The sequence below is a fragment of the Schistocerca piceifrons genome, chromosome 2, assembly GCF_021461385.2.
Source record: "Schistocerca piceifrons isolate TAMUIC-IGC-003096 chromosome 2, iqSchPice1.1, whole genome shotgun sequence".
Taxonomy (NCBI): domain Eukaryota; kingdom Metazoa; phylum Arthropoda; class Insecta; order Orthoptera; family Acrididae; genus Schistocerca; species Schistocerca piceifrons.
Genome location: NC_060139.1, coordinates 766061982 through 766206160, shown reverse-complemented (window position 1 = coordinate 766206160; position 144179 = coordinate 766061982).

Genomic DNA, 144179 nt, shown 5'->3' with positions numbered 1-144179 from the left:
TCGGGCATGGATGTGTGTGATGTCCTTAGGTTAGTTAGGTTTAAGTAGTTCTAAGTTCTAGGGGACTGATTACCTCAGATCCCATAGTGCTCAGAGCCATTTTTCTTCTTACAGGATTCCTGATATTCACGATACACTCGGAAATGGTGGTACGGGAAAATTCCCACTTTAATATTACCTCAGAGATGCTGTGTCCCATTGCTCGTCCGCCGACTATAACACCACGTTCAAACTCACTTGCAACTGTAGCAGTAGTAACTGATCTAATAGCTTCGTCTTCAACGTGATGTTAAACCCTAATCTCTCCTTTTCCTTGTCGAACTGAGCTGTCATCGACGTGTGACGAAGACGTTGTCTATGAACAATACGCCCTACGCCACCACCCTTCTAAGTACAGATTACGTACAGAAGCAGCGAATATGCCGCTCTGCGAGTGAAAGGAGCAGATACCGTATTTAGCCGTTCTGCCGAGAGCGGCCTCGCCCGGCTCTGTACCCTCGAGGAGACGGCAGAGGGCGCCGTGGCGGTGGCGGCCGGCGACCAGTGGGCAGAGGGTGGCCGCAGGCAGCCGGCGCGGCCCATGCAAATTGCCCGCAATAGGGCGCGCCCCGGCACCGATGAATAATGCACGCCGCCGCTGCAGCGCCCCCGCCGCTCTGCTTAATTTGCAATGTTCGGCGACGGCCGATGCCGCCGGCCGGCCGGGCCCCCCTTTGTGTAAACACCTATACGTGACTTAGCCTCACCTGCGAAATGATGACTATGAATACTAAGCAGGCTGCGCCGGCGAATAGCCGATGACGTGTGGTGTGGCGTGGCGTGGCGTGGCGCCTCTGTCGGCCGCTCTTGCAGGAAGAGGCCCCCCCCCCCCCCCCCCCCCCCCGTGACACAACGCGGCCTCACCGGCCCTGCACAACACTGGGTGGGTGCGTCGGAGGACGTAGTGGGTGTGCCGCTGAAACCTATTTAGAAATGACCCGCAGGAAGCGGCTACATTCGTGCAAGCGCTGCTCGGCATGCATTACCCGGCAAAGCAAACAACCTTGAAGCAGCTGCAGCGGCTGCAGAGTTGGCTACATGACTGTTGCAATGCAATCAAGCCAATGGTGCAATAAGAATCGTATGATACCAGAGGGCATCGTTATCTTCCATTATACAAAAATGATTTCGTATAAATGCTAGGGATGGAATGGGAAGTTTTGGGGAAGGAGACCAGACAGCGAGGTCATCGGTCTCATCGGGTTAGGGAAGGAAGTCGGCCGTGCCCTTCGAGAGGAACCATCTCGGCATTTGCCTGGAGCGATTTAGGGAAATCACGGAAAACCTAAATCAGGATCGCCGGACGCGGGATAGAACCGTCGTCCTCCCGAATGCGAGTCCAGTGTGCTAACCACTGCGCCACCTCGCTCGGTAGGCTAGGGACGGGAAAAACCGACCGGTTTAAACCGATGCAGGTATTTTAGTGCTCAAGAACCGGTATTTTTAGGTATTTGTTTGGCTTCGGCTATAACAGGTATTGTAATAGAAAAGAAATATCAATTAGCCATAGCAGCAGTGCTGAAACTTTTGATTTTTAAATAATCCTATATTGAAAAAAAACGAGTAATATTTCTTCGTAAAATTTCCATTGCTTTATAATAGAAAAAGGGAAAAGCGATGAGTGCTATTTTAATAATAATGCCGACTGGAACGAACGACAAACTCGCGGCATTAAAATATCTGCCACCATTTGGCGTCGCTTATTAGATGGTACGCATGTAGATGCAGTGTGCGAGACTTACCCCATCTGGTCTACATGCTAGTTTCTCGCTGTGGTCGTAGAAGGTCAGTTGTATCACAGAATGCCACCATCCTTGGTTTGTAAGTATTTTACACAGTGCGGCATCAATGAGGTACAATGCTCCATTTGATTTAAGATATTAAAAATGCAAAGAGCCACAACAACCTTGCGGCTTCATACGAGGAGAAAACGTAACAACCATTCATAGTTTAAGATGAAAACAGAAAGTAACTCATCTACTGCCTGTGTCTAAATAATATGCCTTTATCTGCTCGTTGCTCTTGAAAACTAATAAATTACCTCGAAACTAGTTCCTCAACCGCACTTTTCACTCTTTAGCATTGACTATTTGTAATTCCCAAACAATTATATGTTCCTCGATTAAAACATGATTTTTGAGCCAAGCTTGAAAAAATTAGAATCAGTATGAGAATACTGGCGATTTTTTGTGTTACTCAACTATTTATCACTTTTCGAGAAAAGCAGCAAACGGTGGACACTAAGGTTTTTTTAATTTCCATATTTCACTTAATACTTCGACTGCATGTGTCTTGAAACTGAGGGACACAAAATTTTTCAATCTTTGTTCGATTTCTCCATTTATTACAAAAAATAATAGGAATAAGAAACAGAAAATCTGTCATTTCAGAAAGCGATTATTTTGTGCGGGTTTAGCAGTCAGATTAAACTGGCGTTGAAGAAAACTGATATAACACAAAACCGATTGTTTCAGCGGTAACTACCATTCCTAATAAATACATGTTTATAAAAATTAGTTATTTCATACTTAAATATTCAATTCTACCTATCTAAATTAATGTTGAAGCATTTTACCTAAAATTCTATAAATTTATTTTATTAATTATTTTAAAAGACGTTTCAGCGACTGTTCTCTCAAGGATGTAAACTCTTTGGTTTATGTGCGTTATCTCTGTTTTCCTCGCTCTTGGCGGGAGCGTAGTTGTAAATGGACAATCTAGGGGAAATAGCCATTGTAAATGGGGGATTTTGTAGACCTGCTGAAGATAGATGTACTTTTTGTTGCTAGTTCAGAGAGTGAAATATTGTTGAACAAATTTATTTCGAGCTTCAGGAACTTTATTTCATTCAGTAGCCTTTGGTGGCCACCACAATATCACAATCTTTCAGCAGTTAATGTTCCCACAACCAGCATCTTGTCCTACAGAGAACAACGAGACCACCAACGAGATAATCAGCTAAGTAATAACTTAGAATTTAAGATATGGAGACGCTATTCGATGCAACTTAACTTCAAAGAAATGATCAACGTCTGGTTTGAAGACTTGAATATTAAGCACTGAACAGGCACATTACACTGTGTACTGCCAAGTTACACTTCGAATTTCAGTGACTTTTGAGACTGTCAAATTTGATCACGCATTATCTGTTCTGAAAAATACTTGTTACATTGTCACAATCGCTCTTAACGTAGCAGAAACATGTCGAAAAGTCACCAAACGTACAACATGGGCTTTCATGGCCGTTGTTTACTTCAGTTAACAGTTCCGAACTGAGAGACCATGATCAATATGTAAAACTGTCTTGACGTTTGTTCTCGAACTGTCGTCGCTATGATTTATACCTCCATCAGGTGATTTCGGAAGTTTATCATTTTTAAGTGCATACTTCTATACGCGTAAATTTACTTTGTCACCCTTTGTTTCGTATACAAATGCATATCTCTTATTTTAATACGTACACAATGACGTATTAAACACGAGGGAGAACAACGTCCCTTATTAGTCAAGACTGTAAAATAACATCCCTTCTCAATAACAGATCCCATTTCTGTTCTTCGGCGCTTGCAACAGAATTCTGGTTTCTGTACTTGCTGTAGATAACTTTTCACTCCATGTATTTTACCCCTGATACCTTCAGAATTTCGAAGAGTGTTTTCCAGTGAAGATTATCAAAAGCTCTCTCAAAATCTACAATTAACATAAATGTAGGTGTGCCTTTTTCCAGCTCATCTAAGTCGTAGGGTCATTACGGCATCGAGTCTAAACTGATCTTTCCCAAGGCCACCTTCTACGAGTTTTTCCAGTCTTACGTAAATAATAAGTGTCATTTTGCAACAATGGCTTGTTAAACTGAGTGTTCATTAATATTCACACCTGTCAGAAACTTTTTCTCTTTAGGATAGGCTTATTACATTTTGCTTGAAGATTGAAGGTATTTCGCCTGTCTCATAAAGCCTGCGTACAAGGTTCATAGTTCTGTCATGGTTGGCTCTCCCAACGAGTTTAATGGTTTTGACGGAATGTAGCCTACTTTAGGGCTTTGTTTCGACTTATGTCTTTCAGTGCTCTGTCAAATTCTTATTGCAGTATCATACCTCCCACATCATCCTTTAGTCCCTCTTCTCTTTCTACAACATTGGATTCAAGTTCATTGCCCTTGTATAGACCTTCTCTATATTTCATCTTCCAATTGTCCCTTCCTTGCTTAATTCTGGTTTGGCATAATAACTTTTAATATTCGTACAACTAATAAATTTGAATTAAAACAATTATTTGTGTCAGTCATTCCTTTTATTTCATACAAATACGGGTTTCGAGAGCTTAGACTGTCATCTTCAGATGGAAAAATGATATTGTGCCACATTTTTGCTAGCTGGAGTCAACCAATTATTTGTTGTGGTTTCATTTTGCTACAAAAACTTATAACCGGCCCTTTTTAGCGTAATATGGCACTAAGGTTATAAATTTTAAACGATCATAGAGTTAGTTATAATCTGCTCCAGAGCACAGCACGGTGTGGTTCGTCATAAATATGAACTTTTAACTTAATTTGTCTCACAGAACACGAACCAATAACATAAACAAATCAAAGACTGTAACAATGTAAGGGTACATTTCCTTGCCTCAGAGATCATTCATTAGTAACTTACATTGTGGACCACAATATATATAACAGTTATAAAATTATTTCATTCTTCGTAGTTTGTTAAAAGTATTACTATTGCAGTTACAGGACAGTAAAGACAAATAAAACTAAAATAGAGTAAAAAACTGAGATAGTATTTGATGAAAAGTATTAAGTTTACTGCATAAAGGCTTGAAATACATCTCAGAAGAGCCACTTAGCAACACAGACAGCAAGGATGTAATATTATCCATTGCAATAGCGCACAGGGTAAATGGTTTATTAGAAAGAGAACTCAGTGGCACAAAATACAGTACTTTTAAATGTAACAGTGATAGGAAAACACTCAAAACCATAAACAGCAAACTAACAGAACATAAGGCAATAGCAACAAAAGCAGACATACATGAATAAACCTATATTGAGAAACTATTATAATTCTTTAACAGAAACAATATTGAACAGATAAAGAAAGACCCAACAGACAAATATGAAGCCATGCTCAAGGCTCTCTTAAAGTAAACTGTCTTCTAAATATAAGGAGAAATATAGATGCATACACATGAAACCAATAGCACCAAAACTGAGGTCGCAGTAAAAGATTCACAAGGAAGACTGTCCTGTGAGACCCATTTTTAACTCTAGAAACAGTTCAGGCTATAAGCTGACACACAAACTAAATGAGATTCTGATGAACAATTGTACGTTTGAAAGAAACCATTCTGTTGTAAACAGTTATAGTTTAGCACATGAGTCCTGTTCCTAACAAGTGCCAAATGTTATTACTAGATGTCCCAAGTCTGTATACAAACATAACCATAGATAAAGCAGTGGAGGTTATTAAACATAATTTCATAAAACACAAAAAAAGTATCAGTAGCCGAAATAGCATAATTCATTAATTTTCTTGAACTGCCACTTAATTACGACTATTTCGCTTTTAATAATAAAGAATGGTCTAGCAATGGGCTCCAGCATTTCGGGGAGCATAGCTAACTCATTCACTAACCACCTTGAGCAAAAATTATTCAATAGCAACAGGCTATGTAAGCAAGACAAAAGATATGTGAATGGACCATCACTAATAAAAGGGGGAAACAAAGTCTCGAGGCAACAATTCAAGCATTCAACAGTATGTACAAGAACATTCAATTTACTTGTGAATGTGGAAGTCAGAACTCAATAAATTTTTTGGAGCTCAACATTTCCAGAAAAAGCAGTGAACATTTGCTCAGCATTTACAGGAAACCGACAACTATAGACGTAAACATCCATGCTTCTTCATGCCACTTGCACATAGATAAATTAGAAGCTTATAGGTCCATGTTGAACAGAGCACACAAAATTCCATTAAGTAATGAAATGCTCCAAAATGAAATTGAAGTCTCAAACAGATACCAGCTGCAAATGGTTTTCAACTTAAACTCATAGAAAAAAAATCTAAGAAAGTTAGGAAGGAACAGATAGACACATAAATAAGAAATAGGCACAGACAGACACCAGGGCGGTATGTTTTCCCTACTTTGCTACCATTTTAGAAAAAAAATTGCTGATGTACTAAGATCATACAATATAAGAGTTGCTTTCTCCACCAACAATAAATTAGGTAATAGACTGCCACACAATACAAAAACCACTAAAATAAATTCTCCTGCTCAGATTACACAATATAAAATGCAACCAATGCCCTGTACAACATGTTGATCACACTGGATGGAGCTTGCGAACTAGGTTTAACGAACACATTAATGCATTTAGGTACAATGCAACCAATAAATCTGCTATAGCTGCACTCATTCAGGACACAAGACATTTCTCAAATAACATAGATGAGAATCTAATAATACTTCACAAAATAAACAAAGGGCACAAACTTAATCTTTATGAAGAACTGGAAATTTTCGTTTACAATAGAAAACATGGTCAGGAAACACTAAATGAAAAAGTTGAGACAGCTGCAATGAGCTTACTTAAGAGCTTCGTACGTAGACTAGATGATGCACTAATACTCGTCCACTCCCTGGGTGAGCTTAATAAAAGATAATTTCCAAAGAATAGAATGCAAGTTTTTTATATTTTTGCGTTTTTAATTTATTTTCATTTGTGTCTTTACTACTATGTAACTGCAATAGTAATACTTTTAACAAGTTGTTGTACAGAATAAAACAATTTTGTAACTGTTATATGCATCTATTGTCTACAGTACAAATTAGTAATGAACGATCTCTGAAGCATGGCGCTATATCTTTACATAGTTATAATCTTTGGTTTTTATGTTATTGGCTCGTGTTCTGTGAGACAAATTAAGTTAAAAAATATATATTTATGACGAATCACAGGGTTCTGTGCACTGGAACAGGTTATAAGTAACTTTATCTTCGTTTAAAATTTATAATCTTAGTGCCATATTACGCTAACAAGTGCCTGTTACAAGTTTTTGTAGCAAAATGAAACCACAACAATCAATTGGCTGCATTCGGCTAGCAAAAATGTAGCATAATATAATTGTTCAACCTGAAGATGAGTGTTAACTCTCTAAACGCGTCGTTAGAGGAAATAAAAAGAGTGACTGACGTAGATAATTGTTTTATTTGAACTTTTATTGTCGTAAACAGTCGCAGTTCCTTACATAAGGTTATCCGTAGACCAGCTTCTCTTTTCTTATAACCTGCGTCTGTTTTTCCCGTAGTCGCATATGCTTCTGCAGCATTTCTCGTCGAGCCATTCCTGTTTTGTCAATTCACACTTCCTCTCAATCTCGTTTTCGGACTTCTGAGTTCCTTTTGCTACTACATCTGCTACTTTTTTTGAGTAATGTACGTTCACTAACGCTACGGAAGTTAAACTTGCAGGTGCTTCAGAATTTATTTCACGGGCACCACCTCGACGGAAGTAGTGAATGAACATGAGTTGGGACTGTCTGATACAATTCATTTGTACTGTAGTCACTGTTTGGTTACTTGTTTTTTTTTGTTTTTTCAGTGAATACACCATTCGTCTTTGTTTCACGCTATTCCATTATTAACAAAAAAAATTGCTTTGACTAAATGTCTGCATGGATTCCAGTATCACTTTCAAAACTAAAGTAGAAATCACGCTCTATGTAGCCGAAAAAACGCACAAATGAATACAGTACCAGTAAACTATAAACTCTTGGTGGAAAGCGAAAATGGCCGAGCGGTTCTAGGCGCTACAGTCTGGAACCGAGCGACCGCTACGGTCGCAGGTTCGAATCCTGCCTCGGGCATGGATGTGTGTTATGTCCTTAGGTTAGTTAGGTTTAAGTAGGTCTAAGTTCTAGGGGACTGATAACCTCAGAAGTTAAGTCCCATAGTGCTCAGAGCCATTTGAACCATTTGGAAAGCGAAAGGAGTCATTTTAGGCCTATTTTATGTTATAAAAGTCATGGTGACAAAAGTCAAGCGGTACCTCTTAATATCGTGTCGGACCTCCTTTTGCTAGGCACAGTGCAGCATCTCGACGTGGCATGGACCCAAAAAGTCGTCCCCAGCAGAAATATTGAGTCATGTTGCTTCTGTAGGCACTCATAACTGCGAAAGTGTTGCACGAAGTGACCTCCCGATTACGTCCCATTAATGTTCGATGGGATTCATGTCGGGTGATCCGGGTGACCAAATCATTGGGTCTTGTTGCGTAGAATGTTCTTCAAACCCGGTGATATGGTGCATTATCATTCATAAAAATCCCGTCGATGTTTGGGAACATGAAGTCCACGAATGGCTGCAAATGGTCTCGAAGTAGCAGAATATAATCATTTCCAGTCAATGACATATTCAGTTGGACCAGAGGGCCTAGGCGATTCCATGTAAACACAGGCCACACAATTATGGAGCCACTACCAGCTTGCACAGTGTCTTGTTCACAACCAGGGCCCATGGCTTCGTGAGGTGCGCCACACTCCACCTCTATCGTCAGCTCTTACCAACTGAAATCGGACTCATCTGATCAGACCACGGTTTTCTAGTCGCCTAGCGTCCAATCGATATTGTCACGAGCCAAAGAAATGCGCTGCAGGCGAAGTCGTGCTGCTAGACCGAGCGAGGCGACGCAGTGGTCAGCACACTGGACTCGCACTCGGGACGACGACGATTCAAACTCGCGTCCGCCCATCCTGTTTTAGGTTTTCCGTGATTCCCTAAATCACTTCAGGTCAATGCCAGGATGGTTCCTTTGAAAGGGGACGGCCGATTTCCTTCCCCGTCCTTCCCTAATGCGAGCTTGTCCTCTTTCTCTAATGATCTAGTTGTCGGTATGACGTTACACAGTAACCTCCCCCTCCTCCTCCTCTTCGTGCCGTTATCAAAGGAAGTGACATCGGTCGTCTGCTGCCATAGCCCATTTACGAAAAATTTCGCCTCTCTGTGTTAAAGGATACTCTCGTCGTACATCCTACATGGGGTTATGTTACACAGCGTTGCTTGTCTCTCAGATCTGACAGTTGTACACGAATGCTTTTACTATTGGTCGTTAAGTGAACTCCGTCGACCACTGTGTTGTCCGTGGTGAGAGGTAATGCCTGAAATTTGGTATTCTCGGCACATTCTTGAGATTGTGAATCGCAGAGTATTGAATTCCTTAACGATTTGCGAAATGAAATGCGTTCAGAGTCTGTTAATTCCCGTCTTGCGGCCATAATCATATCGGAAACCTTTTCAGATGAATCACCTGAGTAAAAATGGCAGCGCCGCCACTGGACTGCCTTTTTACACATTGTGTGCGTGATACTGCCGCCATCTCTATTTGTGCATATTTTTCTCATGACTTGCCGCATCAGTATATTCTGCCTGTTGGATTTGTCATAGCAGCCTATAAACATCTTAAAATCAGCGAGACTAACATGTTTTTTACTGTCGACACACAAAGTTTGTTAATCACGTTTAGAGATTTCATGACGTTTACATATTTATGTGTACCAGTGAAATGTCAGATATCAGAAGGAATTACATATTTGGACAAAGAAGAGAACAAATTTTGACTCACGAAATACGGCTATAAAATAGAATGTATTCGCCCATAGGATATAAAAGTATAGGTAGGACAACAGAGAGAACGCTTCTTAAGTTAACTCAAAATGTGAAAAGGGGATTTCCCCATGTTTCGAGGCGGAGCAAAGATCCATCGTAAAGACAAACGTCGGAACCGCCGTACTGTGGAGAAGATAGTCCAAGCCTGAGAAGGGGTTATCAAAACTTGTGAGAGAAACGCCGGAAGCGACACAGAGCCGTCGACGGATACCGACGCTGTCGTTAAAGAAACGCGCTGCCGCTCGGCGTTAGTCGAGACACGCTTCCCTTTTATATAGCAGGGACGGCTCCGCTGCGAGCTATCGACACGCCTTCGAGAGCCGTCCCCGCGCCCATCCCGGCTGCAGCGGCAGTGGTTGCAGGGGGGATGAGCGTCAAAACTTATCTCGGCGAATCACATCCCGGCGAGATGACAGGGCGGCGCGAGGCCTGGCGCGTGTTATGAGAGACTGTTGCGGTGTTTGTCCGCGCTGCATAAACTGGATCAGAGATAAGCCCGCGCCGCCCCGCGCAGCTTACTGGATGGAAGCCGCTTGTTCCGCAATCTACTTATTTCATGGAAATTCCCGGAGGAAGGCGGAGGAGGAGTGGCAGCCAGCTAGAGCTCCCTGCTCTCTGCCGCCTGCCGCAGGCGCTGCTAACGAGTCGGCTGCCGTCTCCGCGCCGGCGCCGAAACGCAAGACTCGAAACACGTCGCCCGCCACCTCGGGTTTCCGGTCGATCGAGAATCACATCCGGAAGGAGAGCAGCGTTACTAGTCACTAACAAAGAAATGCGAGCGTGACCTTCAGTAGTCTAACTTTGTGGGAAATAAAATACTGCCGCCTTTTCATTACCTGCGATCGATTCCAAACAGAATTAATAACGTTAGTTGATGTGGTCATTTACTGCAGAAATCTATATAAATAAAAATGTAAAAGTTCAATGTCCGAAAGCTTTGAAATTCTGACGCAGCACTGCATTCGAATACGCACGTGTTCTATATGCCTGATTTTTAATATATACAATACATTAAAATATTTAATATAAACTGAAGAGTCACAGAAACTGGTACACCTGCCTAATATCGTGTAGGACCCCAGCGAGCAAGTAGAAGTGCCGCAACACGACGTGGCATGGACCCAACTAATGTCTGAAGTAGTACTGGAGGGAAATGACACCTTCAATCCTGCAGGACTGTTCATAAATCCGTTAAGAGTACGAGGAAGTAGAAATCTCTTTTGAAAAGCACGTTGCAAGGCATCTCGGATATGCTCAACAGTGTTCATGTCAGGGGAGTTTGCTGGCCAGTGGACGTGTTTAAACTCAGAAGAGTGTTCCTGGAGTCACTCTGCAGCAATTCTGGACGTGTGGGGTATCACATTGTCTTGCTGGAATTGCCCAAGTCCCTCGGAATGCACAATGGACAGAATGGATGCAGGTGATCAGACAGGAGGCTTACGTACGAGTCACCCGTCAAAGTCGTATCTAGACTTATCAGGGCTCTCATACTACTACTACTGCACATGCTCCACACCATTGCAGCGCCTCCACCAGCTTAAATTACGTAAATAAGTTTGTGTTTGAATAAACTAAACGCCTTTTATTCATCGTTCCGTTTAGAAGTTCCAATAGCGACCGTCTTTGTAGATAAATTATGCCAATGTTTTTCCGCTGATTAGGCAGACAACTACAGAAATATTCATAAGTAGCTCCAGGCTTTCAGAAGACGTATGCACGAAAACTACCTTTCTAGGCAGCATCAGCAGCAGCGACTTCAATGCTGCACGCACGTATTGACGTTAGCTGCGCCAAAAGGTGGTCACCTGTAACGTGAGTTAAGAACTTGGAGCCGTCCGGAGTGGCCGTGCGGTTCTAGGCGCTACAGTCTGGAACCGAGCGACCGCTACGGTCGCAGGTTTGAATCCTGCCTCGGGCATGGATGTGTGTGATGTCCTTGGGTTAGTTAGGTTTAATTAGTTCTAAGTTCTAGACGACTGATGACCTCAGATGTTAAGTCGCATAGTGCTCAGAGCCATTTGAAACATTTAAGAACTTGGAGTGATGTTCTGTACACTGACGTGTGTCTGTTCCCTGTGCGTCTTTTAATTTCTGATTTCTGTGCAGTCCCCTTTTGAAACCCCGGAGGTATTTACGAATAAACCTGCATTCTTTTTACTGCCCAAGCATGTTTCAGTACATCTGTAGCGTTAATAATGGATAATTTTATGCAGGGTGTAAATATAATCAAGCTGTAAGTAACAGTTATTGAAACGAAAGTTTAACCTAAAATTTTAAGTTTGAATAAAAGTAGCCACCAATTTCCATAATAGGTGTCCCACAATTTCCATTAATTTAATTACCTTATTCTTGCAGCAACGTTGGAATTTAAATTCCTAGATGTGTTTTTCCTTTTATACGAGAAATCTTCGGTGGAATTTTCGCTATTTATTGCTGGTCTTGAGAATATCTGTATTTTATCTCAAGTAGTTGCAAGTTGAAAGATGTAATTACACCTCACCTACTAAAATTTGAAACATATTTATGTCAAAATGTCCGGCTTTCGTGCTTTTTCGCATTTCATGATGTAAAACATTGTACTGGCGATCTGGCAATCACCTAAAATGTATAACACGAGAACTGTGACGATAGTTGTTGAAAAAAGTTGTTTGTCTACATGACACCTGTGACCACATGAGAAGAAAAACAGCCGCGCGGGATTAGCCGAGCGGTCTCAGGCGCTGCAGTCATGGACTGTGCGGCTGGTTCCGGCTGAGGCTCGAGTCCTCCCTCGAGCATGGGTGTGTGTGTTTGTCCTTACGATAATTTAGGTTAAGTAGAGTGTAAGCTTAGGGACTCATGACCTTAGCAGTTAAGTCCCATAAGATTTCACACACATTTGAACATTTTTGAGAAGAAAAACAGATACCGTCTGAATGGCCAAAGCAAAAACTAAAATTTCTCTAAAGTCTTTCTTATAAAAAGTGAAACACGTCTGTGAAATTAACTACTAATTTAACAGTAAGAACAAGGCATTTATGTCATGAACTAATAGAAACAGAGACGTTTTTGTCGATGTTCTTCGTTTGTAGGCTGGCCTGATTCGTTAAGGCGGATCGTTGCGATTGGAAGGAAAACCGGTTTACAGCCTTGGTCTTGTACAAATTTTCGATTGTCACGACAGATGGCAGATGAGCCATATCATTTCAGATATTAAAGAAAATGCAGTCAGATATCTGTGCTAGCTGTATGATAATTTCGTATGATGAAGTTAGTTCCATCAATGCGTATCAGACACATGCTTAACGGTTCGTCTCACTTTCGTCAGAGTACAAAATAAAATCTCCACATTTCTATCTCAGACAAGGTCCTAATAACATTTTTCTCTCTCTCTCTCTCTGTTTTGTGAAGTGCGTATGTATTTCTTGTGGATTGTAATAAATGCTTGTGCTGCACGTAATTGTGTTCCTGTTGCTGTGGATGCATAGTGAAGTGAGAGGGTGACTCATGGAGCCAGCTCCTTTTTTAACACCTTTTCATGCCCATCCGACGGTGGATCGTGATCAACAGTGGTGCATGAGTTACTAAGGGGCGTTAATGATTCTGAACCGGAATATTAGCCTGTTGTCATATCTCAGTCTCTTGCTGGACCAAAGAATAATACTTCCAGTGCAGCATACGTATATTCTTCGAATCGTGCACCACTGCACTTCGTTAAGTTAGCTTCTACGGCAGCAGACAAGATTCGCAGAACATATCGATACTGTCAGTTATCATCACATCTTTGAGGTACACTTATCGCATTTTTTTTGTTCCACAATCTTCTACAGAATATTCGACTCCTAGACTAAAAGCTGCTTCTTCGGACTTGGTTTGGACTGTGCATAAACAGAGACTGTCGTTTACTAGTGCAATGGTCCATTAGTTTGTAAAGAATGGTCTTTTTTCACACTACCATCCTCACTTCACAATCAACCTAATTTTTTTAAACTTGACACAAAAAGCATTATTGTAGGGGCTCTGTCAAATTTTACATCTGTGGCCAGTAAATCAATACAAATTCAACGGCAAAATAAGAATCGCGCGTGCGCGCGCTCAGACCATCCCCTTACACATTATGCAAGCCGATGTTACAAGTCCGGCAACCCGCCTTACCGATCGCTTTCGCACACAGCCTATTGAGCAGGCGTTCGCTTCTGCTGGACGGCCGTTCATTCATCACCTGTTAAAAATTTTTACTTCCTACCAAATGCAACTTCGGAACTGCTCTCCGGGATATGATAAGCCGTATAGTTTCAATCAAAGCACAGTTTGAAAACCTGCAGATGGGAAAAAATTGTGATGTTCATTTCTAACAGGTATGTTATATCTTCGTGTAAATAGAATAGAAATAAAACTACAATGAAGCGATATTGGTTGCCAGCTAACGACTGCCGTCAAAATATGAATGATGTAACGGCCAACCCAACGAAGATGCCTCGTCCAGCAGTGCAAACTGATGGTAATCTTTTGTTTATGACACTTGGTGCATTATAAAAATTGTTTGTTAGGTATTCGATAGAGTGGTCAGCGCGTTCCAGCGAAAGCAAGCGATTTTGCGACTATATGGCTTATAAAATTTATATACAGTCTTTCACGTCACCATTAAACTCTTTTACCTGTAGCAAACGACCGGCATATTGCAGCTAAATTTGACTTTTTTATTGCCCGACGAGTTTAGCGTTACGCTTTAAGCCAAAGCTATAGCCTTGGAAACATGCCTGATGTTTAATAAATCCCGCACAGTAAAGGCACGAGCGGTCTTTCTAAAACGAGTGGCTGCCCGGAGCACAGCGACGCGTCGGATATAAATCCAGTAGACCGTCCATTTCCTCTGCCAGTGAGATCTGCAGCCCGCTTCTCTAAAGAAGTTTTTCGCTTGTAGATGTTCTGAAACACGGCGCTGCTGAATATCGATACCATCCATTGTCTATATAGTACTCAGGCGTAAATATATACTTTCATACTTCATTGTAGAATAAAAACAAAACGTGTATGAATTATGGGGGCAAGGGGGAGGGCAGAAATTGAGCTCCCCTGTTGGCATTCCACTTCCATTTCTCCAAACAAGAATCACCTAGATCCTCATTCAAACTGGTGTTTGTATGCTGTTTCTACCAGAATGTCAGTAATTGCTGATATATTTCTTACCGCTTATTCAGCTGACCAGATTATCTCGATAAGTCAATGTAAACAAGATTAATCAAATAATGATAATACTTTGAAGCTCTTTGGGTATGGATATCTTACGTCAACTTTTTTATACAAAAATGTATCCGAAAACACCGCGTAAAAACTAAAAACGGACGTATGTTAGTAAGAATTTTTTTTCTACTTTGCTGGAGAAACTGTCCTCTTAGTTCGTCCAATTACATTTAACTAACCCTAAATGCACAGGTGAAACGAAAACATGCAGAGTCACTTATTATCTTTTTCGAAATAATAACGAATGACGGAATGTAGACACAGGCTAGGAGATTCCATATGACAACCTCTTTTCAGCAGCTCGTTAGGGATTTGTCACATCTATAAATTTGAAGAATTTGTTTCAACGGAGCATACTTTTCCCACTTTCGTTCGCTGGTGATATTGTATTGTTTGCCTCTAGTGCATTCAGTGTTCAGCAAGTAATGGAGGAACTTAAAGGAGCTGATTTGAAAGTTGGTCTAAAGATCATTTACGTGAAGAATAAAATAATGCACGATTATATTAATAAACAGCAAGGTCATAGAGCAAGTTAATGGGTTTCTGTATTTATGGCATGGAATACACGGACTGGAATAAAAAAAAACCACGAAGAATGGAAGGGGGAATTTAGTTGTGACTAAAAAGAAAATATGCTAGCCACCTTTCAATGGAAAAAAAAACAGTCAAAAACTGAGGACGCTAGAATCATACAACAGACTATGCTGAAAACGTCAGTGAGAATATTTAGAAGATAGTAGGTGCGATGCTCCAGATCCGTTCTCAGTTCCCGGACAACAGATCGGCGAGATTTCTGTATATAAGGCAGAATATGAGTTGAAAGTTGTCTACACGTATGCAACAACCCCAGAGAAGCCGACTCGCAGAACTATCTGTAGATTTGGAAGAACGTCGCAGTCCGTCCTTACGTCGCACGAACCACGACCTGCCTGACGCCAACTGGGGGTCGTTTATGAGAGGCACAGCTGTGAGAATGGCCGCAATACCTAGATTGGGTCAGGCTTCCTAGAGACACCGTCTGAAGTGGCATATTATCCAGCAGCTTCACAAGTACTGATTTCGCTGACCACGTGGTTAGCTGAGTGATCTGCCTGAAGGCACTATTGTCCGAGGATTGTGAAGTGAAAGGCTGGACGGGGCCATTTTCTTCTGTGATAGTTTTACGGACGTTTATTGTTCGCTGTATAAAGCACAAGAATCGTGAATTGCCGAGGGATTGGATTGAAAGCCGTCAAAGCAATGTATAGTCGGCGACCCAACTGCGTCACGTGAGTTTAATAGTACGCAGTATGATAGGACATCTTATTACCTGGAATTTAATCACATAAAAGGGCAAGATACCGATCACTTCAAGCAGAAACTTTTCTTAAGTCGTACAGAAAATGTCTCCATGGTTTGTCATGAACATAATAATATTACACAATGAATGTCTCACTGTGCAACTGTGTACGCCCTGATTTGATACTTCCCAACAGATTAAAACTGTGCCGGACCGAGGTTGGGATGAGGTACTGGCTGTGAGGGGAGCTCATGAGCCGGGCATGAGTGACTCAGTCGGTAAGAGCACTGCCCTCGAAAGGCAGGTTCCGGTTTCTAAGTGGCAAATAGTTCTAATCTGTCAGGAAGTTTCACAGTCGTAGTGTCAGCAGACAATCTGAAAAGTAGGAGAGCAGTTGGAATTCTCCGCCAGATCGTTTCTGTATGAACTGAAAATGCGAGCGATTCTACGACGTAATTTGAGCTCACTTTAATTTTCACGCTGTTTTTACTCGATTATTTCATTGTTTGTCAAATAATCGGCAAAATATTCTACAGCATGTATCATTGCAACCAGTTATAAGTGTGCTGCGATCTGAATGCTTCTCGGAAAGTTAAGCAAGCACAACGTCTATACCCGTCAGAGACCGCGAATTATTGAATACTGGCACAGATGCACTGTTACACTTTTTTCAAAATGAGACATACGGTATACTGCACAGCATCGACTATTAAAAAAAATGGTTCAAATGGCTCTGAGCACAATGGGACTCAACTGCTGAGGTAATTAGTCCCCTAGAACTTAGAACTAGTTAAACCTAACTAACCTAAGGACATCACAAACATCCATGCCCGAGGCAGGATTCGAACCTGCGGCCGTAGCGGTCTGGCGGTTCCAGACTGCAGCGCGCATCGACTATTACCAATATGCAGTTTTATCAAAAAAGTTTCTTTCTAGAATGAATTTTCACTCTGCAGCGGAGTGTGCGCTGATATGAAACATCCTGGCAGATTAATGCTTTGTGACTGACTAGGACTCGAACCCGGGAGTTTTGCCTTTCACGGGCAAGTGCTCTACCAACTGAGCTACGCAGGCATGACTGACGAACTGTCCTCACAGCTTTAATTGTACCAGTATCTCATCACTTACATCCTAGACTTCGCAGAAGTTCTCCTATGAAACTTGCTGAACTAGTCCTTCTGGAAGGAGGGATAATGCGGGGGTAGGAGATGAGGTACTGGCAGAATTTAAGCTCTGATGACGGGTCTTGATTGGTGCTCAGGTCGCCCTGTTGCGAGAGCACTGGCCTGACAGGCAAAGGTCCCGGACTCGAATACCAGTACGGCACGCAGTTTTAATATTCCACGAAGTTTCACGTACTTTGTTGTTACGTTGCGAACCACAAACAATAGTTTTGATAAAGTACAAGCGTGTAACTCTACGTTCGTGAGTTTAGCATCAAAGGTCTCATTGACCAACAATTTTCTGATCTGTGGTCTGATAAACACAACTTCTATCAGCTATTGACGACATAATCGTAGCGAGAGATTACACAACTTATCGTTTATCTTGCCTTCTGATTGGCACATTTATGATATTACTAGTTTCAATCACATATTCTTCAGATCTCTCTAGGTTCAACCCGTCGTACCCATCTAAAACTACATCAGAATCCTAATATTACGATGGTTGGGACTTTAATAGTGGTAGCTATTTATTTACAACTCGTACAAAATAGATACGTGTTTCAAAGTTTTACTGATCTTCAAAGTAGTCACCAGCATTGTGTATAACCCGTTGCCAGCCATGATGAGGTCGTAGCAGTGCCAGTTGTGTTGACAGTTCGAGCGGCGCGGTCTACTGCCCGACGAATTTGTAGCAGTTCTGAAGCGAAGGCCGTGAAGTGTTCTTTCAGTCCAGAAATCGAGTTGAACTTACGAGGCCTTAAGCGCATTAGGTTCAAAATGGCTCTGAGCACTGTGGGACTTAACATCTATGGTCATCAGTCCCCTAGAACTTAGAACTACTTAAACTTAGCTAACCTAAGAACATCACACACATCCATGGCCGAGGCAGGATTCGAACCTGCGACCGTAGCAGTCGCGCGGCTCCGGACTGAGCGCCTAGAACCGCTAGACCACCGCGGCCGGCGCGCATTAGGTGATATAGCACTTAGCAGCCCAGAAAAAAAAGTGGTTCAAATGGCTCTGCGCACTGTGAGACATAATTTCTGAGGTCATCAGTCCCCTAGAACTTAGAACTACTTAAACCTAACTGACCTAAGGACATCACAGACATCCATGCCCGAGGCAGGATTCGAACCTGCGACCGTAGCGGTCGCGCGGTTCCAGACTGTAGCACCTAGAACCGCTCGGCCAACCTGGCCGGCAAATCTGCCGCATCAGACATGACATTTTAATTTATTACTTTTTTAGCACTAACTCTAGTCGCAACAAATTTTGGAGACAGTATTCACATATACCACTGAATTTACCGCAAAAACATACGGCACATAGTTCAGGAAATATAAAATAATTAACAGTGAGCTGCGTGAAAACGAAACCGCTGAGATGTAGGTGAAATGTGTGCACAGATATGAATGAAATATGTTAAGTATGTGTGAAAAATACGTGACAAGTGCTTAGGCGGGCAAAACCCCAAATTTGGTATACATTTTATTTACTGTCCGGAAACGCATACTTGGAGGTAAGAACCAGCAACCTCCTATTGGGGTGGGGTGATGATGTGGAGAGAGAAGGCGAAGGAGGTGATGGACGGAGAGGAGGAAGAGGTGATGGACAGAAAAAGGGGAGGAGGAGATGGACAAAGGGGGGAGGGGGAGGCTGAAATGGACCGAGGGGGAGGAGCAGATGGAATGTGTGAGGAGAAAGGAACAAGTGGGCAGAGAGAGGGGCTTGGAGGAAGTGGACAAAGAAATGGGGTGGGAGGTGGAGGTGGATATGGGCGAGCAAACTAGAAAGAGGAGATGGACAAGGAGAGGAGATGAACAGAGAGTGTGCATTTGATGAGGCGGACAAAGAGAGGGGAGAGGTAATGGGGGGAGGAGGTAATGGATAGGGAGAGCGTTGATTAGGAGATGGACTAAATAGAAGATTGGAATAAATACGTAACCGGACAATGCTGGGTAGGCAGCTAGCACAGAAATAAAGTAACAGAATTGACTCGAACTGAAAAAGGTACGTAATTTTACACATGTCGTAAACCTTATGTTGTAACACATTTCTAACGGACGTAAGTGTTGCTATTCTCACTCCAAATGGACAATGGTCGCTCACCACTGTAATTAGTAATCATTAATATATTCGTAATGCTTCGACGGCTGGTTCATTTCCTGGAAGAGAACATCCACCAGAGAATGTGACCTGAGATGAGCGTTTCCAGCGACACCTTTCCAGGGACGTAATGAAAGGTATAATAATCCCCGTAGTGCTTCCGCGGAAGACGGCGCATCCTTGGACCGGTGTTGCGGAGATGCTCGGCGGTTACTGCTGGCGCCGCAGTTAACGGCCCACAAATGTAGCGGAAGCGATGCGACACGAAGCGCCGTGCCGCGGCGGGCGCACATTTCTCGCGCCGTAATAAACGCTCCCGGGTCGGGCTCCCAGATTACAACGCTAATAATTCAGCGCGCCACCGCCGCAGCCGGAGCCGGAGAAAGCGACCGCGCGCCACCGCTCAACTTTGAGGCGACAAAGTTTGTTGTATCTACACAATATTTATCCAGCGCCAGCAAGTGACGCGGGCCGAGTCCGCCGAGGGAACAAGTTTGTCTCCGCGCGCTGCCGAGGACAGGAGAGGCCAGATAGCTGGAATTCCGCGGCTCTTCATAAGGCGGTAATGCCGCGTCCATTGACAAGTTTAATTAACCGGCGACCCCGCTTCCTGGAATACCGCTGAAATCCCTCGTGCGCTCGCCGCGAAACTCGACTACCGGCACAGTTCTGGAAAATCGTAAGTTTCCTCATATACGGACGGCCAGTCAATTTGCATACAAATCTTCTGGATTAACCTTGCGATTGAAATGAAAAAAAGGGAAAAAATAATTCCACAAGCATTACTAATATCTCGACGCAGATTTTCGTATGAACATAAGAAAGATAAAAAAATTCTTTTGCTGTGGAGAACAAAGGCTAATCTCTACTCTTCTTCTTTCACTCATCTGTTTAGGGTTTTCATTTAGCTGAAATCGATTTAGAAGCACGGCTATACCGGCAGGCACTTTACCACTGTCAACAATGCTATACAGGGTGGTCGCAAACAATTTCAAATTCACGCCTCCAATATCTGAAAATACACGCACACAACTTTCTCGTGAGGGAAATCACTAACTAGAAACACATACATACATATATACACAAATAGCTGTCTGGAGAGAGCAAAAACAGCTCAGAGAAATTCTGAATAACAATAACACTCAGCACTCAAATGGCTCTCAGCACTATGGGACTCAACATCTTAGGTCATAAGTCCCCTAGACCTTAGAACTACTTAAACCTAACTAACCTAAGGACATCACACACACCCATGCCCGAGGCAGGATTTGAACCTGCGACCGTAGCAGTCCCGCGCTTCCGGACTGCAGCGCCAGAACCGCTAGACCACCGCGGCCGGCCTCAGCACTCAATAACCATTCAAATTATCATAAAAACTATAACAATTAAAGGGTCAAGAATGATGAGGTGTTTCCAAAACCTTCATGCAGCTATGCCTTTGAAACACCTCATCATTCCTGATTTTTTAAATGTTATAATTTTTATCATAATTTCAATTGTTTTGAGTATTGACTTTTTACACACTTTACATTTACACACTTTACACACAACTTTTAGTTCTAATCCCCCGGTTAATATGGTTCCAGTCCCCCGGTTCCGATCAAAGTTTTCGGCAGGTTTCCCTTGGTTGGAAGGCGTATGCCAGAACTGGTAAGCTCCTGTTTATTTCCAATTGGAACCCCCTCATTCGCCCCACTATCAACTTGTATGATAATTGACTGAATAGAACAGCGACACATCAGTGGGTTGCATCACATGCTGCTCTATTCGTACGAGTGAGGAACCAAATGAGTAATTAAAAACAAGACCAGCCTGAAAAGCTTGTAAGGGTATTGCAGGGTAGATTGAGCTGAGAAAAAACAGTTCACAGAACATTCGAAATGTTGCGCCGTTTCCGAGTTAATTAACACTGAAGTTACGCAATCAGACCGTCGCGCGCGTAAATTCGAACGTCCCGCCAGAGACGGTATCGCCAAACGTGTTCTTCATTTGGTTTCCTAAAGCCGAACAAGGAGGCGACACAAAAATTGGACTTGGGGCGGTAGTAAGGACTGAACCCGAGACAAAAGCTGAGCAGTCTCGTGCGCTGTCATCTACGATATGAGAAGAAATGGCAATAATTTTATCTGGCTAGCCGCTTGAATTTGCGCGCGCAACGGCCTGATTGGCTAACTCAATACTAATTAACTCGGGAACGGTGCAACATATCGGATTTTTTCCTGTCAATTATTTCTCCGCACAACCTATGCTATTACACCCTGACGAGCTTTTCAGACTGTTTCTGACCAACCTGTATATCGCCACAACTACATCATGTCAATGTTCACCTGCGTCCTGTAGTGTGGTAACAACATTAATATTACAGTGCTACACTCTCTCAGGTCTCCTCGGCGTGAATGATTAATGATGTGCTTTTAGGTGTTATTGTTTCTAGTTGATTCCGTCAACGCCGGCCGCGGTGGTCTAGCGGTTCTAGGCGCGCAGTCCGGAACCGCGCGACTGCTACGGTCGCAGGTTCGAATCCTGCCTCGGGCATGGATGTGTGTGATGTCCTTAGGTTAGTTAGGTTTAAGTAGTTCTAAGTTCTAGGGGACTGATGACCACAGTAGTTAAGTCCCATAATGCTCAGAGCCATTTGAACCATTTTTTTGATTCCGTCAACAACTGGGCTGAACACCTGGAAATACCCCATTAGTCAGTCAAGCAAAGAAATACCGAGAGATTGTAACTCTGTAAGACTAGCCTTATAGTTAACCCATTAGAAGTTGCTGGTTGACATAAGCAAGATGTACTAGTGGTGATATATCAGGAAGGTAATAGTACTACGGTAGTACATGTAACGGTAGTTGGTTCGAAATTAGTTACAAATAAATTAATACAATTAATGCACCTGAGTGGAAGAGAGTTGATGAGGGAAGAGCCTTTGTACTCCGTGAAACGTTTTTCGCAGCTGACGGCCCCGGTTTCAAGCTCTATGGAACAAAAAATAAATAACTCTTGTTTCACAATGAAAATAAGTTAGCAGTTTGTGTAATGTCGCAGAAAAGTACACTGTCAGGTGTATTTGCATAATCATTGAGAACTGTGGCTCTTCTATCCACGTTATTTTCTGTTTCTGCTTATTAGAAAATCAGCTTCCGGCGCAAGCTGTCAGTGAATAAAATTAAACTGACAAAAATTGTATTTTCACATTGTATTGTCTTTAATTTCACTAGCCACGATTGCAAATTAGACATCACAGTGTATGATTTAGTATCTACACATGTCAAAGAATTTTTAAAAAGTTACTACACATAAAAATTTTACGCTGTGTTCACACACAATTCAAGCGGTGGAATCCAAGAATACTTCCGCACCATTTTGAAAAATAATCGCAAAACAGCGTACTGATGTTTACGTATTTATGTTCTGACAACAACATTTTTTGAAATATCTGAAGATCGCATACGAAGGGTGAGGAGTGAACCGGAAAACACTTCTTCCCGACATTGTGATATTGTCCTTCTGAAAAGTATTGCGTTATTTGTAGAATCTAACATTTTTGGCAGGCAACTTCCAACAGCGGTAATGCATTTTTTTGACATGCATGCATGCATGTATGTATGTATGTATTGAACTGGGGAACTAGAAACGATGGAGTGGCGTCGTCCCCGCCGTAGCTCTCGCTGGTTCACAACCTTACAAAAGGCTACAGCAGTCCACTCGCCCCACCGCTGCCCCACACCGAGCCCAGGGTAATTGTGCGGTTCGCCCCCCAGTGGAAGTTTCTACACTTGGCATTCAATTTTCTAGTGTCCTCAGCTCCACTCACTACATCCTAATGACAAAATAACAATATGTAAACTCAAATAGCAACAGTGAACTACAAATAAAAATGATAACGGAAAAATAAACACATAGCAAGCGGAATACTAACATGTAAAACAAATACGCTACGAAATTAAGCACCAATTTAATATTAAGCATTATTAAAAATATTTTGTTGTTAAGGATGTACAAAAATATGTGTCATAAAAACAGGATGGACATCAAAAACCAGTTACTGTTTAGATTATTAATATTGCATGGTGCGAATCGATGTTTAGTAACCATCTTCAGATACATGTAGTCTACAGTAACTCCCTTTTAGATACATCATAATACACGTGCTTGTATCCGTCTGGTGACAGATATTTTGAAATGAAATTACGAAATATAAGTGAATAATTTAGTGTGTGGTATACACACTGTTTAAAGTAAATCAGAACATATATTTATAGTAAATTTTGCCTCAGGAAGCTTTCACTTATTAGTAATTTTAATGCATTCCGTCGAACTACATAGCAACACTGCTCGGACTGACACAAACTACTGTGTTGTATACACGAACTTAAAGATGAAGTATCAATGCTCGAAATGTCATTTACAACATTAAGAAACTAAATTACGACTTTATGTTTATCATCATGTTTCAACACTGTCGGTGCACGATTGTCTTTCCGCTTGTTAAACAGTAATTGAATTTGTCTCTATAAAGCATGTTTTGTGCATGGAGTAGGTACAGCAAATTGCGCTTCAAATTAATACTCAGTCTATCTGGATGATAGTTAAATTTATATATTTAATTTCGTCGTTATTGTGGTGTTTCCTTTTGAAACCACTGCGTCTCTAATGGCAACTAGAGTAGCTGTGAAAGGTTGTTGTGTTTCCAGTTTCACACGATGTCCTCTCGCAGAATAAAGGAAAAGGAAATTCTGGCGTTCTATTTTGGAAGGAATTTCTTCTGATACCGATTCAGCGATTGACAATAGTAGTGAAAGTGGGGATGATGTTTTAGATGAAGACAATGATCTCGATTTTCGAACGAAAAAATCGGTGTTGACTTGTATTACTTGAGAGAGTGAGAGCGAAGATGATTTTGAAAATGATAGGGATGACAGTTTCAGCGCTAATGACAACATGCCGCTACCCTTTATGGACACAGGATGAAAGTGAAATCAACTTTGTCGATATCTCATAGGAACTTGGTGTGAAAGAAAAATTGAAAATTGACAGTGAAAGTATGCAACCAGCAGATTTCTCTTAGTATCAGCTTGTGGTTAGAATGCAAGAACAAATAGCTCTGCAGACTTATCAGAATGTTCTGGACGTCCAACAACATAATCGGAACCAAAAGTGTTGTTCCAGTTGGGAAACATACAACAGAAGCAAAGCGTCTATCAATACATGTCACCTCAATGCCCAGTGTACACTGTAGCACAAAGAAGGAAACTCACAGACAGCCGGACGTTGTGGCCGACCGGTTCTAGGCGCTTCAGTCCGGAACCGCGTTGCTGCTGCGGTCGCAGGTTCGAATCATGCCTCGGGCATGAATGTGTGTGATGTCCTTAGGTTAGTTAAGGGTAAGTAGTTCTAAGTCTAGGGGACTGATGACCTCAAATGGTTCAAATGGCTCTGAGCACTATGGGACTTAACATCTGAGGTCATCAGTCCCCTAGAACTTAGAACTACTTAAACCTAACTATCCTAAGGACATCACACACATCCATGCCCGAGGCAGGATTCGAACCTGCGACCGTAGCAGTCGCGCGGTTCCGGACTGAGCGCCTAGAACCGCTCGGCCACCGCAGCCGGCACTGATGTCCTCAGATGTTAAGTCCCATAGCGCTTAGAGCCATTTGAACCATTTTTTTTGAACCTCACAGACGCCGATGGAAGTGTACTGTCTGTCAAATAGCCCTATGCCTATATGCAGAAAGTAACTGCATTTTACCTTACCACCAAAAGTAACGACATATCATTCAGAGTGGCTCCATTTGAAACCACCCCGTATGTGTTCAGTTAATGTGTGAAACACTTCTTTTTCAGACCCTTCTCTCTCTGAATGTATGGGTAATCGTCTAATAAAATAATTTAGTTTTATTAAAATAAGGGGTTGAAAGATTTGATCAGAGATACTGAAGTCGATCGTACCGTCCCCACTTGTGGATGTTTTTACGAACGAATAAACTGCCTGGCAATACGAGTTGATCGGCGTTGACCACGTATTGCGAAGGGATGAGGCGGTACAAGTTTACGGTGGCCGCCTCTGCCGCGCGCTACGTCTGCTGCGGAACTGACGTTGGCCCGGACCGGCGATGCACCGCCACTGGCGGTAACGACCGCCGGCCTTTATTGCCGCTGTGTTCCAGCACTTGCCGGTCTACACGTCGCTCGAAATTAACTTCTCGCCAGGAGCGCCGCGGTCCGCTTCCTCCCAGGGGCCACCGGCAGCGCCCTCTGCGAGCGCTAAGTGGGCTACTGAGGCGCCACACTAACTCATCGGCGACAATCAGACAGCGTTCACTCAGGGTCTGACGTCAAAGACGTTGGTGCCTAGGGCAGCTGTGTGCCCTACACTTGCGTCAGAAGGACGCTCACTTTTTGTTTTTATCCGTAACGACACTGAACCGTGTTTTACAAGTTCTATGTTTTGATATGATGGCGGCAGTAATCCAAACTACTTAATAGAAAGGATAGGTACACTGATGTCCAAAACTTAGGGACGAAAGCAACTTTCGCGTGATGTGTCACTGCCAAGTAACATAGCTCGATGAAACTTGGACCATACATTAAAAGAACTTCTAAAATACAGTTCACAAGGTAACAGCAGGAAATACGCAACCAGATAACACAGATGACAAATTTGGAATGTAGGAGACGAGGTACTGGCGGAAGTAAAATTGTGAGGACGGGGCGTGAGTCGTGCTTGGGTAGCTCAGTTGGTAGAGCACTTACCCGCGAAAGGCAAAGGTCCCGAGTTCGAGTCTCGGTCCGGCACACAGTTTTAATCTGCCAGGAACTTTCACAAATGACAATAATTACAAAGAAATGGACGTGATTTATGATGCCCCCAGGACATTACAAAAGCCAGGAAACCGTTCTTAGTACGGTGTTGAATCACCTCGGATGGCAGTGCATATTCTGCAACGTCCTTCCATGCTGGTCACAAGGTTCCATTCCCCGCCAGCGCGGTTGACAACTAGTGGATGGTCGATGGTACATGTCAATGCGCTGCAACATGTCTGCCCATCCTACACATGTTTGACGGTATTTATGTCGTGTGAACGGGCAGGCCAGTCCTTTTCCAGGATGTCCCTCGTTCCAACAGTTCCTCAACCTGCGAGGTTACACGCGATCCCACATTGGCAACTGTAAAAATGAAGTCAATACTGAATTCAGCCCTGAATCGACGCAAATGGGGAAGTAGTACAGTGTCACAATAACGTTGACAGGTGAGCGTGCCGTGTCCAAATACTTGGAAATCAATTGGCCCATGCAACGTATGTCTCCCCATATCATACAATCTTGACCACCAAAACTATCGTGATCGGCGATTCTGGATATTCCCTGATATAGTGACATGTGGGAACACGTAATGAGTCCAGGAACATGATCGTTTTGGTGGTCCAGGTGTAACGGTGTGAGGAGGCATAATGTTGTATGAGTGTACTGACCTCCAAATCTTTGAACACGGTACACTAACAGGTCAACATTATACTGCTCCTCCCCTTTGTGCGTCTTTTCAGTGATGCATTCGGCCCTGACTTCATTTTTATGGCTAACGATGCGCGACCGCACCGAACTGCGCAGGGTGTGAAGTTCTTGGAACGAGAGGATATTCGGCAAATGAACTGGCCTGCCCGTTCCCCCGACATAAATCCCATAAAGCACGTGTGAGACGCATTGGGCAGACGTATTGCAGCACTCCACATGCTTTAATGGCCATCCAGCACGTTTCAACCGCACTGGTGGAGGAATGGAACGCCATAACGCACGAATTCCCTACCATCGCTGAGGCTAGCCTGGGAGCAAGTTCGTGGTGATCTCAGATCCTATTGAAAACAATCTCCCGCCTTTTGTAATGTCCAAGGGTCTATCACAATCGCAGTGACTTCAGTATAATTATTGTCTTTGCATATAAAACGCAATTTCTGTTCGTCTCATTGCGTATTTCTTTCACTTACCGTCTGTACTACAATGTAGCAGTTCTTTCTGTGTATAGGTGAAGTTTCATTGAACTTTGTTACTTGCCAGTGACATGTCACACGAAAGCTACTTTCATCCTTAGGTTTTGACTATCAGTACAAAAAGCGATTGAGGCGCCTTTATTCACAAAACACACTCAACTGGCAGTGAGTACAATTTTAATTCAGATTGTCCTCTATTGCTTTCTAATATTTTAGACGCTTTAACTACATTCTCTTTTCTACTTATTTTAGAAGGTTCAAAATGTCTCTGAGCACTATGGGACTTAAATTCTGAGGCCATCAGTCCCCTAGAACTTAGAACTACTTAAACCTAACTAACCCATGCCCGAGGCAGGATTCGAACCTGCGACCGTAGCGGTCGCGCGGTTCCAGACTGTAGCGCCTAGAACCGCTCGGCCACCCAGGCCGGGCTTATTTTAGAAGGATGCCGATATCTTAATTGAGCCCCAATAAACCACACACACATACGCAGACGCACACGCACACAACCACTACGCTCAATACCTCTACCCGTACCGACACTTGCAGACATACTAAATGGTCTCGTCTTGGAGTACCGTGTATGCCTCGGCACAGTCTTGTTCGCACATTGTCACCATTACGAACGCTTTTCGTGAATCTTCATGGTCCCTCGAATTAGGAACCTGAGATTTTTTCGTTGTTTTATAAAAACCTACATAGATGAAGACAAGCAACATTTCGGTCTGGTGCGGAATGAAATGATTTCTCTTCGCGAGCGTGTTGCTTAGGAATCAACACTTGTTGACCATTCTTTTATCCCAGTATTACTTCATGCACGACGAGTGAGTGTCTTTCAGTTGCTACGTCCATGTCTGTTGTCTGGTTCTTTTCCTACCGAGCGAAGTGGCTAAGCGGTTGGCACACTGGACTCGTGTTCGGGAGGGTGGTGGTTCAAGTTCGCGTCCGGTCACCCAGATTTAGGGTTTCAGTGGTTTCTCCACGTCGCTCCGGGCAGATACCGGGATAGTCACTTTAACAGGGAGCATTTGACTTCCTTATCCATCCTTGAAACAGTCTGAGCTTGTGTTCCATCTGTAATGACCTCGACGTCGATGGGACGTTGAACCTTAATCTTCCTTCCTTTCTTTTCTCTCTTCCTCCTCCTCGAAACCCCGCGTTTGTGTGGCTTTCCTAATTCCATGTCGGTCCCGTTAATTTGGTGATCCCAGTTCTTTAAGTGCGTTTTTTGTTTGTTTTTATTAGCTAGCTCTAGTAATGTATCTTATCTTTCACGGATATGTGAATCTGAGGTTACCAGTTATTTGCTGCTTTCGTATAGATCTACAATGATGTGAGTCCACAGCAAAGAAACATTACTACCTATTGTTGTGGTTCAAAATGGCTCTGAGCACTTTGGGACTTACCTGCTGTGGTCATCAGCCCCCTAGAACTTAGAACTACTTAAACCTAACTAACCTAAGGACATCACACACATCCATGCCCGAGGAGGATTCGAACTGCCAGACTGTAGCGCCTAGAACCGTTTGGCCACTCCGGCCGGCCATATTGTTGTGGCCATGGCAATAATTTCATCCCTATTATCTATTGATAAGGGTTTAAAGAAGGAACTTATTTTTGGTTGCTACTGTTTTGCTTTCGCATTTCCTTTGTACGATGTAATACTTTTAGCAATTCGAATTAATGTCGGTAAAGTTGATAAGTTTGTCCAAATTTTCCCTTACGTTTGACAGATTAAACATTCGTCTATTGTCTGTACGTTCTTATTAGCTGGAAACTCTTTGTGCCTCTTCCATTTTTCGTTCTCAATCAGCAAGCGTTGTCTTTGTTACGCGTTTGTGACGAATAATCATACGTACGTTTCTCGTTATCCGCCACGAGGGATGCGAACAGGAAGGGTGGAGATGCGTTCACCGTTTTACAGTAAATGAGGTTTGCACGAATTATGCGCGGCAGAGTAAGGCAGCATTTCGCTTTGCGATAAAAAAATAATGAATAAAAAATAAGCGAATTGTCGCGTATTTCGAATTAGTGAAGTCGAAATTAGTGAGGGCCCCCTTTAACTGAATGAAATATAATAAAGAAGATTAAATTTTTCGCAGGAAACGTTCCAAACCACAGAAAAAGGACGACAAGGTGAGGGAGATCTCGCAGCGGCGTCTAGTGAAGCCAGCCAGCCGCAGCAGCAGCAGCAGCGGCGGAGGCAGCAAGTGCAGCGCGTGACGTCACGGCAGGGCGTCCGCCACTCGGCATGGAAATAGCGGCTGTTTTATTCCGGCGCGCGGCCAGCCGCAGCCGTCGTATTCATCACGTTTATCTGGGGCCGGCGGGCACGTTCCCACGCGGCCGCGGGCACGAGCTCTGTCTGCTTGGCGGCGCGCACTCCAAGCCAGCCTCCTCCAGTAACCTACCCGGCTGCTGCTCCTTTGTTCTGAGCCGTTTAGACTCTCCGCGGAGATGCTATCCGATGCAGGAACTGCCACGCACTTCCACTGGTTGCAGTATGGAATCTACCGCATCACTCGCTTAGAAACGCCACCGATCAAAATGAGCGGTGGAAACAACTTGTTAATCAGTCAGAACCTACACGAGTTATTAAGTCTAAAGTATTCTCTTAATTGCGAACACTAGAAGCACGCAGACGTCTCTGATGCTCAGACGGGATTTCTTTTGAGCGGAGAACACCTGTATGAATTGCGGGAATATTTGGTAGAGGTATTCCTTTACAGCAATGGTCATGAAACTGCGGGCCGCACGCAGCCAGAAACAAGTATGGTGTGGCCTACGGATCTCTGCAACATTTCTTAATAGTATGCATCTGACAACTAACAGCCGAATCATAAAATGTCAACTTACGTTAAGAGCTTCTCAAGAGTGTTGTTCTTCTGCTCCGCAACGAACGAAAATATCTACAGAGACATTAATATTTTAAGATGTGCTTAATTTTAACCTCTGTCGGTGCATTCGGCCATGAGCCGCTGACCTCAAGGGCAGAGGGGTAATCAGCGCGACGACTGTGGGCTTAGAGAATGTGCAAGGGGTAATTATTTATTGTTTGTCCTCCAGTAGACCCTACTTGATAACAAACGGGTGTGCGCTACTCGTAAATGTTGACACAAAAGTAAAAGGGATTTCTGAATGTGCATTACACAGATTGTCATCTTCGGATCCGTTATTTATTTGTAGCAGGCAACAATAAATTATTTAGTGAGTGGAAACTGACAATTCAATTATTTATCAAACTTTTATGATGCTGTCTCTCATTCAGTAGTGCATTTAAATACAAATACTATTATTAACCACAGCCATTCGCATGCAAACTAAAACCGACAACACTTCATCACGCGGCTATAGCGTCACAACTGTTGGATCGCCGACTTTGACAGCTATCTGAAACAAACCGTATTCAACACGGAGTGTTCCAATTGGTGCAGGCTTTTAACGATCAGTACTTGGGTGCCGGCGGCCAACCTATTGCGCCCTTAGTGTAGCTGGTGTGTTGGCGTCTCATAACGTTCTAGGGGTATAATATACAACATATGCAAGATCCAAGAGGTAATAATACGAATGGAAGACGAAGGATGAAGCGCTCGTAACAAAAAAGGTGTAAGAGAGGGATGTAGTGTTTTGCCCCTACTGTTCAGACTATACACTGAACAAACAATGATGGAAATAAAAGAAAGTTTCAAGAGTGGAATTAAAATTCTAGGTGAAAGGATATCAATGATAAGATTCATTGATGACACTGCTATCCTGAGTGAAAGTGACGAAGAATTACAGGATCTGCTGAATGGAATTAATCGTCTAATGAGTACAGAATATCGACTGAGACGAAATCGGAAAAAGACGAAAGTAATGAGAAGTAGCAGAAGAAATGAGAGCAGCGAGAAACTTAACACCAGGATTGATGGTCAAAAATCGCCAATGAGCAAGGAGGACATCAAAAGCAGACTGGCTATGACAAAAAGGCATTCCTGGCCCAGAAAAGTCTACAAGTGACAAATGTCAACCTAAATTTGAGGAAGAAATTTCTACGAATGTACGTTTGGAGCGCAACATTGTATGGTAGTGAAACATGCACTGTGGAAAAACCGGAAAAGAAGAGAATCGAGGCATTTAAGATATGGTGCTACAGAAGAATGTTGAAAAGTAGGTGGGCTGATAAGGTAGGAATCATGAGGTTCTGCGCTGAATCGTAGAGGAAGGAGGATATGGGAAACACTGACAAGAAGAAGGGACCCTGACAGGACATCTGTTAAGAGAGTTACTCCATGGAATATCAAGGAATGTGCGTACGGAGCGATTTCAAGTGGAACGACCATATAGAATTAATCGCGAGTAAGGCGGATGCCAGACAGAAATTCATTGAAAGAATTCTCAGGAAATGTAGTCTTTCATCAAAGGAGGGTAGCTCACAAAACATTCATTCGACCATTACTTGAGTATTGTTTGTCATTATGCGATCCGTACCAATAGGATTGATAGAGAAAACAGAGAAGACCCAAAGAAGAGCAGTGCGTTTCGTTACAGGTACATATAGTAAGCGTTACCTGCAATGGGCTGGCCGCGGTGGTCTCGCGGTTAAGGCGCTCAGTCCGGAACCGCGCGACTGCTACGGTCGCAGGTTCGAATCCTGCCTCGGGCATGGATGTGTGTGATGTCCTTAGGTTAGTTAGGTTTAAGTAGTTCTAAGTTCTAGGGGACTGATGACCACAGATGTTAAGTCCCATAGTGCTCAGAGCCATTTGAACCTGCAATGGCAGATGGTGCAAGAGAGGTGTTCTGCATTACGGTGCGGTTTACCGTTGCAATTACGAGACCGTACGAGCCAAGAAGAGTCAACCAAAATACTGCTTCCTCTTAGGTATATCTCGCGAAGATACATTGAAGGTAAAATTAGGTTCGAGTTCACACAGAGGCTTACTGCGAGCCATTCGCGACTGGCTGGAACAGGGGCAGGGGAAAGTAACTTTAATACACAAAATACCTTCGAACACATACCGAAAGGTGGCCAGCGGAGACATAGATGTGAACTGAAGCTTGTCCGTAAGAATATTGCCATAGAGCCATAGAGCTCGAGACATAAATACTTCTAATCTCTTCGAAATTTTCAACCTTGTACGATGTCATTGCCTAGCATGGTCTATAAGCCTGTCCTGTAGCTGTAGTATAGCCCTGAGCCCATTTCCTGTACCTGGGAGAAAGGTAGCTTTCTCCAGCCTGGAGACGATGAATCGATCTTTCCCTAAATATCCTGAATATATTGTGGTGGAGCCTAGAAGGAAGGCTCGAGGGCAAGTGGCTAGGCTATTTAACTCCCCCACACCTTTTCCTATTCCAGTCGTGGAAGATACACGGGAAGAATGATTATTGGTAAGCCCCTGTACGAGGTCGATTATAAATTCTGCCGTGACGATGTTATCACGAAATGTACGTAGGAGGAAGCGCTACGTTGGCTGACTCTAGAAACGTATGCTGTCGTAATTTTAACAATAAACCACATCGTGATGCACAACGCCTCTCTTGTAGCGTATGCGACTGGACTTGCGAATCTACGACGAAACCCACTGCTCTTCTTTGGATCTTCTCCACTTCATCTGTCAACCCTATCTGGCGAGGGTCGCAGAATGACAAGCAATATTCAAGTAACGAGCGTACGATGATTCTGTAAGCTACCTCTGTCGTGGATGTACTAAAATTCCTTCTAATGAATCTCGCAATAAATCGCAATCTGGCGTCTTTCTCTCCTGCGATTAGTTTCATGAAGCCGCTCAGTACGCGTACTCTCAGATATTTAATGGATGTCACTGCTTCCACAGATCGATCGACAGTTGTGTAATCATACCTTAAATGAGATTTCAGCCTATTTATGCTTGAAACGTTACGTTTAGAGAATGAATTTTCTGTCTTCAGCGGATTGTCCACAGGGCGAAACTTCCCGGCAAATTAAAACTGTGTATCGGACCGGGACTCGAACCTGCGACCTTTTCCTTTCGCGGGTTAGTGCTTTTACCGACTGAGCTATCCCAACATGACTCACGATTCTACCTCAAACATCTATGTTTCCACCATTACTTCTTTTCCTACCTTCCAAATTTCACAGTTCTCCTGCATATCTTGTGGAGTTTACATTTTTTAAACGTGCTTCGATTGCCACAGCTTGCACAAAGCAACGATCCTATGCTTGTCTTCGTGCATTTCGATAGAATTCTCTAGCGGTATGAGTTACCTATACACATTAATGTTACCTGCGGACTGTCTCGTAGAGCTTCCGACTTTTTGTGCTAGGTGAACAGTAATTTTCCTACAGTACTTTCTTGGGGTACGCTCTTACTTACTTTTACGTCTGAAGATTTTTCTCCATTAAACACGAGACATGCTGTGTTCTGCTTGGAAGAAACTCGTCAGTCCGATCACAGAGTTTGATATTCTCTTCATAACGCTACAGTGTGGAGTTACAACGAATGCCTTCCCGCAGAGGGATGCCAGATTTTTCACGGCACCTGTTGGAAATAAACTTTCGAAAAGGCCTGGCAAGAATTTGCATTTTGCTGTGGAGTGTTATTAGCGCGCTCGGCAAATGGCTAATGAAATTGTCTCCGTGAGACTACTCAGCGCGACTGGCTGCAAGGCACGGATATTGACAAAATTGCATAGACCGGGTTTGGAACTCCCGAGAACGAGAGCATAGGAAGCAAGTATTGTGCACTCTGGAACGAAGGTCGTATTTCAGATTATATTCCTCAGGTCGGAAGTCAATGATCCTTGGTGATCGACGAAGAGCTCGAAAGTGCATTCCTGTGCACCTGGGTAAAATTCTAATTGAACTTCCCGATCATCTAGGCAAGCACTGCGGTCGTGCGCGTGTGCTTGTGATCGGTAGGCAGATTGTGAATACAGAAGCTAGCTGAAGTGATGTTCAGTGACAGAAGCGGGGCTTGGTGAGGTTTAACTGAAGCCAATAAATTCCATTCGTTTCCATGATATTTGATAGTAGTGTTTTTGTGACTTCTTCCTTATTAACTCCGGGCTGTATCCCTGTTTTATTGTTGTGAAGCTTATTGGCGAGATTTACTACGAGCCAGCGGGAAGCAGTCGTCAGTTCTCGGAATCTTTCTGAAATAAGGCAGCTACAAGATTTTAATTATTGGCTTTGGGACGAGGTGAAGTTTAAACCTGTCTCGCGGGTAAAAGCGAGACTGACAATCCTTAGACTGATTTGATGAATATAACGGTAGAAATAATTAATCAGAATCCACCAACAAACGTTTCCAAGTAAATCTGCGGAGCAACAAGTCGTTTGTGCACGTCGCTAAGACTGTATGGCTCGTGGCCGCTACAGGGAGGTGTAATTCGGGCAACACCACAGAAGCTGTGTGGACGGACGAAAGGATCGTTTCAACCTCACGCAAGAGTCTTCGGTGCACAGTTTGTAGAAACGCCCCAGGAAAACTGCAGAATACTAATAAAAGTTCACGGTCTGTCCAAAATTAGAGCCACATGACCTTCTCATTGCGTAGAAATGCAGTAGCTATGGACTAAGTGCAAGGAGATCGAAACATTAAGAGTTTAACAAACCATCGAAAACATAGATTGTAGTGATACAACTCTAGCTCAGGTCTCTACCTCAGGTGGACAACTGAGAATACATTTAATGCATTTCCAAGAATCATTTGAAAACTTGTATGAACCACGGAAAACTGCGCCTGGATTCGAATAGTGGAAGAGTTGTACTTTGGAGCAATTTTCAGATTTTCGCCTCTAGCCAGCACCGTAATAGAAATTTAATATATTTTCTTATTCAGTTTAGAAATGAAAACATTCCCTTTATGTGTGCTGCAGTCTTTTTCTGAAATTACAAAAATTACTCCGAAAAAGTAAGATTTTCCAAATGTGAAAAATTGCTCCAAGGTAATAGGAATAAATATTGCTTGGAAATTTAAAAGTGTTCAGTCGAAAAAATCTTGTCAGTACTGTATTTAATAACCTATCTGTTACATTATTACCGTATTATTCACCAATGACAATAAAGTGAAATCATATTAAGTTGGAGTATTACCAAGAACCAGGTACATGTTAAATACCTTTTGAAATAGAAGCTATTGGAAATAAACACAAATTACCATTGTCAAGGCAGGTATCATTGTTAAGACATTAAATGAACTCTGTTATTTTGCAAATATCACGTGTTCCGTGATAGAAGATTTTCTTCCGTTTCAAGGTGCAAGGTGGTGCACGACCGAAGAAGTATTGCCTTAGCGATCCACATTTTATACAACTAGTTTTAAAAATATGTAGAATTTTACTCAGCATAAAATGTTGTAACTAAATAATAACACTCAAAAGACAATATAGCACTTAAATGCGTAGTACGTAACCAAAAACACAAACTCTTGTCTGTCTCACAACAACAAAAGCACTAAAAAGTGCTGGAAGCTGCTTTGGCGGTCTCTACTGTGCATATTTTCACGTGATTCTAAAATCGGGTACTACAATGAAGTTAGGAACCTATATCATGCAGTTGGTTTACATTCATTGGCACGAAACGGATAGTGTGCTGTTTAGCTACGAATGAGGTTGCTTATTAAAAACATATTTTGCAATCTGTACCCTGCTACTGTCTGAAAGTGGTGGACAAACAGGGAACAAGAAGCATGTGCAAAAAACTGAAGCGCGAATTGGGCCTGTTTAGCTCGCGGGAGACAGCCGACGAAAGTGGTGCAAAATCTCCACTGTTATCCATTTGAACAAGAGCCTATTATTTCAGAGAGAACCTACAAAGAAAATGGCAGTATCAGTTTTCGCGGCGGACCTTTGGTATCCCATCCGCAGAGGTAAACAAAACTTACAATGCATCTTTCCATGCTTCTCCCTGAGTGCAATAGGAGAAAATCTTAGTATGAACTCCCTCTTACAGTTTATTATGATTTTAAGAGATTTGATGAAGTAAAAAAAAAGAGAACTGTGAGACTGAACTGTATTAACTAGATTCTATTAGTACTACCGGTGTCGGCGTAAGCCTTCATCTGGTAGTACTAATAAAATCCAGTTAATGCAGTTCAGTGTCATGACTTTTTGAGACACGTATCGACTGCTGGAAATTGAGAACTGCGAAAGTGTTTTGGCCTAATCAGAACGAGCGTCAAGAAAAGATGCTGGCCACTATACAATTTAGTATGACTTTCAGAGAACGGATGACGTAAACAAAGAAGACTAGGACAGTCTCTTGGCCGAATAAGAACAAGCGTTACACGTATTAAGGTGTACGTACAACAAGCGAAGGTATGAAACTTCCTGGCAGTTTGTAACTATGTGCCAGACCGGGACTCGAAGCTGAAATCTTGCTTTTTGCGAGCAATTCTCGCACCTACTGAGTTATCCAGACACGACTGACGATCCGTCATCACAGCTTTACTTTCACCAGTACTCTTCTCGTCCTTTCCAAGGGTCACAGAAGTTCTCCTGCATAGGATGCGGGTCTAGAGCTTGTGGAAGGAAAAATACTGCGCCGAAATTGTTTAGCTAGGGGATTGTTTTCAGAATGCGTCTTTGATTCTGCAGTGGAACGTGCGACGTCACGGAACTTCGAGGCATAGTGAAACCGTGTGCCGGACAGGGAAAGTTCTAGCGCGACTTACGGTTTGCCCTCACAGCTGCCTATCTCTCCTGATTTCCAAACGTTCAGAGTACTGCAGCAAGCTTCGTGGAACTAGCGCTCCTTAACAAGGGATATTGAAGAGAAAGGTATTGTTCGTATTCTAGAGGATATATAGAATGTGCCCTGAAGTTTGATAACAGCGCACACTCTGCTGGAGAGTGAAAGAATCCTTCAAGAAAAGAAAATCGCGTTGTACAATTTTTATTTCCATTTTTTTAACGAAGAGGAAGCAAGACGTGGATCAGAACACACAAACTTACCAGCGATTAACAAAGTGATACGTATTTCGGAGTAAAGTGAGTTAGTAAATGGTTTAGGTTTTTCTTGTTCCTGTAAAATCACTCACTGTGAATTCTCGGATGGGTTACTATAGAGGACGTAGATATCCACTCTATGAAGATATGTTAGCCAAACAAGTTTCGTTGCTGCACAGTTTGAGCAAACGTCCTTATTGTGCGGTGTCCCAGTGTGGAGCCACCCAAGGCAATTAGAGAGTATCTCCAGCACGTGATACGAAAATCGAAGCCCTAACGAGCACGATGATAGATGGCGAAAGCCAGTGTCCCTTCAACTCGGCTACGAGGCAGAATAGAAGCGCAGAGTGGCACGCAGTCTCTTGAATGACGGTGAGTAGGTTTGCACAAATTGCTTTTCGGGAATGCCGGCCATCAATCTTGTTGTGTGTAGGGCTTTTTTCAGCACCATCAGCGAGGCGCCCGTTGTAAATGATGGCCGAGGAGAGACGGCTCGGTGCCCTTTGTTGTCTCGGCGATAGAGAACGGCCAGGGCCGCTACCTCGGCGCGAACCCCTCCCTAGAGCCAGCTACACACTGCCGCAGGCGCATAACTGCGGCCTCAGAGCTGTTGCGTGGGGAAGAACACACCACTGTGTCCGAAGGAGGGCGGTCAGCAGGGAATGGGGGCCAAATCCCAGTCGAGCCACACAGATTAACGTTTTCTGTGGTTTCCATAAAATCAGAAGGATACGGTGTTGGTTTCTCAACAAGGCTAAGGTGAATTTACTTCTTTCTACATTCATGTCCAACTGAGAATGAACTCACGTGCGGTATGGAGATGAAGGATGTACTCGATGGATCTACGCTGTTGAGCCAAAACTTTAGGTCCACTGCACACCACAAAGTTGAAAACAGTGGTTCCATTGCCAGCAAGTAAAGCGGCAACGGAAGTGTATGGCCAGAGTAGAAACGAATGGGTAATCACTCTGGCGAAGATACAGGCCGGAAATGGGGAAATCAAGTAACTTAAGGGACTTGGATCGGGGCCTAGCAACCGACACCTCGGAAATAGTGAAGCCGGTCGCGTGTTCGTGTGTTGTTGTCGTGAGTCTGGAAAGGACGCTGAAACCACTAGTAGACTGAAGGACCGTGAAATCAAGAGTAGACGCCTCATCACAGAACGTGGTTGGAGGCTAGCCCACGACGTAAATCAGGGCAGGTGACTATCTGTGATAGATCTGATTAAAACGCTGATGCAGCCACGAGTGTTTCTTCCGCAGCAACGATGGTTACATGTTTCCACGTTGGCTCAACGACATCGTCAATACGACTGCACTCGGCGCGTGTTCATCGAGACTGGACCGGGCATCAGGTAACCACAACCGCGGGAACGAAGAAGAAGAACGCCAAGACCAGAGAAGGTGGCGAGGAAACGTCAGCCAATAGCCCGCTGACAGGGAGCGCGCCAGGTGCGATCTCTGCAAAAAGTGAATATAAGCGCCGCTTCCGCCAGCCTCGGCAGAGTATTAGCACGGCCTAGCAGAGAGTTCTACGATTTCAGATTGTAGTAATCCATATCCGTGGCTTGTCTGAACAATGTGTATCTAAAAAAAATGTGTGTGAAATCTTATGGGACTTAACTGCTAAGGTAATCAATCCCTAAGCTAACACACTACTTAACCTAAATTATCCTAAGGACAAACACACACACCCATGCCCGAGGGAGGACTCGAACCTCCGCCGGGACCAGCCACACAGTTGTATCTCAAGGACTCGGATTTATGTCGCATGTCGCCCATCGATTGCGACACCTTTGTACACGTAAGTACTGTCAATCTTTATCGTAGAAATAAAAGTACTACTGTTACTTGCTTGAATTGTTGTAAATCATTCTGAGAACGCAGCATCCCTTAGGCACCCTATACGAGGCGAGTGGGCAAGACCCAACAGGTAACATGTCACCTGAATCACTTTTGTTACACCAGGTCGAAGGTCGTTTGATATGTATGTAAGCATCAGGTACCTAGTACCTCCGGAACCCTGCAAAGGACTCGTCGAATCGATTCTACATAGAATCGCTGTAGTACTGCATTCCAAAGGAGGATCAATACGCTTTTAAGCAAAATGGTGTTAATGTTCTGGCCTGTCACTTTATTTGGAATTACAGGAAAGGTATCTCTTTGGTTTTCTGGCCACTCAGAGGACTGACCTCCACGATGACGTGTTCTAACCAATCATGCAAATCTTTCACACGATGGCTAGGTGCTTGTCGTCTGCAAAGTAGCCAAAGCCACTTCGGAAAATGTGTAATATCGTCAGATGCACTTGCAGGCACAGGCGTCCAACCTTCTTACCACTACAAAGTACTTCCCAGCTTGCGGTCGCCTCCACTGGTGTGCGCAATGGAGAGTCGACAACACTCACGTCCCGCCACCCCACATCCATAATGGATCAACACAGACACTGACGTCCTTGGATTCTTAAAGGTCCACTTCGTAAACAATTCGTTTGCGCTGAGGTGTGACTGACCTAGTGGTCAGCCTGTGCACACTCTTTTTGAACAGAAAAAAGACTTTGTGGTCAATGAAATTTCACAGAGGCGCAACCAGCTGTTATTTTAAAATAGAAATATTTTGTAACATAGCTTTAGACGGAATACTTCTCCTGATATCAAAAACAGCCTTTTAAAATGTTGCAATTTTTTTACCACTATATGAGTTTTAAATATCCTGCCGTGGGACATCAGATGTAGTGTGCCATTTTATTAGAAACTTTTTATATTGTTTCTGTCTATTAAAATACTGGCATGTGAAGTCATATATAACGTGACGTTACTTCATTAAATTGCTAATAAATTTTACAGAGTTAATTTTTAAATGTCTAGTTGTGCAGCGGATCTTTGTGTCTGTTCATATTATTTGGTCCACTGCAATCAAATGTTATAGAGAGAATCTGCGACATGCACAGTTTTAATTCTGATCACTGAAATTCCCAAGGATTTATCATGGAAGAATTTGTCACACACGTATATAATCTGCTCTGAGTTACCTTTAAAATGTTGGCGAGATCAGCTTCAGTGCGAAGATCTTCTTTTGAAGTTGATTCATTGGTAAGCGATTAAACAAATTACAATTATTTATTTTATTAATTATTATTTTTAATTTGTTTTTGACCTGAACTGTTATCGTACAGCTTACCATTGGTTACACCATGTTATCTCACCCCGTTCCTCACTTTGTTAAAATAACACTTGTTCAATAACTTCCTTACTCAAGAGTCACACCTACCTCGTGCTCTCAGCATTCTGTCTAGCACTGCCAAATCATTCACCGTCCAACATTCCTGCCTCTCTGTTCTGTTCTCCTCGCCTCTCTGTTACCTCCCCGCCCTCCCGATGCTCCTCTAGGGTCCCCTTGCAGCAATTCAGTACGCTGGTGTCGCATGCTACGCTTTCCACTATCTGCACAACATGTCTTAATATGATTTGCCGATGAATGGTTCAAATGGGACTTAACATCGGAGGTCATCAGTCCCCTAGAACTTAGAACTACTTAAACCTAACTAACCTAAGGACATCACACACACCCATGCCCGAGGCAGGATTCGAACCTGCGACCGTAGCAGTCGCGCAGTTCCGAACTGAAGCACCTAGAACCGCTCGGCCACCGCGACCGGCTATTTGCCGATGAGTTCAATATTTCTCTTACAGGTGCTTTTCCTAATCGCACATCAAAACAAAAAATGGAATGGGTTTAGAATGGATTTATTTACCTACTACCTATACGCCCGTGTTTCGATACGGAATATAACGAAGGGCGTTTTCATACCGTTGCTTTTTAGCGTTTCGTGCCTCAGTCGGTAACAACGGAACTCTTACAGGATCTTTTGAATACATTATGGGAGTGACAGTGATCAATGTGTTAGAAATATTTACTATTAAAAACAGTCTTGATCACGATTTATTTATTAAGGTGACCGGTTTCGACCACTACTGTGGTCATCTTCAAACCATTGAGTGGGAACCTCCAGCAGAAAGAGGTCACCTTAATAAATACACTCCTGGAAATTGAAATAAGAACACCGTGAACTCATTGTCCCAGGAAGGGGAAACTTTATTGACACATTCCTGGGGTCAGATACATCACATGATCACACTGACAGAACCACAGGCACATAGACACAGGCAACAGAGCATGCACAATGTCGGCACTAGTACAGTGTATATCCACCTTTCGCAGCAATGCAGGCTGCTATTCTCCCATGGAGACGATCGTAGAGATGCTGGATGTAGTCCTGTGGAACGGCTTGCCATGCCATTTCCACCTGGCGCCTCAGTTGGACCAGCGTTCGTGCTGGACGTGCAGACCGCGTGAGACGACGCTCCATCCAGTCCCAAACATGCTCAATGGGGGACAGATCCGGAGATCTTGCTGGCCAGGGTAGTTGACTTACACCTTCTAGAGCACGTTGGGTGGCACGGGATACATGCGGACGTGCATTGTCCTGTTGGAACAGCAAGTTCCCTTGCCGGTCTAGGAATGGTAGAACGATGGGTTCGATGACGGTTTGGATGTACCGTGCACTATTCAGTGTCCCCTCGACGATCACCAGTGGTGTACGGCCAGTGTAGGAGATCGCTCCCCACACCATGATGCCGGGTGTTGGCCCTGTGTGCCTCGGTCGCATGCAGTCCTGATTGTGGCGCTCACCTGCACGGCGCCAAACACGCATACGACCATCATTGGCACCAAGGCAGAAGCGACTCTCATCGCTGAAGACGACACGTCTCCATTCGTCCCTCCATTCACGCCTGTCGCGACACCACTGGAGGCGGGCTGCACGATGTTGGGGCGTGAGCGGAAGACGGCCTAACGGTGTGCGGGACCGTAGCCCAGCTTCATGCAGACGGTTGCGAATGGTCCTCGCCGATACCCCAGGAGCAAAAGTGTCCCTAATTTGTTGGGAAGTGGCGGTGCGGTCCCCTACGGCACTGCGTAGGATCCTACGGTCTTGGCGTGCATCCGTGCGTCGCTGCGGTCCGGTCCCAGGTCGACGGGCACGTGCACCTTCCGCCGACCACTGGCGACAACATCGATGTACCGTGGAGACCTCACGCCCCACGTGTTGAGCAATTCGGCGGTACGTCCACCCGGCCTCCCGCATGCCCACTATACGCCCTCGCTCAAAGTCCGTCAACTGCACATACGGTTCACGTCCACGCTGTCGCGGCATGCTACCAGTGTTAAAGACTGCGATGGAGCTCCGTATGCCACGGCAAACTGGCTGACACTGACGGCGGCGGTGCACAAATGCTGCGCAGCTAGCGCCATTCGACGGCCAACACCGCGGTTCCTGGTGTGTCCGCTGTGCCGTGCGTGTGATCATTGCTTGTACAGTCCTCTCGCAGTGTCCGGAGCAAGTATGGTGGGTCTGACACACCGGTGTCAATGTGTTCTTTTTTCCATTTCCAGGAGTGTAAATCGTGATCAAGACTGTTTTTAATAGTAAATATCTTACAGGATCACTTTGTCAGTAAATTCGTTTTGCCTAGTCAAAAAGTTAAACATAAATGAAACCTATCGAAAGAAGCAAGTTAATTGTTCAAAAGCTTTCAATAAATAAAGCGAAATCAGTAAATCCATATACTCTAGCCAAATAATTTCAAGTTTAGTTTGTAGTTGAAATATTAAGACAAGGCGCTTTAGTCGATGACTGACTTAAACGTTCGAAAATACTTCTGTCACTGAGGTAAAAAGCTGAAGCACAATTATTGGTACTTTGGTGTATTACGAAAATAACAATGCCTTATATTGGTTCTTTGGTGTACTACGCCCTCGCCGTTAAACATCTGAACTACTAAGTTGAGCAGACTATCAAAACCTTAAATTACGATATCTTTTTCCCCTGTGATATGATTTTGATGAAATAAAGCCCACATGTTGCCCCAAGCTGTGCTCAAGTTACCCTTGGGAACACTATGAAACGTCGTCTGGCAGTGTTGGAGATGATAATCTTCAAAAGAACAGACAGGACAGCTTTACGCTTTTATAGATATACAGCGCTGGGAAATTCCCGTTACAAACGTCTAGGACTTGTAGAAGGGAGTGAGTACATAGTATTTTAGACAGGAACCCACGTCCGTTTCCGTTCTACGACTGTTTCATTTCAGATGTGTAACGCGGCGGTCATTCTGCTGAGGAAAAGACAAAAGTCTCAGACTTGTTTGTCTTGGTGTGCAATAGTGTTTGCAGGATGAGCACCTACGTCTCTCGACGTCTGCTTTAATGCAAGACCTGTTCAATGCCTTGGCGTCTCCGATACAGCAAACATGGTTCGGTACACGTTTTCGGTACATAGACATGCTCTTTTTGTATGGCGAAGCCCGAGGTAAGAGCAGAGTTGCTAATCGGCTCTATCACGTACGTTTTGCGCAGCGTAGCGCGCAATGGCGCAATGGCACGCTACGCAGCGGCTCCGAGAAACAGGTACCTTCACTGTCAGGAAGCAGGACTCTGGAGCTCCAAGGCAACATCGCACGTCCAAATCTGAAGAACAAGTATTACATCACGTTGAAGAGAACCTGACAACGAGTACTCGGACAATTGCGCGTGCAATGGCTATTAGTCACAGTGTCGTTTGAAACGTTCCGCGTGAGCAAAAGTTACATCCGTACCACTTAGAAAGATACACGCTATGGGTCCAGCGGATTTTCCACAAAGCTTTGGCTATTGCACGTGGTTCCTGCACCGCTGCATCGACGCACTCCTGTTTACACGCCGAGTTCTGTTCGCAGATGAATAGCAGTTCACTAGGGGCTACGTTCTGAATTCGCTAAACAACCATGTCTGGGCAGACGAAAACCATGGTGCCATACATGTTCAGGGATTTCGGCACCGGTTTGGTAGTAACGAGTGGGCAGCTATTCTGGACGGTCATGTGATTGGACCATACGTCCTTCAACACAGGCTAAATGGTCCTACATATTTGATCGTCATAGAAAACGTATTGGACCATTGTTAGAAGCTGTGCCACAGAATGTTCGCCAGGAAATGCGCTTTCAGACGGATGATGCACCACCTTACTCCTCACGTGCGGTTCGGAGATACATCAACAGACGTTTTGGTGAAAGATGGATAGGCCAAGGTGGTCCAAACGCGTGGCAGCCGGGATCACCGGATTTAACTCCTGTGGACTACTTCTTATGGGGTCGTATGCAAAGTTAGTTTTTCGATACTCATGTAGAGACTGAGGGAGATCTACTGGTACAAGTTCTGGATGCTGCACTAGAAACTGAAGAGACATCAGATGGGATGGAGAGTGTGTACCAGAACATGCTTCGTAGGTACAATGTCTGTAACAACGTAGGTGGTCGCTACATCGAGATGCCGTTGTAATGTATCAGTTCTGTACGTACAGTATGTATGGTTCTTTTTCGTTTTGGAATAACGTAAACATGTAATGTTTAAGTGTTAAAACAAACAAATGTGCTTAAGCGATAAATGGAAGTTTCGTTAAGTTTCATTTCGAATTGTTACCTAATAATTGTACTGTGTCAAGCCTAATTCAAGTCCTCAAACAGACGTGGACTCGTTACTCACCTGAATCGAAACTCTCAAGAACGTTCCGGACATGGGTTCCCATTCCACAAGTCCTAGAAGTCTGTAACGGGAATTTCCAATCGCACTGTAGGTGAAGTGGCTTAGTTATTCGTGAATTAGTCAAAATGTAAGGTGACGTAGTATACACCTTATCGATGTCTTGAAACTACGAAGGTCGCTCCAATGAAATGCACACTATTTTTGGAAAAATACAGTTTTCATTCTGCATGTGTGAACGTTTTACAGTGTGTAGATACAGCATGTCTTCAAGATGGCTACTACACTTGACGTTCGTCAGAAGCAACATGCTGTAATAGAATTCTGTGCTATGAAAACGAGACAGTGGGAAACATCCACAAGAGGTTGAAAAAGGTGTATGGAGATGCTGCTGTCGATCGCAGTGCAGTTAGTCGGTGGACAAGCGGGTTACATGATTGTCCTCGCAGCGGCAGGCCCCGTACTGCACACACACCAGACAATGTGCAGAGTGTTAACGAATTGGTGACTGCTGATAGACGCATCACACTGAACGAATTGTCACGCTACGTTGGGATAGGGGAAGGAAGTGTTTGCAGAATACTGAAAGTGTTGGCGTTAAAAAAGGTTTGTACCAGGTGGGTTCCCAGGATGTTGACAGTGCCTCACAAAATTAAAAAATGACTCTGAGCACTATGGGACCGATCTTCTGAGGTCATCAGTCCCCTAGAACTTAGAACTACGTAAACAGAACTAACCTAAGGACATCACACACATCCATGCCCGAGGCAGGATTCGAACCTGGGACCGTAGCGGTCGCGCGGTTCCAGACTGTAGCGCCCAGAACCGCTCGGCCACTTCGGCCGTCTACAGTGGCTCACAAAGAAACAAGAAAAACGGTATGCAGCGAACTTTTGGAACAGTACGAGAATGGTGGACATGAATTACTTGGAAGAATTGTGAAAGGTGATGAAACATTGCTGCATCATTTTTCACCAGAGACGAAGAGGCAATCAATGGAGTGCCATCATGCAAATTCACCCAAGAAAACAAAATTCTAAACCACACCTTCTGCTGGAAAAGTTGTGGCTATGGTGCTTTTCGATTTCGAAGGACTCTTGCTTGTGGATATCACGTCAAGTGGAACCACCATAAATTCTGACGCACATGTAACGACACTGAAGAAACTCCAAGCTCGACTGAGTCGTGTTCGACCACATCGGCAAAAGCAGGATGTTTTGCTGTTGCACGACAATGCACCGCCACCTGTCAGTCAAAAAACCATGGAAGCGATCACAAATCTCGGATGGACAACACTAAAACACTCTCCTTGCAGTCCTGACCTGGTACGGCAAGAAAAAGGAATAAAAGTGAGATAGTGTTAACACTTTCATCCTTCTTTACCTCCTTTGGATTACTGCAGATGACGTGTCGCTGAGCACATTTGCACTGTGCATGCAGTACACGTGAGGTGCCTAGTTGTTTCTACTGCCCTCTGTGGAATACATAAGTTCTTGTACACTTCACTAACCTGCTGTCTTCATGATGATGATGTCCCCAGCGCAGAAAACAGCATGCAGGTCGTGAATTCTTTTTCTTGAGGCTGAAATTAACTTCGCAAGGAACTGCTGCTACGAATAAACTATAGCTCATTTGGGATGCCACTCGCGTTTTTATTGATATAGACACGAGAAACTATTCTTGATCACAGCGTATTGAACATATCTTTCCACAGTCATTATATCTGGCTAAAACAACATGAAATACATATTGCCAGTAGACATGTCTGTCTACTGGAACAGTCAGAACTGGAGAATAAAATTACATGAATCAAATACAGTAGAGCGTCGATTATCCGAACGTCGGTCAACCGAACGACCGCTTAACCGAACTGTGTACTCGCTCGCATGTACTCGCTCGCACCTGTTACTCTCCCACCCTACCGTCCATCATCCCCCTCACTCCCAAACCAAGTTTCCCACAGTAGTTTACAATGCTGACGAAACGGGACTTAACTGGAAAGCTTTACCGAGAAAAACTCTTGTTTCACCTCATGAATTAGCAGCACCTGGTCCTAAAACAAGCAAGGACCGTATTACAGCTTTGGCTTGTGCTAATGCTACTGGAAGTCACCGACTGCCTATGTTCGTTATTGGTAAAAGTAAAAAACCGCGTTGTTTCAAGTACGTTAATATGTCAGCCTTGCCTGTTGTATACACCTCACAAAAGAGTGCCTGGATGGATAATACGATTTTTATGAAGTGGTTTCTGGACTTTTCGTACCCTCTGTAAAAGCTCATCAGCTAAAGAATGGGAAGAGGGAGAAAACACTACTTCTCCTTGACAATGCACCAACTCATTCGTCATGTGATATTTGAAACGAAAAAGACGTGTTCATAAAGGTAATATTTCTTCTACCTAACGTAACCTCCTTATTACAGCCCATGGATCAAGGCGTTATTGAGACTTTCAAACGATATTACAGGAAAGAATTTTTGCGTAAGTTATTGTTAGAAAGAGAAGAGGATGGAGAAGAAAGTCTCTTAAGAAATCATAAGAATATTGACTTGAAAGACGCGTCCTACATGATCAGCACAGCATGGAATAGTGTAAAGGAAGAGAATTTGAAGAAAGCCTGGAATAAAATTTTGGACACGGAAGAAAATTCACAAGGTATGATTGAAAATGATGAACAGAATGATATGTCCGAAATTCTCGGTATGCTAAAAGAAATAGATTACCACGAATGTGATGAAGAAGACGTTCACGATTGGATGAATATCGGTGTTGCAGATCCAGGACACCAAATCATGCAGGACAGCGAGATTGTAAACGTCGTCACTGATAAAGATGTCGCCGCCAGCATCTCGTCAATCAATGCTCCAGAAAGTGAAGATGAAAGTATACCAACAGCTTCTGAGGCGTTCACTTGTTTAGATACTGCCTTGCGATGGTTTGAAGCCGGCCGAAGTGGCCGTGCGGTTAAAGGCGCTGCAGTCTGGAACCGCAAGACCGCTACGGTCGCAGGTTCGAATCCTGCCTCGGGCATGGATGTTTGTGATGTCCTTAGGTTAGTTAGGTTTAACTAGTTCTAAGTTCTAGGGGACTAATGACCTCAGCAGTTGAGTCCCATAGTGCTCAGAGCCATTTGAACCATTTGATGGTTTGAAGCCCAAGATGAAAGTTGCCAGTTTCAGATATATGTAATGAAAAAAGTACGTGACTTAGATGCTGGTAAGCGTGTAGGCTTGCTTAGACAGACCAAAATAAAGGATTTTTTTAAAAGTTAATTTTCTGGACTGTGTGTATTGTTCATGCAAAATGCGTATGTAATATGTATATATTTTTGTTTAATAAACTGTGCCACATACTATATATTCCTACTGAAGTTGCCTTTGTATGTTACTTTGTAATACGAAAAGAGATGCCTGTTTTTATGAATAAATTTACTGCAGAGTACTTCTTTTTGGCAAATCAACATGTACAGTTCGATTATCCGAACAAGCCAGTTTTCCGAACACCCATGTCCCCCAGTTGCTTCGGAAGATCGACGCTCTACTGTACTACTATTACAGACAACATGTCTGTACCTAGCGACGGTCGGAACTGTAGTAAATACTGGAACGGTCAGAACTGGAGAGCCGGACTGCCCGAGACACTTCGCGCGCCAAGCAAGCAAGGCGTGACCCGAACGCCATCGAAGTGCATCGGCAGTAATATCGTCAGTTTTTTGTTTTAGTAATACTTTGATTTTAATAATTTTGAAATGACTGATTGATAGCTGGCTGTTGAGAGATGTTTATTTAAAAAAATGAAGTAATTTTGATGACAGGTTTAATCAATAATAGCAACTAAAGTTTAACGTTTTGGCGCCCTACCGCCGAACACAGCAGCCACTCAAAGAGCAGCAGCATCATACAGCCGATCTTTCTCACGGGAATGGTACCGAACCTAACATCTGTCACCGGTACCTCATCCCACATTGCGTCATCTCTATGCTTCTTGCATCTCCACTGCCCTGAGAACAGCTTCCAGGAGCGTAATATGATGGCTGAATAAGCCAGAAATATTACACTGGCTCCATGTGACTATCATCTCTTTTGGAAACTGAAAGACTCTCATCGTGGAACAAGGTTTGAAGATGATGACTCCCTTGTGCACGCTGCCAAACTGTGCCTCCAACAGTTGGTCCAGAATTTTACCGTGCGGGTATACAGGCGCTGGTTCCAAGATGGCGTAAGGCAGTTGAGAGCTATGGAAATTATGTGGAGAACTGGAAATATTGTTTCTAAAAGATGTATCTACAAACTGTAAAACTTTCAAACATGCAGAATAAAAGATGAATTTTAAAAAAAATAGTGTACATTTCTTTTGGAGTGACACTCGTACGTTGCCTTATCGTGCTACATTGGCGTAGCTCGATGCTATGACCTGCTTGAGCATCATCATGAGCTGGTTGAAAACTCTCAGGGATTTAACTTACCAAGTTCCTTCGTGTCGTTGATATGGTCAAAAAAAGTAAAGTTTTCCTCAACCCGAAGACTGGTTTGAACACCACAGTGTTTTACGACGCATTTAATTGCATTATCTGAAAACTACCTTGAGCAGTTAAACTGAGAAGCGACTCGTGGCGATAACATATTAGACCTTCTGGTGACTGACAGACCCGAACTATTTGAAACAGTTAACGCAGAACAGGGAATCACCGATCATAAACCGGTTACAGCGTCGATGATTTCAGCCGTAAATAGAGATATTAAAAAAGGTAGGAAGAGTTTTCTGTTTAGCAAAAGTGACGAAAAGCAGAATTCAGAGTACTTGACGGCTCAACACAAAAGTTTTATCTCAAGTACAGATAGTGTTGAGGATCAGTGGACAAAGTTCAAAACCATCGTACAATATGCATTAGACGAGTATGTGCCAAGCAAGATCGTAAGAGATGGAAAAGAGCCACCATGGTACAACAACCGAGTTACAGAACTGATACGGAATCAAATGGAACTTCACAGCAAACATAAACATAGCCAAAGCCTTGCAGACAAACGAAAATTACGCGAAGCGAAATGTAGTGTGAGGAGGACTATGCGAGAGGCGTTCAATGAATTCGAAAGTAAAGTTCTATGTACTGACTTGGCAGAAAATCCTAAGAAATTTTAGTCTTGTGTCAAAGCGGTATTGGATCAAAACAAAATGTCTAGACACTCTGTGACCAAAATGGTACTGAAACTGAGGATGACAGACTAAAGGCCGAAATACTAAATATCTTTTTACAAAGCTGTTTCACAGAGGAAGACTGCATTATAGTTCCTTCTCTAGATTGTCGCACAGATGACAAAGTGGTAGATATCGAAATAGATATCAGAGGGAGAGAGAAACAATTAAAATCGCTCAAAAGAAGAAAGGCCAATGGATCTGATGGGATACCAGTTCGATTTTACACAGAGTACGCGAAGGAACTTGCCCCCCCCCCCCCCTTCCTGCTGCGGTGTACCGTAGGTCTCTAGAAGAGCGTAGCGTTCCAAAGGATTGGAAAAGGGCACAGGTCATCCACGTTTTCAAGAAGGGACGTCGAACAGATGTGCAGAACTATAGACTTATATCTCTAACGTCGATCAGTTGTAGAATTCTGGAACACGTATTATGTTCGAGTATAATGACTTTTCTGGAGACAAGAAATCTACTCTGTAGGAATCAGCATGGGTTTCGAAAAAGACGATCGTGTGAAACCCAGCTTGCGCTATTCGTCCACGAGACTCAGAGGGCCATAGACACGGGTTCCCAGGTGGATGCCGTATTTCTTGACTTCCGCAAGGCGTTTGATACAGTTCCCCACAGTCGTTTAATGAACAAAGTAAGAGCATATGACTTATCAGACCAATTGTGTGATTGGATTGAAAAGTGCCTATATAACAGAACGCAGCATGTCATTCTCCATGGAGAGAAGTCTTCCAAAGTAAGAGTGATTTCAGGTGTGCAGCAGGGGAGTGTCGTAGGACCGTTGCTATTCACAATATATATAAATGATCTTGTGGATAACATCGAAGTTCACTGAGCCTTTTTGCGGATGATGCTGTAGTATATCGAGAGGTTGTTACAATGGAAAATTGTACTGAAATACAGGAGGATCTGCAACGAATTGACGCTTAGTACAGGGACTGGCAATTTAATCTCAATGTAGACAAGCGTAATGTGCTGCGAATACATAGAAAGAAAGATCCTTTATCATTTAGCTACACTATAGCACGTCAGCAACTGGAAGCAGTTAGTTCCATAAATTATCTGGCACTAGGCATTAGGAGTGATTTAAAATGGAATGACCACATAAAATTAATCGTCGGTGAAGCAGATGCCAGACAGAGATTCATTGGAAGAATACTAAAGAATTACAGTCCGAAAACAAAGGAAGTAGGATACAGTACGCTTGTTCGCCCACTGCTAGAGTACTGCTCACCGGTGTGGGATCCGTGCCAGATAGGGTTGATAGAACAGATAGAGAAGATGCAACGGAGAGCAGCGCGCTTCGTTACGGGATCATTTAGTAATCGCGAAAGCGTTACGGAGATGATAGAATCCAGTGGAAGATTCTGCAAGAGAGACGCTCAGCAGCTCGGTACGGGCTTTAGTTGAAGTTTCGAGAACATACATTACCGAGGAGTCAAGCAGTATATTGCTCCCTCCTACGTATATCTCGCGAAGAGACCGTGAGGATAAAATCAGAGAGATTAGAGCCCACACAGCGGCATACTGACAATCTTTCTTTCCACGAACAATACGAGATTGGAATAGAAGGGAGAACTGATAGAGGTACTCAAGGTACCCTCCGCCACACACCGTCAGGTGACTTGCGGAGTACAGATGTAGATGTAGATCTAGACCTCTTTGTCACAGTCCGTGCAGACACCAGTCTTTGGCCACTCTCCAAGTGTAGCTGTTTGAGAAAACTAGACACCAGCTCTCTGAGTCCCGTAAACGTCTGAAATTTGTGGAACAGAGATAAATCGTGCTGGTTCCCCACAACTCACATCGCTAGGGTGGCCACGCTTAGCACGCCGGGGCGGCCGGCTGAGCCGCGGCCTCCTCCAGAAGCTGTGTCAGTGTGTCGGCGGCGCAGTCTCCGCGGCACGCGCGCCGGCGGGCGGCAGCTGCCCGTGTGGCCTGCTGCAGGTGTTAGGCATGCGGCGGGCGCGCTGACGCCTCGCCGCCCGCTCTTGCATTTACATTGCCTGCTTTCGTTCACAGAAATGAGCTGTGATGTATAATGCGCCCCGGAGCACGCCGCCACTTAGCCGACTACGTGTTGCGAGTCGTCCTCCTGTTCGCACGTTACTCGTCACTCACAAGGGAACCTCCCCATCGCAACCCCCTCAGATTTAGTTATTAACTGGCACAGTGGATAGACCTTAAAAACTGAACACAGATCAATCGAGAAAACAGGAAGAAGTTGTGTAGAACTATGAAAAAATAAACAAAATATACAAACTGAGTAGTCCATGCGCAAGATAGGCAACATCAAGGATAATGTAAGCATGGGAGCGCCGTGGTCCCGTGGTTAGCGTGAGCAGCTCCGGAACGAGAGGTCCTTGGTTCAAGTCTTCCCTCGAGTGATAAGTTTACTTTCTTTATTTTCGTAAAGTTATGATCTGTCCGTTCGTTCATTGACGTCTCTGTTCACTGTAATAAGTTTAGTGTCTCTGTTTTGCGACCGCACCGCAAAACCGTGCGATTAGTAGACGGAAGGACGTGCCTCTTCAATGGGAACCGAAAACATTTGATCGGAAGGTCATAGGTCAACCGATTCCTCCACAGGAAAACACGTCTGATATATTGTATACGACACTGGTGACGGCATATGCGTCACATGACAGGAATATGTTGTCGACCCACCTAACATGTACACTTGGCGAATGGGTAAAAAGATTCTTCTACCTTGCCCGATTCAGGTTTTCTTGTGGATGTGATAATCACTCCCAAAAAAGTGATGAAAACATAAGTTTGTGACATAAACTGAAAATAAAAATTTAAACTTTTCGCTCGAGGGTGGACTTGAACCAACGACCTCTGGATCCGCATCTGTTCACGCTAACCACGGGACCACGGCGCTCCTAAGCTCACCCTCACCATGATGTTGCCTATGTTGCACATGGACTACTCAGTATGTATATTTTGTTTATTTTTTCATAGTTCCACACAACTTCTTCCTGTTTTCTCCATTGATCTGTGTTCAGTTTTTCAAGGCCTATCCACTGTGCCAGCTTATAATTAAATCTGAGGGGGGTGCGATGGGGAGGTTCCCTTGTCAGTAGCTAAACGCTACAGCGCCAAAGCCATAATTGGCAAACAGGCAAGCACGCATATTTCTCAGACGAAATGGCGCTATATGCAAAAACACTCGTTCTTCGTTGTCTTCCTTTTTTTAAACTGATCTTTCTTCGCGATCCGTACCTCAACTGGTAAACACCGAACCCTTATAGGGTAATGTTTGAGTACTCCATTAGTAGTGTAGCGCTTGACACAGTCACGTCGATTAAATATTTGGGCGCAACATTGCAGAGCGATATGAAGTGGGACCAGCATGTAATGTCAGTTGTGGAGAAGGCGGATAGTCGTCTTCGGTTCATTGGTAGAATTTTGGGGAGATGTGGTTCATCTGTAAAGGAGACTAATACGACCTATTCTTGAGTACTACTCGAGCGTTTTGGATCCCTATCAGGTCGGATTGAGGGAGGACATAGAAGCAATTCAGAGGCGGGCTGCTAGATTTGTTACTGGTAGGTTTCATCATCACGCCAGTGCTACGGAAATGCTTCAGGAGCTCGGGTGGGAGTCTCTAGAGGAAAGGAGGCGTTCTTTTCGTGAACCGCTACTGAGGAAATTTAGAGAACCAGCATTTGAGGCTGACTGCAGTACAATTTTACTGCCGCCAACTCATATTTCGCGGAAAGACCACAAAGATAAGATCAGAGAGATTGGGGCTCGTACAGAGGCATATAGGCAGTCATTTTTCCCTCGTTCTCTTTGGGAGTGGAACAGGGAGAGAGGATGCTAGTTGTGGTGCGAGGTACCCTCCGCCACGCACCGTGTGGTGGATTGCGGAGTATGTATGTAGATATGTAAATGTAGATGTAATTTAAAGATGGAAAGGAAAGGGAAGGAACTAGTGATGTCAGTTGCATCGGGACATTACGCAGAACGAGCGAGGACTAGTGAAAATGTATGCCAGACTGGAACTCGAACCCGGGATCTCTTGCTTACTAGATACTTGCGTTAACCACTGCACCATCCGGATATAGTATTTATCACAAATGCACGACACCCGCATTCATGTAATTGATTCGCCTCGATGGGGACTCAATCTACAACCTGCAGTGTGGATGTATGTTTACGTTCGAACTCCTGCGTGAATCTCAGAAGTGGCGAACGTGGAGACCATGAACGGAGACTGCGGATTGGTGGCAATAAGTGGGAGTGTCGGGCAGCTGAGAGGCGTGCTGACATGGTCCGCGCGATTCCGATAAACACTGAGTCTCGATGGTGCACCGGTTAACGCAACTGCCTAGTAAGTGCCGGCCGGAGTGGCCGCGCGGTTCTAGGCGCTACAGTCTCCAACTGCGCGACCGGTACGGTCGCACGTTCCAATCCTGCCTCGGGCATGGATGTGTGTGATGTCCTCAGGTTAGTTAGGTTTAAGTAGTACAAAGTTCTAGGGGACTGATGACAACAGCAGTTAAGTCCCATAGTGCTCAGAGCCATTTGAACCATTTTCCCTAGTTGGATATTCCGGGTTCGAGTCCCGATTCGACTCACATTTTCACTCCTCGCCACTGATTCCGCAAGAAGTCTCGATCTACATCTACATATACGTGGATACTCTGCAAATCACATTCAGATGCCTGGCAGAGCGTTCATCGAACCACTTTCACAATTCTCTATTATTTCAATCTCGTATAGCGCGTGGAAAGAATGGACACCTATATCTTTCCGTACGAGCTCTGATTTCCCTTATTTTATCGTGGTGATTGTTCCTCCCTATGTAAGTCGGTGTCAACAAAATATTTTCGCATTCGAAGGAGAAAGTTGGTGATTGGAATTTCGTGAGAAGATTTCGTCGCAACGAAAAACGCCTTTCTTTTTAATGATTTCCTGCGCAAATCTTGTATCATTTCTGTGACACTCTCTCCCATATTTGGCGATAATACAAAACTTGCTGCCTTTCTTTGAACATTTTCGATGTACTCCGTCAGTCATATCTGCTAAGGATCCCACACCGCGCAGCAGCATTCTAAAAGAGGACGGTCAAGCGTAGCGTACGCAGTCTCCATAGTAGGTCTGTTACATTTTCTAAGTGTCCTGCCAATAATACGCAGTCTTTGGTTAGCCTTCCCCACAACATTTTCTATGTGTGCCTTCCAATTTAAGTTGTTCGTAATTGTAATACCTAGGTATTTAGTTGAATGTACGGCTTTTAGATTAGACTGCTTCATCGTGTAACCGAAGTTTAACGAGTTGCTTTTAGCACCTATGTGGATGACCTCACACTTTTCTTTATTTAGGGTCAATTGCCACTTTTCGCACCATTCAGATATCTTTTCTAAATCGCTTTGCAGTTTGTTTTGATCTTCTGATGATTTTATTAGTCGATAAACGACAGCGTCATCTGCAAACAATCGAAGACGGCTGCTCAGATTGTCTCCAAAGTCGTTTATATAGATAAGGAACAGCAAAGGGCCTGCAACACTACCTTGGGGAACGCCAGAAATCACTTCTGTTTTACTCGATGACTTTCCACCAATTACTACGAACTGTGACCTCTCCGACAGGAAATCACAAATCCAGTCACATAACTGAGACGATATTCCATAAGCACGCAATTTCACTACGAGCCGCTTGTGTGGTAGAGTGTCAAAAGCCTTCCGGAAATCCAGAAATACGGAATCAATCTGAAAACTCTTTTCAATAGCACTCAACATTTCATGTGAATAAAGAGCTAGTTGTTTTTCACAGGAATGATGCTTCCTAAACCCATGTCGTCTGTGTTTCAATAGACCGTTTTCTTCGAGGTAATTCATAATGTTCAAACACATTATATGTTCTAGAATCCTGCTGCATATCGACGTTAACGACATGGGCCTGTAATTTAGTGGATTACTCCTGTTGGATGCAGCTCCTTCCGTTTCCTTTCCTTTCCTTTCTCTCCCCCCCCCCCTCTCCACCACCTTCAGTTTACATAATATTTATCGCAGCTGTGGATTCCACTTGGTGTCTGGTCTTTCGGATATGTCCGATAGCACTTCGTTGTACCTCGGTCCGACTGATAAGACCACATTTTCTTAGAAATGCTACAGGCATCAGATTAAAATTTATGTTAGGTCTATGGTCCCTTGGCGATACGGAAAAGGTTCTCAGTCACCGCATGCGATAGATGCGGCCATTTTTGTCACATATTTTGATATTCGCAGAATCAGTCATCAGAATGTATAGGGCACTTTCCGTTGACCTACAATCATGAAATTTGGCATGAAGTAAGGTCACAGTACAAATAAAAGAAAAAATCCTAAAATAGTTAATTTGTAATGTTGTGTCACATGAAGAAAATATTTGTTTTCCGTTAGTTGTCTCTCTGTCCGTTAGGACTCCGATGTTTTCAGGAACAGATAGCCGTATCACGTTGAAATTTAAGTCACGTACGAAGGTCTATGAGCCCATGGCAGGTGTAAAATATTTAATCTTCTAAAAGTCAATACAGTCAAAAGGTACGATCATTTATGTCACATATTTTGATACTCGCGAACTAAATCTATACAGTACTATCCCTTGACCTAGGTCCATGAAATTTGTGACGAAACAAGGTTTTACATTACAACTAATGGTAAAAAAAATCAGCAAATGGTTAATTTGTAATTACATCGCACAAAAAAATTATTTCTTTTAATTTGTTATCCGACTGTCTGTCTGTTAAGTGTCGGTATCGATAATGGGCAAAACTTGTCGAGATCCTCGATTTGCGGGTTAGATGAACAGCGAATATACATAATTAAGTCTGTAAGGGACCTTCACAGCTGAGTCTTAGTTGCACTTAGCCAGTTTTATTTTTAATTTTACCCCGTAGTGTCTGTCACCCAAATCTTCTTGCTTCTTTTTCTTGGCCTTACTCCGTATCTTCGCGAGATCGGCATGTTAATCTGGCTTCGGCAGTGTTACTCGTAGAGTGTAGCCCGATGCCCTCCCTGTCGCCACAACTACCCTGCCCATCCCGAAACGGAAATCTGTGTACCCCATCAGCCTGCATCTACTGTGATCCCATTCGAAAATGTCAGAACGTTTTCGAAGTGTTTGCGAATTGAGTAACAAAGGCGGGACGTGGGTACAAGCCTGTTATTCGCATAGTCGGATGAGGGAAACCACCTAAATATCACATCCAATCTGGCTCGCAAACCAGCTCTCGCCTTAACCCGCCGGGTACATTCGATCCGGGGCCGACGCACCTTCCCAAATCCAGGCTGTGGTGTGTTAACGGACGCTAACCTACAGCTACATCTCCAAAATCACATCTCCCTTCATAACAAATTTCGTCTTACTTCTTTCAGTTCTGCTCCATACTTTGCTATACATTCTGCAATGGTTTTAAGTATCCTAATCTTTGTTCCTATTCTAATGTGTGTGGTCTATAAAATTCCATTTAATTCTTTGATTGCTTGTCTTCTTAATTTCGCTTCATCTGAATTCATCTTTGTTAATTAGAGTCTGCAGAACTTACTATCCCAAAATCTAACGTTAGATCTTGACTCTCTTCTTCATAACCAGATATTCCGTTTCCTCTAAATTAATGGTAACCCCCATTTCTCATATTCTTTGTGCAACCTCCCAATCATCGAAGTGAATAAATTGTTATCATTTATAGACACATCCAGACCACGAGAGGAAAGTTTCCGTAACATTTAGGCAGAATTCAAGTATATTTTTAAATGATGTTGGTGCTATCAGTGCATCCTTGTCGTAACTGATCATTTCACCATTTTTTTATCTCCCATTTCATTCTTCTGTGTGTTATAATAATTAACAGCTATAACAGCTATGTGCGTGACACGCAGTTGACGATGTCACACAGGTTTCAGATTTGAAGTTTAAATATTCCTATTTGCTAGGCCGCCTCACATTAATCTACAAAATTGTCTAAAAGTCGAGGTTTATGACCCGTCTTTTCTGTTGCCCTCTGGTGGCCGAACACAGTCACATCTGCCAACGGATGGCCGTTTTCCTGCGCATTTCGGGGAAGCAGATTTATTGGGTAAAAATCTTCGCTCTATTGGGTAAATGTAGACACCGCGTAGCGAATGATGTGGATGACACATTTGTTATATGGCTACACGGCAAAGAGGAGCTACATACATTCCACGATATCTTAAACAAAATTTAACCGAAAATCAATTTCATCTGGATAGAGAGTGAAGCAGCGAGTGAGATCATGAGATCGGTTTCCCGTTTCTAGTTATGTTGATCTAAAGAAGAGTATCAGTACTCTATGGCACAGAATATATAGGAAGCCTACCAAAACAAACAGGTATTTACAAACACTGTCTCCGCGTTGCGATTGATAACGGAGGCAAGACTTAAGAAAAGTCAAGATACGTTCATAGGTTTAGTCAACCTGGAAAAGGTGTTGAACAATGTAAAATGCTGCAAACTGTTCAAAATTCTCAGAAAAATGAGAGTGAGCTATGTACAAGAATCAAGAAGGAAGAACTGGAAAGTAAGACAGATAATGAAGTGCTCGGACTGAAAAGCTTGTAAGATAGACCCTTCCTGTTTATTATGTAAATTGAGGAAGCAATAACATGAATAAAACAAAGTTTCCAGAGTGGAATTAAAATTAAAATTAAAAGGATATCAATGACAAGATTCACCAATGCCATTGCTGTTCTCAGTGAAAGTAAAGAAAATTACAAGACGAGTTGAATGGAATGAACAGCCTAATGCGTAAAGAGTATGGACTGAGAGTGAACCGAAGGTAGACAAAATTAATGGGGAGTATCAGAAATCAGTTTAGGAATAAAAGAAGTAGAGGAAGTTAAGGAACTCTGCTACCTTGGAATCAGAGTAAACCATGACAGATGAAGCTAGGCAGCACAGGCAAAGCGGGCATTCCTGGCCAAGTAAAGTCTACTACGAGGTGCATTCAAGTTCTAAGGCCTCCGATTTTTTTTCTAATTAACTACTCACCCGAAATCGATGAAACTGGCATTACTTCTCGACGTAATCGCCCTGCAGACGTACACATTTTTCACAACGCTGACGCCATGATTCCATGGCAGCGGCGAAGGCTTCTTTAGGAGTCTGTTTTGACCACTGGAAAATCGCTGAGGCAATAGCAGCACGGCTGGTGAATGTGCGGCCACGGAGAGTGTCTTTCATTGTTGGAAAAAGCCAAAAGTCACTAGGAGCCAGGTCAGGTGAGTAGGGAGCATGAGGAATCACTTCAAAGTTGTTATCACGAAGAAACTGTTGCGTAACGTTAGCTCGATGTGCGGGTGCGTTGTCTTGGTGAAACAGCACACGCGCAGCCCTTCCCGGACGTTTTTGTTGCAGTACAGGAAGGAATTTGTTCTTCAAAACATTTTCGTAGGATGCACCTGTTACCGTAGTGCCCTTTGGAACGCAATGGGTAAGGATTACGCCCTCGCTGTCCCAAAACATGGACACCATCATTTTTTCAGCACTGGCGGTTACCCGAAATTTTTTTGGTGGCGGTGAATCTGTGTGCTTCCATTGAGCTGACTGGCGCTTTGTTTCTGGATTGAAAAATGGCATCCACGTCTCATCCATTGTCACAAGCGACGAAAAGAAAGTCCCATTCATGCTGTCGTTGCGCGTCAACATTGCTTGGCAACATGCCACACAGGCAGCCATGTGATCGTCCGTCAGCATTCGTGGCACCCACGTGGATGACACTTTTCGCATTTTCAGGTCGTCATGCAGGATTGTGTGCACAGAACCCACAGAAATGCCAACTCTGGAGGCGATCTGTTCAACAGTCATTCGGCGATCCCCCAAAACAATTCTCTCCACTTTCTCGATCATGTCGTCAGACCGGCTTGTGGGAGCCCGAGGTTGTTTCGGTTTGTTGTCACACGATGTTCTGCCTTCATTAAACTGTCGCATCCACGAACGCACTTTCGACACATCCATAACTCCATCACCACATGTCTTCTTCAACTGTCGATGAATTTCAATTGGTTTCACACCACGCAAATTCGGAAAACGAATGATTGCACGCTGTTCAAGTAAGGAAAACGTCGCCATTTTAAGTATTTAAAACAGTTCTCATTCTCGCCGCTGGCGGTAAAATTCCATCTGCCCTACAGTGCTGCCACCTCTGGGACGTATTGACAATGAACGCGGCCTCATTTTAAAACAATGCGTATGTTTCTATCTCTTTCCAGTCCGGAGAAAAAAAATCGGAGGCCTTAGAACTTGAATGCACCTCGTAGTACCAAACATAGGAATTTGAGGAAGAAATTTCTGAGGATGCACATTTGGAGCATAGCACTGTATGGTACTCTAACGTTGACTGTGGGAAAACCGGAACAGAAGCGAATCGAAGCCTCTGACATGTGGTGCTACAGAAGAATGTTGAAAATTGGGTGGAGTGATAAAGAATGAGGGGGTTCGCAGCAGAATCGTCGGAGGAAGGAAAATTTGGAAAACACTGACAAGAAGCATGGACATGATATTAGGACATGTGTTAACACATCAGAAAACAACCTCCACGGTGCTAGAGGGACATGTAGGGGGTAAAAACTGTAGGGGAAGAGATTAGAATAAATCTAACATATAACTGAGGATGTAGCAATTAAGTGGAGACGTTTCCGCAATCGAAATTCATGCTGGGCCGCATCTAAGAAGTCAGATGACTGATACAACGAAGAAAAGAAACGAAAAAAATGGGATATACGCGAATAGTCTGGAAAACATATACGTTCCAAAAGGGGGGGGGGGGAAACGACGCAACCCGAAGGAATTATCCGAATGGTACGGAAATTGGTAGATGTGATGTACAAGTAAAGACAAACAGATGATTACAGTTTCAGAAAAATTGCACGATTTACGCAAGAGGAAGATCTTCATAAATTGAGAAAGCCAATAACGCGTTGGCACACATCTGGTCCTTACGAAAGCATTTATTCGCCTTTACAATCCTTTATAGAGTTGCTCTTCTAAGTGATAACGTGCCAAATTCTGAGCAATTGGCGCGATGGGTCGGTAAAATTCTCAACTGTAGCTGTGTTTGGGCGTGCATTTTCTTGCTGAAATGTAAGCCCAGAATTGTTTGTCATGAAGGGCAACAAAACGAGGCGTAGAATGTCGTCGACGTACCGTTGTGCTGTAAGTGTGCCGCGGATGACAACTAATGGGGTCTTTATATGAAATGAAATGTCACCCCTGACCATCACTCCTGGTCGCTACTTCGTATCGGTAACGGTCGGTTTGGAACGTAACGCTGTCTTGGGAGTGGGGCTCAGTTCGAAGCCGGACACATCAGTGAAGATAATTCTTCTCCAGTCAATAAGATTCTGGGCTGAAGACGTGTCTGGGCCGCGCGGGATTAGCCGAGCGGTCTTGGGCGCTGCAGTCTTGGACTGTGCGGCTAGTCCCGGCGGAGGTTCGAGTCCTCCCTCGGGCATGGGTGTGTGTGTTTGTCCTTTGGATAATTTAGGTTAAGTAGTGTGTAATCTTAGGGACTGATGACCTTAGCAGTTAAGTCCCATAAAATTTCACACACATTTGAACATTTTTTGACGTGTCTGGGGACAACCCGGACAGCCATATGGCTCAACAACGAGAGTGAGGGTCGGAGGTGCCGTTTCTTCTTGTGACAGGACCCTTTGGATGTCATTCCCGGCATGATTACAGCACAACGGTACGTCGACAATATTCTACGCCCCATTTTACTGCCCTTCATGGCATGTCTTTCAGGGCTTACATATAAACAAGGTAATTACCTCCCCCACACGGCGGGAGTTTCTACTGCTTGTCTTCACGCTTGCCAAACCTTACCTTGGCCAGCAAGGTCGCCGGATCGCTCCCCAATTGAGAACCTCTGAGGCATTATGGGCAGAGCCCTCCAAGTAATTCGTGGTTTTGACGATCTAACGAGCCAGTTGGACGGAATTTGACACGGTATCCCTTAGGAGGACATCCAACAACTCTATCAATCAATGCCAAGCGGAATAGCTGCTTGTAATAGGTCCAGAGGTGGACCAATGCATTATTACACAATTTGTGAAGCTCTTGACTAATAATCCATTTTTTCTGAAAAGTTAATCATTTATTTGTCTGTGATTTTTGAGTTTCTCCCGGCGTATTTGATAGTCAAAATATCCACGGGTGTACTGCTGGTCTACAGTGTCCAACGGGCACTGGTGGGGAGCGCCAAAGATGACATCGGTTTGAGGAAGGACGGCGTGTACCAGATTCAGTGTCAATGTGGCAAGTCGTATATTGGTCAGACGATGCGTACCGTCGAGGATCGATGACGTGAACACCAAAGGCACACTCGACTGATGTATCCGAGCAACTCGGCGGTCGCTGATCATTGTTTGTCGGAAAATCACGCCATGGAGTATGAACGCACGAGGATTCTGGTACAGACGTCGAGATACTGGGGCAGCGTTGTTAGAGAGGCCATCGAAATTCCCACCAATGACGACCTCATAAACCGTGACTGTGGCTATAATCTTAGCAAGGCTTGGGAACCAGCGATTTGGTTAATCAAGAGTAAATCGAGCAAATGTATAGTTGTGACGACCACGTCGGACAGAGCCATCACACCGACGTCATCTCAGACGCCGTCGCAATCTGTTCCACCGCGCGACCGTGGCGCGGGGCGCGGACGGCGGAGGGAGTGCGCCTAGGGCGGAGGGTATTTAAATCGGCCTCCGCCGCGACCGAACCCAGTTCCCTCTGAGCAGCCATAGCGTTCGGATCTCCGTACCGGCACGTTCACAGGAGCTCAGTCCGTCAGTTCACCTGATGATGGCGACATGTATGGTCGCCGAAATATTGTGCCCGTTGGTCACTGTAGACCGGCAGTACACCCGTGGATATTTTGATTATTTATTTGTCTGTCCATGTAGATCATATCTACCGTTTCCCATCCATTTCAGACAACTAGAGTGTAATTTTGATGTGCAGCTCGTGGTCTGTATCAACTTTATCATACATGTTAGCTGTGGAGCTATGGAGCAGCCAACATAAAAGAATTTCGTGGCAGCAGTCTTTTTCGGTTGTGCTAGGATGAAGCGTCCGTTCGTTAAAATATTGTGTGAGATTACTCAGGTCCTTCGTGTTCGCACGCCCCTACGTGCAGAGAGGTGTCGGCAGGAGAGAGAGAGAGAGGACGCGTGTCAGACGGCGGTGGCGGGCCTTTCACCGCGGCTGGGCTGCGGCCGGCGATGGCCGCGGGCCCGGCCAGACCTACTTGCGCCTGTCCCGCCCGCCCGCCTACGCGCGCGCGCTTTCTCCCGCGCTCGTTCCAAAGGCAGCAGCGCCGGGCCGCGCCGTCTCCAGTAGCAGCCAGGCGCGCCGAAAGCCACGTTTTACCACTGACAGCTTATCTGCGACGCACGAAGAGGACAGGGCGTTCTGAGTCGGCACGAACGCAATACTTCAATATCTTGCATATTTGTGTTTTCCCAGAAAATGAAACCGCATGCGCATTAGTTAGTCCATACGTACTATGTGGGAAGAGTGTAACATGGAAAACTGAAAGAAAGAACGCAGGTCATTCCCGTTTGCCGCGCGGGATTAGCCGAGCGGTCTAGGGCGCTGCAGTCATGGACTGTGCGGCTGGTCCCGGCGGAGGTTCAAATGGCTCTGAGCACTATGGGACTTAACTTATGAGGTCATCAGTCCCATAGAACTTAGAACTACTTAAACCTAACTAACCTAAGGACATCACACACATCCATGCCCGAGGCAGGATTCGAACCTGCGACCGTAGCGAACGCGCGGTTCCAGACTGTAGCGCCTAGAACCGCTCGGCCACCCCGGCTGGCGGTCCCGGCGGAGATTCGAGTCCTCCCTCGGGCATGGGTGTGTGTGTTTGTCTGTAGGATAATTTAGGTTAAGTAGCGTGTAAGCTTAGGGACTGATTATCTTAACAGTTAATTCCCGTTTTCAGGAAGAGTCGTAGGACAGATGCACCCACTTACAGGCGTACATCGTTGACGTCAATCTGTTGAAGATTTATGGAACATGTTTTGTCATCGAGAACTATGACTTTTTCGAGAACGAAAATCTCTTCTGTACATGGATTCCACAAACAAAGATTTTGCAAAACTCAGCTCGCTCTGTTCCCCCATCAGATCCACAGCCCATTCATATTGAAAACGCGTTCCGTGACAAGAGGAAGGCATTTGACACCGGCCCGCACTGCCGTTTAGTCATTTTTCAGCAGGATGGGGCTCCACCCCATTCTCATCGTGGAGCTGCTGCATCGATGGATTGGCCTTGCTACAGAAGGCGACAGCCTTTTCATGAAATGGCCTCCCCGATCACCACATCTCACTCTGTGTCACTTTGTCTGTGGGGACAAATGGCTCTAAGCACTATGGGACTTGACATCTGTGGTCATCAGACCCCTCTGCGGGGACACATTAAAGATCTTGTGTATGTACTGCCTGTACCACGTGATGTAGCAGAGCTCTGGGAGAGAATATGGGAAGCAACTGCAATGGTGGGATGGGTACGGCAAGAATTCTATTATCATATTGCCGTCTGCCAGGTCACTCATGGTTCGCATTGTTTGTAAAAAAAAAACAACCTTCAGAATTTCTCTTCAAAATGCAATATGTATGACATCTATACAATGTTTAGCTCTTGTGCAATAAATAATTGAAAGAGCTCCCAGACTTTATGTACACTCTGTACATAAAACCACTATGTAATCGTTGTAATTTACAATTATACACCTAAATTTTATACCTATTTATCTACATAATTTATCTGTATTTGATTCACATTTATTTGTAAGAGAACAAGAAAGGATATAGATTTAATGGAGACAGAAAATTTAAAAGTGAAGTTTATTGACACTTTCAGATTTATGGATTCAAATCATGACAAACTTTCATCAAATATGAAAAAGGATCAAATGGAAAACATTAAAAAGTTTTTTCCAGAAACTCTAGTATATTTACTAATCAAGAAATGTGTCTAGCACTACGACTGATGGATACTAGGAATAAATCTGAAGAAGCACAGCTTCGATCGAGATAAGAATTTTACAATAAAATGAATAACTGTGAACTAAGTGATTAATATTATAAACATACACAATTAGTCTGGGAAAAATTTAATATCAAAAAAGATACGAGCATATGGAGCATCGGACCAGATTTGCTACTGGACTGAAGAATTCACTGCAGGTAGTATTCAACAAGTCGCTCTCAACTGAACAAAATCGGCACATGAATATGTAAAGGTAAGGAAGTGAGACAAGAGCATTACTGTTTAGAATGTATATAAATGATACGATTAGAGAATAACATGTAGAGCATGGTGAACGGTGCAGGCCCTGGCAATTGACCCTGAATGAGGATAAGTGTAACATATTACGCATACATGGCAGAAGAAAGCCACTGCTGTATAATTGCACTATTGATCACAAATTGTTGGAAACAGTACCGCGTAAAATGTCTAGGAGTAACTGTCCACACCGACCTTAAGTGGAATGACCACATAAAACCAATAGCACAAAAAGCAGGTGCAGACAGAGATTCGTAGGAAGGAAATGTAGTTCATCCTAGAATGAAGTGGCTTACAAGGCACCTGTCCCACCGATTCTTGCGTATAGTTCATCGGTCTGGAGTTCCTATGAGGTGGAACTAATAGAAGAGAGAGAGATCCACCGAAGAGCTGCGCGTTTGGTCAGCGCGTCACGGAGATGTTTACGATTGAAATTTCGTGTGAGCACTTTCCGGGAAGAGTCGGACAAGATAGCACTTCCTCCCACATACATTTCGCGAAATGACCATGACGGAAAAATTTAAGAAATTAGAAGAGCAAACATAGGCTATTACCAACTGTCATTGTATCCAAGCTCCATTCGAGAATGAAAGAGGGCCGGGGGGGGGGGGGGGGGGGAGGAGGGAGGATCAGTTACTGGTACCAGAACTACACTCCGTAACACACACTGTTAGGTGGCTTGCGGAGTATGATGTAGATGTGGATTGTGTGCAGTATTGATGGATCGCGTGGCAGAAAAAAAACTCCTGGGTTAGCTAATAGCGAAATATAAGATGGACGACGAAAAAGATGATTTCCTCCAGACTTATGAGACGCGCAAAAAAGTGAAAATAGTGAAAATAGGTAGCTATATATTTTTGACCCTATGTAAACTAACAGTTCATCTCCCTCGGTGCTGAAACACACTTGGAGATTTTTAGCACACTTCGGACACGAACTTTACCCGAGTTGCAGCAACTGCTTCGCTGGGACGCAATGTTCAGTGCATTCGACTCATCCAAAACCAGTTGGTTTTTCTCACCTGACGTAAAGGGCTGTCGTACTACGTATTGTTCTTTGTCGGGAAACACCTTCACTATTTTGTCGTTGTCGAGAAAACTACGCTTTAAGACGAGTGCATTACGGAATTACGCAGCGGAAAATTACTGCTGCTAGGAAAATCCGTTCTAACGGCCGCTGCTTTTGCTGAGTAGGAAGCGTGCGAGGCTGTATTTTGTCATTTCCGAAAGGAATGAAACAGCTCAGCAGGAGGCAATCAATCCTAACAGAGGCAATAAATCCTAGCAGCCACTGCTGGCGGTCCGTCAATATGCTCATTACGTTTGTCTGACTGCCACCATCAGCAGCACTGTCGGAAAGCATCATATTCGCGCACGATTCAACTGTCTAACTTACATGTGCTAACACAGGCGTTGTAAACGCATGTGAGACCAACGAACTGTGATAACTCTAACCGAACAAGCTAGGCGTTTGCTTTGTATTTCTCAGGTCTTGAATTCAAAAATGAATGTAAACATTTTACGGCATAGTCGACTTGTAAGTCTAAGCGCTCAGCCATGTGATACAAAACGTCTTTCTTTACTCACAGTCAAGGGGCAACTATTACCTACTAGGTACACGGTCCAGTCACATTAGTGTGACCAACGCCTATGTTCGACGTCAACGAGCAATGAACACACACGGACGGCACATGGCAGCACTAGCAGTGGGTGGGTATACAAAGTGTGTCAGGGGGACGTAGAAAACAATACAGTCGTTGTCGTTATGCAGAAACGAAGAGATTTATCTTATGTCCAAAACGGCATGATCATTCGCTTCCGGACCAAGGGCGGAAGAATTTCCAGAACGTCTAAGGCTGTAAACTGTTGGTGTGCCACCGTTGTTAAAGTGTACCGTCTATGACACACTGGCACTAGACTGAGTCTACCGTACCCTCCTGGCCACCAAAGTCTCAAATTTAAACTCAGTCGTGAATCTATGGGACCACTTCGATCGGGTTGTTCGCGCCATGGATCGTCAGCCGAAAGACTTAGCGCAGCTGACCACGGCACTGGATTAGGCATCGTTCCATCCCTGTCAGTAGCTTCCAGAACCTCACTCACTCTCTTCCTGCACGTCTCGCACCGGTTTGTGCTGCAAAATATGGTTACTCAGACTTTTGACAGGTGGTCACAGTAATGTGACCGCGGAAGCCTACGCACTGCCTAGCAAAAAGTGGATCACCCAGAAGACATGGTTGAATGTCAATGTAACTTCGTACAGCTACACACCATCGGCGGGCATGTAAAAGATTAGAGCCGCAATTCTCAGTGACAGGACAGTCACCCGAGTGCCTTAGTGTTGCTCGAGTCCAGTGATGTTATCATGCATAGTAGGATATGTAAGGGGCGAGAGCAACGTCAGAAGTTGAATGACCAATGTTCAGGACATAGAGATGTCCTGTATTGATGTAAGGCAGCGTTATTAAAACCTGACAAAGTTTGTAAGATGCCTCATTAGGATCTCCATTTGCCGACTTGTCGAACCGTGCACTATCCACATTTGTGGTTCATTCGATAGTGACAATGGCCCGACGTTGGACTGCATGGGAAAGTGAGGGCAGGCTTATTCATCGTGAAGGTTACTGTCGACCACGTCTGCCCACCGCAAGGGAGGATCAGCGTATTGTGCTCCAAGCACATCGTAACCATTCCACATCTGCACCTGCCTTCGGAAGGAAGATTAGATTTTAACGTCCCGTCGACAACGAGATGATTAGAGACGGCTGCCACCCGAGAACAAGTAAAAGATTCGCTGTAGTATTTTGTGCCGTTCCGCAGCATTGGCCGTAGACCAGCAGCACCCGAACCAGGTAGTTCCTTCCCCATGCGCAGGCTGCCGTTAGTACCACAAAAAAAACGGCTTAATGTGGTGCGGTACCAGGACCGGGAAGCATGGATTACTAATAAATGGCCTCATGTTTGTTCAAAGGAAAATCACAGTTCTGCACTATCCATGATGACCATCGTTGGCGGGTATAGTGGTGACCTGCGGCGAGGTCCAGTTCTTCCAATCTTTTGGAGAGGCCCAATGGGGGTAACTCCTGGCATCATGGTGCAGCTGGTAGTCGCTGAGGGAACACTGACAGCACAACAGTAAATCATGGACACCTGCGTCCTCAAGTGTTACCTCTCATGCGGCAGTATCGTGGCTTCATTTTTCAACAGGTCATTGCTAGACTACACAGGGCATGTATCTGTGTGAACTGTCGGCGTTATGTTGAGGTACTCACGTGACGGAAGACAACCCCAGGTCTGTCCTCGATAGTTACTGTATGGGATCCGCTTATCCAGCAGGGTGTCAAGGACCAGTAACTACAATTGTAAGTTAGCTTTCCTCAGGACAGGATACAACAGCTTTTTTTACATCCTTCGCAGTCGAGTCAGTGCATACATACAAGCAAGGCGGGGAGGGGAGTTGCAACATCATATTGACAAGTGTCTCGTATTACCAATGCAAATTCATTGTAAATTTCACTCGGTGCTATAATCACTGAAATAACATCACATTACCTTTCAATCTGTGAAGTTTCACTTCGTTTCCTCCTCCCCTTCTGGGCGCTTCACTTTCTCTCTTTTTTTTTTGTCAGGCAGTGTATATGTGTGTGATTCTTCTCTGTAATATCTTTTGTAACTGTGGTACTGCTGACAATGCTGACAAGAGAGGAAAAGGCGAAACAACGTCTTGGAACAGTCTACTCCTCTCAACAAAGTAAAGGATACGGTGGGTAAGTGGTGGTGTCGAAGTCTGTAGTACAAGCACTGTTGACAACAAACAACATCTTTAACAGCTTTGGTACATACCGCTTTATGCTACAGCCAAGCAACATGCTTTTTCTCGTTGACCCCAGCTGCCAGTGACGTATGGGCAGATGCAACTGCCCAGAATGCTGTGTCGGCGCCCGGCAATGCTGACCTGAAGGTCCGTGTACAGTCAGTAGCCTAATAGGCCACGGCTGTGACTTCAGAAGTGCACTGCTTCTCTCGGTGGCAGCCCCTCTCGACGGCTCTCTCTGGTCGCTTTGGTCGGAATTCGACTCACTGACCCTGCGGGCCAGCCTGGGTGTGGCTTTTAGGCTGCTTTTTTACACCCCACTAATGAATACCGGACTGGTACCCCAGTCCCACCTCGGTTACACGATTCGCAACATTCAGAAAACTTTCGCTCACTTTCACATGTTTAGCACTACACGCAGACAGTTGTGGTGCACATATTCCATCCCGGGGGTAGAGAAGGGGTGAGGAGGTGGGGGGCAACGGAGTGGTGGCAGGAGGGGCATTTGGCAACTCCTTAAATTAAGCATACCAAATCTCTTAATGACCATACCCGACCTTGCGCCGTTGTACTGGAACAAGTTTGACTTAATTCTCATCCTTGTCCAGCTAATGACAATACCGCCAACGATACGGCAAGATTTAACCTAGATTATTTGTCCTCTTCCATCATCCGCTGAAATACTGGTGATGGAAAGAGGAACAGCATCGGGAACCGCTGCTCTATCGAGAATTTGAATGTTGTTCCTTTTGTTGCTAGATTAGCATAAAGTAGCACCATTATTAATTTCAGCAATCAACTGGATCATCATTAAATCTGTTATCAATGATACTACAACATTTAATGGCAGAAAAGTTATATAAGCTCTCGAATGGAACGGACAAGATGAGCTCTTGAAAAACTATCACTTAAATTGTGTAGAGACTATTCAGATGCTAAGAGTAAGCTCATTCTCTGTCACTAAAAATTTGAAGCTATACGAATCGTTAATACAAAGGCAAAAAATATAAACCAAAACCTTCTAAAACTGTTTTTTTAGGGATATTACAGTGATATGAAGGCTATGCCTTTATAGGACACTGTAGTGTGGTTTGGATTTACGAGCCCAACTTGATGAGTGTCTTCCACAGCTAAGAACATCTGTACAAGTTGGAATGAAACATGCGCCACGCATTACCATGTTGTGCTGATTGTGTGATCGCCTGAAGGTAACTACCTAATTTTGGTAAAGCAGTTTCTCATATCGCTATTAGTTATAAACCTTCTTTAACGTCTGTCCGTAGTCGTTCTTTATTTGTGAATTGATGTTGACAGTGGAAAAATAATCACCTCACAACCACTCACAATTATCTTTTTCGTGTAACTAGGAGCACAGTGATGACGTGCAGTGTCTGTTCCGAGTTTTACACACGTAAATGACTTACCTCAGAAAGTGTTATTAGCTTAACAAATACGATAATTAACTTCGTTAGGCGGAAGGGGCATTGAGGAAACAGGAAACGTAATATTTTACAAGCAAAAGAACCATTTATTTGCTAGAGGTTTGAAAAAAAAAGCTCACAGATTTTTCTCCTGTATAGAAAAGAATCAAGATGTTTTTCATTTGGTGGAACGCAGGAGAAATATAACCGTTAGTATGATTAAGAGGAGAAAACGAAAAGGAAAAAATTACTAGCCAGACATTTGGTATGGAGACTTTTTTAAATTAAGATATATTCATTTTCTATGACTTTGATAACCTGTTTTGGAGCAGAAGAAGTAATTGATACCACTTTCCTGTTTACTCTCGCTGATTCATGGCCACCAGAACTAAAAAAAGGTGGCAGACGATAAAAAAAAGAAAACGTGGTTACTATCACTAAAGCCTAATATATTCTCAACACAGGGGCAATCGTGTTTCTTTTGTGATTCCCATCCTGTGGCGTAATTAATGTGTAACAAAAGGTAAGCAAACTCATTAAAGGAAACCGCAAGAAGCATTAAAAGTTGAAAACAAGTTGTGATAATAGTTGATAGGATGAAAATGAGAGCGTGGCGGTGGTTTAATTAAGGAGCGGAGCGGCCCGGCAGGTTTTTGCGGCAGCGGAACGCGCAGCTTTTTCCGCCTACAGGTGGCCACCGCGCCGCCGGGGCAGGGGCAGCTGCAATTCCAGCAGTTCTGGAGTTCTGGAGTTTAACGGCCGGCCTCGTCCTTGGTCGCGCGCCACCTGTGCGGACGGAGCCCTGCTACATGAATCTGAGTTCGGGTCGTCTTGCAGTACAGGCCGCCACGGAAATTCCAGAGGACCGGCTTCACGTGCAACTTTTACTTGTTGACCAGCATAGCTCTCTTGCAGGGTGTCTCAGGAGGCGAGGTCAGTGTTCAGGGATGTGACAGGAACGCTCACTGGAAGCAAAAGCCTTCTTACGTTGTATATACTGGTTTACGAGGTAGCATACATTTAATGTACATTTGTTTTTGGGTTAGTGGCGCACACGTATGTGTCTTACCCAACAAACCTCTTTGTCTTTTATTCTACCACAGCCTTCATCGTTGCTTTCAATCTCTATGCTCGGGATGTTTTTCTGCCGTAGAGACAGAAAAGACCCGAAACTGAACACTGTGGGACCCTCTTTGCGATTTCTCCTCAGCCACAAAAATTTTCTTCTCAACATTGTCTGAATTGTCGTCTCGTGGGATCGGCTGTACTGCTGATGGTCCGAGTCTTCCCAATGAAATCGAACCGCCGGGAATGTCTAAGAAACTGACTGAATTATCCAACACAAATTTTCGCATTGCTGTAAAGCCACCAGTTCAATAAGTAACAATGTACATTAAATTTGTTCTAACTCGGAAATCATTCGGAATAGGGCATATGTCGAAATGAAGTCTCTTGCTTCAAATGCGCATTCCTGTCATATCCCTGAATATTTTCCATTCCTCCTGAGACACTCTATACACATACAGTGCAATACCAGGAAGGATAGAAAACAACGAAATTTTGTCAGTATCTTTGGTGTTTGACAAAATTATCTTTTTATTATACTTGACGTATGACGTTACTCTGGTGTATCTGTTCCAGCGAGTTGGAGCCACCTCCGACGGCAAAAACGGAACCCATACAGGACACACTGTTGTCCGTCTATCTGCCTGTCTGTCCGACTGTTCAAAACGCCATTTCTCAGGAACGGGTAGATGTATTAAACTGAAATTGATTTTAGATATTAAGATTCACGATCCCTTGGCGATGATAAAAAGTTAAGCTTCGAAGTCAACGCAGTCAAAAGAAACGACTGTTTATGTCACATATTTTGACACTCACATGCTCACTCATCAGAACCTATAGGGTACTTACCGTTGAACTAGAATGATGACGTTTACGAAGAAGCAATGTTTCTCACTATTACTAAAGGAAAAAATCCGAAATTCGTTAATTTATAACACGGAAGAAAATTTTTTGTCATTTGTTATTAGCCAATCTGACTGTCTCTCCACCTTTCAAGATCCCTTTTTTCTCAGGGATGGACAGAGCTTCGTTGCCAATAAGTCTTGGTGTAGAACGACATATGTATTATTCGCGTAAACAAAGTTGACAATCGGTCCAATGGATGGTGGGAGCGACTGTAAATGGGAAATACCTTTACAGTCTCTCCCATCAGCCACCGGGCCGAGTGTCAACTTTGTTTGCGCGTATAATAACTCACTCTCTGATGTCCCTAACTGCCATCTACACCAGGGATGGTCAAGAACTGGGTTCGTTGCCCGTGTCCTGGCATGAGTGCCATAGCCGTCAGCCTGGGTGGCACACTTTCCTCAGCGCCACGCCACGGTGTCCGACACCCAAACCTCCAGATGCCAGCAGGCACTCACTTCGGTACCAAACGTTGTACGTAGACAGAGTTTCAACCAAAACACCGATTTAGTTCGTGCTACGTGCTGTCGTCCTGTAGAGCATGCTTCAACGGTAATTAAAAGTAACACCAAAACTACGGAGCACAGGAAATGGGTATGTGTGAGTAATAGCTTTGTAGGTCTCACGTCGATGAGTTGGCAGAGCGTGAGGTTGTCGATCCACAGATCTCACGTTCAAATCCCGCTGATGACATTGTGTTTAACTGCTGACGCGTGAAACTGTTACGTGGGAGAACGTTTTCCTCGCATGTAGAAGAAGTTTTGGGAGTTTGTAGGAATGTTCTTTTGGCTGTCTGCTTTCGCATCGTTAGTGGAAAGTGGCAAACCTGTAGAGTACACTTGCATAGATAGGTGTGTTGTTCTGTCGGACATGTGCGTCATCATTGGGATATGAACTCAGGACCCATGGTACGACCGTCTAACGCTCCAACAACTTCCCCACGGAAGCTATGCCAGTTAGCTTCTTATAGTTATGATTTTCCTTTGCTCCGTAGTTATGGTGGTACTTTTAACTAACGTTTACGCCCTTTGTGTTAGACGACAACACATAGTACGAACTAAATCGGCGTAAACATTATTCTGACATTATAGTCCTTTACCATGTGTGTCTCTTCAATGGTGCTGTATTCGGTCCTGACTTCATTTTTATGAATGATATTGCACGACAGCGTCGAGCTGCGCAGGTGGTGGAGCTCTTGCAACGAGAAAATATTCGGCTGATGGAGGGCTCTGCCCGTTCCCCCGACATGAAACCCATAGAGTACGTGCGAGGTGCATTGGGCAAACGTATTGCAGGACGTCCACATGCTCCAACGACCATCCAGCAGTTGTCAACAGCGATGATGAAGGAACTGAACGTCCCACCACAAGAACTCTTTACCAACCTTGAGGCCACCTTGGGAACACATTACAGAGCATGCATTGCCGTCCATGGTGATGAACCATGTCCCGCCTTGTGTAATGTCCAGGGGACCATCATGAATCACGGTGACTTCAGTGGAATTATTGTTTCTGAATAAAAGTCTCATTTCTGTTAGTCTCACTGCGCATTTATCTCTGTGACCTTCTGTATTACAATGTAGCAGTTTTTTTTTCTGTGTATGGTCCAAGTTTCGTGGAGTTATGTTACTTGGCAGTGACATGTGAAAGTTACTTTCGTGCTCAAGTTTTGCACACTATTGCAGTTACTTCAGTGTAACTAATTCATTAACAACCATATTGACTTCCTCTCCTTAGAGGACACGAAGGCAGCGGTAAAGTCTGATAGAGCTATCCTGCATACCACTGAGGTTCGCTTCGTGGACAGCGCCTGCATAAAGCCCATCATTTCAGTCTCGTTTCCCAAGCCTTCAGCACTAAATTTTATCTTGAACCAACACAATCGGAGTAGAGCACTTCTTCTTTCCTTTCATCGGGTAACGGCAAGTTTCGAAACAGTTTCAGTAGACCTAGAGCGAATTATACGGTCAGCTCATTCGGCTCTGCTGAACATTTAGAGCCGCATATTTGCACATTGCAAGCGGACACGGAGCAATGCTGTTTCTGACTTCGAAACTGTTCCATACAGCCATGAAACCTCCCTCTAAAATTGAAGGAAATCTTACTTCTTACTTCTGCTTCATAGAGGAGGAAAAGAGCGACTGTAAGAAGCATAGTCAATCTTGGGGCCTGATTTTCAATTAGCCCAGAGTATTCAACCAGTTCCACGTGTTTCCTTCTGAAGCGCCATACGAGACAAATCTGTCCTCATTTACAAGTACAATGTGTAGCAAACGTATTCGTGGTAATTGTGCTTGCAAATGGTCTGGATAGTGTGTTGACAGCCAGTGACGAGAACGCTGTCGTTGAGAAACTGATGTGAACTTCTGGAGCTTGGACAGAGCATGGTAGTGTCTATCACACTGATGGGACTTGGCGAAACTCTGTGGACAGTCAAAATCTGTCAACCCGTTATATTGCTCTCATTATAACCTTAACTTGGTTTGCTTCAGAGTGCTTGAGCTTATTCTAAATAGGAAAATAATAAATTTTCTTGAGATAGAAAAGCTTCTATCTACAAATCAGCATGGATTTAGGAAGCATTGCCCGTACGAAACTCAGCTTTCCCTTTCCTCGCACGAAACCTTCGAACCATGGATGAAGGACAACAGACAGAGTCCATATTTCTTGAGTTCCGGAAAGCGTTTGATACGGTGTCCCACTGCAGACTCTTAACAAATGTCCGAGCATAGGGAACAGGTTCTAAATTGGTTGGCACCAAGTTCCTGAGGTAGATGGCCAGGAGGTCCGTGGAGTTTCCCTAATGCAAAAAGGGCATTTAAGCCGAACAATTCAACAATTCAATGCACAGGAGGCAAGGAATATCGAGACATGTTTCGATTAACATTGTGGTGTGATGTTCACCTCGATAGTTAGATGCTCATTCACCCATAGGACAATGATATGATGCCCGATTTTGTCAAAAAGGGAGATGTTCATGTTGCGAAAGTCGACATTAATGGTTGGGACTGCGATTTACTAACACGACTATACTGCAATGAAATAACGTCTGCGACCGTTACACAGTAATCGATTGGCAGACCAGTGTCCTACCGAGCTTTTTGGAGCTACAGAAAGAGCATGTTTCAACATGTAATGGATTTCTTTTGGGTGGACGTCACAGCCTCCACAAACTCCAAGAAAGGCGGTTCTACCAGACCGTTTGGTTAAAATGCGTAGTTTATTTAGAATTGCTGGCAAGCTTCGGACTCATACGTTATTTTAAATTGCACAAATAGATGTGGACATATCTTCCTAGTACCGTAAGTATGTTGCATATTTATATCAACAAAAGAGTGGTGGAAATGATTTCTTTTTCTTAACATCCACCAGAAATTTCCAGCATACTTTTTTCGCTGATCTGGAGGTAAGTTTATTCAATTTTTCTCCCCTACAGCTACGTGACGTAAGGTACCTCTTGATGCACACGATATATGGATTAAAGACTAGTTCGGAGTCAGTTGCGAACATTTTTAGTGAATTCACAAAACGCAATGTAACAGTAGGAGCACAGTCCTGTAGACATCTGAACGCGCAAGAACATTGCGTCATGTGGTTGCCATGAAGTTTGTAACAGCAGAAGTACGTTGTGTGTGCAGTTTCTGTTTGCTGTTATTTCATAATTTGACATTTAGTTGATACGAAAGAGTGACATTTCAATTTACATTAATCAATATCCTCGATAATGTCTTGGTCATTTGCAGAAATGCAAGGCCATATTATGTATTAAAAACAATTATCGCCGACAGAGAGGTTGACGGAAATGCTTAGGGAAGTAGAAGAAACCTATATATAAAAAAGTTGACTCGTGTCACTGGGAGCCGGCGTCGATGAATAATAGTGCCAGAGGACCCGTGGGTCAGGCCGAGAGTTATTACACAAGTGACAGCCGGCGTTATCCCCGAGGGCAAGGCAGAAAAATGGGCATTCAAGCATTCACTTAGAGAAAGACAGCTAGAGGAGCAAATTAAGGCAAGTGGTGGTCCTATCAGTATTTTGGGTCATTTTTTTGCCTATGTTGCCTCAAATAATAAATTGTCGAAATTAATCTTCTACGAACGTCAGGAAAATTGAAATATTCATATCGAAACAAAGCAGTTCTTTTTTACGTTAAACCCTGTCTTGTGCATATTTATGAAGAAACGAAGGAGCTACTGCACCAACAGGCGGAAAACACTGTTACAAAAACTGCTTTGTAGTCCTGGAGCAGTGGAATATATTTCTCATCGTACACTTCACTGCATTCTTACGAGTTTAACCAACCGGAATTCGTGTACGAATGTCATATGCAAAGTAAAATAATAACTCGGTGGGGTGTCTACCTGCTTGCATGTTTATTTCATAGTGGTCTGTCGAGAGAAACGGCTTGTATTTTGGGGGACTGTAGTTCAAATCGTCGTACGATTATCCTAATAATAAAAAATAGGCACAATACGATATAGACAAATTTTGGCTGTAAGTGGTAAGAATGATCGCCGACCACTATAAGGACGTCCTATCCTATGTAGTGAGAAAGCAATGATTTAAAATTTTAATATATTTTGTTTAGTAGGTGCTGCACAAAATTTTGAGATATTTGAACAAGTCGTGCTTCAAAACCACCGAGATTTACTGATGAAATAAATATTTGTTAATTAGGTTTCGATCAATCAGTCTTCACATCAAATCATTTAAGTAGGCTCCATCAATAAATGTTACCTTTAATTGTATTAAAGCATTTTACTATTGATGGTTGTTTCAATGACATTGAATTTTGTTTTATTTTGATTTTGACGCCACAATAAGAACGGTACCGCAAAGGCTGATGTAAATAATTTTATGTAACCTGATGGTGTGTTGTTGGCGTGGCCTGGTAGTGAATAAAGGTTTACTTGAATAGCACCTCTTGGTGGTTCTGAAATTCGACTTCCTCAAAATATTTAATTTTTCACGACTGGTTCTAATTTCAGACTGCCATTAAATGCTGAAACTAGACTTTACCATATTAGAGATGACAAGTGACAATCGCTCCAACATGCATACAAGTGCTTTAGTTTTAATGCAACTGTGCGTTTTAAGTACGCATCTACAATACACATCCCAAGACACGAACAAAGTTCGTGTTCTCTGCGACTTTTGTGTTGCTTGATTAGGCCTTGGTCCAAGGCATAATTCTCTGCCTAAAGTTTCGTCTTCCTATATACTGGAGACATCTTCAGAGGCTATAACGACTCAGCAATTACAACCTCAATCAAACTGAGCAACTCTAACTGTTTATACGTATTCACACAACGATCGGTTCATGTCGTCATCCGACCGCCACCTAAAGTTCCTTGTAGACTTTCTTACTCCAGCTGCCTACTCGAGCCAAGTGACTCTACCGCAGCACCCCTGGCATTTTATTCCTGTACTGAGTCTCGTATGTTTCGAGCGGCCATTTTCGTTTACACCTCAACGCAAAACTGCATATGTTGTGGGAGCTTCTGCTGTGCAGTTTGGCATCTGAACAGTGAAAGTGAGGTTATGGAGGCTATCTTTTTTACGAAAAAAATCGACATATGTCCTTAGGTTAGTTAGGTTTAAGTAGTTCTAAGTTCTAGGGGACTGATGACCTCAGATGTTAAGTCCCATAGTGCTCAGAGCCATTTGAACCATTTTTTTGAAATTTACGTCTCATACTAAAGTCTACAGCCCCTTGCCAGTGCAGAAAATGTAAGCTTCTCCGTCAAAGCAGTCAAAACATATGGCCATTTACGTCACGTAATTTGATATATTGCCAGCATCGACATCGATAACAGGCAAAAGTCGTCGGAATTCTCGACTGCCGGGTTGGACGAACTGTCTATATACGTAATTAAGTTTGTATGGAACCCTCATTGAGCGAGTTCTGCTCGTATTTATCCATTATTTTATTATCACTCGCCTGTTCCCTGTGCGTTGGTGGACGTAAGTAGACATGGAATTTAGATCGCAAACATCTGACAGTGGACAGAGTTGGTGGTCGTTTAGCCGCTGGTGGTTTCCATCAGTGATGCGTACCACCGTACAGTTAACGTTTAAACCGCGGATGAAAGTACTGTAATCTCGGTACGTTGTCTGCTGTAGCGTGGAGGTAGTCCCGGATCGAGCTGCACCTGGACCGGCTGGTCGTGTTCTCCAGCCGCGCTGCGCCTAGCCGCCATCTGTCGCTGCTTTCGGAACAACCTGACGTAACTCGGGCGACCGATATTCAAAGCAGTAACGTACGGCTACAGATAGCCGGTGATGGAGGGCGCGCCTTCGTTGCTCACGGCGCTGTTTGTCAAACCGACCCGCTGCCTGCCGCTCACTGCCTCTTTGGGAAACGCGCCGTTCACGTGGAACGGGTGGCCGTCGAAGTATTTCACGAGCTTCGTGGCTGCCCCTAAGTCTGGCCATAAACGCGTTGTTCTCCGCAAGTAGATAGAGACGAATGGCGGCGCTGGATGCCGTCGCAGTACTTCATCTTCATTGTGCGGAATACCGGTGAGATTTTCGAAGAATATCCGCGATTTATTACGAGTTTCCTGAGGGGAGCTATATTTAGGTTGAATGGTTAATGCATGCCTACGCGTAGCAGGACGTTTGTCAGTAAATGAGTGTTATACCCTCGTGTGGGCCATTCGCAGAGATCGAGTGCTCGCATCCAGATAGAAACTGTAATAACGTATGCGTATGGCTGTTGTGGAGATGTGGGCAGAGATATCTACTGTGTAAACTCTGCACAACACTCCCGCCACCTTATGGGAAAAGCACTATAACACTTACTCAAACGACGAGACACGAGATATACATAATTTAAAAAAAGAGCCTATAGTATCGTTTGTTCATTGAAACGAATGAGCTGGCAGATGCGTTTACTCTAGGTGCCCTGCAACACAACTGCGCGAGACTGTTTCACTTAATGAGGTTGCTCGTTGGTTAACACACTTGACTCACATTCGTGAGGGCGACGGTTCAGATCCTCGACCAGCCATCCAGATGTAGGTTTTCCGTGCTTTCCCATCGCTCTAGGCAAATGCCGCTATGCTTTCTTTAAGAGGGCAGGACGATTTCCTTCCCCATTTTTTCGCAATCTGAGCTTGTGCTCCGTCTCTAATGATGGCGCTGTAGACAGGATGTTAAACTTTAATCTTCCTCCCTTCTTCGAGACTTCCGTGAGACGGACGACACGCCCTTTCATTTACATAGACCGTACTCAAAACAGGTACGAAAAGGGTGAGCTGTCATTCTGGCAGAGGCAGCTATGTCGGCGTGCTCTGGCTGCTGCATCTGCGTTTCTCCTTTCGAAAAAAGAAAGTGAAAGAGCGTATTTATTTGTAATCTCCCAGTTGTGTATTGTCATCTCCCAAAATTACAAATTTGTTCCATTATTGGTTCAAATGATATGACTCATTCGGGTTTAAATGGGTCGCACTGTAGTTTCGCTGCTCTACCACCCGGCAGTGTGTTCGTGATTGGATAAAAGCATGGCTGCTGAGTTGCCACGTTCATATCTTTCCACACATCCTGCATTGCTGCCCGATTGCGATGGGCTTTTCCTTTAGGATCGCAAACAACTTTTCTGTACTGTTCGACGAGGCGAGCACTTTTCAACTGGTTAATTCTCTCGCGTGCAACAGTTAATGACTTTTATATGTCCAAAAGAGAAGCGATGCTCTTTGGTGGGTGCTTGAAAACTGACTGGGGTTTGCTCTGTCGCGGAACAGCCTTGTGCAACAAGTTTCGCTATGCGATGCCTGCTTCACGAGACGACACAGTAATGTGCTATACTGACCTCGAGTGTCTTAGATGCAGTAAATAGATTATCATGTTGTCGGCCTTGTGATCATTGCAGACAATCCCTGATTTGACAAAGAGGAGTAACCTTGCTGAAGGAATCATCCCAGCCCATTGGTCGACCACAAGGTTATTATACGTGGGTCCTCCGGCCTGTGTGTTTAGTTTTGTGCTTGAAGTCCATCAAAATGTGCTCTGCTTTTGTAACGAACAGGCAATTTGCTCGTGAAGCTATTCGGACTTTCACAGTGTATACGAGGGTCCAAAACATGGGTATAGTTTTTGTTTACTGTTACGTCATCGCGTGTTTCCGATAAGGGCCACGGGCAAGTGCAATAATGTCGTGGTTGGGTAGTACCTTTATGTAGGAAAAACACTAATCAAAATGTTTCAAATGGTTCAAATGGCTCTGAGCACTATGGGACTTAACATCCGAGGTCATCAATCCCCTAGACTAAGAAATACCTAAACCTAACTATCCTAAAGACATCACACACATCCATGCCTGAGGCAGGATTCGAACCTGCGACCGTAGCAGCAGCGTGGTTCCGGACTGAAGCTCCTAGAACCGCGCGGCCACAGCGGCCGGCTCAAGATGTTTCAACTAACAGTGTTAAATATGGCTGTCTCTCAGCAACTGTATATAAGTTTCAGCATAGGAATCACACAGCTAACTGGTTATAAATAACTGTATGGTTCACTGACCTAGGTTTCGAAACCTCTAAGGATTTCTCCATCAGAGTGAAGTTTTAAGAAATAGTAGAGTTACACTGCGAGAAAGCAACGGTCAAAGTTTAGAGCAGATATGCTCAAGTCAAAAATTAAAATTAAACACGTTCAAGCCTTTGGCACGTATGCCTTGCTAGGAACAGCATCAGACAGTGAACTATCATCTTACTCATATCGAAAATCGAGTCCAACATCTTAACCAAATTTCCAGTCAGACTGACGCCATAACTAAACCATCCTTCAGGGTGCCACAGTTAACTTGGACACATCTAATATTTCTTAAATGCTTCGTTGAATGGAATAATGGCTTTCTACAGTGGTAATAAATAAAGTAATTCGATGTCGGTCTGGTTGCATAGTGGTAAAGCGCCTGCCCGAAAACCAAGAAGTCGCAAGATCGATTCCCTGTTGGACCAAGGAAATTTTCAGTCGGTCTTTAATCTAGCTTTCAACTCTCAACGACGTGAAAAGTTGCGAAGAACGACACGAGGTTCGGATTCCACAGTAAACTGTAGGCTCTCTTTCCCCGCTTGGGTAACTGGAATACATTCGAGACACACACGTCGCCAACGTGGCGCTCAATTGAAAGACTTGTACATGTCCACTGAGCTACACGATATTATTGTCATGAATGTTATTCGATATGCGTGGAGAGAGGGAGTACAGCAAGACAGCAAATATAAATTTTAGCAGCGAAACCTTTTGCAGAAAAAACTGAGACATGTGATAAATGTGAAGACTGCCGCTGTAGTGGATCTATAGCAGGGACTTATAAAGGCAGCAACTTATTTTCACACAAATTTACAGGGAATGTTAGATTTGCGCGGCGTATTAGTGTGCAAGTCCTACTTGATCGGCGTTGATGTACTTACATACTTACACTACACGCTTTTCGACTTTAGCGCCTTTTTTTTATGCCTCACAAACCCGGTGCTAATTATCTGCGCGCCGCGGTCCTTTAGCTGTCGACATGATCGATACTTGATTAAATTTCTGCGCTCCTAACGTTATGCGCCAGACTATGGAGCCCTATTAACATAATAACTTCACGTCAAATTAAATTACGGAATCGGTAATTTGCCTTTGTTGTACGGTTAAGGGCTAGTGATTACGACCTCCACGACGCGTTCGGCGTTCAGCAAAGTGAAGCCTCTGTCACGCCGCCAGAGCGGGCTACATTATCCCCCGCTACCTAGACTGAATGCGTTGAGTAATTAGTGTTTGTACTTCAAACACTGCGGTTTCCCTACCTCATACATACTCTACAAATCTCTTACTTGGAAAAGAACATCATCCTTCCTTTCTAGTGCAGGTTTGGACTTACAGGCTTTTATATATTCACACGTGATCGAAATGCAGAAGAAAACAGGCTGTTTTGTAGGATGAATTGCGGAGCGCTACACATCGCGAATAACACTCCTCGTGTCAACTAAACTTCTACAAAACTTCCGCTGAGTATACTGCAAGAATGTTTCATAGAACATCGGATTTAACTGATAGCCTTGGAAGAAAAAAAAAATTCTTGCAGGTGGATGCCACGGTTGCTTTTCTTCTCGAGTTCTCGGACAGTGCTCGTGTGTTGGCACGGCAGGGAGATCGACAATGACTGATCGAAGTTTGGTAGCCTGTACACGAAACGTGCTTAAAAACGTGTTTCCCAGCCTTCGAAAGGTTTCACACCGTTGCCTAGCGAACTGAATACTTTATTACTGAGTGTCGAAAGAGGCAATACAATTGATCTGAAGACTTTCTATACGGGGTGATCAAAAAGTTTCCGTTCGAAGGCCGTCCAGTCCAGAATCGCCGTGTGCTCTGAGGCAGTCATTTAACCGACGCACAAGGTTGGCGATACCTGTTTCGCAAAACATCTTGTTCTGCTGCATGAAGAAGTCCGTACTGCCTGTTGCGCATCCTCGTCCGACAGGAATCGTCGACCCTTCAAGGACATTTTTAAGGGACCGAAGGCGTGATAATCGCATGGGAAGAGACGAGGGCTATAGGGTTGGCGCTCAAGTGCCTCCCACTTGAGGTGGGGTGACTTCTGCGTTACGACATTTGCGATATAGGGACGTGGAATATCATGAAGCAGCAGTACCTGCTGTTCAAAACGGTGGTTTTGCCCCTTACACATTCTTCATTCTGCAGTGGATATCTGCTGGTGTTTGTCTTTCTGCATTCAAGAAAAGAATAATAGATACCGGTCCTGTTTGGACGCATTTGGTAATAAAAACTCCCCCCGAACAGGCCATGAACGCCCAACGGTACCAACCGACAGCTTTGTCATCCTCGGCCCATAGGCGTCACTGGATGCAGACATGGAGGAGCACGTGGTCAGCACACCTCTCTCCCTGCCGTATGTCAGTTGCCGAGACCGGAGCCGCTACTTCTCGATCAAGTAGCTCCTCAGTTTGCCTCACAAAGGCTGAGTGTACCCCGCTTGCCAACTGCGCTCTGCAGACCGGATGGTCACCCATCCAGGTGCTAGCCCAGCCCGACAGCGCTTAACTTCGGTGATCTGACGGAAAACGGTGTTAACACTGCGGCAAGGCCGTTGGCCATTTGGTAATAACGCATTTGGTAATAACACCATAGTTCTCATTGTCTGAATTACCGCACGAACGTCGGAAAGACACGAATGCTACACTGATTCCTTGCCTACAAATTGGTGCTTACATACACGCATAGTAGTCGCGCTACATTTCATATGCGCTGCAGCAACGCCCTCAAACGGAAACTCCTTGATCGCTACTTTTAGAAAACAGACAACAATTGTCGTTCATCGATAAAATTTCGGGAACATGGCAGCATAAACTTCACTTCTTTTTCTAACATTTCGGCTCTACATCTTACATCCATCTTCAGAGTGAGCTGGCTGAAGCAACGGTACGTTATAGGACGTGTTGTGTTGTTTACAGGAAACATAAGCGACAGTGCCATTGATCGGCGGCAAATTGACGGTACCTGTGATTACGCAGTCGCTCCATGTTGGGATATCGATGTCATTATTCGTCTCAGACTGACCTCTCTACAAAACTGTTACAGGTAGGAAGACCAGATCAGCGCTTCTGCGTCGACATTTACACTCATACTCTGGAAACCACTGAGACCGCGGTAGAAGGTTCAAAATGGTTCAAATGGCTCTAAGCACTATGGAACTTAACATCTGAGGTCATTAGTCCACTAGACTTAGAAGTACTTAAACCTAACCAACCTAAGGGCATCACACACAGCCATGCCCGAGGCAGGATTCGAACCTGCGACCGTAGCAGCCGCGTAGTTCCGGACTGAACCGCCTAGAACCGTTCAACCACAGCGGCCGGCAGGTAGAAGGTACTTCGACTTGTACAATATATTAGGGTGTCTTCTTATTCCATTCCCAAATCGATCTCGGCAAGAAAGAATGTGCGGTTGTAATTAGCCTAATGTTACACTGCCAGTCACTTTCCAAAAGCCTGAATAACCATCCTTTGCAGCGCAGGCCGCCGCGAGTCGTGCAGGAAAAGAGTCTGTGAGGTTCTGGAAGGCGCTGACAAGGATGTGGAGCCATGCCGACACCAGTGCCGGGTCCAGCTGAGCTGGGTTTCACATTTAAGGTTCCATGGCGCGAAAAGCCCTGTCGATGTGGTCCCATAGATTCTCAGCTGGGTTTTAATCCGTGGAGTACGGTGAACTGCTCCTGATGCTTAAGGAACCAAGCACTTACACTGCGAGCTGTGTGACAGATACATTGTCCTGGTGGTAGATACCATCATGCCGAGGAAAAAACAAACTGCATGTAGGGGTGGACATGGTACCTTATGACGAGGTCACTCGACGAACGTCACGAAAACATTTCACAGACTGTAACGCTCCCTCCTCCGCCTAGACCCTTTCAATGATTGTTGCAGGGCCCTACACGTCATCGGTCGTCTTTAAAACGTGATTCACCTGAAAAGCCAGCTGTCGCCTCTCAGTGGACCAGACGCCTGCTGAGGAATGGTTGTTGAGGAGACCGGTTGGTAGCCCTCGGTTAATCTGAGCGGTCAGTTGCTCAACAGTTGCACGTCTTTTCGCTCGAGCGCATCTTCGCAGCCGTTGTTCACCCCTGTCATCTATATCTCGTGGTGCACTGCAGTTGCTAGGCGCCGGTTTTGGTTCAAAATGGCTCTGAGCGCTATGGGACTTAACAGCTGAGGTCATCAGTCCCCTAGAACTTAGAACTACTTAAACCTAACTAACCTAAGGACATCACATACATCCATGCCAGAGGCAGGATTCGAACCTGCGACCGCAGCGGTTGCGCGGTTCCAGACTGAAGTGCCTAGAGCCGATCGGCCACACCGGCCGGCGCCGGTTTTGGATAGCGCCGTTTTGCACAGTATCCTTTAACCATAGCGGCAAGCGAAAAGTTTACAAACATAGCTGTTTCGGAAATGATTCCATCTTTGGCTCTCCTGCCGATGATCACGCCCTTCCCGGCACGCCATACGTATTTTCTACTGCTGGTGCTTCCACCTGCCGTCTGGGTGTGGCTACTGCGCGTTGACGTCGATCATAAGCGGTGCTCACATCAATGTGACTGGACCGTATATCTTCACCGTCCCTACAGGAGCAACATTCAGGAGGTTTTAAGGCATTTCTAGATTCCTCACTTAATACTGGTACTTGAAACTTTGTATGAGTTCACAGGATAGTTGGCGTCTGTTTTCAAGTGTTTGCCAGTACATTTCTTTCAGCATCGCTGTGACACTCTCCCGTGGGTCGAACAAACCTGTGACCTAATATTTTTAAAGGTGTTTGGCGACAGTTGTTAAGCATTTTATGAGATGCGTGACACGCAGATGCCTATATGTCCGCTATTATTATTACTTGTTTGGTTAATAGGCATCATCACACTACAACTCTTCAGATATTGATTACGTATCATGTCATATCAATATCGCATCAATGTTAGTGCAGCGTCACCAGAATTGCTAAACACCAAGAGAACAAACAGGTAGCCATACTCAAGAGGCGGTTTTTCAGATGTGAAAGCATAGTTATACAACGAACTGCAGACCTCTGTGCTGGTAGCAACGTGTTTTGGATGCTCTCGCCGTTTTCACTTATTTGTCGTACATAATTTTGCTTACACATTGAAACTAAGTGCTGGACTTAAAGACTTTGGCAACAACATTCCACCGTTTGAAGCAACCGACAAATTCCGTTGGCCTGAGCTAAAGCTTCGAGCTCGTTCCTTTCTTCTACATTTGGCAGTTGGTCGTCAAAGGCGAAGACCAAGTTCGAGTCCCAAAACCAGTGCAAAGAATCAGTACAGGTAAAATTGAATCCATTCCATACTGGGCGACTGGTACAGCATTAGGTTATGAATTTCTTGAAATAAGATAGTCTCGGTTGCAAAATCTTTTTTATTTACAGGAAATGACGCGTTTCGCCCTTTTGGGGAATCATCAGATTGGCGTAAAAATTAATGTGGAAAACCAACATTCGTCCTTTAATACCCACATCTTGATGCCATATGTGGACTTTAATCGACGAATGTTGGTTTTCCATATTAATTTTTACATTCCGTTACGCTTCTATTCACTTCATGATGATAGTTTCTTACAAAATTTTATCTTAATGCCACATGTGAGCACTGATGGGGGAATTTTGCTTTTTCACATTAATTTTTACGCCAATCTGAAATGAAAAAAGATTTTGCAACCGAGACTGTCTTATTTCAAGAAATCAGTACGTTATACATCGCTGGAGGGTGCAGGATTCATTTTGGAATCAAAAACTGTTTCTAACCCATGTCCTTGTGTCCTGTGGCTTTTAACTGAGTAAGGAATTCCAGAAAGCCTGTGTGGAGTTTGGATAAGCAGAAGCCATGTAACTCGTCTGACCACCCTTTTCTGTTTATGAGTCAAGACATTAGAAACGACTGTTTCAGATCTGGGGCTCGAGAAATGCAGGGAAAAGTCGGAACCAAGGCGGAAGGATCAAAGTTTGCCATCAGGTTCTCCAAATTACGATCTCGTACTTCACTTTGCATTACCTCACTTGGTCCGATATTAATGATTCTGTGGAAACGACCTTCTGAAGCCTGTAGCGGTGGTAGTTCCACTGACCAGATATGGAGAAACATGGGTGGCAGCAGCATTAAGCTGCGACGAGGACGTGTGCCATGTTTAGCAGTTACAACGTACCGATTCGGTCTTGGCCCACAACATCGCCATGTACGTCGCCCGCTGAAAATGTATGAGGCGTTCTCAACGGACATTAGCAGCACTGCGGACAACACGACGTCATAGGCTGGTGGTTTTTTGATGATAAATGATGGGTGTGCGCATAACTTTCTGGCTGTCTACGATTCGGAGCAAATTTGTGAAGAATACGAGGATAATTTACAAATTATTAGATCGTTTTGCAGCAAGGCGATGAAAACATACTTGGACGATATCTGTGGTCTACATGTGGTCTATTTTCAGATTTTCGGTATTCTCCACCCGTGTTCCGCTTTCATATATTGTTTATTATATCATCTATCATATTTGATCTAACAAACCAATAGTGGCTGCCTCTATAGAAACCACTGAACAATTCACAGTACTGTAAAATGGTATCATAGCCTTTCGCATTTAGCGTTTTCTCAAGCGGAATAGGGGGCCACACACTTCACCAAGAAAAACACTCCCGTAACGTAACATCACCTACCCCGTACTTCACTGCTGGCACTACACATGACGGCAAGTAAGGATCTCCAGGCATTTACCAAACCCAAAGCCTTCCCTTAGGTTGTCTCAGGGCAGAGCGTGACTCGTTTCCAGTCATCCACTGTCCAGTGGCTTTGCCCTTCGTGCCAACTCGGGAGTCGCTTAGCACTCCTCGACCGGTGCGCCTCCATTCTTTGTAACTCCCTACACACAGGGTAGGTGACAACTAGACTGCTGGTAGTATTTTGGAAATCGTGCGTGAGTCCTTCCAATGATTTCATGCGATTTTTACAACCAGCCCCCTCAATGCTCGATGGTCTCCATCCGTCTGTACATGAGATCTACCTGTTCTTCTTTTATCTGTGGTTGTTCCTTCTGGCTTCCACATCAAAATCGCATCCAGAACAGTAGCCTTGGGCATCTTTAGAAGGGCTGAAATATCTGTGATCGAATTGTCATTCAGGTAACACCCAGTGACCAGTCCAAGTTGGAAGTGCCTGATATCTTCCGACCGACAAATTCTGTTGTTACAGCCAACAAAATAGCCCAGTCTCCATGTATGTAGTGGTCAATTCCTCGTTACGTACGAGTGTGCGGATACTTTTGATCACATAGAGTATATCTTAAACCTACAGATCTTTTTTTTTTTTGTCATCAGTCTACTGACTGGTTTGATGCGGCCCGCCACAAATTCCTTTCCTGTGCTAACCTCTTCATCTCAGAGTAGCACTTGTAACCCACGTCGTCAATTATTTGCTTGACGTATTCCAATCTCTGTCTTCCTCTACAGTTTTTGCCCTCTACAGCTCCCTCTAGTACCATGGAAGTCATTCCCTCATGTCTTAGCAGATGTCCTATCATCCTGTCCCTTCTCCTTATCAGTGTTTTCCACATATTCCTTTCCTCTCCGATTCTGCGTAGAACCTCCTCATTTCTTACCTTATCAGTCCACCTAATTTTCAACATTCGTCTATAGCACCACATCCCAAATGCTTCGATTCTCTTCTGTTCCGGTTTTCCCACAGTCCATGTTTCACTACCATACAATGCTGTACTCCAGACGTACATCCTCAGAAATTTCTTCCTCAAATCAAGGCCGGTATTCGATATTAGTAGACTTCTCTTGGCCAGAAATGCCTTTTTTGCCATAGCGAGTCTGCTTTTGATGTCCTCCTTGCTCCGTCCGTCATTGGTTATTTTACTGCCTAGGTAGCAGAATTCCTTAACTTCATTGACTTCGTGACCATCAATCCTGATGTTAAGTTTCTTGCTGTTCTCATTTCTACTACTTCTCATTACCTTCGTCTTTCTCCGATTTACTCTCAAACCATGCTGTGTACTCATTAGACTGTTCATCCCGTTCAGCTGATCATTTAATTCTTCTTCTATTTCACTCAGGATAGCAATGTCATCAGCGAATCGTATCATTGACATCCTTTCACCTTGTATTTTAATTCCACTCCTGAACCTTTCTTTTATTTCCATTATTGCTTCCTCGATGTACAGATTGAAGAGTAGGGGCGAAAGGCTACAGCCTTGTCTTACACCCTTCTTAATACGAGCACTTCGTTCTTGATCGTCCACTCTCATTATTCCCTCTTGGTTGTTGTACATATTGTATATGACCCGTCTCTCCCTATAGCTTACCCCTACTTTTTTCAGAATCTCGAACAGCTTGCACCATTTTATACTGTCGAACGCTTTTTCCAGGTCGACAAATCCTTTGAAAGAGTCTTGATTTTTCTTTAGCCTTGCTTCCATTATGAGCCGTAACGTCAGAATTGCCTCTCTCGTCCCTTTGCTTTTCCTAAAGCCATACTGATCGTCACCTAGCGCATTCTCAATTGTCTTTTCCATTCTTCTGTATATTATTCTTGTAAGCAGCTTCGATGCATGAGCTGTTAAGCTGATTGTGCGAGAATTCTCGCACTTGTCAGCTATTGCCATCTTCGGAATTGTGTGGATGATGCTTTTCCGAAAGTCAGATGGTATATCGCCAGACTCATATATTCTACACACCAACGTGAATAGTCGTTTTGTTGCCACTTCCCCCAATGATTTTAGAAGTTCTGATGGAATGTTATCTATACCTTCTGCCTTATTTGACCGTAAGTCCTCCAAAGCTCTTTTAAATTCCGATTCTAATACTGGATCCCCTATCTCTTCTAAATCGACTCCTGTTTCTTCATCTATCACATCAGATAAATCTTCACCCTAATAGAGGCTTTCAATGTATTCTTTCCACCTATCTGCTCTCTCCTCTGCATTTAACAGTGGATTTCCCGTTGCACTCTTAAAGTTACCACCGTTGCTTTTAATGTCACCAAAGGTTGTTTTGACTTTCCTGTATGCTGAGTCTGTCCTTCCGACAACCATATCTTTTTCGATGTCTTCACATTTTTCCTGCAGCCATTTCGTCTTAGCTTCCCTGCACTTCCTATTTATTTCATTCCTCAGCGACTTTGTATTTATGTATTCCTAATTTTCCCGGAACATGTTTGTACTTCCTCCTTTCATCAATCAACTGAAGTATTTCTTCTGTTACCCATGGTTTCTTCGCAGCTACCTTCTTTGTACCTACGTTTTCCTTCCCAACTTCTGTGATGGCCCTATTTAGAGATGTCCATTCCTCTTCAACTGTACTGCTTACTGCGCTATTCCTTATTGCTGTATCTATAGCGTTAGAGAACTTCAAACGTATCTCGTCATTCCTTAGTACTTCCGTATCACACTTCTTTGCGTATTGATTCTTCCTGACTAATGTCTTGAACTTCAGCCTACTCTTCATCACTACTACATTGTGATCTGAGTCTATATCTGCTCCTGGGTACGCCTTACAGTCCAGTATCTGATTTCGGAATCTCTGTCTGACCATGATGTAATCTAATTGAAATCTTCCCGTATCTCCCGGCCTTTTCCAAGTATACCTCCTCCTCTTGTGATTCTTGAACAGGATATTCGCTATTACTAGCTGAAACTTGTTACAGAACTCAATTAGTCTTTCTCCTCTTTCATTCCTTGTCCCAAGCCCATATTCTCCCGTAACCTTTTCTTCTACTCCTTCCCCTACAACTGCATTCCAGTCACCCATGACTATTAGATTTTCGTCCCCCTTTACATACTGCATTACCCTTTCAATATCCTCATACACTTTCTCTATCTGTTCATCTTCAGCTTGCGACGTCGGCATGTATACCTGAACTATCGTTGTCGGTGTTGGTCTGCTGTCGATTCTGATTAGAACAACCCGGTCACTGAACTGATCACAGTAACACACCCTCTGCCCTACCTTCCTATTCATAACGAATCCTACACCTGTTATACCATTTTCTGCTGCTGTTGATATTACCCGATACTTATCTGACCAGAAATCCTTGTCTTCCTTCCACTTCACTTCACTGACCCCTACTATATCTAGATTGAGCCTTTGCATTTCTCTTTTCAGATTTTCTAGTTTCCCTACCACGTTCAAGCTTCTGACATTCCACGCCCCGACTCGTAGAACGTTATCCTTTCGTAGATTATTCAATCTTTTTCTCATGGTAACCTCCCCCTTGGTAGTCCCCTCCCGGAGATCCGAATGGGGGACTATTCCGGAATCTTTTGCCAATGGAGAGATCATCATGACACTTCTTCAATTACAGGCCACATGTCCTGTGGATACACGTGATCTTAGTATTCTGCACATCCCACGGTGATAAGAGATTCATTATAAAAATAATGTGTAAACAGAGAAGACGAAAGCGCATTGCCTACATAGGAAATTCTGATGGCATTTTCTACTGATTTCCGGGACTAATTTAATGAAAGTAATTTACCGTAACATTCACATAACAGTAGATGGTATTGGATTCAAGACTTCATTTCGGGCAGAATTGAACACGACGCTCTTAACGGAACGAAATCGACAGATGTAAAGGTAACTTCCGGAGTACGCCAAGAAAGTGTGTTGGACCGTTACTGTGTAAACTGTATGTAAATGATATAGTAGAAAGCGTCAGAGGCTCTTAAGACTGTTCACAAATGTTGCAGTTGTCTATAAGATAGTAGGAACGCAAGAAGACTCTATTGATTTGCAGAACAATCTGCATAGGGTTGATGAATAGTGCAGGCTCTGGCAGTTGGCCCTGAATGTAACGTACTTACATACATAGGAAAAGAAATCCACTAATGTATAACAACACTATTGATGACAAATTGCTGGAAACAGTGTCTACCGCAAAATATCTCGGGATAACTATCCAGAGCGACCTTAAGTGGAATGACGACATAAAACAAATAGGGAAAGCAGGTGACAGACTGATATTAATAGGAAGAACTTTGAGGAAATGTATTCACGAAAGAAGTGGCGTGTACAACAGAGTCTTGAGTATTTTTCATCAATCTGGGATCCTTACAAAGCAGGACCGATGGAAGAGATAAAGAAGATCGGGATCTTTTAGTCGCCACAAGAGCTTTACAGAGATACTCAACAGACTCCAGTGACAGATGGAATAAGGGAGGCGTTCTGCATCACGGAGAGGTTTACTATTGAAATTTTGAGAGAACACTTTCCAAGAACAGTCGGACAACATATTACTTTCTCACACATACAACTCACGAAATCACCAAGGCGAGAAAATTCGAGAAACTAGAGGAAATAAAGAGGCTGGCCGACAATCATTCTTCCCACGTGCCATTCGCGAGTGGAAAGGGCAAGGAGGGATCAATTAGTGGCATCACAAGTACACCGTTAGGTGCGGTGCGGAGTACTGATGTAGATACAGATTAGTCACAAATACCTGCAAATGAGACAATCCATTTTAAGTTTGAATAGATTGGATCAGAAACACATACACTGAAGAGCTAAAGGAACTCATACACCTGCATAATATCATGTAGGGTCCCCGCGAGCACGCAGAAGTGCAGCAACACGCCGTGGCATGGATACGACTGATGTCTCAAGTAGTGTTCGAGGGAATTAACATTATGAATCTTGCAGGGCTGCCCATAAATCGGTAGGAGTAGGAGGGAGTGGAGACCTCTTCTGAACAGCACGTTGCAGGACATCCCATATATGCTCAATAATGTTCGTGTCTGGGGAGTTTAGTAGCCAGCGGAAGTGTTTAAACTCAGAACAGTCTTCCTGGAGCCACTCTGTAGCAATTCTGGACGTGTGGGGTGACCCATTGTCCTGCTGGAATTGCCCAAGTCCGCCGGAATGCACAACGGCCATGAATGGATCAGACAGGATGCTTACATACGTGTCACCTGTCAGAATCGTATCTAGAGATAAACAGGATCCCGTATCACTCCAACTGCAAGCGCCCCACACCATTACAGAACCTCCACCAGGTTGAACAGTCCCCTGCTAACACGCAGGATCCATGGATTCATGAGGTTGTCTCCACGTAAACGTCCATCCATTCGATACAATTTGAAACGCAACTCGTCCGACGAAGCAATATGTTTCCATTCACCAACAGTTAAATGTCGGTGTTGACGGGCCCAGGAGAGGCGTAAAGCTTTGTGTCGTGCAGTCATCAAGGGTACACGAATGCGCCTTCGGCTCCGAAAGCCCATATCGATGGTGTTTCGCTGAATGGTTCGCACGCTGACTCTTGTTGATGGCCCAGCACTGAAATCTGCAACAATTTAAGGAAGGGTTGCATTTCTGTCACACTGAACGATTCTCTTCAGTCGTCGTTGGTTCCGTTCTTGCAGGATCTTTTTCCGGCTGCAGCAATGTCGTAGATTTGATGTTTTACCGGATTCCTGATATTCACGGTAAACTCGTGAAATGGTCGTACGGGAAAAACCGCACTTCATCGATGCCTCGGGGATGCTGTGTTCCATCGCTCGTGCGCCGACTATAACACCACGTTCAGACTCACTTTAGTCTTGATAACCTGCAATCTAACAACTGCACAAGCCACTTGTCTTGTACAGGGTGGCGCAGGGGAACGGGAAATTTTGAACGTTACAGTTGGCAGCACTGTAGCGCCGGCAGATGTTCGAAACTTTGCACAATTGATGTGAAGGCATTGTTATTTAGTAATCATGGAGAACTGGACTGGTGCGGAACGTGCAGTAGCTGCGAGAGCGTTTTACAAAAATGGTGATAGTGCGACTGCCGCGCAGAGAACATTTCGACAGCATCACCAGCTTGGACGTCATGGACGTGTCCCATCTGCGCATGCGATTACAACGTGGGTGCGTAATTTTGAAGAAACAGGATCTGCCTTGAAAAAGAAACCTCCAGGTGGCATTCCAACGGTACGTACCCCAGAGAACATTGCAGCTGCTAGAGCTGCAATCGAGAGAAGTCCTCGCCGCTCCGTTCGACAGCATGCATCTTCGCTAGGGATTAAGCGACGAAGCTTACAAAGAATACTGCACGAATTACACTTCCATCCCTATAAGTTGCAGATTGTGCAACACTTACATGAACGAGACCCAGCGTCACGTATGGAGTTTAGTAGCCAGATATTGGCTAAAATCAACGAGGACGCGAATTTCCTTGGTAACTTATGGATATCAGACGAAGCCCATTTCCACCTGAACGGATTCGTGAACAAACAGAATTTTCGTTATTGGGCACAGGACAATCCTTGTGTGTTTCACCAGCGACCACTACATAGCGCCAAGGTCACAATATGGTGTGCTGTTTCATGTCATGGTGTTATCGGCCCTTATTTTTTTGAACGTGAGGATGGTAGTGAAGTGACAGTAACATCCGCTCGATATGTTGAAATGCTTCAAACATTCTTTACACGAGACTGTACGAGCTTAATCTTAACGTCGAAAACATGTGGTTTCAGCAGGACGGAGCCACGTCACACACTGCTCGACAATCGATGGCAGCAGTTCGTCAGTTGTTTGGAAGACGCATTATTTCACGTAACGGTGACATTGCATGGCCTGCGAGATCCCCTGATTTAGTGTGTGCGACTTGTTCCTGTGGGGATATCTTAAAGGCAAGGTGTACCGTACACGTCCTGCAACAATCCATGAACAAAAGAACATTGGAAACGAAATCACTGCTATTCCCCAGGATTTGCTACACCGCGCATTCCAGAGTTTTCATAACAGGCTGTTAGTGTGTCAACGTCGAATGGGAGCACATCTTTCCGATGTCATCTTTAAAAAGTAAAGAGACACTTTTGGACATTTTGATTGTAAAGACATACTGAATAATGGCATACTGAATACATTTACTTTCGTTAATAAAGTACTAGTTTTATGAATTTATTCATGGAAATAATGTTATTTCGAAATTTCCTGTTTCCCTGCGCCACCCTGTATAACCATTACCGTCAAAAGCGCCGTATTCTGCCTGTTTATATCTCTGTTTGGAGCTTCAGCGTATTTGGTTCTTTATTTCCGTACATATTAAATGAAAATGATTCTTTCTCAAATTCACAACTACAGTCTAAATAAGAACTATCATGGAGAAATGCACAGCAGAACCCGTTCAGGTATTGTATGGGCAATTAGTTTTGAATACATTGTGGGAGTGAACAGTGATCAATGTTGTTAAAATATTTACTATCGAAATCAGTCTTGATCACAATTTATTTATTCCGGTGACTGATTTCGACCACTACTGTGGTCATCATTAGCCCAATGAGTAAGAACCTCATTGGTCTGAAGATGACCAGAATAGTGGTCGAATGCGGTCACCGGAATAAATAAATTGTGATCAAGACTATTTTCGATAGTAAATATTTTATATCGCCGGCCGCGGTGGTCTAGTGGTTCTGGCGCTGCAGTCCGGAACCGCGGGACTGCTACGGTCGCAGGTTCGAATCCTGCCTCGGGCATGGGTGTGTGTGATGTCCTTAGGTTAGTTAGGTTTAAGTAGTTCTAAGTTCTAGGGGACTTATGACCTAAGATGTTGAGTCCCATGGTGCTCAGAGCCATTTGAACCATTTTGAAATATTTTATAGTCGCCTACAGTGAGATGATATTCTGCAGTAAGGAGCAAGTGCTAGTTACTTTAGCGAGAAATACTCGGCAACAGAGGAATTTTAAATCAGAGAACAAGACTAAGTATCGTACAGTGGCGGTACGCGCAGCTGCGAGCTGAGCAGTCGCTGGCGGCCGGTGGCAGGTTTTCCGGTACGGCAGACGTCTGCGACTTGGCTGCCGCGCTCCGGCCTGCTCTCCATGCCGGGCACGTGTCGCGTGTCGCGACTGCCGCCGCTTAATTGAGTCTTCGCGCAGCTCGCTGCTCTCTCGAGCGTCGCAAATCAGAGCGTCTCTCACTGCAACCCTGCCTGCTGCTGCTGCTGCTACAGATACACTGTATTGCCATACGGCCATCACACGTATTGCCAAGCAGCATAATACTGTATCGCACGTATTATACTTTGTTAAGTTATTTATAGACTTCTATACCGTTACGGTTACTTGTAGGGCTTAGAACTTTTTCCAATCCATAGCGGTGTGATACAGCAACCAGTGGTAACAATATGAGAGAACAAACAATGTCGGTTGCAAAACTGGATTTTCTATTTTATTTATCCTTCAAAAGACGCGTTTCGCCTTATATGAGGCATCTTCAGATTAGCTGGAAAACTGTGGTGTTAAGCACATAGGATGCCGTGCATACGAATGTTCCATTAAGAATCCGTCATGGTCAGATTTTGAAAATGCGCTGATGAGCCAAAATCTAATGACCACTGCCCACCGCGAGGCTGAAAGCCTCTTGGTGTGTTGTTGGCACGTGACGCAGTGAGGAAAGAATGTAAGCGGAAGAGAGACGAATGGCAAACATTATAAAGAAGATACGGGCCGCAAATGCGGAAATCTACTGATATAAGCGGTTTTGGCAAAGGGCACACTTTTGTGCCGCTGGGGGTGGAAACGAGACTCTCTGAAACGGCGAACCTGGTCGCCTGTTGCCGTATTATTGTCGTGAGCACCTATGGAAAGATGTTGAAGGATGGTGAAATAACGAGTAGGCCGTATGGCATTGGGACGACCACGCCTCATCACAAAACGCCGGAGGGTCAGAATAGGCAGCGATCTGTGACAGATCTAAGGACAGAGTACAATGCTGATGCAGCCACAAGTATATCAGAGCACAGCGTTCAAAGGCCATTGGTGATCATGGAGCTCCACCTCACACAACCCTTACGTGTTCCTGTGTTGACCCAACGACATCGGCAATTATGACTGCAGTGGGCACAGCATCGCATGTCGAATGAATCACATTTCTTGTTACACCAGGTCGATGGTTACATGCTTACATGCCATCATCCAGGAGAATTTCTGCACGAATCACGCTCCGCGCTACAGATGCAGGCCTGTGAGAGCATAATTATGTGTGAGGTGCATTGAATTGGGCTTCGTGCCATCTGAGACGGTAACGAATTTCATGAAAATTATTGCGGACCACCTACATCGCTTAGTGCTTGAATCTCCCTCTACGGCGATGACAACTTCCGGTAGGGTGACTGTCCATGTTGCAAGGTCAGAATCATGGTTCAAATGGCTCTGAGCACTATGGGACTTAACTGCTGAGGTCATCAGTCCGCTAGAACTTAGAACTACTTAAACCTAACTAACCTAAGGACATCACACACATCCATGCCCGAGGCAAGATTCGAACCTGCGACCGTAGCGGTCGCGCGGTTCCAGACTGTAGCGCCTAGAACCGCTCGGCCACACCGCCCGGCGGTCAGAATCATGCTACAATGGCCTGAGGGGCATTATAGTGGACTGACATTGATGTCTCGCCCACCAAAAGCGGATAATCTGTACCCATTCGAACATACATCGGGTGTCAGCTGCGTGCCCGTAAACTACCATCCCGTAATCTGCGGGAATTGCTTGACCTGTCTTAGACATCTGGTATTACATAAATTTTTTTAAATTTAGTGTTTTGTTTATGTATTTTGTAATTTTTGTAATGGTTGTGAATTATCTAAAGTTCTGTATTTATTTTTATGTTTCATGTACGGAGAGGGCGGCGTAACGATCGGAGACAGCATCTTCACTGCCGGGTCCAGAGAGAAAATTGCTGGCCACTATACGTCGCGGGTAAGGAGGAGAAATGCGTACCATCACGTTTCCGACTTTGAAAAAGGTCGGATTGCAGCCTATCGCGATTGCGGTTTATCGTATCGCGACATTACTGCTCGTGTTGGTCGAGATCCAATGACTGTTAGCAGAATATGGAATCGGTGGGTTCAGGAGGGTAATACGGAACGCCGTGCTGGATCCCAATGGCCTCGTATCACTAGCAGTCGAGATTACAGGCATCTTATCCGCATGGCTGTAACGGATCGTGCAGCCACGTCTCGATCACTGAGTCAACAGATAGGGACGTTTGCAAGACAACAACCATCTGCACCAACAGTTCAACGACATTTGCAGCAGCATGGACTATCAGCTAGGAGACCATGGCTGCGGTTACCCTCGACGCTGCATCACTGACAGGAACGCCTGTGACGGTGTACTCAAGGAAGAACCTGGGTGCACGAATGGCAAAACGTCATTTTTTCGGATGAATCCGGGTTCTCTTTACAGCATCATGATGGTCGCATCCGTGTTTGGCGACATCGCGGTGAAAGCACATTGTAAGCGTGTATTCGTCATCAGCCGGCCGCGGTGGTCTAGCGGTTCTAGGCGCTTCAGTCCGGAACCGCGCGACTGCTACGGTCGGCATTGGTTACACGTCTCGGTCACCTCTTGTTCGCATTGACGGCACTCTGAACAGTGGACGTTACATTTCAGATGAGCTACCCTTCAATCGTACCCTGCGAAACCCTACATTTCAGCAGGATAATGCACGACCGCATGTTGCAGGTCCTGTATAGGCCTTTCGTGATACAGAAAACGTTCGACTGCTGCCCTGGCCAGCACATTCTCCAGGTCTCTTACAAATTGAAAACGTCTGGTCAATGGTGGCCGAGCAACTGGCTCGTCACAATAAGCCAGTTACTACTCTTGATGAACAGTGGTATCGTGTTGAAGCTGCATGGGCAGCTGTACCTGTACACGCCATCCAAGCTCTGTTTGACTCAATGCCCAGGCTTTTCAAGGCAGTAATTACGGCCAGAGGTGGTTGTTCTGGGTACTGATTTCTCAGGATCTATGCATCCAAATTGCGTGAAAATGTAATCACATGTCAGTTCTAGCATTATATATTTGTCCAATGAATACCCGTTTATTATCTGCATTTCTTCTTGGTGTAGCAATTTTAATGGCCAGGAGTGTATATACTCCTCGATGGTCATAAAGATCATATCCATGCGGATACACTCTGATCCAGAACTCTTGCAGGAAACGGCTGCTAGCGATTAGTATGGTGGACAAGGCGCGTTCCGTAAGTTGTGTATGACAAACTGGGAATCTGCGTCGGACGGGAGACGTGCTCCGATAGCCGAAGCCGTTAAGGCGACCTCTCGGGTAAAGCTGAGATCCTATTTCGAGCTTAACATAATTTTTCTCTAGTCGCCATTGGTTTCATTTCAGTGACCGATGTCAGAATTTCTATTTCATTTTATCTCCAAGATAAGAACTATGTTACGTCGCGTTAAAGACAACATAGGTCTTCGAGTTCCAGGTACGTATGTATGGTGTGTCGTATGAACGTGGTCGTATGTACATAGACCAATGTGGTAGTATGTACATAGGTCAAACATTCGCTCTGTTGCCGAGCGTTGTGCAGAGCATTTACGTTACATCAAACAAAGGGAGCCTGCGAAGTCGGCCCTGGCTGGACGTTGCCTAGAAACCTGGCATGAAATACCGTTTGAATAAGAACGAGAGTTTTGGCTCAAACCGCATCATAATGGGTGTCTTTTATCAAAAAAGCGGCCGAAATTAGAACAAACAACAACAATTTTAACAGAAACCAGGGTTACACACAGCAGCGCATCGAGGCGGGCTTTGGACATTGAGCAGAAGCAGATACGTACGCTTTATTCTTGTATGGACGCGAGAGCGGCAGTTTCAGACGTGGCGCCGGCCGCTCCTGCCATGTGACGTCACTTGGTGCCGCGGTGGGTCCAAATAGACGTAAAGGCCCTGCGGCGAACCTGTGACGGGACACTAGTAACCTTGTCCGCCACGCTTCGCGAACGCTCAGCTCCGTGCAGGGCCCACGGGAAATCAATATTTAATTGAAAAGGTACCCACTAAAGGTTTTAATTTTGTCGTGTGGTATCGAGAACCTGCATGCATTTAAGCACACAATCGAGAATTATTAAACTCGTCTGAAATAGTTACTCGCTCTCCTCCGGATACGGCTGCTGGCACTTGTAAGACCTGCAGTGTCACGTGCTGTTGCGTATGTGGCATGTCCTGCCTTTTTCGTAGGCCGCAGTCTCACGATGGAACGCCAGTGCTAGGGGCTGCCCAACTTGCCTTCCGTGCATGCGCCACACCGATACTCTCTGGAAGGTTCCAGACGCTTCATTAAATCTACATCAAGAAAACACCGGTCCAATCCCGGCGGTCAGTGATTTCAACTCCTGATGACGATAGTGGAGACAGCTGTCGAAACCTCAAGTGTTTTATCCGAAATGACGTCGCTTGTAAACTGAGAAGATTTTATTGGTCCAGTCTGACGTCATTCACCATTCTTATTCTCATATTAACTTCTGAGATGTGGCGTTATTCGCATGTGTCGACACTTTGCTATTTCAAACATCGCCGAGCCCGACGGTGACGTCGCAGTGTTCCTCGCTTTCTCACTATTACAGAGAAGATGTAGGCACTTTTGAGGCAAATTGCAATCTTCTGCTTCGCAATGGGAGGCAGTTACAGGATTTCGAAAGAAAAAGATCCTTTAATTCTGTTGCGCGTTGCCGGCCGGCGTGGCCGTGCGGTTAAAGGCGCTACAGTCCGGAACCGCGTGACCGCTACGGTCGCAGGTTCGAATCCTGCTTCGGGCATCGATGTGTGTGATGTCGTTAGGTTTAAGTAGTTCTCAGTTCTAGGGGACTGATGACCACAACAGTTAAGTCCCATAGTGCTCAGAGCCATTTGTTGCGCGTTGGGCTACGTACGGTAAGCCGGCCGGCTGCGGCGGCCGCCTTTAGCCTAGGCCAGTCTAGCGAGCACGCCGTTGGGCGGGTTGCCGGTCGCTCAGGCTGAGGAGTCGGCCCCACCCCATAGCGGGTCGGGTTTCGCGCTGCCGCGGCCGCCTGACTCACGGCGTGCTGTATCTGATTTCACCGCAGGCGAGTAATAAGCCGGGCCGCTCGCTGGATGCGTACTGCCTGCCCGCTTGCCAGCCCGCCCATCAAGGACACCCATTGTTCGCTCCTTTGCCGGCGGGTGTCCCTTTCGCTGGCGCCGATCCAGATGATTAACTTTTCTGAACTCCGGTCTCTGCGGCGTGGCACACGGCGGGATCAGATTTGTTGGTGGTAAGGCGACGCAATTTTTAACCAGAATTTAATCACCTTGTTGGGAACCTCAGATTTTCTCAATTATTGTTGAATTTTTTGGGTAGTCTATTTGCTTAGCCCACTTCGCTAGAGGTCTCGGACAGACTGTTGCCGGTTGGTAGAGTTTGGTAGGCAACAGTGCTTGCTCCAGACAATTCTCCAAGGGCTGCTTTATTAGGAAATTGACGACACATATCATAGTTACGTCTTCTGTTTCTTTTTGTCACATCTACAAATAAAGAGGTCGTGTATTTGGAGACTGTTGTTCGTATATTTAGAAAACGAAGTGAAATAGCGATTAGAATTTTAACTTCCAGTCGATGACAACACAAGGAGACACGAAGTACAAGTTCGTAATAAAGTGAGGTGACAAAAGTCATGGGGTAGCAAAATGCACATATACTGATGGTGGTAGTATCGGTACACAACGTATGGAAAGGCAATGCATTGGCGGATGTGTTATTTTTTCTCAGGTGATTAATGTGAAAAGGTTTCCGACGTTATTATGGCCGCACGACACGAATTAACAGACATTGAACGCGGAATGGTAGTAGGAGCTAGATGCATGGGACATTCCATTTCCGAAATTGTGAGGGAATTTAATATTCCGAGGTCCGCGGTGTTAAGAGTGTGCGGAGAATACCAAATGCCAGGCGTTACCTCTTACCACGGATAAAGCAGTAACCGACGGGCCGACCGGAGTGGCCGTGCGGTTTTAGGCGCTACAGTCTGGAACCGAGCGACCGCTACGGTCGCAGGTTCGAATCCTGCCTCGGGCATGGATGTGTGTGATGTCCTTAGGTTAGTTAGGTTTAATTAGTTCTAAGTTCTAGGCGACTGATGACCTCAGCAGTTGAGTCGCATAGTGCTCAGAGCCATTTAGTAACCGACGACCCTCACGTAACGACCGAGAGCAGCGGCTTTTGCGTAGAGTTGTCAGTGCTAACAGACAAGCAACACTGCGTGAAATAACCGTGGAAATCAATGTGAGATGTACGACGAACGCATCCGTTAGGCGAAATTCGGCGTTAATGGACTATCGCAATAGACGATGGACGCGACTGCCTTTGCTAATAACACGAAATCGTCTGCAGCGCTTCTCATGGGCTTGTGACCAAACAGATTGGACTCTAGACGACTGGAAAGCCTTGGCCTGGTCAGATGAGTTCCGATTTCAGTTGGTAAGAGCTGGTGGTAAGGTTTGAGTGTGGTGCAACTCCACAAAGCCATGGGCCCAGGTTGTCAACAAGGCACTGTGCGGGCTACATAATGATTCAGGCAGTGTTACACAGAATGGCCTGTGTCCTCTGGTCCAACTGAACCCATCATTCACTGGAAATAGATACGTTCAGCTACTTGTATATTATTTGCAACCGTTCATAGACTTAATGTTCCCAAAAAACGATGGAATTTTTATGGATGACAATGCACCATGTCACAACATTCTGGACACTTCGAGCGAAGGTTAACCACACTCAATTACCAATTTACGAGCGTAATCGCAAAAGTAAGGTCTCCTATTTTTTATAAGCACATAGACCTGTCTATTTCTACAACGGTTTACATCAGTTTACAGCTTGAACATTTAGCTATTTTTCGACATAATCCCCATTTCTATCGATGCATTTTTGTAGACGTTGTGGCAGTTTTTGTATGTCCATGTCATACCAGCTCCCCGCCATGCTATTCAGAAAGTTATGAACCTCTCCTTTCACTTCGTCATCGGAGCTGAATCGCTTTCGGCCAAATGTTCTTTTAAGCAGTCCAGAAAGTTGTCCTGTTCGGCTGCAAGGCGGTGAAGAAATGCGCGGGTAGCATAAACTCGTTGCCGCATGTGGTCTCCAGTAAGCATGCGTGGCGCCTATCTTGCGCACACCTTCCGGTAGTTCTATGTTTCCGTTAAAATTCTGTGAGCGGTGCTTCGGGAAACCTCAGGAACCGACGTGCAGAGATTATCCAGGGTGATACGCCGATCTTCACGCATGCTTTGCTCAACCTTCAAAACTGTCTCCTCAGAAATTGACGGTCTCCCGCTCCTTTGTTCGTCGTGAATTTCGGTCCGACCAGCTGCAAACTCTCTGCACCACTTATGAAAATGTTGACATCCATGCACGACTCAACATACACTTCCGTCAATTGATGATGGATTTCAGTCGACGTAGTGCCCTTTGCGTTGAAAAACCGAATAACTGCGCGCAATTCGCATCTGCCGGTAACATCCAATGGAAGCTCCATTCTCAACGGCTGCCAAGCCAAGAGTGAGCGCATGAGCGCGGTATGTGCATGTTTACACACAGTGCGTGAAGCACTGTTCATAACAGTGTGACCAACTGCCACACAAACAGACTTATGTACTTATAAAAAAATAGACCTTACTTTTGCGATTACCCTAGTATGTATGCCTATTACAAATAAATTGCACAAATTAAATTGCTCATTTCTTCGACGTACTTCTTTGAAGGCGCGGTCAAATCGCATCATAATATTGGGGGATCCAGCTGCCTCTACCCATGGGTTTTACGCAACCCACAACGCATTCACATACCACATGCAAGAGTTTCATATTCTCACACAAGCTATTAGCCCTACAGAAAAAACGAACCGGGCTTTTTTGTAGGAAATCTAACGTAGTTAAATCTGGTATTTGGAGACCGTTCTCGACAGAGGCTGCAGTTTTACAATTCTTCAAGAAAAATGTACAAAAGTGACCTTCAAACGCACTTTGATGGAATAATTCAAAAAATGTGGTCTACATCGAAAACGTATCCCAGTACGAAATTTAACTACAGCGAATTTACTATAAAAAGGTTCTATTCATTTTTTTCTACTGTGATTTGCAGCTTGTATAAAACCTACTGGTAGGGGCTGCTGAATCATCTTGTATGAATTCATTAGTGTAAACTGAGAGAGAATTTTAATTCAGGGCATATTTCAAATTACACCTTTGCACTGAGCTCTCTTTCAACAATGCTAGGCTTGCTTTCAACACCCGTGCTTCGTCCGTGGAGGTCTATACGTTGGTGAGCCGCTAAACTAGATGACCTTCTGTACATTTTTAAAGTAGTAGATGCCAGAAGGAAAAATCAAAACGGCTGTATAGCCAGTTTATTACAGGACTCTTTCGAAGGCGCGTTTGCATGATTGGCAGTTTTCAGATGTGAGTTTGGCAATGCCAGCCAGCCGGCTGTTTCGCGAGCTGGGCGGAAGACAGCGCGAGGCTAAATGAATGGGTGGCGGGAGCGTACGTAACTGCATGATGAGACGCCGCGTCTGATGAATATTTGAACAGAAATTCAGAGAGGGCGTCGGTTTCTTTTGTGGCCACCTGCCCCGATCCGGGCCGCCATTGTCCGCACCTAAACGTGCAGATTAGGCAGCATTAGGGGGCGCGCTGCCAGATGTACAAAGGCGATCTGAATGCGCGCAGTGTGAAAATCACGCCTTTTCTTTGTAGCACGTGCGTCCTTGCCGTTATTACGGGCCACGGCGCGGCTGAACGACAATGCACGCCATGAATTATGGATGCGGAGGTTGCGACCTGTTTCAGAGTTCACTGACAGCCTCCTCTGGACTGTGACGTAGACACGGAGAGCCGCTCTTGGGATTTTCAACAGTCGTCCTTTCAAGTCTGGAGAACAAGTGATGTTTAATTCAGAAGAGGAACAATTTACCACGATTATGGAAGGTCTCTACACCTACATCACTTCTGAATTTGGCACAAATGACTCGGAAAATCTATCGGAAACTACTCCCTCTCTCTCAGTCTCTCTCGCTCTCTCAGACACACACACACACACACACACACACACACACACACACACACACAAAGAGAGAGAGAGAGAGAGAGAGAGAGAGAGAGAGAGAGAGAGGAGAGGGAGGGAGAGAGAGAGCTGGGCCACGTACTGTATATAGGGTGGCCCATAAATGTTGGTATAAGCTTCAAGGGGCTGTAGGGTTGGGGGACAAATCAAGGACAGGAAGCACTGCCTGGAAACATCCAACGACGCTACAGAGCGTTGACGTTAAGGCACCAGCGCTGCCGCTAGACCATCCATTCTGCAGAAAATCTGACATTGTACGCTGACGGACTGCAGTCGGAAAAATCTCACAATACTCTGTGTTATTCATTGATAGCAACTGATTTCCATGATCGCCAGTGGAGAAGATGGAGCTAGCTGCTGCGTAGACAGGCCTCGTCTCCTGTGAATGCTACACCCCGTTGCCTTCGTTTCCATTTGCTGTTTGTTTTTCTCCTTTGTACTGAAAACATTGGAAATTTTAGAGAATTGGATGATATTTCTGGATACTATTTTCTATCCTCGATTTGTTCCTCAAGGCACGGTCTGCAACCCCTTCATGTCTGTCGCAACGTTTCTGGGGCATTGCGTATGGACAGGGTGCAGAAATCGGTGCACACATCAGAGTGCCGATTGTCTTTTCGCTGTGTCCACTAGTCTTCCGACAAACACATCACATATTTTACTACCTGATGTTTTCTGGACGGCTCTACCTGCATCCACACTTCAACACCTGGCCTGATTCCCTGATTCTGCATCTGGGGTACATCACATCCAGATCTCAAAACTCGCAAGTGAAAATTATGGATGGGTTGCTTGGTTGGTTAGTTGATTTGGTGGAAGGGACCAAATAGTGAGGTCATCTGTCCCATCGGATTGGGGAAGGATGGGGAGGAAATCAGCCTTGACCTTCCAGAGGAACCATCCCAGTATTTGCTAGAAGCGATTTAGGGAAATCATGGAAAACCTAAATCAGGGTGGCCGGACGCGGGTTTGAACCGTCGTCCTGCCGAATGCGAGCCCAGTGTGGTAACCACTGCGCCACCTAGCTGGGTACGCATTGGAGTAGAGGAAGATGTCCAAACTCCGTTGCTGCTGCAGAACACGTATGTGGTGTTAGTTAATTACATGTTCCATTCATCATTTGAACAATTCTTTTATCGATATGACGTGGAATGAGCCCTTGCTAGTTGCATAGCTGTGTACTCTGGAGGTCTAAGGAACAGTAACTCGGAAATGATTGTTATAGCTTGTTGTCATTAGCTGTATACGCTTGGTAGCCATGTAACTGGATCAACACGTTCACTGTGCTTATTTTCAGCTAAAAAGGTCAATCATCTTTCTCAGAAATATTCATGGAGACCGTAAAATACTCAAGAATGAAATAACAAATACCTTTAGAAATGAATAGGACCTTATTAATAATGTTGGAGAGTTTATTGGCGATGAGGGTAGCAGATTGATTATTTACTTTAAGTGATAGACTGCAGAAGTTGGAAGTTATAAACTGGACTAGAACACAACAACGGTTTACTGACAGAAAAAAGTACAGTACAACTGTTTTCAGCGAGAACTAGAATGACAGACTGATGTATCATTGTTATTACACGTTATTTTTCAGTGATTTACTCTATATTCATCATTGCTTCTATTTTTTTCTCAGTAATCGCAAAATATTTCACCTCCCTAATGAAGGTACAACTATCCGTTGTACAAAACTGACTTTCCTGTTCCGTTATCTGTCAGTTTTGTGCAGCCTAGTTACCTAGTCCCTCCTTTACTTCATAACAATATCTGAAACTCTGTCTGATAATGCTATAGGTCCACGGTGTTGATACGTAGAGGAACATCATGTACTTACGTAGTGAAGAAGCGAAGTTCTTCAGCTGTACTTCGCCTTACCTGAAACAGAATAACAATACGCTGCGTCAGTTTCTTGTATTGACAGAGTTTTAGGTAACTAAAACGCCGGAATCGATTAGTTATCTTATCTATAAGTAGTTCCTTCTCATGATACAGGGTGTTACATAAAGGTACGGCCAAACTTTCAGGAAACATTCCTCACACACAAAGAAAGAAAATACGTTATGTGGACATGTGTCCGGAAAAGCTTACTTTCCATGTTAGAGCTCATTTTATTACTTCTCTTCAAATCACATTAATCATGGAATGGAAACACACAGCAACAGAACGTACTAGCGTGACTTCAAAAACTTTGTTACAGGAAATGTTCAATATGTCCTCCGTTAGCGAGGATACATGCATCCACCCTCCGTCGCATGGAATCCCTGATGCGCTGATGCAGCCCTGAAGAAAGGCGTATTGTATCACAGCCGTCCACAATACGAGCACGAAGAGTCTCTATATTTGGTACCGGGGTTGCGGAGACAAGAGCTTTCAAATGCCCCCATAAATGAAAGTCAAGAGGGTTGAGGTCAGGAGAGCATGGAGGCCATGGAATTGGTCCGCCTCTACCAATCCATCGGTCTCCGAATCTGTTGTTGAGAAGCGTACGAACACGAATGTTTCCTGAAAGTTTGGCCGTACCTTTATGTAACACCCTGTATCATGAGAAGGAACTACTTATAGATAAGATAACTAATCGAACACTTAGATTGATCACAAATATTAAAATAATTGATTTGTAGCGTAGCCCTAACATCTGTAGCGTAGCTGTGCAGGAGCTCCATCGTGCATGAACCACATGTTGTGTCGTACTTGTAAAGGCAGATGTTCTAGCAGCACAGGTAGAGTATCCCGTATGAAATCATGGTAACGTGCTCCATTGAGCGCAGGTAGACGAAACTAAAATGAGCTCTAACATGGAAATTAAGCGTTTACGGACACATGTCCACATAACATCTTTTCTTTATTTGTGTGTGAGGAATGTTTCCTGAAAGTTTGGCCGTACCTTTTTGTAACACCCTGTATATGTATAATTCCGAAATGGATTCAACGGAAGTGAAAAACCAGTGTAACAACGTGGCTAAATGATGTAACAGATGTCTGAATCTCCCCACATACTAATTAAACGTTTTAAAGAAATCTGCTGTTAACATTAGTTCATTTTTTCATTAATTATTCGGTTTTGATTCAAACGCTAAATGGTAATGTAGCACTGTATTTCATACGAGGAGCAAGTGAACGATGTAACTTTAATTATTTTTAGTGAATCTATACTGAGTAATCGGTAGCAGTTGTCCTTTACGGCCCAGATTTACAAGCTAATAGATGGTACACTTGCAAACATTACGTAGTGGGAGGAACTACCTTCAAACCAATACACTAGTTGAGTTAAATGTTAGACAGTCAAATAGGTATGGTAGTGGCGAAGATCGTGCGATTGGCAAACTCTCAGTTCAAGCGGGCTGCACCCTGTTTATTGAGTTCGTGGATCTGACGGAATTAGGGACGAAAGGCATTACCTGCAGTTACGGAACTCCCAGAAACGCGAGGGATTCCGCTGTTAATTCTCCAATACCAGCTCATTTAAGGCCGCGGCTACTGGTTGCAACTAAGCGCGCCCACTTCAACAACAAACTAACAGGAGCGGTGTTCCCGCCGAACGGGCTACCAGCTTAGAAATGCCAAGCTGGCTTACTGACCTTGGGCACACTTAAGAATGTCCGAAGTTTCCGCAATAAGTCTGGTAATAGCTGTAACTCGTTTAATACCCTCTGCCTTTGCCTGTCTTAAAGGGCCCCACACACTAGCGAAGGATCGCGGGCGATATCGCCTACAATCGGTCGCTCGCCTACACCCCACCACACACCAACGATTTACCAAGAAATTTCATTCAGTACTTCATTGTACCGTGAAGTCCTGCCCAGAGACATCACCTGCTAAGTTTATCAGCAGTGGCAGTTGATATCCGTATGATAATATTGGGAAAAGAGTTACTGAGACTTAAACTTATTAAACTAGTTTGGGATCGCTTTCTTGGGAATAGTAAACTGTATTACAGAATACGTCACATTTTTCACTGGTGTCGAGTATGTTGCGTACATCTTTCCAGTCTGTATTCCGCAAATACAATTTAAAATCCTCAATTCCTTTTTCCAATTATTAGTTTTAGTTTGAGCTTTGCAGCTTTGCGGTCTCTATGTGACTACAGAAATTTATCAATAGCAACACTGCTGATTTCAACAACTCTTGTACATTTTATGACGGATAGATAGATGACATGGAATAAGTAGAGGCTTAAGAAAAGCTGTGGAATAGGTATTAAAATATCCACTTAATATTACCTCATTCTGTTTGCAAGTTAAAAACTTTAATAATGCATCCAGTTGTTTCATAAATAACTCAAAATCATCAGCTAGAGTCCAGTATGTTGTGACCATACTATGAACTTACCACGAATTTCTGCTTCACAAACACAAGCATCAAAATACTACTCACTGTAAAATCAAAGAGTTCAATTTTTTTAGGTGTATGTTCCTTCTATAGAGTACAGACATGGTAACTCCTTCAATTTCACTTTTCGGAGTGTTTCGTATTTCCAGAGTAACTATAAATTCTAACATATAGAGTTCGTTTGGGCATAGCGAAACGAAACTAAAAAATTACACTTAATAGCTAACAATCGAACCGCATCCATACTGCCACGCTTCACATGGGGTTCATCCCATTACTTCGGGATTACGTGAGATCAGCAGTCGATCACTGCGATCTGCGATACATATCGCACGACCTGGCGACGGAATTTCTACGATTTGTCGAACGTATGTGGCAACTCTGAAGCAACTTACGAAGCGAATTGTGATTCATAGGGTAGAGTTCAATGACATGGCGATGGCGCAGACAGTGTGATTTATTTATGACTTACTGGCATAAGCAACTTATCCTTACAGAGTGTTTGTAAACAAAAATAGAATTTTCTGATTCCTGAAACACATTTTTATTTGGAGAGACAGAAAAATTCAACAAAATTCAGTACGTAATTTCACAGTGTTACCATTTAGAACAAAGGACGGTAAAAATGTGTATATGTTGCACGCTTATTATTTTTTTTTTAAGTCACCAGTCTTCTGACTGGTTGGGTGCGGCCCGCAACGAATTACTCTATTACGCCAACCTCTTCATCCCAGAGTAGCACTTGCAACCTACAGCCTCAATTATTTGCTGGATATATTGCAGTTTCTGTCTTCCTTTATAGTTTTTGCCTTCTACAGGTCCCTCTAGTACCATGGAAGTCATTCCCTGATGTCTTAACAGATGACATGAGACACGGAATTTGTCATGAATTATAACACAGTTCTTCAGCGATAACAAACGAAAATGGCCAGTTGCCTGCGAAAGAGATTTCTCTATCAATCCATAAAAATATTGGTAATGAAAGAAGATAATGATGGAGCACTGGAGACTGGTGATATAATCGCACCACATGAAATGTAAACCGACAAGAAAGAAGACTGGAGAAAGAAAAGTAGCATTCACGAGAAAAAGGAAAACATATTTGGCCTGTCCATGGGATGAACGGAATAACATTGATCAAGCAAACAGAGGCTGAGAGAAAAAAGACTTCGATCAAGCTGTGATCCAGTCAAAACTGACGGCCAGTGGATTGGCTCCACTCGAGAGCGATTGATTGGCGTCCATGTATGACGCGACAGGCATGATCCGGATTCAGGCATGGATCCGTATGGGAGCATGACACGCCAACCCCTCCCCCCTCCAACAACAGCAGAAGCTTTGTACTAACCACTACTGTAAAGAACTTATTATGATTACCCCTAATAAAATATTTTACTGTTGTTAATATTAAATCCAAGGCATCTAAGAGATGTGAAATCTGCAGGTGGCAGCAAATTGTGTTTTGTTTTTTGTGTGTGGGAGGGGGAAGTGGCAGAAGGAGGGATAGGGGAGGGTAGTGAGGTCGAAAAACTGATCCCTAGCCCCCTCCCAAACTCTGTATCCTCGCCTCGCGCTCTTCGGCTACACACTGTCAATTCATTAACATTTTCACCAATACAGTCATTACCATGATCAGACCTGTGATACGGTAGTTGGGACAGGATTAGCTGACCAGCAGCTTAAAATCCTACTACTATAGTAAGTTCTCATGATTTTTCCCTGTCCGCAGCTCGTGGTCGTGCGGTAGCGTTCTCGCTTCCCACGCCCGGGTTCCCGGGTTCGATTCCCGGCGGGGTCAGGGATTTTTCTCTGCCTCGTGATGACTGGGTGTTGTGTGCTGCCCGTAGGTTTGTTAGGTTTAAGTAGTTCTAAGTTCTAGGGGACTGATGACCATACATGTTAAGTCCCATAGTGCTCAGAGCAATTTTTTTTATTTTTCCCTTAATTATAAACACTCGTCTACATATAAGGAAGTTGGTTCAGTTTCCAGCGTCCATTGACGACATAGTTAGAGACAAGAAGAAGGACAAGTTTGAATAGGACAAATATGGAGCAAAGCAACAGTGGATCTTCTGTATTGGGATAACCGGATGGGACTTCGAATCGCGCTCCTTCGCAGTGAAAGCCCAGTGCCTTATAAACTGTACCACCTCGCCCGGTAAGCTCAAATATACTTTCGAAAGATTGCAACCAACATCGAACTACCTGATTTCTGGTAACGCTCTTATTTGAAATATTTATAAATTTGCTTATACCGTACTTAGGTAGAAGGACGTTTCCATTTAATTTCATTTGACCCATTACAATCGTTTGCCAGCACATAAATAAATCAGGGCCAAATATAATACATATTACATTTTACCGTGGATTAAAGAGAAATGTTACTCTTCTTGGGGTTTACAGCAGCTCACTTTCCAAGGATTCGTTAAGCGAGCTCTTGGTTTGCTGGTTTTATACGCGAAACCCTTTGTTTTGGATGTGGCGTGCCTACAGGAGCAGGGTGAGTTGGGCGCACATGGTTTGCACGCCAGCAGCCGCAGCTGCGCCGTTACGCCTGTTCGCCGTTGTGGCTAATCCTGCACGTACTCCCCTACTCTGCAGGGGAGTCCTCGCCTCGAACGCTCCGTGTTGCCGTTCCGTATTCACTTACAACTGCAAACAGACAACGCTTTAGCAGCTAACAGCCAGCAGGATCAGCATGTACTCTTTGCACGTGAATCATTTAGCACATTTCACGGTTTTCTGTTCTGGTGGATCATTTCACGTAAATCACACTTAACGACAGCAGGGGAAAAATGGAATAAACTATGTGAATAAATTTTTACAGGCGAGAAGTTAAAAAAAATGCAACGCGATGATTCCTTATGGGAGTAATTGTATACACTTCAGTTGTTAAAAGAGCATTTATACAGGGCGATTAGGCTGCCCCTGGCCGGCCGGTGTGGCCGTGCGGTTCTAGGCGCTACAATCTGGAACCGCGCGACCGCTACGGTCGCAGGTTCGAATCCTGCCTCGGGCATGGATGTGTGTGATGTCCTTAGGTTAGTTAGGTTTAATTAGTTCTAAGTTCTAGGCGATTGATGACCTCAGAAGTTACGTCGCATAGTGCTCAGAGCCATTTTAACCATTAGGCTGCCCCTACCGCTGCATTTTATGCAGCCCACAATGTCTTCAAATACCACATGCAAGATTTTCATATCCTCTCGCTCGCTATGTACAGACTATTAGTCTGCATAAAATATGAACAGGACCTTTTTGGAGGAAATTTAATGTAGTTACATTCTGTGTTGGGTTGCGTTTCCTCTAGAGGCAGTAGTTTTCGAATTATTCAAGAAAAAGGTACAAAAGTGGCCTTCAAATGCATTTTTCTTGTGTAACTGGAAAACAGTGGTCTCCAGCGAAAACGTATCCCAGTGAAGAATGTATCCACATTAAATTTTCTGCAAAGATAACTCGTTCATTTTTTTTTTGTAGAACTAAGAGTTTGCATGTAGCGAGCGAGAGAATTTGAAACACTTGCATGTAGTATTTGAAGGCATTGCAGGCTGGATAAAATCTAGTGGAACGGCATCTGAATGAATCTACACAATAAATAAAAAAGGCACAATGGAAACCAGTGTTACATGAACATGTTCACTGACGAAATAAGTAATGCCAACTGATAAGTAACTTCGTTTCGTTTATTCTGTGGTTTTAAAGCGTGAGCAGAGTTCATGTTCTCGCTTATTGTAAATCGCTTAACATTACTTAATATCTTAAAAAAATAATACACCAGTCGTAAGTTTCGGCTTCGAAAGGTCTGAACTATCGTTGACCTTTCTGGTGCCTGAATATTGTTACAACGTGTCACATTGGAACTGGAACCCTAAGCCTCTTGCTTGTATATTTCAACCTTCCATGTGACTCACGTTTTTAGTACGATTTGTAAACGTGCGTAAGTCAGCATTTTCGTCGATCAGAGATAAACTGTCGTCAAGCAGCATGTTGCAGGAAAAGAGAAATAAAATGAAAACTACCGATAGATCCACTAATAACAACACCACACTAACAACAAAATGCTCCTATAACAATCAGAAGCACAGTGAAAATGAGCACACAGTTTAATATTAGGACAGAAATGAAGGATAAAACAGCCGTCTGCGTTGGTCGCCCAACTAAAAATAAGGAAAAAAAAATCCAGTGTTAGGGTGATAGGGTGCTACATTTATGGATGATAATCCATTTCCCTTCAAGTATGCTCTGATCTTGCCTCCTATTTCCTCTACACATTTGTGTTAAAACAGTCATGATTTATGTGACCGACAACTTTTTCCTAAAGTATTTGCGCACTTCATATACAGAATTTAAGCTACACGAATGGAACGTAAAAATGACTGTATCTAGAAAGTGGATTCCTTTTTCCACTCTGCTCTTCCTTTGCAACCTCTCCACAACATAAATTCATTTGTTCTCCAGAGTGTGCAATTATCTTAGTGACCAATTTGCCACGCGTGTTATGCTTCAGCCGAGGTGGCGTGCGAACAATTTACAAGCTTAGCCCTTTCGGTAATGCTTCCACCCTTGGTCCGAAAGCTATTGAGCATGCCCTTGTGGACGTCAAATAAATCGCTTCATTTCCGCTTTACGAAAACGACCGCACGGTTTTACGGGTCCCGCCGATACGTTTTATATACCCCCCCTTTGCTCATGCTGCCATCTGTCGTCTGTGAGTGGGTATTGCATGAACATACGCGACGGTCACGTTAATGTGACTGGACCGAACTATGCGACTATGGGGTTTCACTGTCTACTGGGACTGCAAACATGTACCTAAAATCAAATAAAATTTAATTATGTAAATTCTTATAGGCAGTTAATAAAAGTCTCACCAGCCCTTGTAAAGCAGAAATTTAAATCACTTATGGGCGTCAGTGTTCGAACCTGTGTTGGTAAACACCTCCGTTTCATAGTTACGAGTTACAGAAATAGCCCTCTGGTGTACAGTAGATCAAAGATAAGGGATCAAGTAGCACAGAGGGCTATACGTCTGAGAGCTTTCCCATGACGGAGAAACTTGCGGCGGCTCGTTGTTTCCTGGAAACACCTAGCTTGCCATTCGCCACGGCAGTGCGCCGAGCTTTGACTCGGGTCACGAGAGGCTGCTACCCTTAGACGAGGCGCTTCTGCAGAATTATCCCCGGAATCCGAGACGATTCTCGGAACTCTCAAAGTTCAGGTAATCCTCCTCCAGTTCCATCAGATTCACAAACTCAGGAGACGGAGTATTCCTGAGGCGGAACGAAAGAGTTTTCCGTCTTCATCAGCCCAGTCAATACCAACCTCTGATTTCCTAACGTATAATTGTACAACAGAAGTTTTGGTGTAAAGGCAGTTTACTTTATCGGCGGTGTGTGCGTATATTTCCGTCAAAGTAACTGAACAACACAATTTCTGTTTCAAGGAAGCAATCTGGGTACTTTATTACCATTTTCTCAGCCCTCGTAAAGAACTCTGTGGAATTAGTTCAAAAAGTTTTTTTTATTTATTGACTACAATGTATGGTCAGTGCGAAACGAAATGGGAGTAAAGGGGAAAGTGCACTTGGACTTTCAAAATGCAGGAAGATAACACTAGTAATCTCTTTGTAAGAACTTCAAAGTCAGTACCGCCATTAGACTGTTGTTTATTTACAGTGTTACATTTACACTTACACAATTGTGATTTCGGCTTCAAAGTGCCGTTATCAAATGTTTTAAGTCTTATAAATTGCCTAGGATGCCCTACTGTGGTATTAAAATACTGTATTAGACACACTGCCATCTTAGGCAATTTATAACACTTAAAACACTTGATAATGGCACTTTGAAGCCGAAATCAATATTGTGTAAGTGTAAATGTAACACTGTAAATAAACAACAGTCTAAGGGCGGTATTGACTTTAAAGAAATATATTATGACTGTGGCCCCGCATTATGAAAAGATTCTTTGTAAGAAGTCATCGTTTGCTGATGAGCTGCGCAACAATTTTCTGTGACTGGCCTATGATATTTCTGCATTGCTGTACATCCTGTTTTAGTAGGAAGTACACTACGCGGTAAAAGCAGAATACATCGGAATCTTCACACATTTCTATTTATCCACCTCTCGCAACACGTCAGTATACTTCATACGCGTTGATAAAGGGAAGTACCTAGTGACTGAAGACCTGAGACACCAGTGTCTAGGAAACGCACTGGGATAGGGCAGTAACGCGACACCATAAATTCTTCACAAGACCTTCGTGTTTCTAGAATAGCAGTTTCCCAAATCTGAGTGTTCTGATCTAAAGGATATGAGAGTACAATAGGACGATTACGAAAAAATTAAATGAAGAAATTCATGTTACCACCACGAGGTGAATGATTTATTTACGGCTACTTTCGGTAGAAAGTACAATTTTCAAGTGGACCTACGTAACAGAGAGAACTACAAGAGAACATGTAATGTATGGTTATTTTTATACAAATCATAACGTAAACGCACGGAAAAATCCGCATAGGTATTCACGTAAAAACACTTGGTAATAACTTGGTATGAGAAGTTTCTAATGCTGATGCGGTGAAATGTGTAGCTGGTGCCATTTGAACCATGTCGAACACGCTCATCACAGCACTCTTCGGACGCCCGACAAGTCGTACAGTCCCGAAATGCTCATGCCGAGCTTCTGGGCCAGCACAATCTGCCCTCTATCAAATTCAGATGGATTGCGTGCCTTCTTTATTCTACACAAGGACAGCATGCTCACTAATACTACACCCACCGTGCGTGTGTTTGACTAGCAGTCATTTCTCGGCAGGTGACGCTGCTATTAATAGGACTGGTTTATATTGATAGTAGGTCGGTAGTCATAATATTCTGGCTGATCATTGTAAATATCTATCTATATAGCATAGAATTAAAAGTGTAGCCTATGTCCGTCCCAAAGTTCATTAGGATATTGTACACAAATTTTAATTAAATCGGTCAAGAAATTCTCGAGTTTAAAAACTTTAAACATTGGCTTGTATTTATATAGTGATATAGATTTTATAAAATTGTAGCGTACGTTCGACCGAAGATTTATTACAGTATAAAAATCTGGAGTATATCGGTCAAGAACTTCTAGAGAATTTTGGTAACAATGACTTGCCTTTATGTAGTGGTATGGATTCAGATTTGTGGCTGGACGCCACTACTATTGCCGCAGCTGTTAACTTAAGGACGGGAAGTCGTGTGCTCCATCTGTCGGTAAATCATGTAAACTTTCTTCTTTATTTCCAGAATGAGATTTTCACTCTGCAGCGGAGTGTGCGCTGATATGAAACTTTCCTGGCAGATTAAATCTCATTCTGGAAACATCCCCCAGGCTGTGGCTAAGCCATGTCTCCGCATTATCCTTTCTTTCAGGAGTGCTAGTCCTGCAAGGTTCGCAGGAGAGCTTCTGTAAAGTTTGGAAGGTAGGAGACGAGATACTGGCAGAAGTAAAGCTGTGAGGACCAGGCGTGAGTCGTGCTTCGGTAGCTCAGATGGCAGAGCACTTGCCCGCGAAAGGCAAAGGTCCCGAGTTCGAGTCTCGGTCGGGCACACAGTTTTAATCTGCCAGGAAAGTTTCATATCAGCGCACACTCCGCTGCAGAGTGAAAATCTCATTCTGGAAACATCCCCCAGGTTGTGGCTAAGCCATGTCTCCGCATTATCCTTTCTTTCAGGAGTGCTAGTCCTGCAAGGTTCGCAGGAGAGCTTCTGTAAAGTTTGGAAGCTAGGAGACGAGATACTGGCAGAAGTAAAGCTGTGAGGACCGAGCGTGAGTTGTGCTTCGGTAGCTCAGATGGTAGAGCACTTGCCCGCGAAAGGCAAAGGTCCTGAGTTCGAGTCTCGGTCGGGCACACAGTTTTAATCTGCCAGGAAAGTTTCATATCAGCGCACACTCCGCTGCAGAGTGAAAATCTCATTCTGGAAACATCCCCCAGGCTGTGGCTAAGCCATGTCTCCGCATTATCCTTTCTTTCAGGAGTGCTAGTCCTGCAAGGTTCGCAGGAGAGCTTCTGTAAAGTTTGGAAGGTAGGAGACGAGATACTGGCAGAAGTAAAGCTGTGAGGACCGGGCGTGAGTCGTGCTTCGGTAGCTCAGATGGTAGAGCACTTGCCCGCGAAAGGCAAAGGTCCCGAGTTCGAGTCTCGGTCGGGCACACAGTTTTAATCTGCCAGGAAAGTTTCTTCTTTATGTCATCATATTTTGTTTGCGTATCGAATTTTCTGGCCGGAGACCGGGGATCAGCCCAGGCTTCGCCTAAACGTGCGTGAAAAACCGCCTAAAAACCACCTTCAGGCTGTCTGGTGTTCCAAACCAATAGCCGTTAATCCGACGAGTACATCCGATCTTTGTTTACCTCACGTCTCTCGCAAGCTAGCGCGCTGCCTCTCCAGCAACATCGACAAGTCAGCGATGTAAATATAAATGGCAAGTAAAAATTTTTCGTGTTATTTACTGTAGTGAGTGAAGCGCAGCTTAGAATCAAAACAGCTTCAAAACAACGCCTGCGAAAAATATTACAGCCATTTGGCATATAACGGAAACTAATAATGCTACGTCTCGCCAGTGTGAAAAGCACAGCAGTTAGCACGCACGTTCGACCCAGCGGAAATAGAAGCACAGCCTTAGCGTTCCGAAAGGCGCCTGGCGCCTCCTCAGATAAGAATAGACACACTTATTTCCATTTTTTTTTATTTGGGCCCTCTTTCCGCATTTTCGTAGCAGGCCGGCCGGCCGGCCGGCGGCGCCTGCCGGCGACAGCACATTAGCGCCAGGGTCATTAGAGTCAGGGATTTCTTTTTATCGTCGGGGTCGGAAGCGGGCGCGTGTCTGGGCCAGGCCGGGCGCGGGGCCTTCCGATACACGAGGCGGCCGCCTCGGCCTCATCAATTATGCAGCGCCGCCAGATGGCATCTGGCGCGCTCAGCCGTCACGCACCTCATTTCGGCTCCGCCGCAGCACACGAATTATCGCCGCAGCGCCCGCCTGCTTTCGCCTTCCACGTCTCCCTGACAGTAGCAGACAATCGCGCGCCGCGCCGGCTCCATTGTGAAATAGAGATGCCGCGGATGCCGGCGCCAGATACTGTGCGCCAGTCGCCGCTCGCTGCCAGCCGCCCGACATGTGGCTCATTTAACACTGGAAGCTGCCGCTACTTAAGCCGTCGGCACACGGACCGTGCTGTCGAGCGTTAACGCTGAGCGTGCTAAGTTCAACGTGCTGCAGATCGCTCAGGAACGATGCTACTTGTGCATACGGTACGTGGGCCCCAACGTGGAATACGCGATCGCAACGCACTCCAGCGGCTGTTGAGGGGCGTTTCTAGTTCGTAAATCACACTGTTTACCCAACGGAAGCGCGTAAAATTCACACGCTAGCTCTATTAAAACGCACATTTCCTCCATCGTCCACGAAAAGGAAAGTACCATGTCCAATCAATAAGGAAACAGACTTATAAAAGTTCCATTACAAACAGTGCGTTACAAATTTGGAATACTTCTCCGCATAAGATAAACATTATTTCATGATTCAAAAAAAAAAAAAAAAAAAAAAGTTCAAATGGCTCTGAGCACTATGGGACTTAACTTCTGAGGTCATCAATCCCCTAGAACTTAGAACTACTTAAACATAACTACCTAAGGACATCACACACATCCATGCACGAGGCAGGATTCGAACCTGCGACCGCAGCGGTCGCACTGTTCCAGACTGTAGCGCCTAGAACCGCTCGGACACCCCGGCCGGCTTTCATGATTCCCAAATTTAGTAAAACCCCAAGGCCAGTCTTACTTGATCACTGATCACTGTTCCTACCCAGTAGCAGAATCTTTGCATCATGTGAATTACGAAGCGTAAAAGAAAAAGGAGCAAAATATCTTTATACAAGTAGTGCAAGCCGTCCTGTAGATTAAGCCAATCGAACAAAGTCACCTCTCAAAAAAGGTGAACTTATATTTACATAAAATCAAATATTATAGTATATATTTATATTAAACTAATAATAAAGTAACAGAACGTAATAAAAACGCGAATGTTACGAAAAAAATTTAGAAGTGTCGAAATGCGAACTTCCGCCCCAACCGACGACACATTTTTTTTTTTTTTTTTTTTTAAAATCACATTTTGTCCGCTTTTGTTCGTTGCATCTGCTCGGGGCGGACGTCGTAAGACATCCATTTAAGTTCGTTGTAGATCGATTAACTCAGTTTTTTTTATTACAGAGAGTAGCTAACCCTTTGACCGAACACGCTTTTTTTTTAAATCTCATTTTGTTGGCTTTTGTTCGTTGCGTCTGTTCGGAGCGGACGTCGTAAGACATCCGTTTAAGTTCGTTGATGATCGCAGTTTTTTTATTACAGAGAGTAGCTAACCCTCTGACCGAACACGCTGAGCTATTGTGCCGGCACGACACATCAGAAGACAGTGACGCTACTCATTATGCTAAAACGAACTTCACACCCTTTATATGCAATCATATTGTGTTAGCCCTTGCTGAAAACCTTAATCGTAGATATGTTACTAATTGAAATTTAATTATAACAAATTGTACCAAGAACAATACGTTTGGGTGGATCATCAGTGTGTCGCTGCCTTCAAATACCCTACTCTCATAATACGCAAGTTACAATAATTCTTTTGCCACGAATACGATGTTTCTCATTATTTTATTGGAACGAACCACACTGTTAACAACGGGTTTTCCAGTGATTCACAATTTGCTGGTGCTCAGAAACGGCATATATACATATAGGCTTGAAATGAATGCCAATATGGCGCCTCACAACTCTGTACTGAAGGGAGACGGCGTGGCTGTGACGTAGGTGGGGTTGTGCCATCTCATTGGTCAACGCTCAGACGCACGCTCAGAGTATCTGACATACCAGATATTGCTCTGCACGTTCGGAAAGACTCCCGAGCGTGCTATTCCACGCTATGACGTCATAAACTCGGTACGCTCAATGCTCGGATGCACGAGCCGTGTGCCGACGGCTTTAGGCTGCGGTCACGGTGGCACCGACATCGGTGGATTCCGCCGACGACCGATTCCGGCCGAAGGCGGCCCATTTTTTCAAATCAGTACAGCGCTATGAGCGCGGTCACACCGTAGCCGATGTCATCGTCCGAAAATCTAGACTTCGAGCGACAATCGGTAGAGTTCAGGTTAGATTGTTTTCTTCGGTCAAATCGACTGACGTTCTCACAAACGAAGTGTGGGTGGTGAGACCCACCCGGTTAGCCGAGCGCTCTACCGCACGGCTTTCCGGAGCAGGAAGGGGCGCCTGGTCCCCGGCACGAATCCGGTGAGCCGGCCAATCTGTGGATGGTTTTTAGGCGGTTTTCCATCTGCCTCGGCGAATGCGGGTTGGTTCCCCTTATTCCGCCTCAGCTACACTATGTCGGCGATTGCTGCGAAAAACAAGTTCTCCACGTACGCGTAATCCACCATTACTCCACCACGCAAACATCGGGCTTACACTCGTCTGGTATGAGACGTTCCCTGCGGGGGTCCACCGGGTGCCGAACCGCACAGTAATCCTGGGTTCGGTGTGGGGCGGCGGAGGGGTGACGTAGGATGCGGTAATCGTCGTGGGGCTGTGGATCACTGCGGCTGCGGCGGGGGCGGAGCCTCTCCGTCGTTTCTAGGTCCCCGGTTAACATACAACATACAACATGGGTGGTGAGAAACTGATAAGTTTAATTCAAGAAAGAGTGAGTTTGTGGCATCCTAAGGATAAAAAATCATAATCGGGATTTAGTTCGGAATCTATGGACTGAAATCGCAGTTTAATTGGAAACCACAAATAGGTAAAACCTCTATCGGCAATTTTAGGTGTAAATTATAACCTCAAAAAATAATTGGTTCAGGTGAGAAGGTTGGCGTATTTTACGCTTAAAGTTACTGTAGGTGATCTTTTTTGAGGTGTGGTAGTTTAGCTATCCACACATTATTATTACTGATTACTGGCGTTTTTATGTCAGAAGGATGCTAATGTATGAGGTGGTTTTCAAATGTGGTGTACCGTATGTGATTCCGCTTTTCGGTGCTTTAGGTGTTGAGAGTGTCTTATTGTAAAATTTACGTCTCTCACACATATGCTGAATGACAGTCATTGCAGGTTAACTGACGTCTGTTTCTCTCTTCATCTGACATCCGTAAAACTTGTCTGGTTATTCCAGTCACTGAGGAAAGAGTGTACACTCAAAACGTTCTTTTCGAGACAGATGTAGCTGATTTACGTGCATCTGGGGTCGTTTTAATAACAAAATCCGCTTTGTAGCACTTGTCTCCAAGCTATAGTGGTATTTACACAGCACAGGGAAGTTAGAAAATGCACGATACTTGCTAAAGAACAACTGACACTCGTTAAGGAGAACTACCAATCGCTACGAGTAGCCGACAGTTGTTACGAAATACCAGACCAGTGATAGTGAAAAGAAGTATAGACGGCGGGACGTGTTAATTGTAGCAAAGGCTGTGCACGAATGCACTGTATACATTCGATTGTTCATGTAGTATGGTGTTTGACTAACGTTATTTTGTAAACGATTAGTGCGACAGTCCTTGTGGTACGACATCATGTCTACAAGATAAGATTTGAGTGCTTAGGATTGCGGACGAGCAGTTGGTGGGCTCGAAGCCGGTTGAAGTGTCACTGCTTGGTGTGACGGCTGTGTCTAAAAGTGACGCCACTGAAAATGGAAACGCTGTACGAAGCATGCCAGTGGTCGTCGCAAGGGGACCGATACGTAGCCCTAGTGGCCAAACATAACGGACATCTCACTCCTATGCAGATCGTTACTCACCTTTTAACCGGTCCCTTTACACGTGTCATTGCCTGAACCATTTCACGGCGATTAAATCAGGCTGGTTTGTGTGCTTGGAAGCCTGTTAAATGCATCCCACTTCCACCACACCACCGTCGAAAAAGAATTCGTCTTGGTGTAGGGAGCATGTTAGTTGGGATCAGCAATAGTGGCAAGTGATTGTGGCCACCAGTTAGTTAGTTAGTTAGTTAGAGAGAGAGAGAAAGAGATTGTATGGGCAGGCATCGTGCACAGTGGCCGAACACTGCTCCTTATCTTTGCTTGAGTTACCGTTACAGGACAGCCGTATTGTAGCGAGATTATTCTGGATCATGTCCATCTGTTTAGGGGTGCGTTAGGTCCCGGCTTCCTATTTATGGACGACAACGCCGGCCACACAGGACCGCTGAGGTGTCGGGCATACTGGAAAGTGAAGATGTCGAACGTATAAATGGCCTGCGTATTTCCCGGAACTGAACCCAATAGAGCATGCTTGAGATGCTCTTGGCAGGCGTGTTTCTCAATGAACACCCCTCCTCGAACCGTTCAAGAACTGAAAACCGCCTTGAGAGAGGAGTGGGGCAATATTCTCCCAGGGATTTCTCAACAGTTTGGTAACCAGCGTCTATAACAGGCGCATATTGCTCTCCGAGAGTTCAGTATCTACCTTTAAACTTGTGTCAAATGTTTTTTCAAGTTCAAATGACTCTAAGCACTATGGGATTTAGCATGTGAGGTCATCAGTCCCCTAGACTTAGAAGTACTTAAACCTAACTAACCTAAGGACATCACACAAATCGATGCCCGGGACAGGATTCGAACCTGCGACCGTAGCAGCAGTGCGGTTCCGGACTGAAGCGCCTAGAACCGCTCGGCCACAGTGGTTTGCCAAATGTTTTTGTTCCAGTCTTTGATCACAATATAACGTCCTTCGACGATGACCGGTTTCAGTCAGTAATGACCATCTTCAGATTTATAATACAAAAATATACAACTAGTGGGCATTCTATCTTTCAAATCGGTATAGTATTTCATATCACAATATACCCTCATACAAACTGGGAATGTACAGATAAAATAAGGTAGGGCGTACCTGTCAACCTGATCGCCTGATGTATGCCAAACATGAACGTTATTTGTGTCTATTATCCTCTTTCTCATGTGGTGAAACCTCTACACTTTTCCATTAATATAACACTCCACCTCTCTTACGTATGTTCTGTGTTTCATTCTTCCATCATTGCCTGTGGTTATTCCAGCCCAACAGTGTCTCTATCTCATAGACGTTGGCAAGCAGTGTATTCTAACCTCATTGCCAGAATAGATTCTAACCTCCTTGATCCCGCCAAAAATTGGAGAAGGAGATCGGATGCACCGTGACCAAAATGTCGGGCGAAGTTATCCGGCGACGGCGACCACTGGCGACGGCTTGTGGCGACCGCAGTCGGTCCTACTGCGACCGCAGCCTCAGGCAATGCGTTTTGCTGAAGAGCCGTTTGAGGTGTTCCGCCCTCTTGTATTAAAATAAGGACAGAACTTCCGACGAAACACAGATGAGCACATGTTAACACGATGTACCATTTAGACTGTGAAATAACATCTTCACCAATCACATTTGTTGAAAAAAATCAAATATTAAGCATACTCTCTAAGGCCAACACAATATCCGCCTTGTAACGGAATTCTTTTACTCAGTTTTTCAGTATAGCAATGCAGAAATAACATCATTATCTGGACCCAAACAACAACACCAGAAACACTTTTATTTTCGATAAACACGACCGGTGTCGGCCACAAAGGCCATTTTCCTGTGGTTATTTAATATAATGGTCGTACAGGCTTACTACTGTTATGGTACGTGCACCATCATGTTCTACACGCTGGACAAGAAATTAAATCACTATTATCAGTTTTGGCTCATTAGCAAACCACCATCAGATCTGTTTACAAGAAAGTTAAAGGTGACCATAACAATTTACTACGTCACGATGGTTTTAATATTCATAAAATATTCCCATTATCCGTTTCCGGCAAGTAGTTGCCATCTTCCTTAAACGTTTTATATATACACCTAAGACAAGAAAAGGCACACCACGAAGGACTTGTCCGAATAGGACGAAAGTCGGTAGATGTATGAACATGGAAAGACAAACAAACGATTACAAGTTAAAAAAAAAAGCCTAAGGCGTGTACACGGTGTATCGAGAACCATGCGTTGCTGACGTCAGCCCTCGTTTATTCAAAGGATATCTGCCTCTAGGCGCGCTGCCTGAAACACTTTTGATGCCTCGTAGAGTCAGAGGAGTGTCTTACAAAATACGTGGTTTTATAAGAGATCCTTATCGAAACAACTCAACTACCTGCTACATCATTTTAGTAACAACATTATAACGTCTAGTCCAAAATGCAACCAATGTTCAATGCACGTCGATAGGCCACCTGACGGTGTGTGGCGGAGGGTACCTTGAGTACCTCTATCGGTTCTCCTTTCTATTCCAGTCTCGTATTGTTCGTGGAAAGAAAGATTGTCGGCATGCTTCTGTGTGGGCTCTAATCTCTCTGATTTTATCCTCATGGTCTCTTCGCGAGATATATGTAGGAGGTAACAATACTCTTCGGTGAAGGTATGTTCTCGAAACTTTAACAAAAGCCCGTACCGAGCTACTGAGCGTCTCTCCTGCAGAGTTTTCCACTGGAGTTTATCTATCATCTCCGTAGCGCTTTCGCGATTACTAAATGATCCTGTAACGAAGTGCGCTGCTCTCCGTTGGATCTTCTCTATCTCTTCTATCAACCCTATCTGGTACGGATCCCACACTGCTGAGCAGTATTCAACCAGTGGGCGAACAAGCGTACTGTAACCTACTTCCTTTGTTTTCGGATTGCATTTCCTGAGGATTCTTCCAATGAATCTCAGTCTTGCATCTGCTCTCCCGACGATCAACTTTATATGATCATTCCATTTTAAATCACTCCTAATGCGCACGACCGAGATAATTTATGGAATTAACTGCTTCCAGTTGCTGACCTGCTATTTTGTAGCTAAATGATAAGGGATCTATCTTTCAATGAAGGCAGATGCAGTGCAGAATTGTTTTCTTCTTGTTATGTATTCACTCAAAGAGAAAACTGCAGAGTTATATGAAATATAACATAGGACCTCGGAGTACAGTTTCATGATCAGGAAGTGTACGCCACCATTTACTCTCCCCTTGGCAGACAAATAGAGGTTTTAAAATTAAATTTTCCTCGAAATATTTGTTTATTTCAAGTATAGAGCGATTACATTGTCTCAGCAGTTTACAACTGGACCTCCTGGGTAATGTTTAATTTGAATATGTTAATTTTTGTTGCCCAGCTGGTGATTTTGATATTATGTAGAATAGGATGGATCGTCATGTATAGATGCACACACATACTGTAACTGAAAAACTTCTTGTGCCTGATAATGACCAGTAAAAATTGAAACCAATAGCAATAGATCCCAAGTTCGAGTCTCGGTCCGGCACACAGTTTTAATCTGCCAGGAAGTTTCATGTCAGCGCACACTCCGCTGCAGAGTGAAAATCTCATTCCGGGATAATAATTATGTTCATTTATAGCGTCTCACAACGGTGCAACATGATCAGTCGGGCACCGACTACGGAACATGTTTCATAACACATTTCGTTATTTTCCTTTTTAGGGCTGGTGACTGAAACACGCAGCAAAGAAGTCCCAAAACCGGGCACACTGCGATTAGCGTACAGCTCGAAAGCAAACGGAATTAGAGAATTTTTCGCTTCGGAATGAAGCCCGGGCCTTTGCTCGGTTGGCGTTTGCGGCGCTCTTCACGAGGCATTTGCGTTTAAGCGAGCTGCCCGCCGGCCGCACGTCGGCGGGAATTTTTGCGGGCAGATGTCTGGACGGCGACAGAGCGCTTCATTATGCGGACGATAGCGAGTTTTATCCGCGGCTTAACAGGCCGCGCGCCTGTGGTAAGTATAAGCGGTGCGCAATGAGGCGGCGCCCCCGAGTCGCCGCCTAATGTATGCAAAGCAGCTTCCCTGCAGTCGGCCGGCGGACGGCAGCTGCTCGCCCACCGCGATTACTGGCCGACAGCCCGGCGTAGCCAGCGTCATAGCTACCCGCGATCAGCGCAACAGTCCTGCTGCTCGCCAGGTACCGGTTTATTCTGATATTATCCTGAATGCGTAATGTGGGGGCGAAGTCTTATGCACGATCGACTATACAAACAAGTAAGGCAGCGCCCCAGGTGTTTTATGCTGTACGGATTCTTGTCTGTCTCGAGTGGTCGTTTTCGTTTACACATCAGCTCCAGAGTTGTACGTTGAGAACTGTCTGCTGTACAGTAAAAGTGGGGTTATGAGGGACTATCCTTTTTACAGGTTATTAAAGACTAAAATGGCTGCATAAAAAATGTGATGAAACAGAAAAAGAAATTATTATCGGAAGGACTGATTCAACATGTAGAAAAGTCAAAACAACATTCGGCGAAATTAAAAGCAAAGGTGGTAGCCTTAAGAGTGCAGTGGGAATTCCGCTGTTAAATGCAGAGGAGAGAGCGGATAGGGGGTAAGAGTAAATTGAAGGCCTCTGTGAGGGGGAAGACTTGTCTGATAACGTGGCAGAAGAAGAAACAGGTGTCGATATAGAAGAGGTAGGGGATGCAATATTAGAAACAGAATTCAGAATGGCTTTGGAAGATTTAAGATCAAAACAGGCAGAAGGAATAGATATTATTGCAACAGAACTTCTATAATTATTGAGGGAAGTGGTAACAAAACGACTGTTCACTTTAATGTGTAGAATGTATGAGATTGGCGATCTACCATCAGACTTTCTGACTAACATCATCGTCGGCCGGTGTAGCCGAGCGGTTCTAGGCGCTTCAGTCTGGAACCACCTCACCGCTACGGTCGCAGGTTCGAATCCTGCCTCGGGCATGGATGTCTGTGATGTCCTTAGGTTAGTTAGGTTTAAGTCATTCAAAGTTCTAGGGGACAGATGACCTCAGATGTTAAGTCCCATAGTGCTTAGAGCCATTTGAACTAACATCATCCACACAATTCCAAAGATAGCAAAAGCCGCAAATTCAGCTTAAGCTCATGCATCCGAGGTATTTAAAAGAATAATATACAAAGGAAGGAAAAGAATTGAGGACCTGTAAGATGACGATCAGTTTAGCCTTAGGGAAGGTAAAGGCATCACAGAAGCAGTTCTGTCGTTGCGGTTAATAATGGAAGCAAGACTGGACGAAAGTCATGACACGTTCATAGGATTCATCGACCTGGATTAATTCCATGCACAGCTCCGTTTATAACATCAGTTTAAATAAGGGTCGCCAACCTTGCTTTGATCTGCAGAGCGGGGTTAAACTCACTACACCAAATTCAATAATTAAAATCACTGTAGCAATATACTCCCCCGAAAAAATCCGCGATCCAACCATTGGACCAGAAAATGGACACCGTCTACGCCTGGCTCCAAGCAGCTTTCATCGATAATCTCCACAACAACAAATCAAGAGAACACTTTTAAGTCGACAGGAGAAAAGTCACACAATAAATAACACAATCAAATTTTCACTGGATGAAATGGAATTTATTTTCTCCTTCTCTAATCATCTCTTTGTCGCCCGGAGGCTGAGTCCTAATATTTATGTATTCTAATGGGTAACTGAAACACCCTTCCTCCTGGAGGAGTCGGAGTTCAAAGTCTGTATTTGGGTCCTCCATAATTTCCTTAAACCTCGTCAAGCGTATCATTAAACACGGCATTGACGCTAATGACCTCGGCGTCGACATTAATCTGTGAGTTCCCTATTTTGCTCTTGTGGGCTTACACTTGCTGTCATATGCGACCTTACAAGAAGGGAAACATTTTAAAATAACTTTATTCTTTGTCAATAACTGTCAGTTTAAATGTCGTTGTTTCATACAATAAATGTGTAAAACGTGTCCACGGAATCAGTTTGGAATTTGCTATGAACCTTTGGCAGGTAATGTCTTTCCTTAACATCACGAGTGCCATTTACTGGCTGTCGTTGCTGCTGTACAATGGCACTATTGTCATTGGTTAATTACACATCATTATGGAGAGGCCGGGATTTGCATGCGCGAACCGAGTAGGCCGCAATTAAGCGACCTGCACCAACGTCAATGTATAGGATCTGAATAATGGCTGCAGCGGGACGACTGAACAGGAGCAGTTAAATTACTCGCCTGCTCAGTACCTTGTGTACATTTCCGAACTCCGTTCTACAGAGAGATTGCCTACGTTCACTTTTAAACGTAAGACCAACACGAGGAAGTAGGAGCAACCGTTTTGGAGAAGTTGATTTCTTACATCTTGGGTATTTCTTACAGGTGTTATCGAACGAGTTGATCCAACAAAATTCCACCGCAGCCACGGATGTGGTTTTTAAAAGTATTGTTATTTTGTTTGCAATGTCTAGAGGCAGGAATTAAACATATGCTAGCTGATTGCAAATGTAATAATGTGTGATACAAACAGTCTGCTTCCGGAATGAAAGAGCTGACTACACAGAATGGTTCCGTAATGATGTTACAAACTTCCTGGTATGATGAAGGGTAAATGTGTGAATTTGAAGTAAGAGACGCTGGTGCGGAAACGACGGAGTGAAAGCTATGGGCGAAAATAGTTCTGATAGTCGACCGGAGTGGCCGAACGGTTCAAGGTGCTACAGTCTAGAAACACGCGATCGCTACGGTCGCAGGTTCGAATCCTGCCTCGGGCATGGATGGTTCAAATGGCTCTGAGCACTATGTGACTTAACTTCTGAGGTCATCAGTCGCCTAGAACTTAGAACTAATTAAACCTGACTAACCTAAGGACATCACACACATCCATGCCCGAGGCAGGTTTCGAACCTGCGACCGCAGCGGTCGCTCGGCTGCAGATTGTAGCGCCTAGAACCGCACGGCCACTCCGGCCGGGCGGGCATGGATGTGTGTGATGTCCTTAGGTTAGTTAGGTTTAAGTAGTTCTAAGTTCTAGGGGGCTGATGACCTCAGAAGTTAAGTCCCATAGTGCTCAGAGCCATTTGAACCATTTTTAGTTCTGATACTTATGACAGTGGACCTCTTTCACTGCAAGCTCTTTAATTTCCATGCTTTGGGAGAAGGCAGTATGCTTCAAAACAAGAAAATGTCACGTAAACACGGGCTCTAAATCGCATACTTTAAGAACTATGAGCAATTGTTCATCTTTGATACTGTGAACTGTGCCTGAAAGTGACACACGGTTGAAACTGGCCAGTTTCACGGATAATAAAAAGTATACTCCTACTTGGATCATGTTTTCTCAAAATACGGCTGTTTCCATTACTTAACGCAGGTACCTGAAGCAAAAGCAGCGGCCAAGTCATCAATTAACGCGTCCTTGGCGGCGCACGTGAGAGGCCGCCTGCTAGAGACGCCGTTTGGCCGCTCGCCGGGGCATCTTCCGCGCTATAAACACTGTCTGCTGGCCGTCTCGCTTATTTACGGTAGGAATTTGGCGAGCGGTCTGTCCTCTGCTCACTTGCACATCCTCATTCCCGTCCACCGGTACAAAGGCTTCTCCCCTCGGCTAAGTAATTGTTCTTCGACTCTGGCAAGGGAAAAGAGGCCTTCCGAGAACCCACAAACAATCCATTACTTACTTCCTCGAGTCGCTTTGAAACGGCCGTGTAACGGATTGTGCGGATAGAGATCGAGTTTGTCACAGCGTGGCACTCGCAACGACGGAGTGGCGCCTCAGGTGCATCGGCGCCAGCGTGCCGGCCGTTGGAAGCCCTTTCTTCGTCTGCCAAGAGCTGTCCAAGCAGAATGCCTCAGCTGACCTGGAGGGAAAATAGCACTGGTCTCACCGCACCGAACGGTCGAGAAGCTTACGTCGAGGTCGGTGAATGTAGGCAGCCTCGGAATACCCATTCTATCAGCGCACAGGAATCAGGACGTGCAAAGTGGCGAAGGATGATTCGTTCGGCAAATTACACCCTTAGAAAAAGGATTGGTCGTACAATTCAAGAAATGTGCTGAATTACAGAGTTGGGAGGAACGCCACCTAACTAAGAAACCTTCGATGCAGTAAAACTTTTACGGCAGAGGAATGAAGTACTAAACCTATAACGCAGGCATCAGCCGTACTGTGTGGCCTCGCGTGGTACGTAATGACGCGCACGATGTGTCGGCGAACGCACGCACGACACCCTTAGAAAAGGGATTAGCCATACAATTCAAGACACTGTGCTGAATTATTGAGTTGGGAGGAACAACAAGTAGCCTGCACGGCTACTTGAGTTCTTTAATATTTATGGTACGTGAAGTTCAAAACTCAAATATCAATCCGCCAAAGCATTTCTATGTAACTCTAAAAATTCTCGAGAAAATAACTTTCAAATTTTGCGAGCGTCTGTAATTCATTAATTCACGGCCGGTTCATGTTGGCGGGGCGAAATAGACAAGTTCTCACCATTTATACATCTTCTTTAAATGTTGTGTTTAAAGTCAGCGTAAAAATTTATAATACCTGCTGCTGAAAAGAATCATATTAAAAATGGCTCTCTTTTAGAATGCTCGCCTGCAACGTGCGTAGGAGCATATTTTTAAACAGTGGTGCATGTTCTACGAGCGTTTCCAGGAAGCATAAAATACATAAAGATGAAAAAAATTATTTGTATTTTTTTATTCGAACACTCTCTGTTAACAATCTTTAATAAGAGATTAGTTATTAACAATTTATATTTTGTGTGTGATATGTAATTAGTAATAAGAACATGGGCATTTTCATTAAAAAGACAATTAACTATTTATTAATTGGTATATATCTCATGAATTTCTTATTTAACTAACGTAGGTATTAAGAGGCGTATTCCAAAGTTAAGGTCCGATGACCATTAATGTTAGGCCTGAACGAAGTTTCACACAAGCAGCGCTGTCTACCGACTCTTTGGGAAACTACTGCAATGATGGCTTGATTCAGTAGTCGTTTGCCAGTCGATGAGAGCAGATCGCAAGAGCCAAGACAATTGTAGATCCCGCCAGTTGTGAAGTGCACGGTGTGATTAGATTTTTGCTGGCAAAAGGATTTTCAGCTGCTGAGATCCATAGTGAGTCATGCCTAGTGAATGGAACTAAAATAATGAGTGACAAACAGGTCAGAAAATGGTGTGCAGAATTTCGACATGGCCAATCAAATGTTCACGAAGAACAGCGAAGTGGCAAGCCCAGTATTCGGACCACTGATCAAGTGAACCAAAAACTTCGAAGTCATCGGCCAGTGAGTATTAGTTGTCTGGCTAATGAATTTCAAAATGCTGCTCGATCCTGAATTTACAGGACTGTTACTAAACAGCTTGGATATCACAAACTGTGTGCGAGGTGGGTTCCAAAAATTCTTCTGATCAGCACAAAGAACAAATAAAGCATAGTGCAAATAAAACGCAATAGACAATATGAAGATGATTTGTTTTCCCACGGTGTTATAGGCAATGAGAACACCAGCGCAGAATAGAAACAACAGTGAATGCAGTAGCGCCGTTCAAGTTCACCTAAACCAAAAAAGATTAAGCAGTCTCGGTTCTCGAACCGGAAAATGATGGCTACCTCTTTTTGGGACGAAAAGGGTGTCCGTGTGATTGATTTCATGGACTGTGGGTCAACAGTTGCAGCTGACGTAGACGTACTGAGAAACGCTGACCAAACTGAGGTGTGCGATTCAAATTAAACACCGCGGGAAGCCGTCGTCTGGCATAATCCTGCTTCACAAAAAAGCATGCACTCACACCGCTGCCGAAATCGATTACCTTCCATACAGTTCTGATCTTGCACCAAGCGACTGTTTCCTCTTTTTGCAAGGGAAAAAGTGACTAGATGGGCAACGATTTCAAAATTACAGTGAACTCAAATCTGTCACTACCAGCTGGTTCAATGCCCAGGCGCCGGACTTCTACGCAGAGGGGTTAAGAAGCTGGTGCAGCGTTACAGAAAGTGCATAGATGTAAACGGCAATAATGTGGAAAAGTAAAGTACATACGTAGTAAAATGTTACTGTCAATAAAACCTACCTCATGAGCTTATTTCTTTTATAACCAAACCGACTTTAGTTTTGGAATACGCCTCGTACATCTGAACGAAAAACAGGAACAAAATTATGACGGAGACCATAATCGAACCAGGTTCAAATGGTTCAAATAGCTCTGAGCATTATGCGACTTAACTTCTGAGGTCATCAGTCGCCTAGAACTTAGAACTAATTAAACCTAACTAACCTAAGGACATCACACTCATCCATGCCCGAGGCAGGATTCGAACCTGCGACCGTTGCGGTCGCTCGGTTCCAGACTGTAGCGCCTAGAACCGCACAGCCACTCCGGCCGGCCAATCGAACCTGGTATTATCAGTCTCGAACCTTACCAATTTTTTCCATCTTATTTTATGTTTTACGGGAATGGTCGTAGAACATGTATCACTGGTAAGACATTTGCATCGGTTGGGAATCGATCCTGTGCCGCCTACATTACAGGCAAGCATTCTTTCACACAGCCATGTGGCCCGGCAACAGAATCGGCCGTCACCTATGGAATTTAGACGCTTGAAACAATTTCAAAATCGATTTTCTCGAGGATATTTGAGAGCTGCATCGAACTGGTTTCGGGGATTTATATTTGAGTTCTGAACTTCTCGTACCACAGCTACAAAAAATTACAAAGTTCCGACTGCTATGTGGTCTCCTTGGAAGCATGACGAAAACAAGGGACATTTCTTCTCTCTCTTTTGGATCCGGACTTTGGGCCGCCCTGGATAAGCTAGAAGTATGAATTTCTCATTGTTATGTCTTAATTTATGCACCAGGAACAAACTTACCCGCAAGCTGACAAATTCTACATGGGGAGCGCAGCCCAGAATCCTCCGCACATCCGCACTTACTCTGTCTTTTTCTGCTGTGGAGTACGACGCACCAGTCTGGAGGTACCCTGCACGAGCTAAGAAAGTTTATGTGGCTCTTCGTGAGACAGGCTGCATAGTCAAAGGGAAGACCAACCCCAGTCAAAAAAATGGCTCTGAGCACTATGGGACTTAACATCTGAGGTCATCAGTCCCCTAGAACTTAGAACTACTTAAACCTACCTAACCTAAGGACATCACACACATCCATGCCCGAGGCAGGATTCGAACCTGCGACCGTAGCGGTCGCGCGGTTCCAGACTGAAGCGCCTAGAACCGCTCGGCCACAACGGCCGGCCAACCCCAGTCAATAAGTCTTTCAACTCATGGGAGTATCACCTTCAGATATAAGAAGAGAGATGGCAGCAGAGAATGAAAAAAAAGAAGCAAGAAACAGATTCAAGGTATCCAATGTTCGGAGCTCACACCTATCCATCACGACTGTAATCCAGAAGAAGCTTCCTACTTGCAACTGCACCAATTCCGAGTTCAGCAGAAGCCTGTCGAACTGAGCTGTGGAGAACTAAGTCTGCTTAAGGATTATGGCCAGCAAAAGAGAAGCTACCACCAGGCTGACATCTCCAACACGAGACCTGGAGAACCCTAAACAGCCGAGAACAAGTGTGACAAGGTGCAAGACTCCTCCGCGGTAACCTGAGTGAAACCTATGACATGGAAGACTTGTTTGAAGCAAAAAACCGTGGCTGTCTGACTGCTGAACTTTGGACTCATAAAGTATTTTAATTGACATTAAACGTAGTTTTTATTATATAGTGTTTTAGTGTTCTTTGGACTCGGATAAATAAAACAATCATGGCTTATTGCATATTATTGCTTTTCTCATGAAATATTGACTTAATTTTACGTAACATGTTACTACTACTCCATTTTGTAAAATAATATTCAGCTCTGCTCAACAATTGTATTGATGAGAAGTTGAGTTGCTATTTTTTTCTGCGTTATTATTGAGATTGTTTTATTTCTTATATGTGGCTTTACGTTACTTACGATCTGTTGTAGGTATAATTTTATTATTTTATTTTGTTAACAGTCGACAGTCCAGAACAGAAGAAAAATTAACAGAGAAATGAAATGAAATTATCATTTCAATAAACGTGTATTTGTGTGCTACTTCACTGAGAATACGTCATTCAAAAAGGAATGAAAGAAGGAATAAACTGAATGTTTGACTAGCTGGGTGAATTTTCACAACTCTGCGTTGATAATACTGAATGGCTGAAAAAGTACTGAGGGTGTGCTCTCATTGGTCCGTTATATGACGGTTCCCATCCTTAAAGTCTTAAACCCTTCGTGGATTTGATTAGGAACTTAAATTTCCCAGTAACATGAACGTAAATTTTAGTTGATGGTGGAAATACTGAACGTGTATCTTGGGGAGCTGTTTTACATGAAAAAGGATTCATCTTGTCAATTTCAGTTTTGATGTGTGTATGTGAGACAAGTGCTTGAGTCTGAATGACTTCGGTATGATACTATTCATGATGAAAATGCTAGAATCTTGGATGATTATGAAAGCGGATGGTAATTGGTCTTTCTTGTGTAGAATGGATTCGGGTTGCAGCGTACAGATGAGTGCCGATAAGACTTAAACTTCTCACATTGACAGGGAGGTATTACGCTAAAAATAACGTTATGTTAGATTGCATTAGTAACATTACATTACATTAGTAACCTCACTAGCAAATAAGTAGTCTCTGGGCCACACTTCAGAAGTTTCCTATGTTGTGTTTCCTAACACTCATCATATAAGAACAGTTATTTGTGAGCCCTTCTCCACACCAGCCACTTTGTATCACTGACGTTTTAATTATAGTCATCGATTTTGTGGCTGTTTCGCAAAGGCCTACTCAGTGAGAAAATCGAACACCGAAACCGTCTTTTATACTGACTCAGCTGACCATAAGGTTCAGTCCATTCGAATGAAATGAGCTATATGCGCGCACTGGATGACACACGATTCTTATTCGGAACCAGTGGGCTTCAAATCCATCCGTCTACCCTGATGAGGTTTTCCTTCGTTTTCTTAATTCGGATCTCTTGATCTGTAACCAAATATATTTGTTTTACGTGTCTAATGGCGCCGATTCCGGCCGGACATTAAATTATAAATTTCAAAAAAAAAGTTTAAATGGCTCTGAGCACTATGGGACTTAACATCTATGGTTATCAGTCCCCTGGAACTTAGAACTACTTAAACCTAACTAACCTAAGGACATCACACAACACCCAGTTATCACGAGGCAGAGAAAATCCCTGACCCCGCCGGTAATCGAACCCGGGAACCCGGGCGCGGGAAGCGAGAACGCTACCGCATTATAAATTTCCTTTTGCATAATGCGAACTAGGAGAATTGACAAAGTAACATTTTGTCTGTAGTTTCTACACTAGAGCCTAGCAAGACAAAGATGGTGCCTGCATCGAACCAGCTGTCTGCTATCTCCTTACCAATCCGCCTTCAACCAACAGTAAAGCATCTCCTGATATAGGCGGGCATGTACTGCTAGTTTACTTTCTTATGACAACAAACACAAAACACCTCTCAGTGCAGTAAACTGTTTTGACCAACCAGTGGTCATCAGACTTTCAATACGTATAAAAAGAGGAAACAAATAATAACTGCAGAACTGTAAAATCTGGCCAGGTAAATTATAGAACAGGAATAAAATTATAACGTTACGTCACGACTTCCAGCATGTGCTTTTAGACTTTTTCCCTTGTTTTATCGCTACGTAGATACTTACTTGGCAGATTTTACAGACTCTACAATGATTCTGTGTCTCCTCGTTTTATCTATTGACAATCTAATGATGACCACTGACTGGATGAACTCGGTTGTTGTACTGTGAAACGTTTTTGTAATTTACGCCATAAGAAAAAAAAGATAATATCTATCACGAATCTCCATCGAGAGTACGTCTTTTTTTCCAGTGTACTGCTATTAAAATACACTTTTCTTTAAGGACATTTTAGATGTACAATTAACAATCATTTCATTTTAGTTCTATCAGTAGTTCGTCAAAGTGTGAGCAGAGTTACAATTGAAAATAAGAAGATGCAAGGTATAATTTTCCTCTTGGCTAAGCTTAACTGGATATCTTCAACGCGAGTCCAGTGTATTCACCACAGAACCCCCTCATACTGTGAGAAAGTCGTTCCTCCACCACGTATAACGTAACGTTACCTTATCTCTGCCAAACTGAGTAGTTATTCACCATCATTTACTACTAATAAAGATGCAAATGACTGTTTAATTTCTTCATGGTGCAAAAAGAACTGTAGAGAGCAAAATTAACATAAACTCAGTTATTATAATTTATCCACAGTGGGGGTTACACGAAAATGCATGACTGCAGTAAATGAAGTGATTAATGATATACAAGCAGCAGCCGGGTCATTTTAAATAACATTCATTTATGCCATTACCGGTTTGGAGTGAGGAAGGTCGTCCAACACGAATGCGCGCTGTTTCGTGATGAGTTTCGCCGCTCGAAGCCAGGAAGGGCATACGTAAATGTAATTTAAAGTGACAGTTCGCCGTATCTACTCATTAATCAATTCAAACTCCGTATTTACCGGGAAGGCTGCGGAATAGCCAACTATCGCGTCACCAAAAGAGGAAAACGACTTTAAAAACATGGAGGGACGGCCCTCTGAAATGTGCATGCTAGATGATTCGGGGGCTGGGAGACAGTGGACGTCGTATGATACGATCTCTAGAACAGCCACCATTTTAGATGCGTACATTACTTGGCGAGTTACACGAGGGCCATAGTGAAACGTGCGTCTGCCCCCTGTAGGGATGGAGGTCACTTGGTTAGCAATACACAAACCTTTCTTGAATTCTTTCAAGCGAACTTCATTCCTTAATTTGATTACATTTTTTTTCTCTTAGAATAAACAATTTAGCTTGGGTAGATTGTTATCTGAAATGACGTGACTGATAAAAGAGAGGGGAAAAAGCGCGGGGGCGCGCCCAAACGGATGCACACACACACACACACACACACACACACACACACACACACACATACATTGTTACAAAACAGGAGAGGGAGAGGAAGGAGGAGGGAGAGTGGGAGAGAGGGAGAGAGAGAGAGAGAGAGAGAGAGAGAGAGAGAGATAGGACAACGAGTCCGACGCAGGAAGCAAACAATCGAACATGCACCGCAGCCATACCGGTAATGCGAACATAAACACTGTTTTATGAAGTTAGCGCTTAGCAGATTCGCATGTTGTTTGTACGTGACATTTATATTGCTTTTGTTAGTAGTGAGCAACATCTGCACGGAGAAAATGACATTTGTGGAGTTCGTAATTAGTAGCCCTACATTTTTCGCGGAATACAGGTATCTGAGGCTGTTTTCATTTATTCCTCCAAACTTCGAAAACAACATATTGTTTCAGTTGATAGATTGCCCAGCCAACACATGTCTAGCTAAAAATTTAATAAAAAAGCAATTAAGATAACAAAATAGAGTGAATGGAAATGATAGAAAGTTTTAGCCCTAATATTCCAACATTACCGAAAGTAAATGGATAATTATCACATTTTTTTATGTACAGTAACACAAAATGCAAGCGAATGTGCTGAAAGTGTGTTTGGGTGAAGAATTAGAGAAGAATTTGTGTTCTGCTACCCAGGTAGACTGTATCCCTACAATTATTTCGGCTAATAGGCCTATTGTTGCTTTAGATCCCTCACGTCTTAAGTGCGACTTACAGATCTCGACGGACGCTGTCACAGCAGGCTAGAACGAACTTTCCGGTCGTTTTTTCTCTTTGGCTCTTAAGACGTTGGCAAGTAACGTGAGACGGACGGCTTGTCGCAAGAGGGCATCGCATTTTGCTACCGGTCGCAGGGACGTTCTGGTGACCATCTTCTACTTCGACAACTGACAACTGGCGGACTGACTGAATGCGACGGCAAGAGCATGAGAATTTCCTCGGAGACTCACAACCTAGATGTACACATCTAACAGCAACGTATCAGTCAATGAGTCGTGAATAGTAGGCTTTTTTTCGCGTAGGGACATTTTGTCGCATTTTGATTGAGCCTGCCAATTTGACGTTACGGCCTGCCTATTTTTTGACTACTTCCAGCTGTGGAATACTCAGTTTCTCACAGTTTGAGAAAACTATTAACTTTCCGATAATTGGCATATTCGCAGCCCTGGCACAGCAAATCAGTATCCTGGATTCCCCATACGTCGCAAACATCTCACGACAATCAAATGCCCATGCAACTGACGACAACTGCAGTGGCTTCGCATATGGCTCTTTTACATAAGTACAGTAACAGGAAAGCTACAGCAGAAAATACCCGTTTTTTATTAGTGCACTTCTTTTATGTTCTTTCTTCATGTTGTTACATCGAGGATGAGATCTTCGTTGTCGTCGCTCAGCAAGGGGTAACAGGGAACAAACGGTACGCGAATTTCATGACGCGAAAAGATCTCTGCCTACAAAAGAGGTGGCACTTACACCAATGAAATTTTATTTCTAATTCTTAAACGTGAGTCAACTGTCAACTTTATCTCCGTATATATTTGTCTACACTGGTAGTCTTGTTGTGCATATTTTCAAATGGATAAATGGATAAAAAATTCATTCAACGTTGGTTAAGGCTTATAGGCAGTCTGATCCTCTCTTTTCAACGCTTAGACTGGCTCCAGAACTGAAATCCTTGAAGTTTACACATGTGGCGAGCGTTCTTAAACTGTAGTCACTGATAAGCTATCAAAAAATTGCACACATTCGTACAGTGTGACAGACGATTTAAGGCGCGTGAAACAGTTTACTGAAAAAATATATAGATGTTTAACATGAAGAATTACGTAACAGAATGTCTTGTGCGGGAAAAGTTGAATGTTGATCGAAAACAAACAAGAAAATCAGTGTTACTGAGGGATGTAACGTGAGTAGACGAATTCTCTCCGAAAAGAAAATTGCTAGAGAAGCAATGCTTGCAAGAATGGTGCAGTTTGTTTCATATGCCAGGAAGTATGGTTGGGACTGTATACGTTTCCTAAATTATTTAACTCAGGATAAGCATATAACTAACGGGTACTACGGCACATCTCTGGACCGACTGAATGAAACAATACGTGATAAGAGGCCATGTTTGAGAAAGAAAGTCATCGATCATAAGAACAATGCCTTTGGCACTGGTAAACGAAACCGACTAGAAGTCCGAATGTGTGGAACGTCCACAGTATTCACCAGTTTAGTTTCTGATATTCCCGCAGTTAAAGAAACGTATCTTTGGAACAAATTTTCAATCGAATAAAGAAGTCGTGGCAGAAAAAGACGGGAATCTTTTGCAGATCTTTCGGAGTCTACTCAGTGGAAAAACGTTGGACAGAAAATGCATTGACCTAAGACAAAACAACGTCAAAAATTGTGGATTTCTAATCTAAAAAGTCAAGGTATTTCATTGCCAGGCCGAAAAAATTTAACCTTTCTCTCCAATTTATTTAGTTAGTGTGTGTCTAAGGCCTTCGCTATAAGGTTGTTGATACGATGATGGGGAAGAAACGAGAAATGGATTTTTCCGAGTATAATTCATCTCAAATGATCCAGACTGTTGAATAAGGGAAGTCGTTGTATATATGAACCCAATCCCTCTCGAGCGCAAGAGTGCTGTCTTTTACTCCAAATCTCTTTTATTCGGTACATTTGGAATATCCTCTTTGGAGGTCGGAAATTCTCGGGGATAAAATGCATAAAGCGAAAGGTTGTGTAGAACTTCTACAGAAACCGGGTCGCAGCTATAAGATTCGAAGAACATAAAAGGGAAGCATTGGCAGAGAGCCGGCACGGGTGGCCGAGCGGTTCTAGGCGCTACTGTCTGGAATCGCGCGACCGCTACGGTCGCACGTTTGAATCCTGCCCCGGGCATGGATGTGTGTGATGTCCTTTGGTTAGTTAGGTTTAATTAGTTCTAAGTTCTAGGGGTCTGATGACCTCAGAAGTTAAGGCCCCTAGTGGTCAGAGCCATTTGAACCATTTGAACCATTGGCAGAGATGGGAGTGAGACAGGATTGTTGTTCATCATACAGGTTATTCACTCTGTACACTGAAGAAGCAGTAATGGGAACCGAGGAGAAGTTTGGAAAGAGAATTAATTAAAGTCATCATCTACATCAATCTACATCAACACTACGCAAGCCATCTGACGGCGTGCGCGGATGGTAACACTGGTACCAATAACTCATTTCCCCTTCCGTGTTTCAGTCGTGAATGGCAGGTGGGACGACTGATTGTCGGTGAGTCTCTTTATTAACTGTAATTTCTCGAATTTTCTCGTTGTGGTTCGCGAGACGTATGTGAGAGGAAGCAATATGTTGTCCGCCTCTTCTCGGAAAGTACTCTCTGGAGATTTCAATAGTAAACCTCCCCTGATGCAGGTCAACTCTCTTGTAGCAGCGTCTGCCACTGTAGTGTGTTGAGCACTTCTGTAACGCTATCATGTAGACTCAAATAACCCTAGAAGAAACGCGCCGCACTCCGTTGGATCTTTTCTTGTCTTCTATCAGACCTTTCTGGTAAGGTTCCCAGATTGATGAACAATACTCAAGAATTGGTCGAACAAGTGCCTTGTAAGCCACTTTCTTATTGGATGAATTACATTTCCTTAAGATTATTCTTGAGAATCGCAGTCTTGCATCTAATTTTGCTACTATTTTTTTTATGTGGTCATTCCACTCTGCGGATAGATTCCCAGACATTTTACGACAGTTACAGTTTTCAGGATAGGATCTGTCGACCTGGAAAAAGCCTTCGACAATGTAAAATGATGCAAGATGTTCGAAATTTTGAGAAAAATAGGAGTAAATTATAGGGGGAGACGGGTACTATACAATATGTACAAGAGCCAAGGGGGAATAATAAGAGTGGACGACCAAGAACAAAGTGCTCCCCCTACTGTTCAATCTGTACATCGAAGAAGCAATGGTAGAAATAAAAGAAAGATTCAGAAGAGGAGTTAAAATTCAATGTGAAATGATATCAATGATACTATTCGCTGATGACATTGCTATCCTCAGTGAAAGTGAAGAATAATTACATGATCTGCTGAACGAAATGAACAATCAAATGAGTACAGATTATGGATTGAGAGCAAATCTAAGAAAGACGACAGTAATGAGAAGTAGAAGAAATGAGAACAGCAAGAAACTTAACATCGGATTGATGGTCACGAAGTAGATGAAGGAATTCAGCTACCTACACAGTAAAATAACCGATGACGGACGAAGCAAGGAGGACAGCAAAAGTAGACTAGCAGTGGCAAAAAGGGTATTCTTGGCCAAGAGAAGTGTACTAGTATCAAACATAGGCCTTAATTTGAGGAAGGAATTTCTGAGAACGTACGTCTGGAGTACAGTATTGTATGGTAGTGAAACATGGACTGTCGGAAACCGGAACAGAAGAGAATCGAATCATTTGAGACGTGGTGCTACAGACGAATGTTGAAAATTAGATGGCCTGGGAAGATAAGGAATGAGGAGGTTCTGCGCAGAATCGGAGAGGAAAGGAATATGTGGAAAACACTGATAAGGAGAAGGGACAGGATGACAGGACATCTGTGAAGACACGAGTGAATGACTTCCATGGTACTAGAGGGAACTGTAGAGGGCAAAAACTGTAGGGGAAGACAGAGATTGGAATAAATCTAGCTAATAATTGAGGACGTAGGTTGCAAGTGCTGCTCTGAGATGAAGGGGTTGGCTCAGGAGAGGAATTCGTGGCGGGCCGCATCAAACCAGTCAGAAGACTGATGACCCAAAAAAAAAAAAAAAGCACTGTTTCCAACAATTTATCAGCAATGGTGTACTTTGTACAGTAGTGGATTTCTTTACTGTGCAGAGCAATATGTTGCATTTTTTTGAGTTCAGGGTCAACTGCCCAATCCCTGATCCATTAATCAGTTCTCTGTAGGTCCTTCTGTAAATCGTTACAGTCTTCTGGCGTTGCTACTTTATTGCAGACAACCTCATTATCTACGAACAACTTTAAAGAGCTTCCAACGCATTCTACTAGATCATTTATATACGTTGTAAACACTAACGGTTCTTGGGATACCCCCCGAAATTATCTTTACATTTGTAGATTTTGTTCCGTCAAGAGCGACGCGTTGACTTCTGTCAACAGGAGAGTCTTTAATCTAGTCGCTAATCTGATCCGATACCCGGGAAGGTCGAATGTTTTTCACTGGACGACAGCGCGAGACAGTGTCAAATTTCTTGCTGAAGACGAGTAAGCGTGCATCAACCTGAGGGCCGATGTCAACAGCGCTGTGGATCTCACGGAAGAAGAGGGCGAGCAGAGTTTCGCAAGACCTCTGTTTGCGGAATTCATATTGATTTTTATGGGGCAGATTCACGTTATAACAGATTGACGTCAACGAAATAGGCCTATAATTATGTGCATATGCGAAAAGAAATAAAAATTTTGAGTTTTGCTGATGCCATTGTAATTCAGGTGCATATCGAAGTTTGCCTAAATGAAAAGGATATTATTTAAAAATAAATTATAAGATTAACGCGAATAAAAGTAAGACAAGGGTAACGGAATGTATGTAGTTAAATTTGGTGATGTGCAGTTACATAAGGAAATGAGACGACAATGCAGATTTTAGAGTTTTGCGTTTATGAATTAACCGAAGACGACAGAAGTAAAGAGTTTATAGAGTTCATGCAGGCAATGGCAAGAAAAGTTTTTTCTGAAAATGATAAATGTGATACCATGTGCAAGGAAGTCTTCTCTGAAACCGTGTGGAGTGTAGTGTTATATGGTTGTGAGACGTTGGCGATAAGAAGCACAATCATGAAACAAATAAACGCTAACAGCAGGGTGTGTACTACCGCTGCTGAACACCTCTCGAGACTCAAGAGAAGATGGAAGAGCGTGCGACAGAGTCAGGCACGCGCTACGCAGTGGTTTGTGGGGGACGTGACTTCGCGGCAGGCAGCAAGCTGCGACGCAGTTCCTCCGGCGCGTCACTCGGATGCAGCAGAAGCAATATGTGTCCCATCCTGTCCCGAGCTGTACGCCGTCACACGGTCGATCCCTCATACGGGTTTATGCCCAGCGATCGGCGCCGACATATTCGTGAGATCCCGAATCAATAAGGCAGAGGCGGGCTGACGCGTATCTGCCGACGCGCGGCGCCTCACAGAGCCGGCTGTGACAACAGTTTACGGTCTCCTCGCGGCGATGCCTATACGCTGTCTAGAGCGCGTCGCATTTCACTCCCGTGCAGCAGATTTTCTACGCGAAGGACTTCAACAAATTCATGTGATGCACAGTGTAGTTATAATTAAACTTTCGCTGCTTGAGAGAGCCTCCATGAAAAACGAGTTATCACAGGACAATGAATCTTTCTGGAAACATTTTTAAGGACATGCGGAGGAGAAATAACCAATAAACCACTGAAAGAAACACATTTTAATTTCCACTAGAGAGCGTAGCATTTGTTAATTGAGTACCATGTTTACGTTCCAGGTTACAAACGTCACTCAATATGACGATCCTCTTGCATTCACAACGGTCTCTAACGGCACTAAATGTTGCTCTACTGCTCCAACATTCCATGGAATGTTCAGCTGTCGTGAGACACCTCGTGCACTGCGTTCAGCATTCTCAGTAATTTTTGGCGCAACTGGCCGTCGGCTTCTCCCAGGAATAATTTCCAAATCGTCAGTTAGTTAGAACTTTCAAATCATGCTCTTCACCCTGGTGCGGAAAGAGGATACTTGCAAAGAGCAACAGCACTATTCCTGTTGTTTTGATAAACCTGCTTTACGAGTAAAGCCCTGCTTACCTTGTCCAAACCCATGTTGACTGGAACTGATACTTCTGTTTCAACCCTACGACGCCTAGAGAGCCTGTATACAGAGAGAGTGGCCATAGGTGAAGTTGCCCGTGATTGGTTGATTAGCTTTGG